The sequence below is a fragment of the Microchirus variegatus genome, assembly GCF_963457635.1.
Source record: "Microchirus variegatus genome assembly, chromosome: 9".
Lineage (NCBI taxonomy): Eukaryota > Metazoa > Chordata > Actinopteri > Pleuronectiformes > Soleidae > Microchirus > Microchirus variegatus.
Genome location: NC_139810.1, coordinates 13,829,184 through 13,945,718, shown reverse-complemented (window position 1 = coordinate 13,945,718; position 116,535 = coordinate 13,829,184). Strand labels below are relative to the sequence as shown.

Genomic DNA, 116,535 nt, shown 5'->3' with positions numbered 1-116,535 from the left:
ACATAAAGAAATAAAAATGGAACAAGCATAAAAAAGAATTGTAGAATAAAGGTTTCAGAGATGGAGACATTGTCTCAGGGCATTTGTCAGAGAGCTGTAATGCCAAATTATACTGTATATATGCATATTATATTTAGCATGTATATATAGTCTAATGATCTGTTTTATTTTCTGACAGAATTTAAACATGCAACTTAATACAATAATTTATTGCTAATGATTTCTGTTGGCACATCAATACAAATGACTGAAATGTCATTAATGGTGCTAAAACAAAGAGAAAAATCACATCACTGTATTGTATTGTATTGTATTGTATTGTATTGTTGTATTGTGCAGCCATCTTTTAAATAATGTCCTACATGCTATGGAATAATGCAGTCAACTTTTTGACGTTGGCTTTCTTAGTGCATTGTATTTTCTCATACTGAATATTAACATAGGCCAATGGGTTGGTTATGTGTCATAACTATGTGTGTTTTCATGAACATGTGAACATGTGTTCAGGTGGTAAGCATACACAATGTGTATGTCATGGGAAACCATTTGAGCAAGTCAGTGAAGCAGAGATTGAATATAACCTTTGTCGACATAATATGTGATGAAAATTGCATGTCCTGTAAAATAATGATTAAAGTACCTTTGAACTGCATTGGACTCACATGCACACACACACAAACATATTGTACATGTACAGTATAAATGATATATCATCCATGCTTGACTGATTCCTCTGTTTCTCTCAGGTGACTGACGCTGATTGCTGCACATGCATGAATAACCTTCAGGACATTACATCTGCTCACACATGATGCCATCACTCAATGAGGTGTATAATAAAGCACACAGCGACTCACATCTGCAGATGTGTGTCACGTTTCTTTCACGCCAGCTGGCATGGCACTTTTTTTCCCTACTTGTAGGAAATACGATCTTACTAAGTCTTACTGCTTCTTCCTTTTTACTGATGCAGTTTTATGTCTTCAGGCTTTTTATTTCTATGTCTCAGTGCGACTGCTGGTGTTTTCTACACAGCAAACATCCTGTTTATTGCTTCTCTACCCAGTCCTCCTCCTCCCCCACTCACACCAACTGTGTGGAGTCATCAGAAGGAACTGGTGGTGAGTGGATTTGGAGAGAAGGTGGAGGCATTTTCAGATTCAAAATATCTTTCAGAATTGTAACTGTAACCTCCCACTTTCTCAAGTCAAAGTCTGGAATATAAAATGACTCAGAGCTTCCTGAGTCATAATATTATCTAATAGATACACACACTTATCAGATAGATAGATAGATAGATAGATAGATAGATAGATAGATAGATAGATAGAAAGAAAGAAAGAAAGAAAGAAAGAAAGAAAGAAAGAAAGAAAGAAAGAAAGAAAGAAAGAAAGAAAGAAAGAAAGATAATATTGTTTGTGGCTTCAATCCGTTTCCTAAAGCCACATTCAGCTCAGCGCAATTTTTAATTGGCTTTGCAGTTTGGCCCATTCTACCTTCCGTACGACCTGACGCACAACAGAGGAACGTATGCGGAACTTCCGTTGTAAACAAAACCAAAACAGACATCGTTCCACTGTGGCAAAAACACAAGAAACGGCGTAAATTCGTCTCTGGTCGAGAGCAAACCATTGAAGGTAAGTGTCAGTTTGTCAACAACGAGAATTCCTCCAGTTATCCACTGGACGGTTACAGCTGCTAACTACAAGACACGAACTGTTATGTAACATTAAGCCGTGAATGTTAGTTGCTATGTGGCTAGATGCTAGCTGGACTTGACGCCGATATTGTAGTGTTTTGCACTAACTAATACTAGTTAATACGCAGGACTGAATAGTGAGTTAATTAAACGGAAACATCAGTGACGGAAATATAACAAATCTAGTCGTGTGTTATTTAGCGGTAGTTTTAGTCACTGAACATTTTACTTATAATAAGAATTGGTAATTCTCACCAATTAGTGAGCGTGAATTCCTCATCCTTATTACATACCAGTAGTGAACACACACAAACCGGGCGAGCTTACGAGCCCAATTGCACACCTCTTGGCCATGTGCTGCACAGTATTTATCATATAAGTCCTAGTTTGTGTCGTATTGTATCCTAAAAAATATCCTTAAGCTTGACAGACGCTGAGACCGAGTCCACTTCCATACCTTCGTATGCAGTAGTGCATATGTTATTAAATTCACGTCGCAATGTTAACAACGCAGTTACCAAGTCGCTGTCTCCTCCTACATTCACCAGTCCAATTTCAACGATTTAACTTGTGTAGAATTAAGCCAACAACAGAAAATTAATGAAATATCTAAAATTATAAAGTTTCATGAAGGTCTCATGAAAACGACGATCTGAATTGTTTTCATCTCCTTCCTCTTTCATGGAATCTGCCATGTTGTACCCAGATTTAGTTGGATACAATAATGCAACTTCACTTCTATCCATCCATCCATTGTCTACTGTTCATCCTCCACATTAAGGTCACAGGGCCAACACATAGAGTCAATTGAAGATTACACTAAATCCTACACAGTGGTCTTGAATGACTTGATGGTGTTTTGTAGTAAAACTGCATTACAAGCATTCTCTAGTCAATAATAACAACAACAAAATAAATGTAACTGAATCTAAATAAAATGTGTTTTGCAAATCTATTCATAATTGCAGTAGAACAAACATCACAATTAGTTATTTTAGGATGTTATTGCGTATTAAAAAATGTACACCAAACAACAGCTCACTTCAGTGATTAGACTCTCTAACAATCCATACAATTTGCTTGAATCAAGTGCAGCAAATCCCAGATCACGTTGGAAGAATCTGCTGCAAGTTCTGCCAACTGGACTACAGAGGGGAAAAAACTAAAGTGGGATGTTTAAGTCACACAATACTAGCTTACTCAAGTGACACACACATATGTTTTTGCTTATTTAGTTTGAGTGACACAAGAGAGCCAGCTTCTCTCTAACAAAGACATTCTTTGGTGTGGCAGGTGTGAAAAAACAACCGCAGCCATCATGTCTCGGAAACAGACATTAAAACCTGTGCGGAGCAACAAAAAGAGTGAAGTGGAACGCAAGAGGGATGAGCGGGCAGCACGCCGAGCCATCGCAAAAGACCGTAAGAACCGGCCTCAGGATGGTGATGAAGGTGCAGAGTTTGTTAGTTTCTCCAATCAGCTCCAGGCTCTGGGGCTCAAGCTCAGAGAAGTCCCAGGAGATGGGTAAGAGCTAGTAAAAGATTATGGCATCTATTTGTGCTGGTCTCTCTCAGCATTGTCCCACACAGTGCAGGCACCACACAGTGCAGGCACCACACTACAGATAATCTGGTTGATTTACACAAAGTTACATTTAAGGTTGTCACAGCTATTTTAACAGGAGAACAATAATAATAATAACATAATGCTTTCAGCCTCTATGTTTTTCTTCAGCTTGCAGTCTGACAGCATACAACAGTGTTGTATGTTCTGCATACGTATTTCAAGAAACCTCTTAAATTTGTTTGAAACATTTTTCAGTTTTGCATCTTTTGAATATAATTACAAATAGTCACATCAACTAATTAAATTGTATGATTAAATCAAATAATCGCATATTCGTGGCCATCCCTATTATTAACCACAGCGGCATGGCTGCTGTATAGCAAAGGAAACATTTTTAATTAGTCATGTTTACTGCTGAGATTGAAGGTATAGTAAGCTTGTGTTTTGTTAGAGTTAAGTTGATGTCATTGTCAAAATCCCAATACTTTGCCATTGGATGGCAACTCAAACAGATATATTGATTTCAATTTCCTTTCCCCGGCAGAAACTGCCTGTTCAGAGCTTTAGGGGACCAGTTGGAGGGTCACTCGCGGGGTCACCTGCAGCTTCGTCAGGAGACTGTACAGTATATGATGTCTCATCGACAAGACTTTGAACCCTTCGTTGAGGATGAAGTTCCCTTTACACAGCACTGTAAGAAATTGATTCCGTTTCACACACATAAGTCTGACTAAAGCAGATTTGTACAGCAACTATGCGCTGACCCCTGGTGGTCATTGCGTCTGCTTGCAATGGAGCAACAGAACTACCCTCCCAAAATGACATTTTGACTTCACTCTCACACGTTGATTGTTCACAACTGGTGTGTGAACAATGTGACTGCTATTGTGTGGTTGCAAGCAGATAAAACTTTGGTTAGTGATGGTTTATTTTAATAAGATGAGCTATATTTGCTGTGCGACAAATACAAAAGGAAGAAGAATGGTGTGGGACCAGATTGTGAATAAAGCCTTTTCTTTTTTTTCGCCCAGTGTCGAACCTTTCACAGTCTGGTACATTTGCTGGCAATGACGCTATTGTAGCTTTTGCTCGCAGTCAACAGGTGAAAGTGGTCATCCATCAGCTGAACACTCCACTGTGGGAGGTAGGGATAAGCAAAGACAATTACTCAATGATACATAAGCACCATTTGCTACAGCACACAGTTTATTTCTTCTGCTTTCTTTGTAGATAAATGGGGCCGAGAAGCAGGTGTGCAGAGAGCTTCACATTGCCTACCGCTATGGAGATCATTATGACAGTGTGAGGCGGATCGGAGACAACTCTGAGAGTCCTGCTCAGCTCCGCATAGAGGTATATACTATATCTCTCTCATCTAAAATATAGTAGAAATCATATAGTCATTGCCAGGACTGCTTTTTTAGATTAAAAGCTGTGAGTTTCTGATGCTTATTTTGGTCTTTGATGTCATCAGAATATGCAGAATTCACAAGGTCAGCAGCGTGAGTTTGGGGACGGTCAGAGGGACAGACAGAAGAACTCTTCCCACACGTCCTCTGATGAGGACAACGTGATCCTGAACTCCATCAAGAATCGTGGAATCCAGGGTCAGACATCACACTTGACTCATTAACTTGCAGGAAGGATTAGGCAGTCGGCGTAAAAAACAAAAACGTTTCTCCATAACCATTGTATAATCGAGCTTAACTGTTCAATAACATATAAACATTTTCTTGAGCTTAACAATGGCATTCATATTCACTGACTAATTCTGTCCATATGTTTTCTGTCACAGGTGATGAGGAGAACCTCCTCCAGCTGAGTGCAGCAACCATTAATGCTGAATGGCTTGTTGGCTCAGTGTTGGGTCAGGCCTGCCAGGGCCAGTGTGCCTCAGGATCTTGCTCGGCCTGCAGAGCTGCAGCCTCAGACTGCAGTGAACACAAGCAGTCAGCAGAGGGCAGCAACATACAGAAATCTAAGGTGACATCAAAACAGAATTATCATTTTTATTTTAGAAATTCCAGTTGGTTGTAATTTTATTTCACAAGCCTTTATTATTTTAAGATCGACTTTACTCATGTTTCTTTCTTTTCTAACATCCACAGGTTTCAAACAAGCAGAGGAAGGAGCAGCAGAGGCAAGAGAAGAAGAAGCGTCAGGAGGAGAGGCATCGGCAGAAGTTTATCCAGAGCAAAGGAAGCCCAGACCAGAACCAGAACCAGCCAGAAGCTGTTACTTTAGTACCAGCTCTCAACACTCTCAGTATATAGACTGGAGCATGGCCAAAAATTACCTACTGTTTCTTTAGCTACCAGTGGCTGTCGCTGTCCACAAAGTTTTGCACATAGTCAGATTTGGTTCAGTCACAGTGGATGACTTTTCCTAAAGAGACTCCTATAGTTTCTTTTCAAACAGTATAATGGTGCCTGCAAAGTATGTGTCTGTGTGACTGACTGACTGTGTGTGTGTGTGTGTGTGTGTGTGTGTGTGTGTGTGTGTGTGTGTGTGTGTGTGTGTGTGTGTGTGTGTGTGTGTGTGTGTGTGTGTGTGTGTGTGTGTGTGTGTGTGTGTGTGTGTGTGTGTGTGTGTGTGAGAGAGAGTGAGAGAGAGTGAGAGAGAGAAAGTTGCAAGTGAAAGCGTTAGATTCTCAGTGTTGCTGGGTTTGGATTCAGTCCCTGGTTGGTGTTGGTTTATGTAGAAACTGACCCTCTGTGCTACCTATCTCTCCCCCCGCTCTATGCTGGACATTTGACTTTTCATGACAACCATGCAGATGCTAATTTTTGTGAAGTTGGGCTTTCTGATTTGCCACAGATTAAGTTGACATTTATTCAGATGTTCAGATCATCCAGATTTTGTTTGATCTGACCAAAGAAGGAAGCAAAGGAGCAATTGAAACATTGTTTTGCACACTGTTTAAGGAATGTGGCAATAAAAAAAGGAATAAATTATACTTTACTGTTAACGTCCATCAGACAATGTGTTTCAAAGTGTCGTATCCAGACATGCACATGTTGGCAAAACTGAGACTTTATTGTCACTTTCCTATGTATTTCCTGTAGTTAAACTGTAAACATCAACATATGTATTCAAAAAACACAAATTCACAGCACAAACATAGTGGATCCCTCAATCTGAGGCTTTATTGAGTTGTTGTTTAACAGAAACTCTTCTTCTAAACTCAGCTGAGTTACTTCAGTCAAACACTGCTGTTCCAACGTGGGTCTCTTTGGGTAATGAGTTGCCTTCAGTTTGTAAACTTAGTGCCAATCTCAATCATGAGCGGAGGACATGAGCATGGTGACCTGTGGACAGTGACTGGTGTCACTGGTGTCATGTTCATGGCCTGTGATATTTCATTAACCCTAAATGACGCGATTTCACACTGACTTTGGTTAACGAGTTACAGTTCACCAACATACTATTACATATTTAACTGGTTGTAGCTGTCGATTATAAATGTGTACATTTTAAATTACTCACTAATGTTCTGGGTCCGTAGCTGTGTTTGTGGCTCATGCGGATGATTTTAACACAACAGTTACCAAGGAGAGTTATTTCCAACAGCATATTTCGCTCTTGACATATTAATGTGACAGATTTGGATTCTGTCATTTTCCAAGATTTCTGACACATGCCACATGCTTCTGTGCTGAAGGCCTCTGCCAGAAATGTTAATTTATCCTAAATATGTGAGAAGTTGATTCTTTGAATAAACAGCACCTTCTGGCACTTAACTGTATTTTAGAGTGAGTGCCAGTGTACAGTAAACAACTGCAAAGATGCATGCAACAATCCTAAAAAAAAATGCATACCCCATGTCTTTATACCATAGTATTTTTATAGTATCAGCAAAACTGGAACTTTAGAGGGAAATTATGTGCATTGAGATATTTCATGTAAGAGATGAATCACAAGTCACAAGGAAATGTAAGAAATGTCCATTTTATTCAACAGTATAAAAAATCTAAAGGAAAAGAAGGGAAGGCTCACTGAGATAATTTAGTCTTCATCAGAATCCAAAAAGTATGTACAAAGTGAAACCTGCGTGATGGTATGAGTGACATGTTCAAGTACAACCATCATGTTATGTGACATTAATAGTGATCAAATGATAAATGCAAAACAAAGACTGAGTGGTAAAGCAGCAACCAATCTGCCTGTTTCAGTTATTATTATTATTTGGTTTCTTTACGTTTTATCTTATTTCTCGAAATCCACGTTGTGATAGCATCAATAAAAAGGGGTGTTTGGAAAAAGAATGTGGTTTCTGTAACAAACAAATCAGCGACAGGCTCATTCCTCCACAGGAAATCATTGCCATCAGCTGTTCATGCGTCTCTCAACATGTCACACACTCAAAACGCAAACAACATTTCTCTGTTGTTACTGTGAATAATTATGCTCTTAAAAACCCTGTGGATTTGACAGAAAAATCAACTTTGTACATCACATTCACACCTTATTATTTATGGTACTGTGTTGTCAGGTTTACATTTCAAGTTAAATTTAATATAAAAGGTGTTGCCATTACTGTGTTTTGATAACTTTTGTCATTTTAGTACAGAGGGAGCAAATGTAATGCAACTAATTTCCCCCAGGGATTGGTACAGTATTGGGATTCCGACTCTCGTCAGCGTCAGTGGGCCAATAAGGATGCAGCACGCTGTTAGACTGACTTGCATGCAACAGCTCTTGAGATTGACTGACAGAGCTCATTCCTCACAGGAGAAGAGGAAGACGCGGCTTATGACAGCACATGGTTGCTATCAGGCCAGCTTAAACTAAAAAATTATACTATAATGTGCACTGTAGGTTTTTTGTTTTGTTATCTTATAAAATTAGTATAGAAAAAAGTATCATCCAATACTACCCTAGTCAGGCAGAGTGTTGTTCTGTGTGTCTGGAGGGCAGCGCTTTAACAAGAGTGCACACAGGTATTGCAAACTTTCTACTCAAACAACCTTAGGTATTGATGACTATCTGGATGTAAAGAGGATTTCAACAAATAACACAGCTCAGTGTTTGGGGAAACACTTAACTGACTCAAGCATCAACATGAGCTGCTGGCCAAAGTAGTAATATTTTATTGTTTAAGAATCTAACTCTTCATTTGTAAGAACGTCAAAAGGCTTGTATTTTTGTAGACTGTACATGGAATCACTTTAAATATTTGTGTTCTTCAGAAAAAGAAAGAAAACTGCATGAAAAGTCTCATTGAACCATATTCCAACACCGTTAGTACAGTGGAACAAAGGAGAAGTATGTGTCTGTGGCTCCTCCTGAATGTCAAAGTTACTGGAAGATTCACATTGAAACTCCTCCAAACAGGTCACTTAACCACCTTCTTGCTTCTCGATCCACAAACGTTTATGAAACGTAGGCATCGTCTAGAAGTCCTGCCGAATGTTCTCCTTGTTCTCGTCCCCCTGCTGCTGTCTGAGCTGACCGATTTCATTCTCCAGCTGGACGATGGCTCGCTCGATCTCATAGTTCTTGCTGACCAGAGACACCCAACTGTTGACAGACAGCTGCAGACGTTAGAATGAAATCTAAAAATCTAAATTAGCCCCCAGTGTACATTATGTAGTCACATAAAACATACTTGGACTCCAGCTCTCGCAGTTTGGCTCCTCCTGCCAACTGATCGTTCTTACGCTGCCAGTTAATATCCTGAATTTGCTTCCTGTGGACCAGAAAAATGTATTAAAATCCACTAAATATAAAAAATTGACACAACTTTCTCAAGCAAACATGTTCCACTCATCGGTCACCTGAATTTCTGAAGTTCCTTTTGTGCCATCTCAATCATATAAGCCAAGTTACTGTGGGAAGAAGACAAACATGTTAGATGAACTCTTTGGACTAATTCTGTGTTGGCGCCTGGGATAAATGAGTGCGGCCACATACTCATTGTAGACTTTCCATGCGTTGGTTCCATACTGTGACATCAGCTCTAGATTCTCGATGCGGACCGCCTGGTGCTCCAGTTGGGCCATCGAGTTGTTGACGCACTCCTGCCACGCAGTAATGTCGTTCTTCTGTCCTGCTGAAGGCGCAGGCAGCTCATATCTACACAGGGAGGAAAACGGTTAAAGTCCAGTTTATTTCTCGAGCACAGTTGATGACAACGTAAAACAGACAAAAAGGTAAAATAATAAAATGGTTAAAAAAAGTGTCCAGATTTACTCTTCTTATCCTGAAGTGAAGGCAAAGGCGAAAAGGTGGGTCTTTGAAAAATGATTTGAAATAAAATATTAAAAAAATAAAATGATTCTAAAAAATAAATTGCTAAAATTAAATGATGCTCAACATCTGAAGCTACAGAGGAAAAATTACTTTTTTAAAAAAAGAATAAAAGAAATAAACATCCATTCTACACTTTTAAAATAATCTGCTTTTGTCTAAACCACCATGACGCTCTAAAGGCCACAGTATACTTTTCCGGCTGCGTAATGCGATATCCAACTGCGTAAACACTGAGACCCTTGAGCCTTCATAATTCTCCGTAGTGGTGCTGGATACGCACTGCAATTTTCCGCCTGATCAGTAGGGGTCGCTACGCAAGGTTGTTGTGCTTCTTGCTACAACGAGCAATGGCGTCCGAGAGAGAAAGACTGTTGTTGCAGCTGAATAACATTGAAACTAGGGATGTGAATCTTTGGGTGGCTCACGATTCGATTCGATTCCGATTCTTAGGGTCGTAGGTTACGCAGAGCATTCTGCGTCGACACAGAGCTTGTCGGAGAGCCTCTGCGACATCTCCGACTGCACAAAATATTAAGTGTCCGTCACTCCGTCAAGGGACAACGGAGACGGCAAGAGCTGCGATTGGTCCTCAGGACAGGCCGACCGAAGCTGCTCTGTGCCGGCTCACAGCACATGTTTAGACTCTAAATGGCCAATTTCTCGCCTCAAATTATCTAAAAATTGCGTTCTGTGACACAGAAAAGTGAGAAACGGCCACTGTTTCAACAACAACATTGCTCACTGTAGCCAAAAGCACAACAACCTGGCGTAGCGACCCCTACTGATCGGGTGAGAAATTGCAGTGCATATCCGTCACCACGACGCAGAAGTATGAAGGCACGAGGGGTCTCCGTAGTTACGCAGTAAGATAACGCATTACACAGTCAGAGAAGTATAATGTGGCCTTTAAAAAATATTTTGTGCACCCAGAGACGACGGAGAGGGGTCTTCGTAACCTACGTAGAGCACTTTACGCAGAAGTATACATTGGGCTTAACACAGGCTCCTGCAGTGTGTAGAATTTACCTCTTCATGCTGAGAAGCTCCAGGGGCTGGCGCGCTGCAAGACGCTCAAACTCATTCTTCATGATCTCTGTCTGGAGTTCAGAAAGAAAAAAAAAGATAATTCTCTCCTGTCACAATGGTCAACGTCATAAAGAAGGTTTTAGAGCTCTGAGGAGTTGGTCACCTCAAAAGTGGAGAAGTCCGGTGTGGGCAGGTAGCTCAGGTAGTTCTTGGTAGGTCGGTATCTCCTGGTCTCCTCTTCAACCAGCGCTGCAGCCTATAAGATGAAGGAAAATCGAGTCAAAGCACTGGCGCTACGCTACACAGAGCATTCTCTTCTCACTCTAAACACTGTCTGGTACAGGATACAGTATTAAAGTTTTGGATTTCCCCAGTGGGACTATTTTTTCCACTCGCTGTGTTTCTTCTCTCCAACTGACAGCAGCACACTGGAAATTAATTATATAAAGTTGTTGTAGACCTCCGGTGGTTTCCACCTTTGGATTTTCCAATAACCTCACACTTTTTTGAAGGAGAATAAATTCTAAGATTAAACATTTCAAAAGTAGATTAAGGTTATAAAATGTGAAATTAGTAAATTAAGAAATTAATATGTTTAATAGAAAAATAAGTTTGTATGTTTTCTCAGTGTGTGCATGGATTTTCATTGTGTTATTTAGTTTCCTCCCACAGTCCAAAAATATGCAGTTTTGGGGATTATTTGACTCATAAATGACCATAGGTTTGAGAGTGGATGGAAGATGGATGAATGAGTAATGTAATACAATACAGATAAAGTTTAAAGACATCTTTATGTGAGATACAATAAATATGTGAAAACGTATAAAACGTTAACAATGTTTAGGATTTTTTTTTAAAGTTAAATAATATCAGTGGGGTATTTCCTGCCAAAAACATCACAAAACTTGATTTGTTCCTAACGGAAGTTGGTCCCTGCACACGCAGTATCTCTGCTCCTTGTCCCAATGATCCGAGAGCTTTAATGATAATAATCACAGTAATTAATACGCATTAAGATAGAGGTAATGGTGACCAGATTAAATGTATGATGACTGTTCCACTGAAAGTGCCGCAGAGTGTAATTTATGTCCATGTTTGAGAACAGCATGGTTAGCTGAGCTAACATGCTGCGGCTAACAGATTCCCGGTTCGGTGCCGGTGAACTCACCGCTTCTCGGACTCCTGTTGCGTCATATCCTTGGTCAAAATACGGCAACGCATCGACGAACACTTCACCCGCTACTGAAGCCGTGCCGGCCATTTTAATCAGCCTTCTTTGATTGTTTTGTTTACCAAACTTGTCTTAAAATGAAACACCGCTCTTCAAAGCAACAACAAATTCGATTTCCGCTTCCGGCGGCAGTGGCACGACCTTCAAAAAAAAATCCTTACGTGACAACCCCGCGATACTATGTTGGTGACATCTAGTGGAGTGGAGTAGTGGAGTATAAGTGCTGCTTGATCAGGCGACAGTTGAGAGGCTTATGGTCTTAACTAGAAATGTAGGTTAAAAAACAATGTTTGGACTGCTGAGACAACAGCTGTGCAACTGATGACAAGCTGTCGCCTTTGTTGTGATTAGAAAGACGAAAATAAATCAAAATAGTAACAAAAATGTTCTGAATATGTTGATGTATAAATTGTTTTTTTTTCTTTATTGTTTGAACAAACAAATCCAAAAATTATATATTTTCTATTTCAGATCAGTTGACCACTACAGGGATAAATGACCTATTTATGCAACAACAAATACACTGACCTACTTGCCATTCAGTGTTAAAGGTTCAGTGCGTAAGATTTAGGTGAAAGTATTTGGAACAAGTGGAAAACTAAAATATGTAGCTAATGTTTTTGAGCCTTTTATATTTACATCAGGAGCGAGTCTTCAATATGATGGACCACCGTGTTTAGGATAAAACTAAGATCTTTTGTTGTTTTACAAAATTGTTGTTCCTATCCCCCTCCTCTGAGGGGTCAGATGTTCTTATGTTATTATCATCTTCATTTTACATGTCAACAACATGTCAACAAATGTGATGGATTATAATATGAAGTCCAAGCAAATAAACAGGACGAGGTTATAAGCTCAGCTGTTCCAAGTAACCTTCTGATATATTATCTTAACTCGTTGTGACTGTTCAACCATACTATTTTAATCAACAACAACACTTTGATTGACAGATTAATAACTTGCGCCTGTGACAGTTCAACCATGACTGGGCAGTTCATGCCAGACCTTGCCAGAGGAAGTTCCCCAACTTTCTATCTGTTAGTCTGGTCCACTGATTCTTCAGAATCTGCCAGCAGCTGCTGAGGACCAGGTCCTGTTTTCCAGAATTTTCCTCGACAACGCGAACATTCACTGATTGGTCAGAGAGCGTCGTCACCGGAAGCGCCATGAGCGCGACGTCAGACAAAAGAAGCGGACAATGCAGAACTGTAGATCAGTTGAAAAGACAGTTAAAAAGAGAAAAATCCAGAAAACATGGGTTAATCTCCAACATTTAGCAAAGGAAATGTCTATCAAAGGACTATCTTATCTTATTTTATCTTATCTTACCTTTAATTGGATGGGCTTTCTTAACGCACTCAATTGTCATTGTCATTTGTTTTTATTCTGCTTCAGTAGTAATCAAGTAGTCGTAGTAATCAAGTTCATACCTCACAATGCCACAGTGAATGTTTTTTTTTTGTCACAAGACTCAGCTTTAAATACACGCGTCCTTGAGAAATCACATGCAGCAGCTCACCATTGTTGACATTGCCCCTAAATGTACACACTCAGCAAAATCCACAATGTCTAATATGCACTATTGGCCTATAAACTGTACTTTTCAACTAGTCCGTTTTCATTAGGTTAATTTGTGGGGCTCTGACTAGCTGCAGTGTTTGCCTCTGTCAGCAGTCTTCTCTACTTGGTTCAGCTGTTCACATTTTTACTCTCTTTTTCTGTTGCACAAATATCTGCTCATTCTACAAACCTGAATATCTGAAGGAAGCATCCAGATTGTTTACTCGACTAAAAGAAATAATGTCATATAATTAAACTACTTCATGTTGTGCGCTATTTAAAGAAAAATACACACACATTAGCAAATAAAAATCAAAAATAGTCATATTGGACTGTTGCAATTTTTTAGTTGTTCAGGGTGGAATCCTATTTTAATAATTGACTATATTATACAGTGATTTAAATTATGCATGCTATTTTATGAAGGTTATGGTGCATCTGTGGTTTGAAGTTGTTCACAAATGTGTGGAAGTAATTAAAAAAACAACAACAAAGGTTGTGTAGACATTTTTACAATGTGACTTTTAGTGTGGAAAAGGACATGCTCTTAAAGTGAGAGAGACCCTGTTACTCTCGTTGTCCAGGTTTATACTGTTTGAAATGATAAAGGAATGTGATTTAGTACAGCTTTAGTCAGACTAACATGTTTATAAATATTTTAAAAGTCCTGTTTTAGTTAGACTAACACAGCTTTGTTTTCCTAATGTCATGTAAACATACAGTATAGACTGTTGCTGACCTCTCGTGTTTGTACCATTACCACAACTACAACATACTCTCCAGTACAAATCCTAATACACTTCATAAACACACTGCTGGTGTTTATTAAGTTTTTATCCAAATAGCCAAAGCAGACTAACAGGAAATCCAGTTGTCCTAAGCAAAGCCTCATTATTCACGTGTGTTGCTCCAAACCCACGCAAACCTTGAAGCAGAACTTTGTCTGGCGTGATGCCTGAAGTGGCTGATCTGAGGTTATTCCCCAGTTTGTGTTAAGTAAGCATCTCATTAAGATGTGCAACAAAAAAAGACTCAGTCAGCTTCCACCTGCTGCTGATGTAGGAAAATGCTCAGTGATACTAGGTAGCCAATTATATAGTGTAATCCAATGAGTCTGTGCTCTTGTTGTCAGTCGCACATACTCACTGTAAAAATAGGCTTCATGACCCTGATTGTTAATTTCTCTGATAAGTCTCTCAAGGTTAGTCCACACTCAGGAATGCAAGGTGAATGTCTTCACCCTGGTGTTTGTTTTCTCCAGCTTCTCTTCCCACACCTCCAGAGGTTAACTGGACACTCAGCTGTAGGTTTGATTGTGAGAGAGAACAGTTTGTCTCCATGTGTTGGCCCTGTGATGGACTGGTGGCCCTCAGGTGGCGGATAAAGCAGAATATGAACATGTGTAATGTATACATGCTTGCCAGTTTATTTAGGTACACCTATATAGAACCTATGCAGCCTAATAAAACAGTCATGTAATAAACCCTACTTTATCTATTTAGAATGGCAACATTGCACGTCAATGTAAACATGCCAGCTGATTAATGTTCTGTTCATGTCGAAAGCAATAAGGTCACATAAAAACACTAGTCGCAAGTAACAATTTCCTATGGGGATAAATAAAGCATCCATCCATCCCACGTTTTCCCAAGGATTTTTATATTTGAAACATCTACATTTTGGATACATCTCATGCTGAACCAGCAAACTCAGTTGCTATTTGACTAGACAGTGCGTGCAAAACTAATCAAATTGTATTCCTCAATATTTATTTTACTGTTGAACAAATACCGTGCTCTCAGTCTTTCCAAAATGTTAATAAACCTCAAGCGTGACTATTTAATAAAGGAAAAGATAGTTTAGGCTTCCACAGGAGTATATCTACTGCATGTGTGCGGAATTATTATGCAACTAAATAAAAAAACTAAAATATTCCCATTTCACTTGTTTATTTGAATTTATTTATGTGAAAACAACAAACAAACACTTCTGACATTTCCAAAAAATATTCAGTGGGCCATGTAATTATTGCAATGTCTTTAAGGCCTCTGCTGGTGAGTGCTTGGATACATGTGATGGACCGTTGTCCTGAGTAAAAATCATGGCCTTCTTCAGTGATGTAGACTTTTCCTGTACCATTTCTTGAAGAATGTACCGTCTCAAAACTGGCAGTAAGTTTGGGAGTTGATGTTAACTCCATCTTCAACTCAAAAAGGTCCAACTAACTCAACCTGAATAAAAGCAGCCCATACCAGTACCCCACTTGGTGTCTGTGTCCGGCCATAGTCTCAGCCATCTGATCTGTCAAGTATCCATAAAACCTTTAAATAATCTGTCTTCAGATATTTCTTGTCTCAGTCTTGACATGTTGTGTTTCCTTATCTGGGCCATGTCTGAGCACTGACACCTTGTACTTTTGGACACTTCAGGTAGGTTGTATTTCTGGAAAATGACAGCACTGGAGGTTAATGAGTTTATTTCAAGTCTTTAGCAGTTCATTTATTTATTTATTCATTTATTCAGTGATCTCTTTTTTAACTTCTTTTTTAAATTAACATTTTTGACTTTTCAGTCTGTTAATCTCTTCAGTGCCATTTGTGTCTGAGTTAAAGAAGCCCATCATTTATGCACACCTTGACATGGGGTGTTGGTGACGTTAGGCCACACCCTCCCTCATTACACAAATACACATTACCTGACAATGCTTATATCCAATAAGCATTCAAGTTTATATATCTTGGGGTTGGACAATATGATTACACATCTGTCTGTCTGTCTATCTATCTATCTATCTATCTATCTATCTATCTATCTATCTATCTATCTATCTATCTATCTATCTATCTATCTATCTATCTATCTATCTATCTATCTATCTATCTATCTATCTATCTATCAGGGTTCATGATATATCAGAAAAGAGGCGTGGCTACACAAGTGTGTCACGAGTCGAGGGAAAACATAACCGCCTGACCTGTGACAAATAATTTCACATTACGCAATATTTACCGTAAACACCTAACATTACTATCAATGACTCCTATAGTTAGAATTTCTATAAGAACGACAACAGAATTACTATAACTACTGATGATAGGAGAGCACTCTATTGGGTTGCATTGCTAAGTAATTACCAACAGTAATAATATAAAGACAAGCTTAATAGCAAAATTACGGTGGCACAAATTGTTGTTTTGTTTTCTGAAATGATGAAGTGAAAGTTAAATTCATTTAGTTTTGCGCTTCAGGTGTGGATACACTGCGCGGCTGTTGGTCTGAAATTACGCAAGTGTCGTTTCACTGTACCTATTAAACTGACAAATTAGCGTAAGCAAATAAACAAAAACTGACGTCACGACGTATCTTTACGTACTCGTGGCTCGAGAAGTTACGTCGGACGTGCAGCGGTTCAAAGAGGAAGGAAGATGGCGGACAACAAAGACGAGGAAGATTTGAAACCGTCTGCTAATTTGGACTCCCTGCCTTCAGCGCCGGATAACGAGCAGTCAGAGACGACTGAGGAAAATGCGGCAACAATTACAGAACCGAATACGAAGGTTGATGAAGAAACAGAGCGCAATGATAACGCGAACGAGGCACCAACACCCACTAGCGACGGAGGAGACGTTAGCAGCGTTGCGACTGTCGGTGCGGGAGGGGAAGCCAGTGGTAGCGCTAGCAACGCTGTGAGCCCCGCTGAGACAAACTGTTCCAGCACAGAGCCAGCGACCACTGAAAGCCCGAGTGCCGGGGATAGTGCTGGGGATGCTCCCGGAGATGGTGGGCTCTCTACTGAAATGTCCCCCCCTCCTACTGCTCCAGCGGCTACGCCGGTACCCACTCCCATTAATTTACTGGATACGTGCGCAGTGTGTAAACAAAGTCTTCAGAACCGAGACTGTGAGCCCAAACTTCTGCCTTGTCTGCACTCATTCTGCCTAAAATGTATCCCGCAACCAGAAAGACAGATAAGCGTACAGGTCCCTGGTCCACACGGGCAAACGGACACACACATCGGTGAGTTTTTACAAGCTGAATCTACCTGTTAACAGCAACTCCGCTGTGTCCTCTGAAGTTTGCTTTATTTTGTGTACCCTGGCAAGAGCATGGTCTGTGAACGTAACTAATAAGTTAATGTGGGAATTGACGCGAAACTCAATTAAAAATGGGGAGGTTTGATTGATCCGATTAATTAATGAAAAATGAATGCACTGGATAATGTATGGAAGCTATGGATAATTCAAAATGTCTCAGTCAAAATTAACATTTCAGATATTGACAACTTTTTTTTAACCCTAACCCTTTTTTTAAGGACAGATTATGTCATTTTCCATTAATTTGTGTGGGCCATTTTATTATATGTATTTTTAATTCAGTTATAGATTTCCATAATGCGAATTGAGGAAATCTACTATAAATGACTAGCAAATGTCGTAGGTCAGCATTTGATGTGTTGTTTCTAGAGCTGCAACTAACGATTATTTTCATAATCATTAATCTGTCGATTATTTTCACGATTAATCTAGTAATCTTTTGGTCCACGTTGAAAAATGTTGATAGTGTTTGTCAAACCTGGAAATGATGATGTTCTCGATTGCCTTGTTTTGTCCACAAACAATGATTCAAATGATTCAGTTGTCAATTATTTATGTGTAATATGGAGCAAAGAAAATATTCACATTTAATAAGCTGAAACAATCAAATCTTGTTTTAATTATGAAAAAAATCTTCAAACTCATAAATGGATTATCAAAATAGTTGACTAATTTAGAAACTGATTACTAATTGAGTAGTTGTTTCAGCAGTGCTATAATTTAAATTGTGCCAGGAGAGGTCTAGAAGCCCAGGCTTATATGAAGAACCCATTCTCCCTTCAAAAAGAAACAAGGTAAAGAATAAAACAAAAACTGTTGCCATACATACGTTATTATTTGTCAATATTTTAATTCGCAGAGAATATGGCATTCAGTGTGTCCTACCCTCACAACTAAACAATAGCACGACCCTGGCAAACCTGAAATTAATGTCATTGATAAAACCTGTTTGTCCGACACCTGCTGTGAAAAGAGTGTTAAGCCAGGGTTAATTCTAGACATGCTTGAGTATTATACGTGTTAATACTCATTGCATAATAGTTAAACTCTGACAGCTTGCTAGGACCAACTTTGAGTCACATCATTCCAATACAAATGCCAGTGATCACAGAATTTGACAGACATAAAACGACAAAGCTGATGGGTCCTTGAGGCCTTTGCACATAACTGTGTATATATATTATTTTCTTAATTAGTTTGTTGGTAGTGAAGTACTTCATTGGCATTATTGCATTTTTTTCCCCCATTCGTCTTCCGTTTTTGTTGCAGTTGGTTTTGTGTTATTGCATTACTGACTCCTTTAACCCATATTTATACCATTTCCCTTCAGTTAGTTAGTTGGTTGGTAATGGTTTCTATATGGCAGTTAACATCGAATATCAATTACTTCTTTTGGATGGGCCCTGCACATGAGAACAAGTTTAGTAGAATTAAAGGTTTTGTATTGTTATGGCTTTTTGTCTACATAGAACCAATGTTTTTGGGAGACCTAAAAGCACCGTCTATGGAAAACGGGCCCCAGAGTGAAAAAAATGCAACCCTTGTTGTGTTTTTGTGTATACCCTACTTGGGGAAAACAATGTCATTGCCCCAATCCCCCACTACCCCTTGCATTTGCTGTCGATATCTTCGTAATTTCATTTTCTTGGTTGTTTGGTACGGAAGCCCTGAACGACCATGGATTTTTCTTTTTTTATGCCCCGTTATCTCGTGATAACAACTTATCTCGTTATCTCTATCTAGCAAAGGTTGTTTTCTCGTTATTACAAACTAATTTATTTCATTAACTCCATATAACAAAGATTGTTTTCTCGTGATAACAAATTAATTATTTTATCAACTCAATATAACAAAGATTGTTTTCTTGTGATAACAAATTAATTAATAATGTGTTCGTCTTGACTTCTCTTAGTCATCATCCGGTATCCATGGCGACGCCGATATAGCTGAAGCCTTGTTAACCGTCTTCTTAGATTGTGCTCACTAATGTGTATATTGTCTGTACTAGCAAGGCATAATGCTATTTCAGCCTGTGTCAGGGCTTGATTGAAAACTTCCGTGACGTGGTGATCAAAGCTCCTCCTCCTCTGACATTGCTACACTAAATGATGCTTCCTGCAATGATTGAATATACTACACTATCGTTTTGTTTTCTAGAGTTAACAAAAATAATTAATTTGTTATCACAAGAAAACAATCTTTGTTATATAGAGATAACAAGATAATAAGTAATTATCACAAGATAACGATGCATAAAAAAAGGAAAATCCATGGCCGTTTAGGTCTTCCATAATTTGGCCTGTTAGCTATTAACTTTTATTTTCCTTCTCAGGGTGCCTTCACACCTACAGTATTAGGTGCGCACCAAATGCTGTGGTTCGTTAGTTTGCGTAGGTGTGAATGTAATCTCGGTCTTTTGGTGGGCAACAAATCAACCGGTCCGAGACCTGCCTAAAGGGGTGGTCTCGGACCACTTAATCCACCCTACTTTTGTATGGGACGAAACGGTCTAGTTTAATGCACGGTTTTGCCCGTTCTCTGCCCAGCTTCAATCCCTCCCGGGCGCGTTACCTGCGTGCCAGCCATATTGACACAAGAAGCCGTGGCGTGCCCGGTGGAAATGCTGACATTGATTAGAGTGGCAGCGATCAGCTCCGGTGACCACTGCACTTACGTTCCACGGCGGTGACGAGCCCGATGGAAATCCGGGGTTAGTCCGGTTCCGGTGCAGATGATCTTCGCGGTCTATTTTGGTTCGTTTATAACTATGCATTTGTGAAAGCAAACCGTACTCACGTCTGTTTGCTACATTGTAAAAAGTTTTTGACTGGTGCGGATCAAAGCAATCGAACTATAGGTGTGAAAGCACCCTAAGTCTAACCCCGGATTTCCACTGGACGCGTTACAGCTGCGGAACGTCATCGGCGCTGGTTCTGCTTCGTCCTCTGCCCAGCGTCAATCCCCACCGGGCGCGTTACGGCAGTGCCTTGGGAGCCAGCGGTATTCACAGAAGATCGCGCGATAATCTTGAACGGACGTGAGTTCGCGAGATCCCGCGATAGGCTGTGTGTATAAAGGAAAAAACAACAACACAGCTTCTTTCATTCTCCGACGTGGAAGAACTGTTGATCTGGTGTCCTAAAAATTATTTTATGTTTCTCCACTTCAACAATCACTCTCTCGTCGTACATTATGACTCTCCGAGACGCTCTGATTAATTGGTTGTTGACCTGGTAGCACCGCTAACGACGTAATGTTGATGTGAAGTTGTGACAGGCTGTATGACCTGCGTATTGTGTTTTATTTTGAAAGGGGTGCGGAAATGTTTTAGTTTGATTCTGTGTTGCTTTTCCTGTCTGGTGCGAACTGCTCTGTTGGAATTTACGAGGTTCAGCAGCGGCAACGGCAAAAATAGAGCTGCTACCTATCGATAGCGCTGCGGCGCGGCGAGCTGCTTCTGGGACGCTGCTGAGACGATTAGAATGGAATCGATTTGCAACGGCGACCGTGCCGCTGACGTTCCGCGGCTGTAACGCGTCCAGTGGAAATCCAGGGTAACTGGTTTGGTTCATTCTTTGTTTATTTTTGTTATTGTATACTGGTTCAAATTAAGGGTTAGGGTTAGCTTAATTAAATAAAAAAAATACCATGCACAGACTTTCTGCACATGCTCCACTCTGTTTTTTGGTGTATTTTTTGTGGCAGTGTTACAGTGCCACATGACAGCATGTTTTGGGATGTTTCTGTGGATGGAAGCATTTATTAAAATACCGTTTTCACAGTAAAGAATGAAAAGTGGTATGGTCCACAGTAGTGCTGGGCGGTATGACCAAAAATATATATGACAGTATTTTTCAAAATTCTAACGGTTTCACGATATATGGCGATATTTTTTTTCCGTGCATAATCAGTTCTCAGCATTTTCTACTGGTTGAGAACAGAATTACTCCAGTAGATTAACTTAGGATGGTCTATTTTACTGTCATGAATACTGTAGAATAATTAAACACTAGTACAGGTTTGCATGGCCCCAGAAAATGATGCTGTTTACAAAGAAGAGCTACTCATGATTCTAATGAAGTGAGGAATCGGAATGCAAAGACAATTGCAGTCAAAATACATAAATGCAAAATACTTCTTTAAAAAACATATTTTATAAAAATGTCCCTGTGCGACATTAACTTCATGCATTCTTGATATTCCAAGACATGCTTACTAGGGCTGTCAAAATAGCTCAAAAATGATTAATATATAATGAATATTCCCTCTGAAAAAACACAGATATTCAAATATATTCGCATAGTTTTTGCATCGTGCATCTGGTGCGTCTGGGGGCTTTCAATCAGCCAGACGATGAGAGCATGACGTCAATAACAGGACAAACTAATACGAGACATAACTACCTGTATATGTAATTTTTTAAACATATTTCACAACATATAACCTAAACAAAAATAAGTAAATGAACTAATGACCAAGACCGCAGACCTCACTGTGATTGAAACAAATATATTAACATTAATGAAACATTTACAAGCAGTTCATGCCCACTCGCAAAGCAGACATGTTGTGTAATCAAATACACTGGCATGGCGGTATATTAAAAATTAATATCATAACGAAATTGTATAAACCTGTATTCGGTGTGAACCAGTATATACCGCCCAGCACTAGTCCACAGACCTTGGTGTGGAGGGCTGGGGTTCAAATCTTGGTCAGGGCAGGTCAGCTAATACCCAGTGTGGGCCCTTAGTCAAGGCCCTTAATGCTACTTGCCTTTCTCAGATGTGAGAATTTATCAATGTAAGTCGCTTTGGATATAAGCGCCAGCTAAATGACATGTAATGTAATGTAAAAAAATCCCTTAGGTGTCTGTGATTGTCCTTGGTGTTGTAGGCATCTCAGACTGGAATGATGGCTAATCATAATTTTATTTTAGATATCTATGAAGTCAAAGACACCTTGATTTTAAATTGATCAGATTTACCTCAAATTAAATTTTTGGTTTCATTCTGCCCAATCCAAATCTATGGCTTTGTTTTTGTGGCACATTGTTGAGTGTGTTTAGTACATACATACTTTGTTTTGTGCGTTCATTCTCTTTGTATGGTCTCCATACTGTTATGCTCTCAACACCGTGCAGACCTCCCAGTGCGCACACAATTGTCTGTCTGTTCACCCAACTCAACACATCACAAATGTGCCACGATTTCAGCCAATCATCGACTAATAGACTGCCTGCGTATAATCCAATCAGATTGTTAGATAGATGTCTATACGAGAGACGTGTGGTGGGAGTGCTGTTTAAATTTTTTTAGTTAAAAAAACCAACCTGCATTTTGACAGATTTTTTGAAGGACCATTTATCTACACACGTGGGCAATTATACAATTCAGTGATTTAACTTATTATTATGAAATTTGATACTAATCATTGCAATACTATTCTTTCATAAATGTAGACATTCTTTTCAATTACATATTGGAATGAGTGAAAAGTATGCCTGTATATACCTTTTTAAATGTTTCATAATTTTACGTACTTGTTGTCACATTTAAGCCCAATTTATACTCCTGCGTAAAGTGCTCTGCGTAGGCTACGCAGAGTCCTCTGCGTCGACGCAGAACCTGTTGTAGAGTCTCTGCGTCGTCTCCGGCTGCACGGAATATTGTATTTATTATATATTATAAGTGTCCGTCACTCCGTCAAGGGACAACGGAGACAGCAAGAGCTGCGATTGGTCCTCAGGACAGGCCGTGCGAAGCTGCTCTGTGCCGGCTCACAGTGAGCACCGAGCGTCCACAGAGGGCAGAGCTGATCCCCACAGACTTCGTCGCTGCCGCACTATAAATACGTCATATCTTGACACACACAGCACATGTTTAGACTCTAAATGGCCAATTTCTCGCCTCAAATTATCTTAAAACTGCGTTCCGGGACACAGAAAAGTGACAAACGGCCACTGTTTCAACAACAACAGTCTTTCTCCCTCGGACGCCATTGCTCACTGTAGCCAAAAGCACAACAACCTTGCGCAGCGACCCCTACTGATCGGGCAGGAAATTGCAGCGCCTATCCGTCACCACGACGCAGAAGTATAAAGGCTCGAATGGTCTACGTGGTGACGCAGACGGATAACGCATTACGCAGTCGGAGAAGTATAATGTGGCCTTTACTTATGCGCTGTAATACACCAACACCTTGTGCCAATCTTTGAACAATATTTTTGAAATTGGCAAAATAAAGTGATGACTGATTTAGCCCTGCTTAACTCAATATTGTAATGGATTAACTTAACTGAAATTCTTCTAATATTGAGAGCAAGATGAATTTTACAGTTTCACTAATAAATTGCTTATGAGGAAAGAGTCTTTGAAAAGTATTTCGTCAGTTTAAAGAAGCAGTGAAGAAGTAAAATAATAGTCTGTCTTTCTCTCTGTCTGTATCTCTGGGTGGCCTCTTTTTCTCTACTTATAATTTTCAGCAGGCTGCACAGTGAGAGGGGTAAAGCCTTGTTCACACTCGCGCATTTGATGTGGTGTGGGGCACCACAGACGGCACGCGCCCTGCGTGCATGCACGGAGGCATTCGAACAACATGGTGAGTTTGAATGCCTCCGTGCGTATTCGTATAGCAGTATTCGCCGCAACGACAGGGGACGTATGAACAAAATATTCAACTTGAGCTGCCGGATAAACATCCGCTGCCTAGCAACAGTAGTAAACGACAACTTCCCGCATATCGCTTACATTGGTTTGTTTGTTTGTGTTTCACGTATGCGTCAGCTGGGATAGCTCCACCAGAATCACCGGGATGGCTTTTCCCCCTGGGTCTCCACACTTCCATGAGCTCGTCTTTTGCCCTTCGCAAAGCGATCTTTTTTTTGTTTTTTTCACGTCCTACGGCAAAAACATTGTCTTTTTGTAACGTGGTAACAATCTCCTTCCATAAATATAAGGCCATGTGACTGTCTCTGTGCTCTCGGATAGAAGAGTCATACAAATGCGTGTACAAGCGGACCTGCTAGGCCAGTCTTCCATTGCGCCGCAGCCGACAAAGTTACAAAAACGGCGAGTATGAACAAGGCTTAATGCTGCCCTCCACACGTTCCAATTCCCAATCACATTTTGAAGTTTGAAATCACAGCTCGAAACTCCTCAACATAGACTGCATTTGCCCTTCATTCTCATCCGTATTCTTTCCCCGTTCCTCAATCCTTTCTACTTCTTCTTACAATATCCGGCAGGCTGCACACCGAGAGAGTGCTCCACAGCCCACCGTTTCTGCCTCGTCTTTCTCACAGCACAGAAGCCACTATTTTATCACTTTACACTACAGGGTCTTTAAAGGATGCACAGCTCATACTGTACCAAGTGATGTAAACACTGTTTTGGAAAGGTTAATTGTCAGATATGTTGCAGACGTCTCTCTGATGATATAGTGTCACATGCCCAGACTCCTTTAATGTTCAGGTGAACAACTACACAAGACCAGTTTTACTGCAGACTGTCAGAGATAATGTAATCACACGACATCCTTGGAAAAGTGATCTTGGTTCTGGCAGTCTACACAAATTAGTGTTGTATTTCAGGATCAAGGACTCTACAAGTGTCTTATTTCCACATCTCGCATTACTCTTTATTCCCTTTTTTTTAGCAGAGTGTGTATTGTTTCACCTCATTTGAGCACTTGCCACAAAGTTTGATAGAATTTGATTAGTTTTATTCCCAGTTGGGCGTTTTAGTATCACATGGTCTAAAAGTTGTTTTCAGGAATTGCATTAGTATTGGTCTCTGGAGAAATTCAGTCACATGGTCTGAACTTCCCATTACCGCAGGAAATAGCTTCTGGGGGATTTTGCAATTTACCTTTATTGGATCATGTAGTTAAATGATGTGGCACAGCTCTACAATTTGAAATTGAAATTTTACTTGAAATGTTACTTTGACTGCTATTGCTGTCAGACGCGGTGATCCCTGGGCTACACTCTCTCCCCCTGAGTTGCTGCATTAACGGCTCAACATCACGGCCAGTCCTTCTCCACTATTACCCTTTTTGTGAAAGTCCTAACATTTCAGAAAATAACACATTTACCACCCCCACAACACTTCTTCTTGTCCACTTTGAGAACATTTCCTCAAGCAAAAGTCCGGAACATCAATGTCTAACTTGCGTTATTATTTAGTAGTGGGATATATACTGAAGTAGACTAGTAGTCTGCATGTAATCAACAACTGACAGTCAGATCAAATACAGAAAGAACAATTCAAAAACATTTCGACAATATTTATTGTCTCTTTTATACAATTATATAGATGTAACACTGAACATATGTATTATTTTCTTCTCTCTTAAAGGAAAAGAAGCTCTGAGAGTGCTTATTTTCTGTGACCTAAGTTCAGATTTGAGTGGGTGTGTTTGGTCAAAAATGTTGTGTTTGGTCTCATAGTAGTGTTCACGTTGCCCCTTTTTACAAGTGCCACCGTCTCTGAACATATGAGACAGACTGGGTTTGTGGTTGTAGGAGGAAGATTGAACATGAATGAGTCTGTCCATTCTGGGTTGAAAGCTCTATTTTAGCTGTCCACTTTTCTCTGTGTCTTCTCTCGCTGTAAACACACTTTTCTCTGTGTCTTCTCTCACTGTAAACGCTTTTTCTCTGTGTCTTCTCTCGCTGTAAACTCTCTTTTTTCTCTGTCTTCTCTCGCTTATCGCTCACTAGTCTCCCTGTCTGTCACTCGCTATTTAGCGGGATTCACAGATTTGATTGGTTTTTAGTGGCGTCACGTGGGGTGACTCAAGTCGAATGCAATTGGTCAGTGGATTTCCGGATTCGCTCAACCAGTACCGTAAAGTCTAGAGAAGCTGCACCGGTCAAAATAGAAGCACCTCGTCAACATTTAAAAGAATTAATTAGTTAAATAATTTATTCACTGTAGGTCCAGGTCCGTACAGGACGGCGTCTGGGTCTGGACTCGGATTGCGGTCCGCCTGTTAGTGACCTCTGATCTATAGCATTGATTCACACAAATCATTGATTTCCAAATTATATGATGCCCTTCTCTGTAGAATTAGATTTGCATCAGTATTTTCAAACACTTTTCATGAAGCAAGCACCACTTTATGAGCCACACAAAATTATGAAATTAGATTTGAGTCGCTGTCCGTGTGAAACTAGTCGGTCGACATCTGACAAAATAATTGTCAGTATCTAATGTTTATAATTTGACAAACGTTATATATTTACAATTATTTTGTCTGAAGTTGACAGGGAAAAGTTGGAAAACTTGAAAATCACTGTATCGGATGTTGGACAGATAAAAATGTAAAAATTGTGATATTGGTATCAGACACAAAAAAATATGGTATCATGCCACCCCTAATTTGAATGCATAGTATGTAAATTCTGCTGCTGCGGTTCTCACTCTTTCAATCAAAAGAACAGCAATAAAACAACCTTCAGATAATGTCACTAAGTAACAATAAATGGTGAGTAATATTTAGCAGTGAGTATAAATGGTTGGTAATAGTAAAATAAAAGTTGTGAGAGCCAGGTATATTAATTTTACAGGTCACGCAGACAGCTCTTCTAAACTCTGAGAATATTTACAGCAGCTACTGGAGAACATGATTCTACACTTCACTTCACAGCTATCACTATTAACCAGGATTTAAAAATATTTAGAAATATTCAGATTTGGTGCTGATTTCAGTTCCACTGGTAGCTTGGAGCTACCACTCTCTCCAGACATGCAAGGCAATGATGCAGAGTCTGTTGAAGTCTGATATATGGGCACTAGTAGAGATGTATAATGATTTACATCTCCTTTTAAGATAAAACTTCTCAGATTTTTGTTTTCCCTGTTTTCAAAGAGATTAGGTTCCTCGTTTAATTTCAAGATATGTCACTTGTATCAGTGGCAGCTGGTTAACACCTGGAAACGCACGTATATAATGTGACATTTGTGTGGTGCATATGTGTGCCTGTGTCCCTTTAATAAAATCGTAGTCCAGCTGCTTTCACAACCAATCACTCAGGATCCGTGCAGCTGGCGCTCAAATAAACCGGCTGTGTGCTGCTCAAGCCAGTGTAGACCGGCTCAGACTGGCTCACACTGGCTTACTCTGGCTCACACTGGTTCTTACCTCAGCTGGCTGGTGAGGGGAAATGTATGAGTTTTTGATATATACGGGGGTGGGGGCAACATATTATGCAGACTAAAACATTTATATGAAGTTAAATCTTCTGCCTCATATTTGACTTTAGAAAATAAGTTAATGTGCTGAGGTAATTATGTGTCGGGGTGTATGATTACAGCTGTAATTCACCTAATTCCATTAAAAGGTCCAACTAAAGTGATTTAGTGAAACGGTCCTCGTTTTTCGACCACATGATTTAATATTCTAGTAAAAATGCCAGGCATGACTAGATTGAATTCTCTGCCGACGAGTGTTAAATCAATTAGGCGCTGCGAATAGGCACCGAGTCTCATGTGGTGCCAAGGATTTTTAATAACAGAAATAGAACTAAAAGCAATTATCAGAAAACCTTTTTATTAGGCCCCTTTTATTTGAAGCAGGAAAGTTCAGGGGGTCCTCAGGTTGTAGTTGATGTGTGGACTTGTTTTTTTTATGGTGACACTGTTTCAGTTTTCTTCTGCGTTCACTCACCAAACACTAAATTAATACCCCAATGTTTCACCTTTGCACCACGTTTGACCTGTTTTCCCTCGCATTTTGTGTCTTCTCTCCTCAGTAAATGTGATGCGGTGTTTGGTGTGCCACCAGGACTACAAGCAGACTGACATTATTGACAACTACTTTGTCAAAGATACCACAGAGGCCACCAGCACATCAGATGAAAAGTCTGCACAGGTGAGCCCCAGAAAATGTGAAATTGGTGTTCAATACTTTCACCACACTGTCAACATTCTAGTAGGTTTTTTAGACACCGTTTAGAGTGTTTAGACACACCGTTGACCTTGTCATTCTGCAGATTCCGTTTGATCAATATTAACACACCTTATATAAGTGATGCAACCACCTTCTCTAAGTAGGGCTGCCAGATTTTAAGAAAAACTCAAACCTACTTTGCATACTGAATTTTCAAGGGGAATACAACTATTCAGTTGTATGTCCATTTATCAATCTGGAGAATGGAATATGATTTCCATGTGATTACAACACATGCGTTCACTGATGCTCGTGAAGTCTGCTTGCTCACTCTCGCTCTCCTCTCACAGCTTTCGTGCCGACATACACATTGCCCTGTCTCTAATATTTCCCTCATAAAGCATTTTTTACATATCACTTAACATAGGTATATTCCAGGACCTAAAGCAGATCTAAGAAAATATCTCAACTGAACATGGCAAAAGAAAATGCTACTGCGCAGTCCGTACATTACTGTTCATTTTTGCAAATGGCATAAGGGATCCAATTTTTATAGCAGTCCTCCAAATGTCAAATTCTGTTGTGGTACCATTTCTCCAAAGTCTCAGGGCCTGATTTACTAAAGCTTTGCGCGTGCAAAAACGTGTGCAAACTGGATTGCACACGCAGATTAGCGTTGATGCTGATCTACTAACAGGGCGCAACGAGGAGCGCATCCCTGAGACGGGCACAATAGCACCCGCAACCCATTTAGCGTTCTTGCCTTAATGCATATGCAATATGGGGCGTTTACACGCTATTTTGCGTGTGATGGGAGGAGAAAATGTAAATGTTATTTTAGCACGCGCAAAGTGATTTATCAAACCTGAAACTGATTGTGGTGTTTTTTTTTCACATTTTTGCGTCTATATTTAGCACGTTTGAAAGGCAGGTCTTAACTGGCACAGCGGTGCGCAGCGTGCACATGGCTGCGGTTATTTATAGTTATATATTTGTAAATCAGGAAATTACGCTTTTCGAGAGCATGTTCAACTACGCGTTCACAGATGACGCACATTCATTTCTTATTTGGTATATCTGAATAAATTAAACATAGATATCCAGAGGAGAAATGCGTGTTTGTACTGGTATGGGCTTACCTTGCAGTTTGTGGTTCAAGGAGGGGTCGTACCTATGTTCCCCGGTTAAGACCGGAGGAACGGGGAACCCCGCTTTACCTTAACGGCTCCAGCTCTAACCTGGTCTACTCTCGGTGCACGGCAAAGCGCAGGTGGCACAGTGCGCACACGTCACCAAAACCTCACAGGCAGGTTACCCTAACCCTAACCCTTCCAGTTCCAGGCACATTTAAATGCAATAAATAATCACAACAATCACTATTTAATGTAACTATCTGAATCAGCTATAGATATATCATCTATATCGATTGTCCCGTCGCCTCTGACGTCAGATCAAAGGCTGTTGGCACGCGTAATGGAAACTCAGCCTGACTGAATGAACACAGATGAAACCAGGGACGGACTGGGACTAAAAAGCTGTTGTGATGATCCGCTTTATTTATTTATTTACTTATTGATAAGAAAGTCACTCATCCATTAGATCCATAAAAACAGCAGAACTCGCTCCCTGGCAGCTGTCAGTGAGCTGCAGGTGAGTCAGGAGGAGAGCGCAGCACCTTCTTTTTTTTACGGCAACATCCATTGTCCATAGTTTTCTTTGTTTGATACGTCAGGTAATGATGGAGCTGTACAAAATACCGACGCAGGATTATAATAATAATAATAATAATAATAATATAAAAAGGTCCTATGGACCCGGGGAACAATATGTCATATATGCCTCGATCCCAGTTATCTGCTCATCGCTGAACGTCACTTTCTGTTCGGTGGCTTCAAATTTAATTCAGCGCTTCCGTTGAGTCTGCTCTTTCTCCATGTTGACAACTCTTGACTCGCGCAAAATCCTCATTTAAATAGGGCGGTCTTAATCACTTCTGCGCCTGTAGTCAATTGCGGCCGCAATCTTAGTAGTTCACCCGCAAAACGTAATCCAGTAGCGGGCGCAGTCTTTCTGCTCGCGCAAACAATTTAGCGCTCGCTATTTGGAATCTTAGTAAATCAGGCCCTCAGTGTTCAGAGTCAAAAGAACAAGTTTGATTTACTGTGAATGTGTTTTCGTTGACACTTCCAACTCCATACTAAGAGTTCTATGGACTTTGCCCCTTATCTTAATCAAGTGCTTGACAATGGGGTTATCTCTTCTTCTGGATGTGACCAAAAGTGTGAAGTGATTTCTTCCATTTACAGTAGAAATCCCTTCACACTTTTGGTGCTTTTCCATTATACACTTCTAGAACTACTGTTTGGTACCATTGCAGGGTCCTCATAGCACGGCTTCATAAAACTGCAGTGCTGTTATGTGACACAAATACACTAGTGACAATACTAGTGTACTGAATAATTAGTATTGATTAATTAAAATTAGTTTAATTAGTTTAGCACACCGTTTGACAGGGTCACTGAACTAAAACATAGCTGAGCAGGTTGCCAACCGTTTACTTGGCGAGCACTGAGGGGCGTTAACATTACTGGAGATTACTGGAGTAGCTCCTCAAATGGATGCACAAATGAGAGCGATGCATTCATTATGCACATCCGTTGCAAGATGAAAGTTCCACTGGTAATTAATTATCTTTGTTTTTTGTTTTTTAGTTTAATGCATTAATTGGGTTAGTAAAGCCATAGCACCAGTTGAGTCATCTCAGTCGCTCTCAAGTAGCCATTGTTCAGCAGCAAATGTGTTCGCTCCAACTCCATACTGTTGCACAAATGTCCTGTGCAGATTTTGAATCCTCTCCATGCACTCGGGCTGAATGGTTCCAAAATCCTGAAGATAATGCTTAATTATAATTATTATAATACAATGTATTTGGCCTTATACCACAAGAAGAATATAGTTTTTAATCTACAATGGTACTACAAAATGCTACTAAACTATATTTTCCTTTTGGCTGCCAGTGTTTATTATTTTCCCAACATAGAGTATTGGTCTCAATATGTCATTGTCACCTATTAATGATCATAGCACACACTAATCACTCAACACCACTACAGATTCTAGACTTCTCATTCTCTCTAGAGTTGTTTTTCGATTCTTATGAGTGTTCTTTTCTTCAGGTTTGCACAAGTTGTGAGGACAATGCCGGAACCATAGGCTTCTGTGTTGAATGTGGAGAATGGCTGTGTCAGACATGTGTGGAGGCCCACCAAAGGGTCAAAATTACCAAGGACCACAAGATTCGAACAAAGGAGGATGCTGACGCTTCCTCTGGTAAGATGTATCACCATAAAACTTGAGGACAGACTAAGATGTTTAAAGTAAAAACAGCAAATGCCTGAATAGGACAAACCTGTGTTTGATGCACTGGGAATGTGGTGCTGCATAAGATGTTGCCATGGTAACAGTGCTGGGTTTGTTGTCATGTGTTTACAGAGTCTGTTGGAACGTCAGGACAGAGGCCTGTATTCTGCCCCATCCACAAGCAGGAGACGCTGAAGCTTTACTGCGAGACCTGTGACACCTTAACCTGTAGGGACTGCCAGCTGCTCGAGCACAAGGAGCACAGGTAATTAAGTCAAAGTAACTCGGAGGTTTCCAACATTTTTCTTTGTGAGCTATAGCTACTCATGTGTCTCATCTCATCTTCTTATATTCTTTCGGCTTCTTCCTTTAGTATCGTGACACTTATTTACACGGCTTATTTGCAACACAACCAACTGAATAAGCTCGTTTTGCTCAATTACTGTATCAAAACATTGCAAAAAATAAATTAACCTGCATGTGCATGTTATATTCCTGTATTGTTTGTAACATTCTTAACACCCTGTAAACCAAATACGGCATTTCTCTTCTTCACACATTCATCATTCAATTCAAGTATCCCGAGGGGCATTTTGAGTTATTTAAAGATCTTGAAAGTGTGGTTTCTTAAGCTTTCCAACAATGTATAACGCATAACAAATTATGTGAAGATGTGGCCATTTGATTGTAGACACTCCTCAAACTGGTTTAGGGAGAATTTTTGCCTCAAGATTTGCATCTCCTTTGGGAGCCTAGTGACAGTATCATCACATTTACATATGATGTGGCGATACAGTCCAACCCCTTCCTGGTCTAGCTGCCAGTGACATTTGATATCTGTTAGCCCACAGGACAGAAACTATTGTAGTAGTTTGAACAAAGGTTATCAGTAGCAGGACTAGGGACCCGGAGGGTTCTATGAAGAGGTTCCATATGAATATAAATTTCATAAAAATGAAAAAAAAAAAGATCTATCTAAGATAGATCCATATTTCTAATATCAAATAAAATACATTTAACTGGCTCTGTGGTATATTGTGAATGGGTCAGTCTAGAATGAGATCCCGTGGCTGATGATGTAGCTAACCTTCAGATGGTTGCTAAATCATTAGCATCACAGTCAATACTTCAGACCCAAAGCTGTGTCCTTCACACAATTTTCAAGCACAAGTTAATAAGACGTTTGGGGGTGCTTTCTTTTCATCGCGGGCCGTCATGTCGTCATCTTAGAAGTAACTACTGTACGTCATTCTCGTGTCCTGCCACTCTCATTTTCCATCCGTTTGTTGTACGTAAGCTCTGGAAAATACCGATGTTTCCTCTTTGACATGCAGCTTATTGGCTGAAAGAAAAGAAAAAAAGCACTCAAATGTTGTATCACCACACCCCCAACTTGGAATCAGTTCACTCGGTTCAATACAAATTTTATAGTTTTAAGACCCCAATACTGTGATTTAACCTCTTCTTCCCTGACCCTCTTTTTGGAGTCCCTGCTTGAAAATGACATGCCCAAACTAAATAGAGTAAATCTCTGCAGTTGCAAGCAGTTACAAGCTCTATGTGAATTATCTTGGTATCAAAATAAAGATAACACTTGTGAGATTCCACCAGAGGTGTAAGTTTCACTGTAGATGCAACTGTGTCAGAATAAATGTACATGGAACACAGCATAAATGAAGGATTATTTTCTCTCACCTAAAAAAATATTGCATTTTAAAGCAAATATCACCTTTAAAATATGCAGCAGGAGCTTAACACATGGAGGTCATGTAACAACATGTGGACATGAGCTGTGCAAAGTCTGATGCTGCTGAAGTGAAGCAGAGTGAAATTACAGAGATTTTAGTAAAGAGATTGCTAGGCGTTCTCTCTTTGGCACAGTTTGGCACAATCTGTGCCATTTGAGATTTCTTATGTACCAAATTATTAAAACCCATTTAATTTTATTTACATGTCACTATTGGTCTAAAAATAACTTATTTTGGGGGGGGGGGGAAGTATGATAACTCACTGCAAATCGATGCTCTCTGTGCGGTGCGTAATAACAACTCCGTGACTCTGCGGCGTCTTCAGTTACGCAGCGCCATAGCTCTGGCTTGCCTTGGTCAATTTGGGTGATTGACAACTCGTTTTAAACCTCTAAACTGGTAGAATCAGACCCCGATCTCCAAATGCATGTGAATCACTTCATTAGCGAGTCAAAAGGACATAAATGCATATGACGCATTTGTGCGGACATTCGCCCTTCTCTAATCAGAACGATCTAATGTCACTCTGTAATGATCAATCAGAACGGGATTTGTTCCCAAAGCATGCTGGGAAGGGTAGTTCTTCATTAGAAGTGGTTTTGTTCCGGTGGAAATAACTTGTTTTTAAAAACAGCAAAGGTAAGACAATATTTCTGCATGTATTTCTTGAAAGTCAGTTGTTGCTTTGCTCTTATTTTGTGGCTGGATCCGTGAATATTGGTTGTAGAGTGATAAGAAATGGTACCGCTGGAATCGGTGGATTCTCCGCTGTCGAGTGGACACGTTTTTTAATTACAGAATCACGCTGATGCTCCGGTGCCGCTTTTCAATGTGTGTGCTGCAACATTTTTTCGATCCTGCTGTTTGATCCATTGGTGTTTTAACTGTGTTTTGTGAACATAAGAATGGTTTATATGAGTTTTTAGCTGAGTTTCTGACCTTTCAGTGGATATGCAGCATGTCTGTTTGTTAAAGTTGGATAAGGTTTTATGACGCTTTTGTCACTGCGTCTGACGCTGCCCCCGGTACTGGGGGCAACCGTGATGAAGAGGTTAAAGCATGGCTTCTTTGCGACTTGTATATTCTGTAAAAAACAGAAATCACTAATTTTTTTACCTTGATATTCTGTACAAACAATGATGAACAACAACTTTTGTAAGACTCTAATCCCCAATTAAGCGAGTATACCAGAATAGTGTCCGAGTGTGTGCAACGGCTGTCGTGGTCACACCCCTACCGTCTCAGAGCGGAGATTAACACTTTTATTTAGTTATTTATTTTTATTTATCCTTTATTTAGCCAGGAAGGTCCCATTGAGATACAAGATCTCTTCTTCTAGGGAGACCTGGGCAAGATGGCAGCACAACTAGTACAAATAGTCACGGCGACAAAATATAAAAATATACAACAGATTATCAAAGAAATGTAACACAAGTTTATTTCATGACAGTCCATAAAACACCTTTAAAGGTGTTCAAAGAAGGCGGTGTCTGTAATAAAATTATGTTTCGCGGCTCTTTCCATGTTCATGGTGCATAGAAGGAGAAAACACTTTTACTGAATTCAGAGTTAATTCTAGGAACATTTAGGAAAAGTCAAGTGTAGACCTGGTGCTGTGGTTGCTGATGAGGTATGATAACAGGCTAGAAATATAAAAATGAATTTATTCAGTCTGTAAGATTACTACATTGAGTCAACAAGAGAGGTGTATGTGTATCCACTTGGGTTCACTGTTGTCAGACCGTAGTCATTTAAATTTTCTGTCAGGCTTGTTCTGAACTTTGATTGCATGACATTCATGTCAACAAAGCCTGCTTCATGCGGGTATGTTGACCCAAACAAAGCAAACATTTTAGCATTTTAGAGTTGTAGATTTGAGGAGAACATTTGAAAATTCAGCCATTTGTCCTAATATCTCACTAATTTGCACATCCATTATGGGGCTGGCAAAAAATGTCACACAGGGCTTAAGTTTTTCAAAATCAACGAAAATGCCTGCAAACTTCTGTATAAGATTGGACAACAAATCATTGTTTGTGCATCTTTGACACTTTATCCGCCTCTGCATGGATTTCAAACATCTTTGCAACTGAGGGAAAGTACTGAATGTTTTTTACTCGTTGCCTGAACGGAGTTGTTGATTTTCGTATAGCATTTTGGTGAATGATACAATGATAGATCATGTCCCATTCTGCTTTGCAGTGGGCAATAAATCCTGAGTAATGACGAGTCATTGCCAGCGACCCAACACCAGTTTTTCAACCAGTATTTTTTTTTCTTTTACAAATGAGTCATTCACAGTGTCACAAATGTCAGCTCTTCTGGTTATAGTTTTTCAGTGGAAGTAAGGTGAAAAACTCCTCTTTGGAGAATTCTTAAACACCGTCCAAATGAAAACGGCCAGCTGGGCTGTATCATATGAGTCACCCGACTTATCACACTGAATAGAAAACCATTCGCACCTGTTCATGTCTGATTACAGGTCATATTGTTTGTTGAAAATAATTCACGACGAATTCTGGCGTTACCCCTCTGCTCTCAGGTACCAGTTCTTGGAGGAAGCTTTCCAGAACCAGAAAGGCATCATTGAGACCAGCATAGCCAAGCTGCAGGAAAAGAAAAACTATGTTCATTTCTGTGTCTCTCATGTGCAAAACAGGTGGGAACTTTTTTTTGTTTGTTCTGTTATTGTTACAGTTTTTGCATTTTAGTACCAGTGTTTCCAATGCAGCATTGTCTCTTAATGACTGTTTTCGTTCTTTTTCCAGATTAAAAGAACTGAATGAGACACATAAGAAAGTGGAGCATGAAATCAAAATAGCAGTATTTACCCTTATAAATGAGATCAACAAGAAGGGCAAGTCTTTGCTGCAGCAGTTGGAGGTAAGAGAATATTAATGTAATTAATGTCAAATTACAATCAATCTAGCTGAGAACATTAAAGTGCTACAATGGTACTTTAAAAAGATAATTGGTACCTCCTATGTAATTATAGTCACATGCATATATGAGGCCTTAGCCTGTGCTGTTGACTTGCTGGGACTGCATCAAAACATGCTAATGACTTTTTTCTTAATCACCATTAATGGCAGAATTTCAGTAGTTAATCACAATTAATCCACATTTATTTTTACACATTTTATATTGTTTTATTTAGCAACTCGCATAAGTCATAATTAATATTACGTCAAGCAACTCTTCCCAGTGTGACCTGATTGGGAAGATTTATAGACTATTTAAAAAAAGAAAAAAGCGCAATAAGCCGGAGGCAACACAATGTCTATTTCAGAAATGTTCATGTAACAGCATTTGCTATTTGCAAATTTGCTGCAGCATAAATGTATGCAAACTGTCTAAACTGACACAGGTGGAGTGATTATGTGACATAGAGAGGCAGCAGAATTACTTCTCAGTGTCTCTCAGCAGAGCTGCAGCTTCATTCATTCATTTAATCTTCATTCTGTCCCCTAAAGTTGCATTGTATTCCAGTTTTTTTTGTTTCATACCCATACAACCGTCATAAGCTGTTTTTAAGTATGTCACTGACCATCTTCCCACCTCCTCTGAGAGGGCAGCTATGTTTACACACTCCGTGCAAACTCGTACTCTATAAGAGATGCTATACACACACAAAAAACAAAACGGGCAGCATGGTGGCACAGTGGTTATCAGTGGTTAGCACTGTTGCCTCACAGCAAGAAGGTGCTGGGTTCCACTCCCGGTCTGGGACCTTTCTGTGTAGAGTGTGCATCCTCCCACCATCAAAACATGTTGCAATGTTACCACCATCCGGTCGGGTTGGTCCCTTGTGGCGGCACGCTCATTTGCAGTGGCTCTGATCACCCCTCTTCATCTGACCTTGTAATTTCTTTGTGCAGTTTCATGTACAAGGACAATAAAAGTTGATTTCCATTTCAATTAAAATTTTCCAAAACACACGTTAGCCCTTCTTCTTCTTCTTCTTGAATACCCTGTATTCAAATTCAACATCACACAGCGCATTGTCTAAATGTTCTCCCACCCTCTCATTTATGATGGATGTTCCATAAGACTAACGTTAGACATATCTAACATCAACATCCTTCAGGTATGCAAATTTTCATAAATTTCCTCTTTGTTATGCCTCCTGCTTTTCATCTACTGCTCTAGATTTCTTTTTCCTGCCTTCACTGGAACAAGTTGATATTATGGCCAGGATGGACAGGATTAGAAATGAGCATATTCGAGAGACTCCTCCAGTTTGTACGGTTTGGAGATAAAGTAAGAGAGGCAAGGTTGAGATGGTCAGGTGCAGAGGAGGGATAGTAATCATATCGGAGAAAGGATGTTGAAGAGAAAGCTGCCTGGCAGGAGGAAAAGAGGAAGACCGCAGAGAATGTTCATGAATGTTGTGAAGGAGGACACGAGGACAGTTGGTGTAACAGAAGAGGACATAAGGGATGAATTAAGAGGATTTGTGCTCTTATGTTTGTCTCTTTCTTTGATACAACCTCTATCTCCTGCTCTAATAACCCAAACTCTCTGCTGGGATCATCTAATCTATCTCTAGGCATTTGCTAATAACATTTCCATAGTGTAGCTTGATTGGACATTAATGTATTTGAATTTCATTCATGGATTCATTGTTTGGGTGTTTTCAGTAGTTGTCCCTTAACCAAAATAATCTATTTTTTTTTGTCTAGGGTGTAACCAAAGAGCGCAGTATGAGGCTTGTGGCTCAGCATAAAGATACAACTCAGCTGGCTCAACAGATCCACCACGTTCTCAACTTTTGCCATTGGGCGATTACAACTGGCAGCAGCACGGCACTGCTTTACAGCAAGAGGCTGGTAGGTGTCACTTCAGCATTTGGCTTGCATGAGTAGTGATTGAAGTTGAATCTGCTCAAAATTTATTTTTGTCCTGCTTCTAAGACGTAGCATTGACTACATCCATTCTATGTTTTCATTTAAAATTTTAGATGAAAAGAAAAGATGTAAATCTAGACTAGGATTTCCCTTCTGTGTGGGTTAGTTTATCTGCATCCATTATAATGTACCTGAAAATGACGTGACCAATCAGGTGGGTTGTCAATAGTTTAAAAAAAATCACGCTTGAATAAATTCATTATGACCAATAATTTGTTTGAATACATTTGAACATCCCTCTGACTAGGGCTGCACGACAAATCGTGGAAATATCTCTATTCACAACTATACGTGATCTCATTTCTAAATAACCAGTTCAGTGCACAGCAGTCTGACGTCACACATTTTTCCTGGTTATGAGCTAATAGAAACACACCATATGTCACTTAAACCATTACAATAATAATACCAAAAATAATAACAATAAGCCCATTATGCTTAGGCTATATTCATGGTTACTTGAATGCATAATTGAATGTTTCTAATCTTTTGTTCATGAGTGCAATTAACATTTCGATTTGTGAAAAAAACGTGCCAGAGAATTGTGATCTCAATTCTAAGCAAAAAAAATATCCAGAATCGTGCAGCCCTATCCCTGAGCATGCCACCTTTGCCGCTCCCACGAAACACCACACCGTTTTCCTTACAATTTTAATCATTTTTGCCGTATTAACAGTGCTGCTTGCATGAGAAATCGGTTGAATAGGAAGGAATAAATACTCCTTCAGGGTACTGGCAATGGGATGAAGCGTTGACAGCCTCAAGGCAAACTGCCCAACCTAATTTCTAATATTATTTGGAAGAAAAATATGTCTGTCGATATTATCAGTAGGAACGGTGTGGCTGTCTTTTTATTTACACTGTTAACCACAGATGAGAACAGGGATGTCCCTGGCAGACTCCAATATTTATGAGCTGGCGCAAAATCATATCCAAAATCGCACGAAATATCAGAAATTTTAATTTGCAGTCGATGGGTGTTTTCCGGTCAATAATCAGGAAGTAAATGCAGGTAGATACATCTTCACATTTAAAGGTCTTCATTTCTGCCAATAAAGACTCAATCACAACATCAGAGTTTTTAAATGAAAAGAAAGCCAGCAGGGTTTTTCAAACTTCTCACTTTCCAGGGCTTGAAAATGCTGGAGTAATGGGGATGTGGTCGGAGCAGAATTTATGCATTTTTAAACCGAAATTGTGAAATGTAGATGTAGCCTAAGAACACAGCATCAGCCTTTTGTCGTTTTTTTTTGGTATGGCTGCATAACCAGTGTTTCTACACATGTGGCACAAACAACGGATAATTAATTTAACTACTTAACCACAATGCAGATGGCAAATAAGATACAGTACCTTTTTTAATAGGGGATTGTGCAGTAATGAATGCTTACTCAAGGACATGTTTACAGATGAGCCTTTTTTGTGTTCTTGTGAAGCCGGGCTTATTAACCAAACAACACTTCTATCTTTGTGTGCGTGTACAGATCCTGTTCCAGCTTCGCCAGCTCTTTAAAGCTAGACTGGAGCCAGCACCTCAGGCCAATGGAGTTGTTCGTTTCTTCTGTGACCCAACCTTCTGGGCCAAAAATGTGCTGAATCTTGGTGAGAACACAAACCATAGAAATGCAAATGTATTTTAATGTCTGACTAATAAGGTTTGTAGAGGGTGGTTTAAATCGGTGTTGCCAAATTTTTTTTATAACCTATTTTTTTTTTTTTTTTTTTATTAATACTACTGCCTTTCTTTTTAAAGCTACAGTTGCAACCAACTCGACAAACCAACATGCAGTGTTCTAAAATATTGCACTTGAATGAATGTGTAGGAAAAAGTTGTGTGTGTGTGTGCATGCGGTTATGTGCTTTCCAGTGTGTAGTCTAATCTGCTGATCTGAATTAGCTGTGTGTGGCTTACCTACATTGGTTGATTTAACGATGGCGCCTCAGATACAGTGCAGTGCTTTAAAAGTACAGAGAGCACCACTGATCCACATTCCAAACTACTAAATTTCTTTACTATGTGTGCCGCAAGGCTTGTCCTAAGATCCTGGATTTATGAAGATGGAATAAAAAATGGTAGTTTTAAAAGTGGGGACTTTTGTATTTTTGCCCAATAATGGGAAAGTTCAGTTTATATTGTGCTCTATGGAGAAGCTGGATGGCATTTCAAATTCTGTTGTCACTGTAGTCACATTGTGTGAAACTAGATACACACCGATACAATGTACATTTCTTGAATAGGCTTAAAAAAGTGAAACTACTATGTTGAACTGTGTAGAACGAGTCAATTCATTTCATCAGAGAAAAATGTGCAAAAAACATTGAACATTTTGGAATATATGAAATATTCCAGTTAGAAAAAGACAAGTAACAATGTCCTAATTAAGCTGAATGTTTTGCAGTTTAAAGCAAGTTCCTATGTTGACGCATGTTATTAGTTATTCTGTTTTTCAACCCAACTGTAGGTAATTTGGTAATTGAGAAACCACCTCCACCTGTTCAACCACCGAATACAATGGTCGCAGGACAGCCTATTCCACCAGGCCAGGGTCATCCTGGTAAACACCCAGGACAGATAAACCTGGCACAGCTCCGGTTGCAGCACATGCAGCAGGCAGCCTATGCACAGAAGCAACATCATCAACAGCAGCAACATCATCATCATCATCAGCAACAACAGCAGCAGCAGCAGCAGCAGCAGCAGCAGCAGCAGCAGCAGCAGCAGCAGCAGCAGCAACAACAACAACAACAACAACAACAACAACAGCAGCAACAACAACAACAGCAGCAACAGCAGCAACAACAGCAGCAGCAGCACCACCACCACCACCAACAGCAGATACAGCAGCAGATGCGTATTGCCTCCCAAATGTCTCAGCAGCACCCCAGACAGGCTGGCCCACCCTTGGTTCAGCAGCAGGTACTGAAAACACTCACCAATTAATGTGCCACTGTAGAAAAGAATGATGGGCTGATAATTACATTGACTCATCATGCCTTCTTCACAGCAGACATTTTAACATTCACAGCAGGGAAAGCACAGATGCTGCTGATAAACATTAATGACAGCTCTGTTCAGACTTGGTAATTTAATCTATTATTTACACCTGTGTCTTTTCTACTGACTGAGTACGACCATGGATTTTTTTTTTTTTTCTCATGATGACGACTTATCTCGTTTTCTCCATATATCTCCATATTGTTTTCTGGTGATAACCACTTAATTTATTTTGTTATCTTCATGTAACAAAGATTGTTTTCTCATGATAACAAATTCATTATTTGATCATCATCACGATAACGGTGCATGAAAAGGAGTAAAAATCCATGACCGTTCGACTCTCACTTGTCAAAATGTATCCTCTGCTGAAATAGGCCTGTCACTATTGGTGAACATACTTCTTTGGCAATTATCATCATAATAGTCATTTAAATTTCTAGAACCTTATATGTTATGTAGTCATTTGTTTGCTGAGAGTTCCAAAAGATGGAGGATTTGTTGATACAAGATAAGTCTGATTGGTTCAGGAGTAATGGGAGAATGTGGGGAAATACTTCCTATCACTTAATCTTCCTCTGATATAGGGGAAAAAATAGGATCATCATGGATGGTTTACATGAACAATGGTGGTGATTTTTTTTTTTTTTTACATAATCTTTGGTGTTTTTATCGTTTATCTGAATTCCTTACACTGTACTTGTGTATGCATGTATGTTTTAACCAGCCTCCAAGGCTCATCAGCATGCAGCAGCTATCAAGAGGGCCTGGGGGTATGAATGGTGGACCAGGGCCCCCAATATACCCTTCCCCCCAACACATGCGTCTACCGGGCCCTTCACAGGTCCGGATGACCACAGCTCAGCCCAGACTCAATGGACAGCAGTACCCCCCCATGATGCAGCCTCACATGCAGAGACAGGTCAGTACAACCTCCCTGTTCTTCCAGTAAGGAAATACTGTAATTACTGTAATTTTGATATTGCACAGCATATCTTTACTGCATTATAAGTTATGTGCTGCACAAATGTTGGAAATATGTTTAACCCAAAATGTCACTAATTGTGTGTAAGCAGGTGCTGTATAGATACACAAGGTGAGGTCTGAAGTAGCTGAAGAGCGAAAAGTCTGATTTATGCTCCATTGCTGGACCCTTTTAAATTTCAGAAGCAAAAGAAATGGACAAAAAAGATGTACCTTGCTTCAATGTGATTGGTGTCTCCGTTGTTATGCTGAAGTTTCATCTTCAACTGTCAAACAAAATCGTTGCTTCTCTTGTTTGCTTCAACCAGTGCACACTGTTTTTGTGTGACCTGTTGTCCTCAGTAAAAGTACATTTATCTTTTCCTTCTCAGTTGTTTCATGAACTTAAAATCTATCCATTATCAAAACAAAAAGCATCACAGATATAGAGTACATACAAATAAACAAGCGGACACAAGGATGAACTCACCAGGATGAAAGGCTGGATGATATGTCTGGATTGTTGACTGAGCTGACTGAGAACTTCTCAAAACACTTGTCAATCGTGTCAAGCAATGAAGTATAAACCAGGGTTAACTTAGAGAAAAATAAATACTAATAGAAGTATATTGTTTAAAGATCTTTTTTTGAAGATTCTTTTAGCTTTTTTATGAATTGGTTTTGTAGGAATTCTGGAACAACCAGGTGTTATAAAAAGTTATTAAGTTGGAAGCGGTACAAAACATTTAATCATTTTCAACCTCAACAGGAATCAGTTTTTATCGATAATTGAAAAAAATGCTACGTGATAACTTCAACAGTCATTCTGGGTAACACTTTATAATAAGTAAACACTATTAGCATTAGTTAAGCATGACTAACTATTGAATTCATCATTTATAATGCATGAATACTCATTACATTGTATTTTATAAACACGGTTATAAATGTTTTACTCGTCCCATCAGCTGAGGAACAGTGTCCAAATAGGTGCTGTACTCAAGCAGGCAATCAGCATAAACGAGCTCTTTGATCAGCTTAAGCCCAATTTATACTCCTGCGTAAAGTGCTCTGCGTAGGCTACGCAGAGTCCTCTGCGTCTGCGTCGACGCAGAACCTGTTGTAGAGTCTCTGCGTCGTCTCCGGCTGCACGGAATATTTTTTAAGTGTCCGTCACTCCGTCAAGGGACAACGGAGACGGCAAGAGCTGCGATTGGTCCTCAGGACAGGCCGAGCGAAGCTGCTCTGTGCCGGCTCACAGTGCGCACCGAGCATCCACAGACGCGGAGCTGATCCCCGCCGATAACACCGCTGCCAAACTATAAATACGTCATATCTTAACACACACAGCACGTTTAGACTCTAAATGGCCAATTTCTCGCCTCAAATTATCTTAAAACTGCGTTCCGTCACACAGAAAAGTGAGAAACGGCAACTGTTTCAACAACAGTCTTTCTCTCCCTTTCTCTCTCGGACACCATTGCTCACTGTAGCCAGAAGCACAACAACCTTGCGCAGCGACCCCTACTGATCGGGCGGGAAATTGCAGCGCGTGTCCGTCACCACGACGCAGAAGTGTAAAGGCTCGAGTCGTCTCCGTGGTGACGCAGTCGGATAACGCATTACGCAGTCGGAGAAGTATAATGTGGCTTTTACAAGGGACTGCTCTCTCTCGTCTCTGTGTGTGTCCAGCAGTCGCTCAGTAGATGCCAACACTTCAGCACATGAGTAAAACATTTATAACTGTGTTTATAAACTACATACTAATGAGTATGCATGCATTATAAATGATGAATTCAATATTTATTCATGCTTAACTAATGCTAGTAGTGTGTACTTAAAAGTGTTACCTAATTCGGTAGCGAAAAAAGAAAAAGCTTGTCTTCCACTGGCCATTCCATTTTCGTTATGGCAGGGTTATAACAAATATGCATTTTAACATGATTTTAGCACTTAGCACTGCTTCCCCTATGTATCTGTACATAACATTTGTTAAGTTAAATCTGTACAGTATGAAAATGTACATTCATTGCCTGCATGTAAGACTAGGAAAGAAACCCCCCACTATACCCAGCCCCCTTTTCTTTGTGTCCAGATGACTTTAGAATCTGAGATGAGCCACCAAAGGTTTCGTTTCTTACTACAATCAGGGGTTTGGCACCTTTTTTCCTACTTTGTCATTTGTGTGTCTTGTGCAGCATGAGTTGTCACCCAAATGCATGATCATGCAGCCCTGCTGTTATCACAAACAAGTTGTTTTTAAACTCGGAGACTGACCTGCCTCATTGGTCCTGCCCCCACTTCTTTCCTTTCTCCCTTTTTCTTTCTGTCCTTCCCTCATTTCCATGATCTTTTCCTCCTACATCTGTCAATCATTCTTTTTCTGTACAGCATTCCAACCCAGGGCATGCAGGCCCTTTCCCAGTGGCGTCCCTTCATAATGCCAACCCCACAAGTCCCACCAGTGCCAGTATGGCTGGCGCCCACACTCATCGTGGGCCTGCCAGCCCCATCATAGGTCCTATCGAGCTCATCCCCTCCGTTACCAACCCCGAGAACCTGCCCTGCCTACCTGAGATCCCGCCCATTCAGGTGCGCACTTTCTTACTAATTTGATCTCAGCTGCCAGTTTTGTTGTTTCAAAGAATATATAAATTCCAATAAAATGTAGAGACTCGTAATAATGTGTTAATACTGAGTTGAGTTTAAGTGTCCTAAATGTGTGAACCAGCATGAAGAATACCAGAAATGGGATCAGTCATTTTTTGAATTGATTTTACTAATAGAAGATATGTTTTCCGTGAAAAACGGAGAGTTAGTTCTACTGTTATCATGAATAACCAAACATTTTAAGACAAAGAATGTTTTAAACCATGCATACTATTTAGTGAATCTGTAAAATATATGTAGATTAATACAATTTTCTAAAAAGCATCTTGAAAAATAATGCTTATTTTATAAGCTTAATGTGTCCACTAATTGTCTGTTCCCATTTTATTTTTTCCCTCATCTCTTTCAGAAGTTGTTATTCAATCATTAATTCAGTTTGACTTTCTAATATTTTCCTCATCTCTGTACTTGTCTTGGTTAGCTTGAGGATGCAGGTTCAAGCAACCTTGGACACCTCCTTTCACGCTACATCACTGCCAGCACACAGCATCATCTGGGCTCAATAGACATGAATCCCTCACCTGTACTGTCCACACACTCGCCTGGATCGTCAGGTACATGCCCTTTTCTTCCCACAGCTTCCAAATATCCAATTTAAATGGTTATAAATACAAGCCATTTATCCCAATCGTAAAAATGTTTAAACCTGTAAAGCATTCCCAAATAATATTTTTAAAATGCCATATGACATATCAAGTAATATCTGGGGAGAAATTGACCTGAACAAGAGGAAATGATCAATGCAGCTATATCAAGTCTGTGCTGTCTCTGTCTCCAGGTCTTTCCAATGCTCACACTCCAGCACGACCTTCGAGCACTTCCAGCACAGGCAGTAGAGGCAGGTAAGGAACATTTCAGTCACAAAACATCCAATAATCAAAGCTGTTTTTTCCACCAGGAGCTTGTAAAAGAGTAATGGGTCATTAATGTTAAATTTACTGAATATTTTACGATTTACATCTCACACCAATGCTGACATTTTACAGTCAGGGAGGTCAGCTTCATGTTCAGTAATTTTTCAGGACATAACACCGTATCTTCATTTTGATTCGTTGAGTTTTATTGTGTTGGAGATGGGTACGGAAGGGTATTGCATTCACCATAGAAAAAAAAAAAAATAATAATAATTACAAGATAATTATAAACAACTGGAAAAACGGCATTTAGCCAGTCCACTGTAGTCAGTGCGACCCGCAATAAGAGGCATAGTGCTAAGCCCAATAGTCCTGTTCACCACCAACCAATTCACACCGCCAAGCCAAAATAAAACCAGATTAAAAGAAATAGGTGGACGTATTTGCTTCCATGATATTGAACACTCAGCTAACCTGAAGAAAGCTTCCGCTCTTAATTATGCTTCTGTAGATTGGTGCTCTGTAAATTGTTTTAAACAAAATATTGTGCTAAAGCAGGTAGAGCCTGTACCTCCAGAAAAAAGGGGTGATATGTTTATAATGTTCTGTTATCAACTCCATGTTGACAGGTCAATGTCAAGTATATGATTTTTTTTTTTCAAATTTATATGAAAAATGTTTGTTACCTAATACAAAATACAAAACAAAATACCCTAATAAAAACATGTCACCGTGTCAGTGCAGATTTTCGTAGTTAACATAGTATTTACTTTTATGCTGCTTTGTTATTCATTTGAGACCCAGAGAGCTATATTATAATGAGCTATATTATTATTATAATAATTAGTCCTACTTTGTTGTGTTAATATGTCTAAATATATTTGATTGATTATTTCTTTCCCTGTGATTTGAATCTATCTAAGCTGTAGCTCTGCTGGGAGGGCAGTACAAGGAAGTGGAACTGCTGCAGAGCAGGTGAAGGTGAAACAGGAGCCAGGTACAAACAATAGCTACAGCTGTCCATCTTCATCTGTCAAGACTGAGCGTGGCACAGATGCTGGGAGGAGTGCTTGCATGGTATGAATACTGTTCTTCATCAATTTTTTATTTTCAAACAATCCATAATATTTGGGAATGTGGTAAAGCCATTTGGGAATATGGTATTGCCATAAATGGGTTAAAAAACCCATTAAATTAATATTTCCCCCCCATAACAGACACATGACCTTTGTGAAGCCTGTGCTTGCCAAAAAGACAATGTTTGAATATTTATTAATGCACATTATAGTATTGCTTTGTGCTTTACAAAGATGAGCTCTCCTTCATAAAGCTTCAAAAGAGGAAGACTACAGACAATGTTCATGGATGTTGTGAAGGAGCTCATGAATGTTACACTGTGTAGCACCAACTAAAGGGAGTAGCTGAAAAAAGAAGAGACATTTGTAAATAGGTGTCAGCAACAACAATGGCTCAAAAAAGAATGCATGTTTTAGGACTGATGATATAAGAAAATGTAAGTTATTAAACTAAACTCATTGTTGTTTATTAATGTATTTTGCATTTTTTTAACACACACACACACACACACACACTAAGCTGATGTGTGAAAATAAGAAAAGAAAAAAACTTGATTATTCTGCCATATGAAAATGTTGATAAAATGTGTGTGTATGTGTGTGTTTTTACAGATGAGCAATCCTGGGAACAGTTCCCTCTCAACATTAGGAGTTATTGGCCAAGATGCCATCAGGTCTGTAGCTGACCGCATCAAAGCAGAACCCCAGTCTGAGACGATGTGTTCTGGACTAAACGGCTCCAATGCAGCCAAATCATCTTCTACTGGTACCACTTTGACCTCCACTACCTCATCATCCATAGAGAACAGCAGCACGACTGGTCCTCCCCTCACTAATGGAAACTTAGGGAGGGGGACAGAGGGGCACAAGAGCACAGCATCTACTGGTACAGGCAATACTGCTGGGAAAGAGGATGACCCCAATGAAGACTGGTGTGCTGTTTGTAATAATGGTGGTGACCTGCTGTGCTGTGACCGGTGTCCCAAAGTGTTTCATATGAAATGCCATGTACCCACCATAAAAATCTTCCCAAAGTAAGTGGTCTGCATAACAACATTGATGCCTTACTTGTATACCTAGTCATAGTGCAGGTTTTGTTCTAAAATGCCTATCGACGCATGCCTTTCTCACATCATGAGGTGATATACTCACTCTGTTCTCACTGTGATTTCACAATCACTGAAGTCATTGATGTCATTTTGAGTGCTTAGTTAGATAAGATTTTTCAGTTTCTTAATGTGACGTGACTATTTTCTGGTTTCTTTGCTCCATGTAACAAAGAAATCATTAAAAGTGAATCATTTTGGTTTTGAGGACAAAACATTATAATATCCATGTTTGAAAAACATGTTTCAACAATTTTCAACATTTTCTGACATTGTGTGGACCAAAAAACTAATTGACAAAGATAGTTAAAGGATTTATTGATTATGAAAATATTTGGTGGTTGCAGCCTTAAAACACACCTTCTGTTATCCAAAACATTTGATATGACTGATAATTTTAAATCCATATGAAATTAAAAGTTTAGGCAAACTGTTTTTAAAACAATTTTCTCAATGTGATTATTATTATTTCTCAGGGGTGATTTCCTCTGCACTTTTTGCCGGAGTCTCTCAATCCCTGAGATCGAGTACTGTGATGACACCCAGAAAATTGGAGGAGAGCCGTCCATGGATCCTGAAGATCAGCGGGTCAGTAACATCCGAAACATCCTCTTTGACCTCTTCATGTTTTGTATGAGACGGCTAATTCTCTCTCTTCTTCTTTGTGCAGAGATGTGAACGGCTTCTGTTGTACATATACTGTCATGAGCTCAGCGTCGGCTTTAGGGAACCTGTTCCTAGTTCTGTAAGTGGCTCTTCACAACACATGCAGACACACCCACAAGCACAGGTTACTCTTCTTGGTTGATCACATTGGTGCAGTTTTGGGGCCTTGTTTTCTACTTGGTAGTACATGCCAACACTTCAGCACATGAGTAAAACTGTCAGCTACACAAAACCATTATTATTATTGCCCATAATAATAATTTCTCAGGGTGCAGTCTGTGACCAATTATCACAAGAGTCTAGTGTTTGTTTCATTTATTGTTATAACTATAATAACTTAATAAACCGGACTGTGTGCTTAAGGTTTAAATCATTGTTGGACATGTTAAGGATAATCTAAATATACAAATTGGCAAAATGTGTAACATAAGTCCAGTTTATATTAATATGAGATAAATATGTAAATAGATGTTGATGATGAACAACACTAACATCTTTTGGTATCTTTTATTTACTGAAAACCTTCTGGCACTTGTTTTTTCCCAACTTCACACACTGCGTCTCTATTCATTCAAGCAACACCTGTCTGTCTGCCTTCTGACTGTCCATACAGGTTTCAAAGTCATCAAAGGCATAAGTCCTTTGATGAATTTGACAAGCTATCAAACGCTTGCCTATCAAAGGCAACAGCCCTTTGATGATTTTGAATAAAATAAAGGTAGTAGTAGTAGTGTGAAACATCAGCTTGCCTGAAATTATCAGAAGAATATGAGATACAATCCAAAAATCCTATAAATCACATCCTTCACTATACACAGCAACAGCTTTTTAGCCAAGTCATGTTGTGGGCTGTTTATTTCTTTGTTATGGGGATATTTGTTACACAGTTGGAGATGTCATGTCTTTGAAAAATAGCTTAAAATGGCTACCACAAATGTGTGGTTAACAGCTTTATAGTTGAAAAGGTCTAAAATGACCATCACACGATATTGATATGAAAAACTGCCATTGTGCCATCCATACTGAAACTTAACTTTATTACTTCAATGGCTTCAAAATATAATCTTGTCAGATTAAATCTGCCTACAACCAAAGCCCGAGCAAATATCAGCACAAACCGGATTAGTTAAGCATTAATAAATATTGAATTCATCATTTATAACACATGAATACTCATTAGTATGTAGTTTATAAACACAGTTTTAAATGTTTTACTCATCCCTTCAGCTGAGAAACAGTGTCCAAATGCTGCTGCACTCAAGCAGCCAATCAGCATCCACCTCTAATAAACAAGCTCTTTGATTGACAAAGGACTGCTCTCTCACCTCCCTGTGTCCAGCAGTCACTCAGTACATGCAAACACTTCAGCACGAGTAAAACATTCATAACTGTGTTTGTAAACTACATGCTAATGAGTATTCATGCATTATAAATGATGAATTCAATATTTATTAATGCTTAACTAATCCGGTTTGTGTGTACTTATTATAAAGTGTTACCTACCTGGTCTGTGCAGAGTGCACTGAACATTTTGTAAATGCACTGCAGTAAAACTGGTGGCACTCAATTTGCATAGTGTGCTGATATTTGTTTCTTGATTTAGTTAGGTGTACATGATTACCTTTTTTGTGGTAAATAATTTATTAGTCAGCTCTTGGCAGGCTCATTTATTTTGTGAAATCTTTCAGATACACTCTTAATGAAGACTTATGCAAATAAGGATATTTTAAAATGGCTTTAACATTGCCAAATAAGGTTACCGACAATCACAATTACAGTGATTAATGAGTCCTTTGAAGGGAGGGACCCTTGATAAATTGTTTGATCAGTAATGCCTGTCACCTTTTTAATCTCCTGATGAGGCTTGGCGATATGCCTAAAATTAGATTTCAGATTATTTTTTTTAACTCTATTTATGGTTATGCTTTGTTTTGTCTTAAACATACAAATCATTAAGAAAAAGTTTGCAATCATTTTAACAACAGAAATGTAAAGATGAATGTCCCATTGGGCTTAAAAGTGCAGCCAAACACAAACCTTCCTGCAGTCTTTAGTTGCAATCACATTTCTTTGCCTGCTTTTATTTTTGCCAGAGATGCAAACATTCGTTTATGCGACAATAATAATAATAGTGACACACCTAATTTCAGCTCATTCAGATTTATTATACATTTATCCTTTTTTCTAGTTTCAAAATCGAATTTTCTGTTCCACTGCCTGGGGAGCAGATTCCTAGTTTCTGTGTTTCTTTTATTTTTGACAAACCCCAAGCTATACTGGCCTTTCGTGTTCATGTTTTGTTCCTGAAACAGTGATTTATTCTAACCTGCTTTTATTTAAATCAGGTGCCCAATTACTACAAGATTATCAAGCATCCCATGGACCTGAAGAAGGTGAAGAAGAAGCTGCAGTTACGGAGCTCTCAGCACTACACGTTTGTCCAGGGCTTTGTGTCCGATATGCGTCTGGTCTTCAACAACTGTGCTCAGTACAATGAGGTGAGCAGCATGAGTCTTTTGCCTGCTTTGGGGAATGGCATCTGCTTGTTTTTCGGCATGAAGACAAGGGTTAGACTGGTAAAGGTTCAGGTTAAAGTCTATATCATCAGCACATTCAAAAACTGGTGATGTTTTTTTAAATTATCTAATGAAACAACTACAGCCCTGTGCAAAAGTCTAAGGGCACCATTAGATTTGTTTTGTTTTGTTTTTTTAGCAAAGCTATAATAACCATACAGCTTCTGTAGACTTGAGTGTCAAGTATTTAGTGTGACCTACCCTTACAGCCCTAGCTTTCTCAAAACTGGAGTGTAAACCTAATTAATAATATTGGTAAAACCTGCGCTGGTCTTGCGTTTTCATGTGTACATACAGTGAAGTGCGAAAGTTTCAGGCACCACCAGCTCCGTTTTCCTCTGTCAAATGCTGTGATCATTGGAATTTGGTATGAAGTGATGGCACTTAAAGCTAGTCTTTTATATTAGCAAGCTGTCAATGAGTTTAACTCATGTAACATGTATATGTAATGCTCAAGCATGTCTTGATTAAACATAAGTGTCCGTCACTCCGTCAAGGGACAACGGAGACGGCAAGGGCTGCGAATGGTCCTCAGGACAGGCCGAGATAACGCTGCTCTGTGCCGGCCACAGTGCGCACCAAGCATCCACAGAGGCAGAGCTGATCACCGCCGACAACGTCGCCGCCAAACTATAAATACATCATATCTTAATACACACACCACATGCTTAGACTCTAAATGGCTAATTTCTTGCCTCAAATTATCTTAAAACTGCATTCCAGGACACAGAAAAGTGAGAAACGGCCACTGTTTCAATGTTATTCCTCTGCAACAGCAACAGTCTTTCTCTCTCGGATGCCATTGCTCACTGTAGCCAAAAGCAAAACAACCTTGTGTAGCGACCCCTACTGATTGGGCAGGAAATTATGAAGGCTTGAGGGGTCTCCGTGTTTACGCAGACGGATAACGCATTACGCAGTCGGAGAAGTATAATGTGGCCTTACGGGTAGATAACACTAAATACTAAACACCCGTAGAGGATTATTTTTTTCTGATTTTTTTATTTTTTCATCATTTATTTATTTATTTATTTATTTAAAACAACAAAAAAACTGCATACATATTTTCTGGATGTGTTGCAGTAATGTGAAATAGAAATAATTATCTTCTATTGTCGTTATAGCATTGCTAAAACAACAAATCTAATGGTGGCTTAAGATTTCTGCACAGTACTGCATATGTGCTGTGAAAAACTTCTCTTACACTGGGTTTCATCAAGACATGCGTGAGCATCGCAGTTTAACGGATTGAAAGTTTGCTAATATATGAGACCGACTTTCAATTACAGCATTCCAAAATTGCAGAATTTGAAAGACATAAAAGCAAAGCTTGTGGAGTCCTAAAATTTAAGCACAGTACTGTTTATATAATTCATGTTATTTATTATGTACCTCTTTAACATGGCCCAACCTGGTAAACTAGTCTATATTAGTCTACCCTTAGTTGGAACACAGCTTTGTGTAGGAGGGTGTAGGAAGTGGTTCTTATGGCCTTCACGGTTTATGTTTGACACTTACTAACACTGTTGGAGGGTGATCCCTTCAAACTGGCTGCAGGAACATTGTCTAAACCCTGTTAACACTGTTGGCGTCACATCATGAATCCAGAGTATATTTTTAATGGATGGCTGTGGTCGTTGTTCTTAATTATGTCTTCTTTTACCGAGGAGTAATGTTTTTTCAAGTATTGTTTGTTTTGTTGCTTTGGGTTTACACATGGTATGCTTATGTATTATACCTTCCAAACACATGGGGGAGCTACTGTTTAATGAAGAGGTGAACGGTGTATGGATTGTGAGTCTGACCACACAGACATCACGTTAAGTGGTTTATAGTGATCATAATGATCTGAGCCTCACAGGATGATTTCATGTGCTGTTGTGCAATCCAAATTAACAGCAAGCATGGTCCCCACTTGAAAGGCATTTTGGTCATACTCGATACATGAAGTCAAGTTAGTTTATATGTGTAAATAATATAGTGAAAGACACTTCAGCACATTGACACATTGTCAATGTTATGTGATTAGATCAGTAAGCAGTAAGTCAGTGTAAGTGGTGGCTCAAAAAATAATCAACAACTATATTTGTATAGTTAATACAATAGTATTAGTTTCTCTATAACCGAACATGGTAGTATCAGGTACACATGTGAGAGCTTCTATACACAGAGCATTCTGCATGAATATCAGTCTGAGCATTAGAGAAATTTACTCACAAAATGTGAGTAACTTAGTGAAGTGGTCCTGATTAATCCTCCTTGCGTGACAACAAATCTGCCTATTAACCAAACTGGTTAAACTTAAAGGGCCAGTTTGTAGGTTTTTTGTTTATATTTTCATTAAGTACACATGGGCTGACTTCGTTTCAATGGAGTCAATATTAGCTGACCACACAGAAAGCAATGACTGGGCTTAGAAACGGTCTGTTTGTGTTTTTATATTATGTGAATATCACTTTAAGTTATCCTACACTCTTGGAAAGGGGGAGGGCGGTTCCGGCTTTTGCTTGGTTGCAGTTGTGTCTAAATTCTACACACTTTTCAAAACCAAATTAAGGATGGAGATATTTTTAGTTATCGGTACCAAAAGCAGTGGATAATTAAACAAAACAAAAAAAACAACTTGTTTTTTGAAGTTGTACATTCACGTAATCTTTTGGATCATTCCTGTACTTGAAATACATTTGTTTAATTAGTGAGTAAACATTTTAGTGCGACTTCTTGACATCTGGACTTGTTCATATACAGTTTGCACTACCATAGAGACTGTGACATACACAATGAGCAGCAGAAAAATAAAAAGATTATTTATTTATATATAAATGCTGGATTAATCAATATATTAACAGCTAATCCAGTGGTTTCACATAGCCCATTTGACTATTGTAAAGACCTTTTATATTATAGACCTTTACTTGCTGTTAATTCCTGCAGTAACGACATGGGGCTACACACCACATATGGATGAGCACAGTACTCATAAGCAGATTTCTGATCTGATTATCTAACCTGCCTGTACTGTGAACTCTTTCTTTCCCCCGCTGCTTCACTGTCTTTGTTGTAATGTTATTGCCCCTTTTTAGATGTCTCGAATAATCCAGGTTTATGATGAGGAGAAACAGATTAATACACAGGTAAGCCGTTTCAAATAGAACACAGATGTCCTGACCCCTCCCACTGAGGCTCCAAGAAGCGTGTTTGGCCTTCATTTAGTTTATAGCTGTAAACATTATGGACACAAATGTTAGGATTCAGGTGGACACAACCACAATACCAACCCACTGCTACAGGTGCTGACTGTTCATGTTTTTTTTTAATCTAATTGTCTTCAATTGCATCTGATGTGTGACTATTTCACTCCAAACCACAATCACGCCAAGTGAGTGACTGTGATAAAGGTTTGAAAAGGGTTTTTTCAGGGAATTTGTAGTGAAAGAGTTTTGTTTCACAAACTCTGATAGTACAACAGCTGCACATGTGCTTCAGTCATATTATGTTTTGATGTTACTGGCTTTACTCGAGTTTTTTTTTTTTTTTCAAGATTTCTCTTCATGCAAGTGATCTGGATTAATGGCAGTAGCTTGAGTTGACTGAACGGTCAATGGTTGTTGGAAGGGCCTTTACAAAAGTGCTTTTTATGTGTCAGGTGTATTAAACTGTTTCCCTGAGCAGCATAAACCAATTTAAGTTTTTGGAAGTATTTGGAAGCAGTCTGAAATTGTGTATTAATTGTGTGAGTGCTTCATGGAACCACAGTGGGTCTGGGAGGAAGGATATCTCTGCTCTGTACAACAAGGGTGAGCCACACTGCCACCAGGAGTCTTAACCACATCTAATTTGTCTCCTCATTTTCCTGTTTATCCTCCCCCACTTCAACCCATTCATTCTTCCTGCTGTTTGGTACTGTCACAACTACTTCCTCCATATCACTCCTTACCCCCCCTCCTCTCACACCCCCCTTCTTCTCCTCCTCCTCATCTGACAGGTGGGATCAGAGATGGCGATAACCGGGAAGGCGGTGAGTCTGTACTTTGAGGAGAAGTTGCTGGAGATGTATCCAGGGCAGAGCTTTCCAGAAATGCCGGAAACCGAGTCCCATGATGAGAAGGAAAAGGAAAAAGAAAAGGAAGACGATGACTCGGCCGACTCTGATGATGACTTCGTACAACCCAGACGCAAACGATTAAAAACGGATGAGAAAGTGCTCCATATCAAGTGAGAACCAGCCACTTGGTGAACAAACGGTCTTCCCTGGACAGCCCCCCACCCCCATGAGGCAGCAAATGAAAAGGACAATACGCTGTAACAACTGCTTAGTTCATCTGATCCTTTCCTTTTGAAGGAATTGTCGACTACATAAGAAGGCTGCCTTGACCAGAAGGACGAAAACATAGAAGAGCAAGAGTTGCATTCCCTCTTAATTTTATGGACATGCAACTCGCTTGTACAATTTTGAAGTAGGACTTGTTTTGCAGTAGGTAACGTTTGGTTCTTTATCATCCGTTTTTCATTTGTAGATTTGTTGTGATAATTGCTTTATAAGACATTTCAATCCAGTGTTCTGTTTAATGTATTATATCTATCCTTTGACATGAAACCTACAAAGTATTTGTATGACTTTGTGGAAATGTTATGTAAATAAGAGAATTTAGCCCACTCAAGCTATTCCTACAGTATAGATGTTTGGTTGCGTCAAAAATAAAACCTGTTCCCGAAATGTCAGAAAATGTGTGGCGTTTTGGCAGGGTTCCTACGCAGCATGGAAAAGTATGGAATTTCAATTGAGTGATTTCCAGGTCTGGATTTGTATGGAAAAGGGGGAAAAAGTTGTTGTTTCCAGACTATTATCTCACTTTCTAAAATTAAATATATTAATATATACAAATCAAAACAAGTTTCTAACATAGCCTACCTGTAGATGATATGAAACTAATCTAGCTGGCTGTAGAATGGTGTAGGGTTACCATGGTTACTGTAACTGACAGCGAGTCTCATTTATTATTTTCCATACATGCATGCAGTCGATGCAAGTTTTTCGAGGGCTGACTTCATGAAGAATGAGTGAAGGATTTTAAAAACATTGATTTACATTATAAGAGTCTAACAATTGGAATTCAGATGTGTAATATTGACTGAAAATTTCTCCATGAAGTCTAGGAGTTTGAGTCTGGAAAAGTATGGAATTTTGAAAAGGAAAATGTGTAGGAACTCTGTTTTGGGCTTTCAAGTGAGTTCTTAAATGAGCAATTTACCTTAAAACATGTTCTCTCACAACACTGGTCGTGTTTAGACTGGTTTACATCTCTGTTATTGCTTGTTGAGATGTTCATCTTCAAAATGTCTTATCCCAGTGGTGGTAGCTCTGAGTTTTTCAGATCGTTCATAGCATCGCCATCTGTAGCGACAGAGTCGATGATGTGCCTAAATTAAATATGCTAACGTTCATTAGCTGAGGCCACTTCTTCAGGTCCTCCTCCGTTTCTCAATGTAAATCCAACAGTGTCCAAGTAACACCAAAGGACTAATGTGATTTATATACACAGTCCAGCAGTTTGGCAGTGTTTGGAGGCAGTTTTACTTGTTTTGTTAACCTGTGACTGTATCCTAATCAGAATTGGTATTTTAGTGTTACTTTAGGATAATTTTACGAGTGTTTTATTATGAAGACATGATCTGATTATTTGCCTCTGGCTGCACACACAGAAGAGAAGAAGGAATAATCCAACATAATGGATGTCAAGTTATCCATTTAATTTCCCCAAACATTTTATAGTTTTGACATGTATGTGTAATGATTTGTCAATTTAATCACATCCTTGACTTTATTGAACATGCCAGTTAACGTTTGACGAAATTAGTTTGTCATGGTTTTATTGGAGTAGGAATTCCCCATGTTCAATAGAAATAAGACTTAAGCGTGTTGAATTTCTTTGATACATTTTACTTTATACTTTTTAAAGTAATAAGAAACTCTCTGTATAGACCTTTATCGGCCACTTCCGCTGTCCTTTGTGCACGCGCTGACGCTCAAGAAAATCGAACGTCAGCGGGTTTGATCAGCATCAGCAGTCACGTGACATGTCACAATGGAAAACTTAAACAAATCGGGAAATAAAACTGCACACGAGCTGACGTCAGCGCAGTGAAGTTCCGAGTCATCAGTCTGACCACATAGTCAGCTGACCTGGGGCTCCGTCAAACTCTTCTCTTTGGTCCTGACGCTGGAGTGGAGCGTCTTTCCCCGGTAAGATGTTCCCTTATGTCTCCTTATCAGAGACTGTGTAACAATTAACATTGTTTTGATAACAACAACAGTGCTTTAATTACAGTGAAAAGAAGCAGCATCAGTTTCGGTGTGATAAGATTACATTTGCATACAAGCGCCGACCTTTATGGGCGCTGATGTATATAGTCTTTCACGGCTGCACAACAAAATGCAGACGCTTGGTGAAGAATTCAGGAGGCCTCAGGACTAATAATGACTGATTTAACAATGCACTTTAACAAGACTCGTTGATATGTGATGAGGATACGTGAAATGTATTTGCGCGCTGGAACAGCACACTGACCAGTCCTGGAGGAAAATTAACCTTTACCTGGAAAGATACCATAGTTTCTACGAGGTAAGGGCTGATCATTAGTGTTGATACTAAACTGTGGGAAGCATGTCATTTCCTTCTCAACCTTCAGATTCACGGAAGACGGAAGGAAATACATGTATCTACGGGATATCTGATCATTACAAATGTCTTATATTAGTATAATATTTCGGATAATAATGATGTAATTGTTCCTTTATGCGTCTGTCTCACTGACGGACTTGAACCGGTCATACTGTATCACCACGAAGATGGAATGTAATTAGAATATTCATTATTATTATTATTTATTATAATTCTAAGTTGGACTTTTGTAAAGCAACTTTCTTAGTATTTCCACAGTTTTAATATTTACATACAATGATCAAATGTGTACACGGAGACCCTTACAAAAATAATAATAAGTATGTAATACATTATTTATTCACGCGAGTAAATTGATTTGCTATACTTTATTTTTTTTATAACCTAAAATGTATATACCCTCATTTTCCTTAGCCATTGCCTATGGTTTTCTGCCCACACATTAGATCTGATCTACTTTAAAAAGAAACAATTAATATAGTACAACAATGTGGAAAAATACGTTCAAATCACAAATTTTACCTGTACAATGTACTCTTATACTATTATGCAGAGTGAGTGAAAATATTGTTTCCATGACACACCAATGTTTATTCTTGTTATTGTTAATAATATTCTATTATTTTCAATTATTACTTTGTGTTCATAGTAATAAAACGCGGTGTTTTCCGGCATCAAAAATGATTACAATATACCTATATATATATAGATATATATATATATCTATATATATATAATATATATATATAGATATATATATTATTTTGAAGACCAGCTTTGTTTACAGGGGATATTGTTTGAGCTCGCGAGATTTGAGTCACGTGGCGTGGTGACGTTTCAGCGTAGCGACCAATCAGCTGCGAGGCGCAGAGCAGACTTCAGACTTGTTTCCGTGTTGTTTCTCCAGAGTCTCCGGCTGTTTTTTATTTGTTCTGCCGAGGACTTCACTTCGCCCGGTCAGCAGCCACCCAGGCAAGACATATGACATGTTTTATTCTTGTTTAACTATATTAGTTTGTACATTAATACGCTTCTGACGAGCTGTCGTCGTGTTTTATTTGGCGGTTTTTGCTGTAGCTTGTTAACCTGGTCTCTTCATTTTGCTTTATTTGCTCCTCAGAAACAGAAGCTGTTTCTGTTCGTGTAGCATCGCGTACAAAAAAAACCCCATGGTTATTGTCCTGAATAGAAATGTATTTTGACTTTATAAAAAAAAAAACACCCCAAAAAAACACAACACCACTCTGTGGTGTAATTAGCAGAATGTGGATCTAAACGGGCTGTTTTTGTGTCGTTTACGATAACCTTTGACCCAGACCTGATCGCGTGAACTGGACATCTGCGTGTGGTTGAGTGTTGTGCTTCATTTTAAGTCCTGACATCAGGATAAAGTGATCGACAGGTCCTTTACTTACCGTTAACTACTATAGACTAATGCAAGGATGATAACGTAAGGATGTCGATTGCTTTCATTATCAGTTTGTTGTTTTGTTGTACATGTTGTACAATTTGGATCAGAGATTCTCAAACCTCCATATTAGATGTCGTCATATGTTTGCTCACACATCTGTATTGTCACAGAGTAGCAAACAAACCAGAACATATTCACATTTAAGAATCTGAAATTAGGAGAACTTAAGCCAGTTAATTGTTTATCAAAACAGGGGGCCGTTAGTTTAGTAGTCAGTTAATCAATCAGTAATTGATTAATTGTTGCAGCTATAACAATGCAAGTAAACTGGAGTGATAACATGGCAGCCTTTGGGATTGTCTTCAAAAAGAATTGAATGGAAAATCAACAATTACTTCAATCAGTAAGTTCTGATGTGTTATCCTGAAGCAGCAGTGGACCAGTGGTATATGATGAATATCCGAAACTCCTCCTTTTTTCTATATATTTTGTTTATTTTAATGTGTTCATATTAGTATTGAACTGGTTGATTACTGACGCTTTTCTCTTCAGACTATGCGGACAGACGGAGTGCTCACTCGGGCTGCCTTTGGATGGAGTGATAAAGGAAATTTCACCACTATATGCCCTAACGGTTCCGAATGGGTTTGGGAAGGGCTCGGAGAATGTGCCCAGGATTCAAGGGATATGGCCAGCATCTACCTGGGCCTCCTGTCCATCCTCTGCTTCATGATGTCCTTACTGCCGTAAGTGTGTTTGTCGTTCTCTGCTGGCTCTCTGTCTTTATTGGGATGTTGTCATTGTTTTTGTTGTGTTTGCAGACAGTTCTATAGCTCTTGCAAAAATGGGAATGTGGACAAAGCCCTTTCAATATGGTTCCTGTTACTGTGGTTGGGAGGTGACTCCTGCAATCTGGTGGGCTCCTTCTTGGCGGACCAGCTGCCACTTCAGGTGACTTATAGTGACCTCCCTCATTTTCTTGAACTTTTTCCTATCAAACATTCATTTGATTTGTATTACGTTTTTAAGTAAAAACAAGAATACATTTCCATTAGCTGTTATTTAAACTATATATTATATTATCTAGATTTTTTTATTTAACTAATTGCATTGTTTTCAAAGCCATTATCACCTCATTGTTTGTGTCTTGATCAATGATTGAGGTGATTAATTCTAAGGCGACACATAATGATGCAAATATCTTTTCCATGGCAAAGTAAATCAATCACTCCCTCTTCCCTGACTGGTTATGTGTTTTCTTCTCCCTTTTATGCAGACATACACAGCGATTTATTACGTTGTGGCTGATTTGCTGATGCTGGGCATGTACTTTTACTACAAGTTCGGGAACAGAGCACGTCAAAGTAAGTGTTTTGGTTCTTAAGCCCAATTTATACTCCTGCGTAAAGTGCTCTACGTAGGTTATGCAGAGCCCTCTGCGTCGACGGAGAGTCTGTCGGAGAGCCTCTGCGTCGTCTCCAGCTGCACAAAATATTTTTTAAGTGTCCGTCACTCATTCAAGAGACAACGGAGACATCAAGGGCTGCGATTGGTCCTCAGGAAAGGCCGAGCTAACGCTGCTCTGTGCCGGCCACAGTGCGCATCGAGGGTCCACAGCGGTGGAGCTGATCTCCGCCGACAACTTCGCTGCCAAACTATAAATACATCATATCTTAATACACAAACCACATGTTTAGACTCTAAACGGCTAATTTCTCGCCTCAAATTATCTTAAAACTGCATTCCGTGACAGAGAATAGTGAGAAACGGCCACTGTTTCTATGTTATTCCGCTGCAACAACAACAACAACAGTCTTTCTCTCTCGGACACCATTACTCACTGTAGCCAGAAGCACAACAACCTTGTGTAGCGACCCCTACTGATCGGGCGGGAAATTGCAGTGTGTATCCGTCACCACAACGGAGAAGTATGAAGGCTCGAGGGGTCTCCGTGGTTACGCAGTCGGATAACGCATTACGCAGTCGGAGAAGTATACTGTGGCCTTTACGGTTCCTGTTCAACCGTAGCTACTTGAGCTGACTTGTTATATCACTGCTGATAACCAGTGTTACAGCACAAGTCCAGACAGAGGAAGAGTGTTATTTTGTCCACCTTTGACACAGTAACCCTGGTCAGCAGAAATACTGACATATGCTGAGTTATCCTTCCCAGTATTAATAAATAAACCCAGGTGCTGTCTCTTCCTCAGGGAGGGGAGTTTTGCACATGGTTGGTGCGACCTGTATCCTGGGATTCACTACAAACCTCATCCACCTTGCTGCGTCAGCCACTCAACAGGAAGTGATTCCATCTGAGTTCAGAAGTCGCACGTTGCTTTCCACCACTGACATCCCCCCATTAAAGGTGAGTCATATGTGTGTTTTGGATAAGTCACCTAAAGGATGAGAAGCACTTGTTTTTGTCTTATTTGGCATAAAAAAAAAACTGAAAAGCCATGTCTCTGTCACTTCAGGCTTTCACCTTTAAAGAGATTTTTGGTTTCTCTATCGGCTCAGTGTCGTCAGTCCTGTACCTGTCCTCCAGACTCCCACAGATGTACACTAATGTGAGTATGGCTCTCTGTGCTTTAGCACAAACTGCTGCAAACTGAAGGTGGTAGACGCTGACTAAAGCTAATTAGAACATGACTATATTACTTTTATATTGCTGTCTTGTATTTAAAATGTTATATTTATTTTCACCTTTTGTGTTAGTTGATCTCAAAGTAGAAAATATATAGTAGGATATAGTGTCAGGAATCTATGTTATCTAATTTAAGATACATTGCAAGATGACGAAGGTAAGGTGACTCATAATAGAAAGTGAAAAATGCATTAAATTGAAAACGGTTTGTTGAAGTGAAAGTTCATAATTCAACACACCGGGAAATCATGCAGGTGAAAATGCAAATGAAAAGAATCCCCTGTCTCACATGACATTACACTCCACGACAGCTGTGTGAGACATCTTGTATTGCTTCCCCCTCACTTTGTCTGCGGTCTTGTCTTTTCTCCCCACAGTTCAAGAGGAAGTCGACAGAGGGAGTATCTTACTTTCTGTTTGCGCTCGTCATCTTGGGAAACACCACATATGGCCTGAGTGTGCTAATGAAGAATCCTGATCAGGGTCAAGGCGAGCAAAGCTACATCATCCATCACCTGCCGTGGCTCATTGGCAGCCTCGGCACCCTCTCTTTAGATATCATCGTATCCTTTAAACCTGTTTATTTTTCTGTTTTGATTTCTAAGAAAATAGCACTGCTTCTGCTGCCAGGCATCTGTATTCTCTGTATTCCCATGTACGTGCTACATTTCAGGCAGTGTTGAGCCGTTAGAGAGGGCAGTTCACCAGATGGGTTAAGGTCTCGTGACTGTGTGTGGAAACATGATGCTCAGTTTCAAAGGTCCAAACACTCTCAGGGAATCAGGCTTGTCAGCAAAGCTCTACACTAGTGGCCCCCAGAGGCCACGTGAGCTTCTCTGTGAACTGAAGTTGCTTCATGTTTTGTTTGCAATGAAGGTGTAGATCATGCACAGTACATTTAACATGACGACGATAATGATGTGGAGGAAGGGTTCTAGCCTTATGTGGATTCACTCTCAAAAGTAAACTTTAGTGAACATATGGTCTGATCTGCGTGTGATCTGATTATCCAGCATTAAGCTATTGTGGGATCTGAGGTCAAACACATTTGAACCGGGCCGGCTCGTTCAAACTGAGAATAAATTGGCTCAGAGCCTTAAAAGCTGGTTCAGCTCGAAGCAAAAAATAGTGTTTCTTCCTTGTGAGCTGTGACATCATCAGTGGGCGTGTCATACTCTGGATTATGAAGACGAGCGGGAAATAGAGGAAGTATGGAGATTTTAGGTAGTGCTTTGGTTCCTCTTACACTGGTGTGAACACGGGCTGGTTCACCAGAAAGCATCAAGGTTCTGCGGCTCCAGAACGACACCAGAGCAAGAACCAGAACTGGGTCTGTCTGAAAGCACCAAATGAAGGATACAACCTAGTTTTAATCCAGGCTCCAATTCAGAACCTCTATGGCCGCCTGTGTGTTAGAGAGAGAGAGAGTGTGAAACAGTGCTGTCATGTGATCTGTATTTCTACAGTATTTTGGTTAGTTATTGTATATCTGTGTTTTAACACAGGCTGCAACCCTTAGATAGCTAAGTTTGTAGGGAGGACTGTAGGAGAGCTGATGAATGCTGACATGTTTAGGTCGCCCTATCAACTCTGGCTTGATGCAGTATATTTCGTAATTTCCCGTTAAGTTAAGTACTATCTTATTGGCCGTTCAGGAGGGACTTGATTGCTGTTGGTAGAGCTTGCTTTTTCAATATCGTTCACATTACGAAAAGACCCAAAATTGTGACTGTGATTTAAATACGATTGCTCCTACTGAGCATCCAGGGTTATTTTTAACAATGGAGTGAAACTTCTCATGGGCGGGACAAAACAGTTATACTGAGACAGAGAGAGTTGTGTGGAACTTAATCACCATTGTGTCAACACATTGACAATGGTTTAAATGAGGCAGTTTATTCATATTTAAAAGTCATGCATTGCATTTGTAAGTTACAAAATCACATTTGTTCCACAGTAGCTGCAGGACAGTTTCCTGCTTCACCCAGCTGCTAAGTGTTATTGCATTTCACAGCCTCCTTCTCAGGTTTTCTATTGATTTCCTTGACACCGCGGCTCAGATCTCCTTCCAGTTCATAATTTACCGCAAAGCTGCGATGCCGGTGGACAGCGGCAGCCATGATGAGACGGCGCCTCTGTTAGGGACCTAAACCTAAACCGCACACACTGCTGACGGAACTGGTGGGAGGAGAGCACGCGCTTTCAGTGAGCCGTCACAAAGATGATCGTCATTTTACAGTTTTATTTATTATGGTCTTTTATGACAATGTTTACATTGTGTTTTTAAAAGTTGCAACGATGCAGTGATGTGACCTACACTGCTCTTCAGGGCAGTCCCTCTCGTTACACCGTTCGTTTCTGGGCAGCAAAACAAGTGATTCTGTTGAATATTTCAGGAAATGATTGCATCGGCAAGCAACTGATGGTTTTATGGTCTTCTTTTGTTTTTAAAGATGTATTTTTACATACAGGTACAGGCTAAACTCACTATGGAACATTTCCTTTCCTGTAACTAATTCACTACAGAAGTCACATTGAAGGTTTGCATTAGCAGGAACTCTCAATGATGTTCTTTTTAGGACGGTTACCACATCCACCAAGTTCACAAAAGTACTGTATGAACATCACTTTACCTCATTTAGCAGATACATACAGGTTATAAGTTGTTTATTTTAACAACCATCTTAGTCTTATTTCCACTTTTATATTAGACTTTTAAAGGGACAGTTGAGTTGATTTCAGATTGGTCATCAATCTGTTCTCCTGATTTTAGGACACAGAAACAGTCCACACTTGGGTTTCTCTAAAATCATGACAATAAGGATATATACATTCTTCTTAAAACACTTTGACACTTTCCCAAAAGGCAGAAATGAACCTTTATAAGAAGCCTGACCTTATTAGGTCTGATTTTATTTACAGGGTTCCATCTCTGTCAGTAATGTCTTATTGTAAAAGAGCAGGCGTTCTGTAACTTTTTAAGAGATAAAAACAAAAAAAAGTGTAAATACATGTAAACCAAGTGCTAAAATCAAAATAAGTATTTTTTAGCACTGTTGATAAAAGTTGTATTACTTGACACAGACTTTCACTAGATTGTTGAATTTTCAAACTTTCACTTTCACAATTGTTGCATGTTTTTTGAAGCTCCAGCTTGTTTTTGTACTTGGAGGACAATGTTAAATTATTTGTTTGGTGGGTCAGTGTACTGTGAACATTAAACACATGAATAACTCTTACATTCTGTGTGAAAGTCTTGATTCAGCTATTTGAGGGCTGGCCCACTTTTTCTTCATTTAGTTGCTCTGATTTATGAATTTGATCCAAACCCGTTCCCTCCCCAAACAGTTTACTCTCTTCACCTTTCACTTTTTTTGAAACGCAGCAGAGGTCAAGGCCTGCTCTTGGCCTTGATGTCGACATTTGGCTCTTAGGCCCTGGCTGACCTTAACCCCCAGCCACTGTGTTTGACCTGCTCCTGGGAGGCCTTGATAGTCATGTAGTTTTTCTTCATTAGCAGAATCACACATGGCCTCTCAGAAGCACCAACCTCCCTCATCATTCACACACATTTTTTAACATAATGCAATCACAAACACTCAAATTAGTAAGGGGCCACCCACAAAGGAAGAAAGGTCATTACTGATAATATCAAGAGTTTTGTGTGCGTGCGTGCGCGTGTGTGTGTGTGTTTGTGTGGTTGTGCAACAGTGGCAGAGAGATTGTTAAGCGTGTTGGGGGAGTTAGTAGGAAGAGGCTGTGATAGGAAGCACATTCATCACTAGGGATGAACAAGAACCTGTTTATAAACACTCTACACTGGGAATTTCTTAATGAGATGATTCCAGTTCTTACGAGTGTGTGAGCGGCGTCGGTTGTCCAGTTTAAATCCCTCGTGCAACAAAAGGCTTCCATACTGGAAATGATTATTATATTATCATCATCATTGTCATTAACCTTGTTCTTTCTCTCCCTAGTTTGTGTCTTTCTTTCCTTTCCTCTCTCTCTCACTCTCTGTGTCCTCATCTTGCAGGTTGCAGGATCCAGATCCAGTTTCGAGGCTACTACCATTATTATTATTGTCATACATATCATCACCGTTATTATTATGCTATAATTAAAAGTCGATATCAGTATAATTTTTTTATCAACAATCTGCTGCTGCTTATATAAATGACTGTAGTTATATAAACGTGCCATCACTAACTCTAACTGTCTTGTTTAGACTTGTAATGTGACACAGTTGTTGCTCCTGGTCTCCTTCTTCTGTCTCTACCTCATCTCCCTCTTGTCCTTCACCTCTCCTCTGTCTCCCATTTTTCCTTTCACCCCAACCGGTCGAGGCAGATGCTGCACATCTTTGAGTCTGGTTCTGTCAGAGATTTCTTCTTCAGTTAAAAGGGAGTTTTTTTCTCTCCACTGATGCCTAGTGTTTGCTCATTGTGTGAATTGTTGTGTTTCTCTTCTCTCCATGATGTTGTCTATGTACAGTGCCTTGAGATAATGTATGTTATGATTTGGCACTATACAAATACAATTGAATTGAATTGAACCCTTGAATGGTAGATGTGTAATATTTGCAATTTCCCTTCCCTTCTCACTCCATTTTCTCATTTCATTCCCATTAAATGTCAGTGGGTTAATTCTTCCTGATACAATTCCTAGCATTTCCAGGAGAAAAAAAGGGGTGGGGGGGGGAAGCACTCTAAAGTGCACATGAAGAGCAACTGTCTTGTTTGAAAGGTTCTGTTTACTTTGTGTGTGTGTGTGTGTGCGCGTGTGCGGTTTTTCTTGTGTGTTTGCGTGTCGAGGCTGGGCTGCAGTCGCTATGACAAAAAGTGATAGCCGGACAATACGAGAAGACGCTGAGACACTCGCTGCAGCAGGAAACCTCATCAGCGGTGAGTCCACAGTCTCTGTTCATCACTCTCATGAGCAGAAACACAACAGGTGTTGACTCTGTAGCAGTGATGAGGTGTGTGTGCTTTTAAAAGGATATTCAAACAATACAAGTTGTCATTTTATGGATTCTCTTCAAGGTGGAACAGTTTATTGGGACTGCAATATGGCAGATAATGAATTTATTTATCTAAAATAAGTGAAATACAATCAGCTGCATAGTAGTTTTAGTAAATGTAATTCACACAAACTGTTTAAAGTAGGAAAACAATCCTTATATGCTGCGAAATAATCCACTGGGTTATGTTTTTGAATGAAAATTAGTCTATTTCATTAAACCAACCACACATCCGCTTTCCATTTATATACAGAACATTGGAAAATGTGTAAGAAAACGAGCTATGCATCTGTATTTTTAAATATTTTGAAACAAATAGTGTTTGGGCGACATACTAACTAACACAGGATCATTTACATTCCTTCTCATGATAGCCACATTCTTTGTGACTGCACTCACCCACCACATATGCTCAGGCATAAGCAGTGAACTTTGCACAATAAATCCTGAGGCCACTTTAACATGAGCATCAGTTTCCTGTGAGGATCAGTAAACAGTGCAGGCTGTTATCGAGCTGCAGCTCCCAGTGAATGCAGTAGTCCTCTGATAAAGAGACGAGCCGGGGCCACATGGAGAAGACGCCCTGCAGAGATTTATGATGTGATGCATTTATCTGCTGGCTTCTACTGTGAGTGATTCTCTACTAATGAGGTTCAGGATTTGGACATGTCATCAGTTTGTTTTCTTTGGTCTGAACCACAGAGGGAAAAGTTGACTGAGTTGTATGTTTGTTTGGTTTGTGTTGTGGACATGTCAGACTTTGGCCTCTTTTCCTAGCGTCGGTCTCAGCACACGTTGTCAAGCATCTTAGTGCAAAGAAAATGAAATGGACACAGAAAACACTCCAGTTGAACTATCTGTGTGTTCATGTGAATGTATTTAAAATACTCCCCCCCCCACCCTTACCCGGCCCTGCTCGTTCTTTCGTGACACTCATCTCCCCAAAAAGCGAGCCCTCACAGAGACAGGCCCGCGTCCAACAACGTGTCCCACAGTGTGACACGTCCAGAAGATCCACGGCGACATCTGCACACTTTCAGATATCGTCCCCATCGTTTAGTGTCACTCTCTGTGCTCTCTGCTCTCTCCTTCCATTCCTCTGGGGTCAGAGACGCTTGAGGGAAAAGGCTAATGGCTCGTTTTAATATACTTACAGTGTGTGGAAATAACTCTGGAGACAAAGTCTTGTTTTTCAGTGGCGTCCTTATATCCCCAAAATCTGTCAAACAGTACGTCATAGTGCCGTACACTTTTTATGCAGATGACACTGTGCTCTTTACTCAGTATTTATTATTATTATTATTATTATTATTATTATTATTATTATTATTATTACATATACAGTATATGTACTGTATACACACACATACATATTGTATGTGTTCAGGGTGTAAAAAAATATTAAATCGATTCTTTGAAGCACTGTATTGATATATAAATGTTCTTGCCTGTGGTTAAGCTGCCATCCTTACTACTCTCCCACTAGATAAAGAAAGATGTTTATGTGTATAGCATTGTTATTTTAGTATCTATTATTCTGGGGGAAAAAGGGAATTTCAGGTTGATGTAATGACTTAATGACAGTCGGATTCTGCCTTTTTATGATGTTTTCTTATTTGCCATACTTAAGTTGTGTTTAACGTTAGTTTTTGGTTCAAATTAAACATCTAATGTATGTGATACAACCAAAGACACTGCAGTCTTTTAGCATTCAGAGCATTATTTTTCTTCTCTCTTTTAAAAACAAAAAACAAACAAACAGAAAAAGATATTTGCCGTCTTGTCATTCTTTCACCACTTCACCCTTTGAATCTAATCTTCAAAAAAAAAAAAGTCAGTGTAGCCACAAACAAAATTCCTCTTTTATTTGTCATTGTGATCGATGGCCATCACGCCAGTGAAGGCTCCGGCTCCAGTGGCCATGACTGGCTCCTCCCCCACCATTTGCTGTCCATGGGTCAGACCTGATTCCCATAATGAGCCAGTGAAAGGGTTGATATGTGGGTGGGAGGACGCAGTTAATCCTGAGTAAGCATGCTGCATGTCAAACAAGCCAGCTCTGAGATGTCCAGGCCAGTGTTGGGGGTTCTGTTGTCACCCCTCTTCCTCCTTTAGACGTCAAGTCCTGTTGCTCTTTGCTCGTCCTGGTTAACAGTCTGTCTGTCTGTGGGGGAGGACGAGGTCCCTGGGCCCCTTAAATCTAACCACTGTCCAATATTAACTGCAGCACAAACACGACTGTGGTAAACAAAAGACAGAGTAAACACACTCCTCAAGCTCGGTGGGCAAACATGGACAGACACACACACACACATAGAGAAAAAGATAGTTCGATATATTGCTTAATTGGACTAAATCTGCCAAAATGTAAAGGGTGGTTTCACCTATTTTTCCTACTTGGTAAAATGAAGAATAAACTTAAAATCCTTATGATGCTTCTGTGTTTTCATTTCCATTCTATTACAGAGTCAGATTAAATTTGACCAGTTTAAAAAAATGTATGTATTTGATTTTTTTCTGATCTATTACTCGTAAAACTTGACTGAAACACTCTGAGTATGCGTAGGGAAGTGTAGGGCTTTTATTTTCTTTGAAGGAAGTGACTTTTTCAATTAAGTTTAATTAATTTTTTTCAATCCCAACGTCTTCAGTTGTAGGAATGAGACATGTATCTCAGATCCGCTGTCTGATGATCGAACACATTTAGCTCTGGAAATTAGTTTAAAAAAACATTTTTATTTTTATTTTTTAAACTAATAGTGAAGTGGCCCTTTAAAATAGAATATTTAGCCCATGAAATACTCATGCAATGCAGTTAAAAAAACAACAACATTTTTTTTAACAATATCAAAGTGAGATGACTACATTCTGTATTACATAAATTCACTCACTGGCCACTGTGTTAGGTTCACAGGACACTGAATACAGTGGCACCTGCTGTGTGATAAGTCTGTCTTTATTCTAACAAGTGGCTACTTGGGTACCAGTCTGTTCATTCTCCTCTGACACCTGGATAGTTTCTCTTTTCCGGATCATTCTCATTCTCTGTAAACCCTGGAGATGGTTGTGTGTCAAAATCCCAGTAGATTCATTCTACTTCTGTAATACTCTGTCCAACCCAGCAACCACCAAGAACCGTTCATAGTCACTTCAATCACATTTGTTCTTCATTCTGATGCTCAGTCTTGACTACATGACTACATGCACCGAGTTGTTGCCGAGTGATTGGCCATCCATCCATCCATCCATCCATCCATCCATCCATCCACGCTGTCATGAAACCACAGCCAGGTCCAGCTGTTTGGACCACAGTTCCATGTCTGTTCTTCCTGGGTGTCCCCTCAGTTTCCTTCTTGTCTCTCTCCCTTGGGGGGAGCGGCAGCTAAGACCTCCTCCAAGCACATCATCATCATCATCCTTCACAGACCCAGAGCCTCAGCTGCACTTTTCCTCTCTACTTAAAAAAAAAAGAAAAAGGCTGAGATATCAGCCTGGACAGCTAAGAGACCTGGATGCATCTTGGGGATTGAGGAATGTCTTCCCAATTCCCAGATCCTTCATATCTGTTTGAGTCCAGCGAGTAAATCTTTTTTCTCGTGTGTGTGTGTGTGTGTGTGTGTGAAGATAGATCTACTATTAACCGAAGACGGGATCTTCTGTCCAGATGAGAGAGTGGACGGAGTTGGAGATGAGCTTTTCAGCAGGGGGGTTTCTGTCTGCCTCGGATGGTTACTGCTCCACCGAGCAGCTCCAGTACTACGGTGAGTTCACACTTTGTGTCTCTTGTGCTCCATCTTTCTTCTCACTTTCACTTCAGTAGACCTGACTAATATCATATTTTATTTTATAAAAAGTTTTATCAGTTTAGGTAAATCACCAGTGATAAAAGATTAGTTATGACCATATTTCCTTCACATATATCGCATATTCAGTGAATCCACTCCTCTACAACAATGTCAATTCATTTCCATCATAAAATAATCAACTGTGACATATTGTACATATTTACTGTAGCCACATGGATACTCATGGACATGGAATTTGTGAATTTCAATGGATGCAAGTTTTTCCTCTTTTTCTTTCTTTCTTTCTTTGTATACTTTTGTTTATATGCTTTCTGAAACAGTTAAATTTTTCTTTTTCTGCCGTTGTCTTGTTATTAATTGCCTTTTTTGGTTTGTTGCTTGTTAAGTAACAAATCTAATGAATAGGGAAATTAAAAGGCTTTTCTTAGAATCGGCGTCCATGTAATTTTGATTCCAGTAGACACAGGTTTTTGTATTTGTTTTTGTTCACTTATAATTGCAAAATATTTTACAAGATGAAAAATTGTTAATTGTTAAAGCAAATAAAAGTTCTGAGATCCTGGTCTTTTTTTCACATTTTAGGCAGAAATGTGTTGAATTAACCCAATGCTGAATTTTTATTACAATTTAATAAATAGCTCATTCTGCCTCTTCTTCTTCTCCAACGAGAGCTGAATTTAAATTTTGTTTGCCTGTTTCATCGCTCTCGCTCAGTTTTGCTGCATGTCCTCCTCTCATTTGCGCTTGTGGTTGATGAATGAACGCTAAACGTTCATTTACCACCTTTGAGAACTTGACGTAGAAAAAATAGCAGGATCTATTTATACTGAATGTACGTGTCCCCTCTTGTGTCCCCTCTGGCTCTGAGGAGGACAGTGAGTGTGAGGGTGTGAGTCTATGGGGGGTCGTCTGCTGGTGTTGTTTGGCTCCCATCCCTTGCGTGCGTGCGATAGAGGAGTGTTTAGACAGCATTCACATGGTTTACAAACAGTACGAACCACCAGTTCTGTCACATGCCGAAACAGCAGGGACCCCGACCCTGACCCCCCCCCCCCTCCTCATCCCAAACCAGCGCTGTCACACTCACACTGTAAAGACAGGAAACATCTGGAGAGGAAAACAGGGAGGAGACACTAGGAAGGTTAATGAGTGAACTTTAAACTGATGATGATGGTGATGAAGGTAATAAATAATAAACATGCATTTAAACATCCATGAATATACAACATTGAAAAATATTATATGTTGAGATAATGAAAAATAGAAGCAGTTTAGACAGTGGGTAACCAGTGTATTTACGACAGGAGGTTAATGTTTACAGTGTCAACATTATAATACATCATTAATCATCAGGGTTTCTCACTCCTGGTCCTGCAGGAGCTACTGTCCTGCATGTTTTAGATGTTTCCCTGCTTAAACACACCTGATTCAAATGATCAGCTCGTCAGTAAGATCAGCTAAAGCCTGATAACGACCCATTTATTTGAATCGGGTGTGTTGGAGCAGGGAAACATCTAAAACATGCAGGACAGTAGCTCCTGCAGGACCAGGAGTGAGAGACAATGATTGATGACATCCTTCATCAAAGCCTCACAAAAGCCGTTGCACATGAGTAAATAAAGAAGTAGATTGTGACACATGTTTATGGTTAACATTTAATTTTTCCGTCCTCTGTAGTTATGACCATTCTCCAGTATTATCGTAGCCGATGGCATAAATAATGTATGTGATCCTAATCATGTTTTTAAATTCTGATTGTTAAGTATTAAAATCAAAGCATAGATACGGGTAGATCAGACTGAAGTGTGCGTTTGTGCATCAGTTCACTCTAAAACTTTAAAGAAAAACATTTCAGTTGCGATGCGTCCAGTTGTTGCTGCAAGAACATTTTATTTTATTTTAATTTATTCATCACAAAAGAGTAGCAACACACAACTCTACCCTACACAGATGTAGTATCCATAATTATCTCTGTGGTCAAGTACAGAATAGTGTGTTTTTAACAGGAAAGTTGCATTGTGGGAGGAGTAGTTTCGTGGTAGATTCTTCCACGTCACACCAAGTCGTACCTCTTAAACAAATAGACACAGATGTTTGGCGTCCATGTTAACGTTAAAACTTTAACTTTAATGTCCTTTACAGTCCTTTACAACACAATGGTGATTAAAACTTCCAACTTCCTGTGTACTGCACACAGGAAGTGATTAGTTTCAAGTCAAGCTAGCAGCTAGCTAACGTTGTGCTAGTAAAGCACAACAGATACAAACAGGACTGGAATATGAAAGAATCTAATTCTACTGGTCACAAAATAAGAGAAATACTTCTTGCCCTACCCACCTCTGCGCTGCTTGTGTACACACACAAACGCTAAAGTTTTACACTTTAAACCTTTTCATCTCTTTCCAAGTCCTTTGAGAGAACCAGTTGTCCTGGTCCAGCTGTACAGTGGTCACATGTTTTCTCAACACTGAAACAACCAGCACAGACTGAATGAATGAATGAATGAATGAATGAATGAAGGGCCAAGAAAATAAAATGATGAAAACAAAAAAATATCCTCAATGGTACAGGGAGTTTTCAGCTGCATCCTGTTTCAGTCGTCCGAACAAGTTCACAAGGTCTCACTCTAGTCTGGGCTTTTTTATTGTTTCCCCCAAGAGTCATTGATGCAGTGAAGTCACACGAATCCAATCACAACACATTCCTGTGACTCTGTTTGACGTGAAACAGCATCAACAACAAACCTTTTGTGCTGGAAATGTCAACGTACATTTGTGTCACACTGCATGATGCAATCTGTCTCCTTCTTATGATGCCGTTTTTCCAACTGGGGTTAACATGTTAAAATGGTTGTAATACAATACCTCAACTATCACAATAGTTATACGTCTTTGTAGGAAACACACTAAAGGTGCAGTGTGTAAAATTTAGCAACATTTGGTGGCATTACATTGATGCACGCTACTGTAATTGAGTTTTTTTTTTGTGTGCTTGTACTTTTTTAAAGTGATTTTTAAAATGTGTAATTTTACATTTACTTAAATATGTTTTTTTGGAATGAATGAATGAATGAATGAATTCATTCATTAATGAATGAATGAATGAATGAATTATTATTAATAATAATAATAATAATAATAATAATAATAATAATAATAATAATAATAATAATATAAAATAAAACTCAAAAAAAAAATTCAAAATTCAATTTGTCAGTGAATGATGAAGATAGGTGAATTATGAGGACAGGTGAATGAATGATGAGGACAGGTGAATTAGTTAATTAAGATCCCTGAGTGAGCGAAAGTTGAAACATTTGTGACCTTTGACCTTTGACTGATACATTATGTGTTTACATATTTTATTGTCAGCACTTTAATTTGTAAAGTTTTTTTTTTAAATTAAAAACATTTATGTGTGATTTGTGTCCTATTGTCCTTTTTGGATAACTCAAGAAGGAACCCCAACCTTGTTAAAATAGTAACAAAGTCTCTGAGTACATTTTAATTTTTTAACATTTTTAGACCAGTACTTTTACTAACTTACTTTTGTACTTACAAATAAATAATATGAAATGTTATCAAAAGTAGTGGTACTTTAACCAATTTATCCTCCACATGAGGCTCAGCTGAGCTGGAGCCAATCCCAGGCTAACACAGGGCGAAAGGCGACATAACAGTGCATCATGGGATATTGTTGAGAGATGACAAACAATAAATGTATTTCATATTTAATTCTGAATCTCCATCCTTTTCCATTTCAGACATGCTGGCTGACCCACTGGGCTTCCCCCTGCAGGACCCTGACCTCCAGCTGCTCCCTAACAGCCAACAACAATACAGCTCAGCCAACCTGCCCTTCTCCCTCTACAGCTCTCCACCCTCCACGACGTCCTCGCCGTCCTCCTCCTCCTCCTCGTCACAGTTCTGCCAGCCCTCGTACCACTACAGCTCTCATTACCTGGAGCCCCCCTGTGATCCCAGTCCAGACCCCTACTGTGGGGGTCTGGTTCAGGGGCTCGGAGCGGTTGGACTTCCTCTGGGCCGGAGGTCACGGGTGGGATCGGGAGGGAAGAGCAGAGGTCAGGACGAGCTGTGTGTGGTGTGTGGAGATAAAGCATCAGGGTATCACTACAACGCTCTCACCTGTGAGGGATGTAAAGGTATTCGTACCTCGTTTGTTTTTCTTTCTTCTTTATTTATTTACTTTTAGTTCTTTAAGCTCCAGCTCCAGTCCCTGTGGACCATGGTCAGCTCGGACAGTGGTGCCCCAGGACCAGGAGTGAGAAACTCTGCACTAGCCCCTTAACCCTAACCCCAAAACCAGGTCTTAACCCTGAAACAGCCCTTTAAAGTTGTGGGGCCCAGACAAAATATCCCCTCAAAGATCAGTTTTTACATGTTTTGGACCTCACAAAGACATAAAAACATGATAGAATCATGTGGAGCTGATAGGCTCAATCAGGATTGTGCAAAATCGTCTGTCAATGTTTTGAAGTGGGGTGCAGGCCATGGTCATACTGTATGTAAAAGTTACGCACCGCAGCTTTAAACCTCACCTGCTCCTTCTATCCACCGTCACTGCAGGTTTCTTCAGGCGAAGTGTCACTAAGAATGCAGTGTATCACTGTAAGAGCGGTGGAGCCTGTGAGATGGACATGTACATGAGGAGGAAGTGCCAGGACTGTCGGCTGAGGAAATGTAGAGCTGTGGGAATGCTGGCTGAGTGTAAGGGACACTTAGATATTACCACATGAAATGAGCATTTGACATGTTTGTGTCTGTAAATGCTCCCGTATGTTTTGTTCCGCAGGCCTGCTGACGGAGGTGCAGTGTCAGTCCAAGCGACTGAGGAAAGGAGGTAAAGGCAGAGGACAGGATGAAGAGGAGAACACAGACAGCAGGAGGGTCAGCTCCACCTGCAGACTACCTGGACAGGTGCTGTGGAATGAGGCTGTGATTGGTTTTTGGATTTTGTTTCTAGTAAACATCAGCATGTTAGCATTATCTGTAGGATATTTTTGAATATTGGTTTAAAATATGTTGGTTGCCTTTATACGGTGGAGGATAAAGCGGATAATGGATGGATGGATGGATTGTTATTAATTGGCTCTATGATAGGACACAATTACATGCACTCACTGGTCTCTTAATTAGGTACAGATGACACCTAATACAGGGACAGGAGTGTGGTCCTCTGCTGCCGTAGATTTGATGTGTTCATTTGCAGACCATGTATGCCAGTTGCCTCTCTATCTGAACTGTTGCTGTCTGAATATATTCATTTTTGGATCTTCTTCCTTCCTCTTTGTGAGCTCTAGAGACGGTTGTGTGTGGAAATTCCAGCCATCTTAACCCAGGCCACTTTCAGAATCACATTTTGGCTGTTTTTTCCCATTACTGTGTTAAAAAGTACAGTATAAACAGAGCGTATGCAACAGAGTGTCTTATATCCTTGTTTTCCAGCACAACCTACAGTCAATCTGATGCAACATTTTCTACATTTTTTATATAAACACAAAAACTTGGTGGGCTCGTTTTTATGAACAAAAATAAAATGAAAATGGTCTGTTTTGTGACTTCTGCACAATTATTGCTACTTTATATCACTACGAAAAATGCTATATTTGCTTTTTGATGTATAATATTTGCCTTGACCTATTTGACCTTAATATGTGACCTGTAAACGAACACCCCCAGGATGTCCATATGAAGTTGTGTATTATTCCCATGGCAATTTACCATGGGTGCAGCCCTGTGGCACAGATCCGTGCCACGTGAGCACTAAGGGTTAAATCACCTCCTGTCCCCCATTCAGATGCTTAGTTTGAACGTCTACATGCTGTCATGTGACTTGCTGATTCATTTGCATTAACAAGCAATTTAGCAGGTGAACCTAATAGTGGCTGGTGAATGCATATATATATATACAGTCATATATATATATATATACATACATGTATATATATATATATATATATATATATATACATACATATATATATATATATATATATATATATATATACATACATATATATATATATAGAGAGAGAGTTAGTTAGAGGTTGGTATTTGGGTGGATGATGAAACCAGAACTGTACAAGACGAGCCTTAAGTTTAACAATAATAAGCTTGCAAAACTGCTATCAGCTTTCCACTCTGTCGTTTGTATCTGACTGTGTGTGTGTGTGTGTGTGTGTGTGTGTGTGTGTGTGTGTGTGTGTGTGTGTGTGTGTGTGTGTGTGTGCGTGCGTGCGTGCGTGCGTGCGTGCGTGCGTGCGTGCGTGCGTGTGTGTGTTCAATGTTCATCAGGCTTTGACTGTCAGTTTAACCCAAGAACAGAAGTACATTGTGGACAGGATGGTGGAGGCTCATCGACTGTACAGAGCACAGAACAACAGCCACATTAGGGTGAGTCACAGTGTGGAAACAAAGACACTTTATCACACACACACACACACATATTTGTGACTTCTTGTATGTTTGTGGGCAGATGTTTGAGTGGCCTGACACAGAGGAAGTGGACAGACTGTGTGATGTTGTTGTGTCACCTCACCTGGACAGACTGCTGCAGTTTGCCAGGACAGTGCCAGGTATGACGGACGTGGACAGTGTGTCCCTTGAAATCTATTGTGTATGTCTGTAGATAGATAAGCATCACCATGGTGATTGTGTCGTTCATTTAAAGTCATTAAGCTGTGATTCTGTCACAGGGTTCGATCTCCTGGATTTTTCCGACCAAATGTCTCTTCTGTCAGTCTCGTCACTGGAGGTCATGTTTCTTCTCTCAGCTCAGCAGTTCTCCACCCACCCAACAAGCCCGAGTCCAGGTCAACAAACAATAAAAACACACATCATATTTCAGAAAGATGTAGACAAATGTCCTAAAGTCTTGAGTCTGCTTTTATATCATCAGCCCTGCAGGTTTTCAGTCCATCCACACACAACTGGCTGAGAAATGTAGAATCAAAGGAGAACTTCCACAGTCAGACAATGGGAAATTCAGGTGAGCATGAATAATAGGTACAGGTGTTATGACATGTTCTTCTTATATGTAAATTCAGTGTTTTCTTCCATTTGCCTGTGAGCACGGAATTTGAATGAACTCAAATAAGTTCAGTACTTTTTGCATGAAGCTGCTGACATAGGATATTCAAATCTACCGCTTCCCATTTGCTTGCATGAACAGGAGGTAGTGAGGACCTATTAGGGCCGGTGCTCAACTTCTTCCACAGCATGAAGACACTGCGGGTGACGGAGGCAGAGTACGGTCTGCTCACCGCCACAGCTCTGCTCTGCTCAGGTTAGACTGCCAACACTGTGTGCTTGAGCTAATCTAATCAGCTGTTCAGTCAGTCAGTACTTTACTGAATAGTTAAAAAAAACAGTGACTCTTCCCTGAATGATTCACTCAAGCGTGAGTTTGACTGTAGATTTTTATCAAACTGTTCACTTTTACATTTTTCTGCACAGTAGCTATTTGGTCAGTTAAGACTCCAGTGTGTAACTTCTCTTACACTGCAGCACTTGTGCTGTGTATGTGTGTGTGTGTGTGTGTGTGTGTGTGTGTGTGTGTGTGTGTGTGTGTGTGTGTGTGTGTGTGTGTGTGTGTGTGCAGCGCAGGAATGTCGTCAGGTGACACAAAAACACAACAGTGCTATAGTGAGAAACAGAGTGAGTGAGTGTGTGGAGCAGATAATGGTGTGAACTCACTTGACTGAAGGGCAAACGTGTGGCGGACATTTGTTTGTGTTCAAAAGTTACGCACTACAGCTTTAATTCAGTGTTTGGACATATACAGTAATTGAAGCAGAGGAGACAACTCTCATCTGTGTCCCACAGACCGAGCGTCCCTACACGTTGCCAGCTGTGTTGAGAAAATGCAGGAGCTGATCCTGGACCTGCTGTCCAGAGTGTGTAGGACCCAGGCTGGAGCTGCACAAGGGGCACCACAGCGGTTTGGTTCCCTGCTGGGAAGACTGACGGAGCTCCGGACCCTGCGACATAATTACTTCCTCCTGACAAGACCGCAGCCTGGGCCTTGATGGAGAGAAAAGTGACCTCTGTTTTCTCCGAGTTTCACGTCTGTGCTTCAGATTAAGGACTAAAATGCTCATGTATGAGCTGAGAAATGAGACCCAGTCTTAGAAAATGTGATATTTTGTAAATGTTTTTGAGGAGTTTTAATCACATACAGGCGCAGATCTTCCACCACTTTCAGCCTCTGAATGTGCTGATGGTCTCCTGTGGTTTGTAGATTTTTTTTTTTTTATAACTGCTGTTTTAGTTCAAATGTATGCTTAAAGTTAAACTTTTTATTATGCCGAGTATTGTTAAAAATGTAGACGATCTAACTCAACCTTTTATGACTGAAATAAATAAATAAATAAATAAAACAAAACACAAACGTCTAGCAAAGTATGACAAATATTTTTAATACAGCATTTATTTCCCGAAACATGGAAATGCCAGTTCTGACAAAATATTTGGTAAGCAGATAAAATATGCAGGTCATACAAGCTTATAAAGGTGTATTTATCCACTTGATAAAAGGGCTCCATAATAAATAGAATCTTCTGGGGGGTCATCAGTGAACGATGGCAAATGATTTTGAGTTATTTCATTAAACAACTTCAAACCAAACATGAATTCATCTGTTGAAATGTTGCTTATTTTTTTCCCTAAAACCTCACTCCACTTTTTAAAAATAAATTTAATTCTCCACTTTAACCAATATAGCTTTATTTCTATAGTTCTGTCATCTATAAATAAATTATTTCTCTCTGTATCAAAAAGAGAATTCAAATATCAAGAACAGTTCATTGTGTTGTATCTCTGAATCCACACACACACACACACACTCAGACACAAACACGCAACACAGTGAAATTATATCAGAGATAATCTAAATACACGGCAGCAAGTCAGGAATTATTTCATCTCCACAAATATACACAGCCTCGCTTTGCCCTTGTGGACTGATTGAAGTACGCATTTTTATAAAAACAGCAACATTAAATTAAGTTGGGTTTGATAATACACACACATATGTACACAAATTGTGCCTTTATAATATACAAGTGTCTTTGTAAAAGGTTAAAATGTAAAAATCTACTGTATAAAAGATGGCAGTGATCCATTCATTTGTCTTCTGTGGTTCATATAAATATGTCAAATCTCTTTTCTGACTATTTGATTCCTTGGCAGTAGCATTACACGGCATAGACAGAGTCTTGACGCGTCCAGGTGGAGGAACACGATACTTCGACGCGCTGCTGAACATGGATTAACGCCTTCTGAAAACCCAGTGACCGGACCTGAACGGAACTTCATTCACATTTGCAGCTCCACATTCTCAGCAACCACTGCTCTGTGTGTGTGTCACACACTAGTGGTTTGGTAATGAACTACAGTCCAGGACTCTGTGTTGCCATGGTAACCACTTCAGACCACAGTGTGAATACAAATTCAACTTGCAGTAGGACTCGAGCCACATGATGCTTTAAGACCAAAGTGAAATGCATAGTGGCTGTCAGCGTGCAGCACACAGGAACCACTGTCGCCCTCTACAGGTAGTTGGATGCGACAAAGCCTTGACTGTGGCAGACTCGGCTCTGGTGGATCATAGCGCGGTCGTACGCCACCTGGACAGACTTACGGATGCTGGACTTGCGTCCCTCCATTATGCGTAGCTTGTCCGCTGTATCGTCCACACCCAGAGGGGTCACCTTTTCACGAGGGAGCCACTGCCTACAACAGCAAAGACACACAGATGTAGAACATGAGTCATGATGGTTACTTGTCTGTATTACTCGGTTCTATATTGTTGTTGGTAACAAGCACAACTACAGTATATACATTATATTTACTAAAAAAACAAATCATTTTGGTTTAAATTACTTAGCTAATTTTGTCTTCTTTAGAGCAGCTGTTTGATCTAGTAGTTCTACACACATCAGTGTGTTATACTAAAAAGGGTTGATGTCTGTAGCCTTAGAGTATGGCTTTTATATGCACTTCAGACAAGGGCCATTTTGCACAGCCAGGTTTCGACAGCAGCCAGAATGTTCATGTTTTTAAAGCAGAAGAGTACTTCCTCTGTTTGTTAGACTCTTACATACTACACCTTTAATTGTATATACTCCGTCTTGGTGGGTCTGATGCTCTGATTTAAAAAGCATTGAATCAAAGCTAAACAGCTCACCATGTTCGCTTGTTGTCAAAGAAGAGCACCAGGTAGAGCCTCCCGTCGGTCTCCTCTTGTCTCTGCTCCCCCAGATGGAGGACGTCTTTTGGTGGGACAGGAATGGGAACCCCATTGTGCAGCAGTCCATCCTCGGGCATCTCTGGGTCGATGATCTGGTACAAACAGAGTCGGTATGAGAAGGACTGTGCTTTGCGTCTTGAATTGAACTAATTATTTTGTTTGGTTCAATATTTTTAGGTGAAAGCTGCCGATTGAAATAGCTACATTACCTGCTGACAACCCATATAAGCTCCACCGATATAGGATACAATTAAAGGACTTACCAGAGCAGGATAGGAGGGATATCCTCGACATTTGGCCCAAACCAGATCTAGAGGCTCCAGTTCTCTCTCATCCTCTGATGTTTGGCTGCAGTTCCCTGCAAAACAGCAGCAAACACAAACAGTCATTGGTATGAAGCCTCAACTACCACAAAGGCATGTGAAAATATGGTTAAAATAAGTTTTGATAGGAATGCAGGACACTTCTACATCTGCAAGGACATTCACAAACTTGCTGCTAATTGTTTTATTGCATTACAGAGAGTGCATTCATGAGACCAACAAATAACATTTTTGCTAACTTCTCTGAAGTATATAAATAATAACAATAAAAAACATAATAAGAGAACAAACCAGTGTAATCGGAGTCTCCATTGACGATCTCCAAGAAGGGAACTTTGGAAAGAGCCGGTTTCCCGAGGCTTCGTTTGGGTGGTGAGCTGCTGTAACACAACACATTGTATTGTTAGTTATATATTATTTGAAATCACTGCTAAACATACACAAGCAATGATCACGTTATGTCTTACATTTCTTTGTGGAGGACAGGGCAAGGACTGTAGTCGGAGTCAGACCCACCATCTTTGTGCTTGTTGAAGCCGTTGGTAAGACCTGAAAACAGATCAGAGAAATCTCAGAAAAGTTGTTGATGCTTTTTCCTCCTTTTGTAACAAAATAAAGACAGAGTCTGACATGTGAAAAGTGTGAAACAGATCATCTCAAATGATACAAATGCACCATTGAGTAGTGACCACAAACTAAAGAAACATTAAATGTCTATAAGCACATAGAGCTGCTCACCTCTTTCCAGTGTATGATTTGGCGTCTTCTCTAGCTCACCGTCTAAGCACGTGTCTCGACTTGGGGTCCATTGTTCATTGAGGGTGGGGGGTCCTGGGCTTTTCTGTGGGGTCTTGGAAGGAGTGGACAAAGGTGTGGAGCATGGGGTGCTGGCTGTGGAGTTGGGTGCTGAAGGCGTGTTGCTTGTGTTGTCGTCCGTCAGCCCCTTTCCATTCAACAAACTACTGTCTCTGTCTCTGAACAGCTTTGCCCCATTTTTCGCCTTCTTGAATAACACTGAGGTTCTTCGACCGACTCCCCCAACGGCGGGTCGTGGGGGGACACCGAGCTCTGGCAGACCGTTAGCCACTGCCCGCCCTTCACTGTGCAAAATGGGAGGCGTCGACACCGGCCGCTCCTGTGTTTTAGTGCAAAAATTGTTCTCTGTGGCGCTGTCTGAGAGGTCACTGTCCATCTTTAGTCGCTTGCAGGGCCAGCTGGGGGACTGGGGCTCCCCTATGATCGGCCGCAGGGTGGGAGGTTCCAGTGGTGTGTCCCCCTGTCGTGGAGGAGGAGCTGGCCCTGTAGGTTCCAGTGTTGGCGGCGAAGTGGATTTAAGGTCCTCTAAAAGATGAGGAGAAAATTTCATTTTAATGCAGCGCTCATTTGAAATGGATGCCCACTATTATGTAGCGTGATGCGGTGGTGTAGTATTCACACTGGAAAATGGTGTCACTTCATAATGATTTACATCTCATTCTAACAGTGTAGCCACAGTTGAGACGGAGTTGAGGTATTCTGGAGACATGGTGGACCTCCTCAAGACAAGTGAATCAATAACTTTGCGCTCACAACTGGACACCAGCAACATGGTAACATGGCAGCATTTCATGACTTAACTGACACAAATCACAGGTGTTCTGCTGCCCTCCTCTAAAGTGGCAAGAAACTGTTTGTGGCCTGCAGTAAGTGGGATGATATGGCATGACTGTACGTGGCCGATGGAGAGTGGTGAGCCCATGAGTGATGTACTGAAGAGGTGCAGACATAGAGTGCACTGGGAGAGAGGAGTTGTGAGGCAGCCATGGCTAACGAGACTCTGTGGGCCCCTACTTACTAGACTGGAGTCAGTGGGGTGGTTGGGGTTGGTGCGTGGGGGGGACCCTGGCTCAATTACCTGAGGACAATGTTTCGTTAGCTCATGTTCACAACTGATCTCATTTATAAAGTGGCTTTAAAAAGGAAAAAAAACAAAAAAAAAAACGTACATGCATTGGCAATTTTATACTGCTGAAACTTCAGTGCTTTTCATGACCCACCTTTGTCCAAAGACAAGCCGTTATTTGCCTTGGTGTCCTTGTCTTCGCCGTCATCCTCCTCGTCTTCATCTTCTTCTTCTTCTTTCATGTGTCCATTTAGAAGGCTGTGCCGCGGGTGCTGGCCCTGCCTGTAGCGAATGCTGTTGATCTCGCGGCGAAGCAGACGGATACGCCGAGTTCGGGCACCACTGCATCGCATGGAGGTGACAAAGTCCATCTTTTCTAACAGCTCTTTGAGCTGTTCCTCCACAGTCATATGGAGTCGGTTCTCTGGATCCAGCACACTGTCAACTGGACACCACAGAAAAGGAGTGAGTAACAAAAAACTAGCATTTTACATCAGATTTGTATTAAAAAAACAAACAACAAAAAAAAAACGTTGTAGCTAATGTTAGTCAATATGCAGATGTACAAATACCACTGCACTTGAAAAACACATGCAAATACTTAAGGCGTGTTTAACCACAAAATACCGTTTAAACCCCATCACTGGACTTACCATCGTCCCAGGTGCAGCTGTAAAAGTCTCTTTTCTGTGGCGACTCAGGGAGGTGCATGCCAGTATCCAGGTCCAGACCAGTGTTGGTGGCTTGTCGCTGTGCATGGCGCAGTACAGCGCCCCCTAAGTCTCGAAGACGGAGTGCTGCCCGGTGAAATAGTGTATCCTTGGCATTGTAGAGGAGGCAGTTGGTCACCATAAGGTTGAAGTCAGTCTCCAGGTCAGCCACTGAGCGGTAAGCATGACTCTCCAGCTTAGAGCGCATGGTGGAAAAGTCCATAGGCTGGCTGATGAACTCCAGATAATCTGGGACCTGCAGACAAGATGTACATTTAAATCTACACAGTATTACATAAGACTATTACCACAAGACAATATGTTGCCTGGGGCAGATGTAGGTCTTGTTATGTTTCAGTGTCAGGAATCTGTTTTATCTCAAATTTAATCAAAATATATATATATATTTTTTTTTAACCATAGACCTTCTTTGTCTTTTCATCTCTTCTGCACAATGTGTTCAACTTTTATATGACTAGTCAGTATAAGACAGACAGTACAATGTCTGACCTCCTTGATGTCGACTGGGTCTGCAAATATTTTGGCTGTGTCCTTCTCCTGCAGTTGGTCCAGTGTGGAGGTGAGCAGCATCAACATTGGGGTCAACTTCATTTCCAGAAATGCTTGATGAACTTTGACCTGCAATTGTTCAGATGATTTGCATGTGAAGTCAAAATGTGTGGATCGTGCATCAATTACAATATCAGACAAGTGGAAATACAGTTAGCCTTAAATGCATGTGAATATACGAGACACCATTGTCTGTTACCTGTTCTCGCTTGAGTTTCTCCCTCTTGCGGATGAGCTCCACCAGCAGCCTAGCTTTTTCGAGGTCATGCCGAAGCTTCTGCCAATATCTCAGTGCCTCTCTTGCCGCAGAGACCTTTTCATCCACCTTAGGCTACAAAAGCACAAAACACACAGTCGGTGAATTTTAGCAATTGTCTGCAAAATCAAAGCAAAGTGACTAAAGTGCTGCAAACTATGTGTACCTGTTCTGGGGTCTTTTGAGTTTGGATGGTCGAGTGCAAACGCCGGACCAGCGGCACACCGTTTCTTGACTGACGCTTCAGTAACCAGTAGCTATGCAGTCTTTGCATGAACTGGTTTTTTCTCTGGAGGATGATTCCTTTGCAGATGGCATTCAGCCTGTACAACAGAGACAAAAGCAGGCTGACTGTACTTTCAACATTACTGACATGATGATCTTGATGACATTTCTGTGCAGAAAGAATGAAAATGCTGTTTAAGTTTTGGTGAACGGCAACAACAGGTGCACAGCAGTTTAAAGAAACTAACCTGGTTGTGGGTATATGGGGCACCGTTACTTGTGGTGAAGCTGTTTGCTGAGCTGTTGTGTCTGAGCTTTTCTTCCCTTTCTTTTTAGGTGTTTTGTTATCATCGTCTGATTTTCTGCCTTTTTTTGGTGTTGTTGGGCCCTCTGTGTAGGCGCTTCGTCCTCTACTCGCCCTTCCTCTGCTGCCCACTACTCTTCCTTCACTTTCCTCATCCGACGCAGTTTCCTGTCCTGGTGGAGAATGGGCCTCGCAGAAAGCTGTCTTCTTAACAGAGAACATGGTCCCATTGACATTTGTCTCTCGAACGGGATCAATCTTCATAAACAGGCCAGCACGCTGAGCACACGTGACATGAAACGCAGTGTAACAGTTGGCCTTGTGGCACTGAATAGATGCGCCGCGACCCTTCTGCTTGCACAGGTAGCATGTCAGTTTCCAGCGTGCTGGGGGAATGTTATTGACCCCTTCCACAGGCTCCAAAAACACAGTGTTGGCAAAACAGACTTCAGGGATCCAAATGGCACAGACCACATGGGCCCAGCGGCCGTCACTTGTTTGCTTAAAGGCGCCTCCACGGTTTGGACACAGTACACAGTCAACAGGTTTCTGAGGGGACTGGAGACAGCAGCGGCACAGCCACTGGCCCTCAGGTATATAGGGCACTCCATAACACTCCTGGTGCACAGCCAAGTTGCAGGAGTCACAGAAAAGGATGACATTGCTGTTGAGGCACTCATCATCCAGGCATACGCAGCAGAAGGCATCGTCGTCAACAGTGCTGTGAGAGGGCGCCCGGCTTCTGGCTTCCTGATACGCTTCCTCCTCAATTCGATCTACCAGCAGCTCAAAGGTGTCCGGTGAGACAACCGAGTAACCTTCTGATGTCCGACCTGCATTGAGCATCTCCAACCAGGCTGCGTCCTCTTCATCCATATCATATTCTGCTACAGCTTCCTGCTCCTCAGCTGAACGTTCTATGTAGCGGTAATATGCTGTAGGCAGAGGAGGTGCCTCGACTGGCAAAAAGGCTTCTAGCACCCGAAACTTAGGCTCAGGAAGGGTCATGTGGTGATGGTGTGTTGTATGTAATTTTTCAGGTGTTTGAGGGTGAGAATTAGGGCAGTGATTCTTTGAAGGTGGAGGTGACTTGATAGAGGGACATTTAGAGTCTTTTCTGCGGGACCGGGGCGTGACTGGTTTGCGGACTGTTTGGGCACTGCTGGTAGGTGGTGATGACTGTTCATTGTTCTCCTTGTTGCTGTTACACTCACTTATGTCCTGTGCCATCATCTCATCCTCAGTAATTACCTCCAGGGGGTCCAAAACAGAAATGCGGTGAAGCCTACCATCCAGTTCCACCTCCACCACCTTCTGTGCCTGGGCGTAGGTCAAAGTCTCTCTGCTTGGAGATGCCTTGAGGCTGTAAGGGGATGGAGATCGTTGGCGGACACCCACATGCCCACCAACGGTCCCATTGGATTTCTTGACATCTCCTCTACCTCCTGCAGCCACCTGGCCTTTTTGACGTGGTTTCCTCATTTGCCAATGATCACAGGTCCCCTCCTGTTGGTTTAATAGAAAATGACATAATAAACCTGTGGAATAAGACTGTAAATAACAGTCAGTCCAAAAGATATGTTGGATGTTGTACAAGAATAAGCATTTTTCTATTGCTTAAGGACAATAGGAAAGGGTTACTGTGACAGCTTTTCACAATTAAAAGCCCCAGTGAAATCTTATTCCCTTTTCTGTAGTACAAAATGGTTGAGAAACTGACCAAATAAAGAAACTTGTGTTTGGCTTACACATCTCAGACAGACAGCATGTTGTTCAGAGGACTGAAGAGTGAGGACCACAGCAGCATACAAAGTCACATTTGCGGCTTGATTTACATGGACTGGTTTATCGTTGCTGGAATTTTTTTGTGTCTCATTAACAAATGAGACACAAAGTTGCTAAATGTAAATATAATTTGTTGATTAACACAAATATTATGTCTCTCCACTGTGTGCTTAGTGCAGTACACAATGTTTAAATACGAGACATGTTTAACATTATATTAAATAGTTGAAACGGTCACCAGAAAACCATGTCAAATAAAGTACCGTTTGATGCCAATTATTAAAACTGATCAGAAAACTCATCTCTACCGATTCAGATTCAGACATAAAACCAAAACATATACACATCCATCTATGATTGTTAATGCACTGCTAATCAAACTGTTAAGTCCCTGTGATTTTGGCATAATTTAGAAAAACTAAGCCTAACTGCATAAATGTACATTCAATTTCAGTAAAACTGTTGTCTGTTTGTTTACTGCTGTAGATTCCTGCACGGTGTTACTCGGGACGGATGTCACCTGTATGTAAACATTCCTTTACACACACACACACCTCAGGTTTTACAACACTGACCACTATTACCGTTAAATCATAAAAGCAAGACATTAACAGGTAACCAGCAGTCACCGTGACGTCAGCGCTCAACTCTCTAAACACAAAGAAACTATCAAATCCAGGTTTTTAAGAACTTCGATTATTATCGTCTTTTATCTCATTAACTGTTGACAACTAGTATCAGGGCGAGCCATAACACAACGGATTTAACGAATCAGGTGTCAGGAAAGTTTGATTGAACCAACCCGCAGCCAATCAGCTTCCAGAACGCGACCATCTCAGCAGATCCGTGTCCCTATTTCGAGAGTAAAATGTCAGCCATATTTACAGTTTTAAAGTCTCTAAAAGGCGCTTCTGCTGTTTCAATTCTACAGTTTGTTTGATGATTTCAGAGCAGAACCGTGTCTTGTAAGTACGCGATTCGAAAGGCACATTGTTTGCTGAAACGGAAACTATGAAAGTACACAGACGAGTAAAAAATATCTGCTAGCTAGCCTGCTAACTTTAACAGACTGACAGTACTGAGCTTAGCAGACTTGGTTTTTTTTACATGAACGAAACGTATAACAAGTTTTAATACGACTAGTTAACATCGAGGGGATGTTCTGAACCACATAATAATAACGAGCGAGCAAAATCGATCTTACCTATTCTAGCGACTGACACAGCCGGCGGTCAAAAGCCGCCTCTTCAGTAATGGTTGCCCAGCCAGCCGCTTGCTGTACTCCCGAGGCTAACAGCCGCCGTTAGCCAGGCACAGTTTGCTGCCAGAGCCGGTAAATATCGCTATTTTAAAACGCATTTGTTCCTGCACAACACACCGTATGGGACGTGAAGAGTCAATCCCACTGATTTAATGAGAACACCAGTGGCGTGTTGTATCAATAATCTGAGAAACAGCTTAATGGCGACCTAATTTTGCGAGAAGGAGAAACACTAGCCTCCTTCGGCTAGCTTGCTAGCTATTTGGATCCGATAACTTCAGAATCAATACTGGCCCTAGTAGAAACTTAGCACTTCCGACAACAACTTTCAAAATAAAGACCCAATTGGCATACATTGCATATTCTACATAATGAGGGAAAACTAATTTCAGATGGAGTTGTGTGCAGTGATTCTTCTGTGCCATCATAGTCACTGTCACAATAATGTTATTCTGCCTATAACAGTAGTTATCAATGCTCATAAGAAATACTGCTGCCCATGTTTTCAGTCTTTTATTTTTACAGATCTGTGCCCAAATTTACTATTATTTTTTTACTCATTTTAATATTTTTGTTTGTTTTTCCAAATATGGTCTTTTGCTTAATAATGTATATTCTTGTTCATTTAATGTATAATTATGCATATTGTTTCTTCTTTTGCCCACTCTTTTATAGTGTTTACTCTTCTATTTTGTTACATTTTCCTTTCGAGTTATTTTGTTGATCCTTAATCTTTGTTATAATTATAATTAACTATTTTACACACACGCACACACACACACACACCAATTACTGACAGTGGGATTGACCTCAGCATATAATCAACGCTTTTCACAAACCAGTAGTGAACACACAAGGAGCAATGGGGCATTGGGTGCCTTGCTCACAGGCACCATTGGCCTAGACCCATTCTGGGATTTGATCTGCCAAACCCCCTGGTTTCAAGTCCAATTACTTTCCTCTTATTCATGTTAATCACATTCTCTTGTTTCTGTATTTGTTCTGCATCAAAACACCTGAACCAATTTATTGTACATATAAAACGACTCAGCAATATAACTGATTCTGAGCAACTATTAGGTTTCAAAGTGATTTACAAAATGTTTACATATAAATATACATATATATGGAAAATCCCTATGCTTTTCAAAATTACGTTACTGTGTGGTTTTATTTTGATGGCAAGATACCTCCTCTTCCGCTTTCACGGTCGCATCTGGGCTACCTTGACAGCAGCAGATTGGTACTTGTTAAGTCCGCCCTCTTTACGTCATAACACCATCATTTTCGCGCGCAAGTTGTTTGTTTCGAGGTTAACAAGAACAGTGGCTTTCTTTTTAAATATGTAGATTCAGCACGATACGATGGACTGATTGGGTTTGTCTGGACTTGTGCTTTGAAAAACTGACACCTGTCCTGACTGTCACAGCACATGTGAGCAAACATGCTCATGTTACTACTCATTGAAACTCACGTGTTCACCCATTCAGAGAAATCACTACATACCAGCAGTTTCCTGAATGATTTAGACCAGGCTTCAGTAAGATGTCCTGTGCATTGATTCCTTTTAAAATGGATGACACAATAATTTCAACCACTGTTGCCAACATTTTTATATGAGGATCCACTTTTTTTAAAGATGATACACCATTAAGACTCCACAACAAATGTGTGCATATTATCAGGTGAATATATATATAGATTAACCCATAATGCATTATTATTATAATATACACATTTATACACAAAATTAATGAATGAATGTTATTTATTTCACAATTCCATCCACATGTTCAAGACTTTAAAAATAACACCAGATAACTGTATTTAGAGAGGAGTATGTGATTGTTGATAACAGCATTGTACATACACATAATACTTACACCCTTCTATTGTAAAAGGTGGGCCTGGTTTTTATGAGTTTAATTATTGCATTGCAATCCAGTGTACAAGATGCATATCACATTTATTTCTGTATTTTGTGAAAAGCCCACCTTTGCGTAGTATGTCGCACCTTGGACAGCAGTTAACTTCAGTTGTAATTGTTTCCAGTGAATCCACTTATTGTGGCTGGCTGCAGAATTATGGATTATTAGTGCAGAAACTGTGACTGAGGAGGAAAATGAATGAGCTAAAATTCTGAAAAGAAAGTCAGCAAATATTATGGCCATCCAAAAAAAATATCGCCCACAACCCACAAGGGTCCCGACCCAGTGTCTGGGAATAATTTAAACAGCAATAAATGATGCCTTTGCATTATTACTTATCACATAACAGCCTCTTTGCACCAGCTGGCAAGGATATGTTCATGTTGGCTAAAAGTCTAATTGTTTAATTTGTAAACAATATTACAGTAAATATTACGTAAACTCTGTGACATTTGGTCACAATAAATTTGCAAGACAACCCACCGATAAAGAATGTGTGACACAAAGCGCAATATACAATAAGGAAATCATTGCACATTACAAAACAAACATGGTAAATTATCACTCTCATTCATAAATCTAAACATATCCAGGCCAAGAGAAATAAAGTGAATCCATGGTTAGAATATACAAGGGCACCAGCGGCTGCATTCTGTGTTGTTTGGATATTTAAATTCATCAGGTCATGGAGACATCGTCAGGGTGTTTTTCCTTTTGGAGTCTCGCCGTGGGAACGGCACAAAGCTCTTCACCTCTCTGAAACATAATCCTGTGGGGAAAAATAATAAAAACATTTGTGCTCAGCATGTCTATAATCACTTCAATAGAAATGTACTGACTCTATACATGTAATATGGCATTTTAATATTAATTATTGATAAGTGCATTGACAAAAGTCCTGCATTTAAGTGTTGGTGTTGTTAATAATTCAACATGCTATAAAGAAAATGTCCACTTTGACCATTTGAAGCGTAAGATGTTCTACTGCTGCACTGTCTGTTACTCCTCTTTATATCTTTCTCATATAGAGCCATAGAAACTGTCATAGCTCATTAATGTTTGATTCAAATTTTTCACTAACTCTTCCACTCTTCTAGGGACAACGTGGCGTTGTCATGGCTGTCGTCATATGGTGCAGGCTCAGGAAAGTCATCTGGGTCTCTGAGGCAGTCGAAGTACGGGTGCTCCAGGGCCAACTCTGCCGTGGGCCTCTCGTCTCCATCAAGAACCAGCATCTTCTCCAGCAGGTCGATACCTGCAAATGGTCAGTGATATGGCGTAACGCAGATGTGAAAAATCATGGGATGCAAGTAATTACAGTGCTGCATCACCGAGGCTCTAAGTGGACACAAATGAAACAGATGATAACTCTTATTCAAGTGAATTCTTGAAAATCTAGAATTCCTTTAAAGACATGTCAGTCGCTGTTTGTTAACTTACCCGTTGCACTGGCTCTGGGGAACAGTGTTGAGAAGTCTTTTCTGGGATACCGTGGAAGAGCCTTTACATAACTTTTGGCCTGATTCATAGAAAAAAAGAAGAAACAAAACCACAGCTTACATGGCGTCCGTCTTGCAGGAGCACTCTAAACCAGTTTGGCAGACATATTTTGCGTCTAATCTCTAAATTGACGTTAAAAGAATTTTATTTTCAATGTCTTTCTAGTTCATTGTCAACCACAAGGCTGATGAAAGCAGGGCTGTGAAAATGCTCAGTCAGACACAACATGAAGAACAAAACACCTTCCATGCAGAGATAAAAATATCTGCTGAAGCTCTTTCAACAGCGCGTCACACAATGACTCACAAGTCTGCCATAAAATGAACAGGCAGAGAGCTTGAGAGCTTGGTGCCCAGATTGACTAGTAAATGTGTTTAATAGATTGTTAATGGTTGTACCTGTCAGATAGAATTCATATTTATATCATTAGTTTACATGTCTTTATGTTGAATTTACTGGCCTGCCCTGCCCTGGCCTTTCCTCTAGTGCCACCCTCAGGACACATTTTTATTTTTATTATAGTTTTCGTCTGCCACTTTATCCTCCACATGAGGGTCAGGGGGGCTGCTGGTGCCAATCCCAGCTGACATAGGGTGAAAGGCAGGGTACACCCTGGACAGGTTGACTGGCAAAGTCTTCATCATGTTTTTATTGTGGTATGTAATTTATACTGCAACCTCTGAGGGCTGCTACTGAGACTTCAACATTATTAAAATAGATTTCATGGGAAATAATTTAGGGCAATGTTGTTCAATTTCCTTTACAGCCAGGCATTATACCAGCCTCTCTCTTGAGTTATTAGCATGAATCAATCTGGTTAATATCGCTCACGTCAGGGATTTGCCTCAGTAAGTTTATGACATACAGTATTCATGACATACAGTACACATAGAGTGATTTGTCCTACCTCTGGACTGTCCAGCTTCTGTATAAATTCTGGTCCAGGCACTCCAGTCACTTTCATGATCTGTGTCAGCTGGTCCATGTCTGGTTGTAAACAGTTTACAGTCAAGGATTTACCCAGTTTATTCTGGCGCCTCAAGTCCACAAAACATAATCAAGGAAAATTACAGCCATTTGATGAGACAGTGACAGCTTCTTTTACAGGCTGTGCTATAAATTAGTATCAAGTGCTTAAGGTACAAAAGAGAACATAAAAAGCAAACATAAAAACATGCAGAATAAAGTAATAGTGCAGTAAAAGCAGCGGTGGATGCTGCCTGAGGAAACATGTTGCTTTAGCTCCACTGTAACTGCCTTTTACCTTCCATTTTGGACGTGAATTATGGAGCACATCAGAAACTGTCACTGTTAAATCAAGTGGCTACCAATCTCATTTATTATCACAATGATTTGTTGGCGCGATATTAAATCTGTCTGTGCACTGAAACTTTACTGAACACTTGAAAAGTCAACGGATGAGACACATGGAAGGATACAGTCTTTTCCTTTAAAAAGGGTTTTTCCATTGATCATCTCTGCCATGATGCAGCCCACAGACCAGATGTCCACTGGAATAAACACCGAAGCAAAACAAAACGTTATTGAGAATCCAAGATAAAACACATGACAACAACACAAGAGTGTTTTCAAGTTCAGCTCAGTGGAGCAGAAATGAGGAAGGTGGCATTTTAATACCAGAGTTCCTATTCTCAACAGAGAGCAGAATCTACTGTACTGTTTATACTGGGGAGCTCAGTGAGTAATACAATCCTATGAAAGGTTTAAACTTGCCAGAGTTGCTTTCTCTGCCACATTCCATCCTGTAGATGTTGTTTACAAAATGAAAACATCCTACAGCATCTGCTGAATAAACATAAATCTGGCCTAAGTCACTTTGATTGCAGCGACAGGCTATCAATCCACTATCATACACCCAGAGATTTATTGTCAGAATGACACCCAAGGCACCAGCATTAGGATTAAAAAAACAAAAAGCTGCTGACCCTTTAAAGTACCACATAATTCAAAACTAGAAAAAAATCTCCCCACAACAAATGATAAAAACAGAGCATAGACAGGCCAACTAAACAATGAGACGACAACAAGGCCGACGCAGGTGAGAATGTGTAACAGCTACAGTTGTCTTGCCAGTTTGGGTGTAGTGCATCCAGTTCAGAATGACCTCAGGTGCCCGGTACCAACGGGTCACCACGTAGCCGGTCATCTCAGCATCAGCACCACGAGCAAGACCGAAGTCCAGGATCTGCATTAGAGGCAAAGAAACTGATCACAACAAGGAACATGAGCACACAGCCATTTGTGTTTGTGTTAAACTAATATTTGAGTAATCAATTCTGAAAAACTACATGTGTTAATACTCACACACAGTATATGCTGAAGTCATGTTTCTAAGTACATTAAATGCGTCTACATTTATCACTTTCTGAGCCACATTTAAGCAAGAATTAAAACCATAACCTCAGTCTTTAATGCTGCTTCCTGTATATTGTTAATCTTACACATATTCTGTATCACATTACTTAAATCTGTTTATTTTGCAGCAGCCCTGCCATTTAAATGTCATCAATCTTTTTTTTGTGTGTCATCCTGAGAAGAACACACCTTCAGTTCACAATCTTGGTTTACTGCCAAGTTTCCAGGCTTCAGATCCTGTAAAAGAAAACAAGCAGTTTGATGGTTACTTGGTGATTAACAGGAAAATATGGTGTTGCAGTCTGAAAACTGTGATTGGGAAGAGCTTTAGTGCTTGAAGTTCCTGCAGCCTAACATGGCTCAGCTCTTTGTCTCAGTCTCACTGTGGCACATATGCAGAGTCATTCATGAAACACTGTGACATAATGTCTGATAAGTCCCTGGTCTGTTAGTGGTTGTTTGGTAACACCTTCGCTGCTTCAAGGATTACTACTGCAATAGCAGAGTAACACTTTCATAGTGGACTGAGTCAGAGGAAATGGCTGTGTTTTCTGCAGTTCAAACAATAAACACTTCACAGGTAACAATCACCACACGAGCAGCCAAAGTAAAAGCAAGAAAGTACATTTTAAAACTACTACTTTCTTTGCATCCACCTCGTATTTATTTTCTTTGTGTTCCGTTTGCCAACTTGACTCTGCATTAATGGTGCGACTGAACACGTCGTAGATAACAAGCCAGCTACTTTTGATGTTGCCGCTTTTTCGGTGTAATTCTACATTTACTATTCCACACACACCCTCAGGAGTTGGCGATTGTGCTGACGGGTGTGGCCTAACATCTCTAGACACGCAGTGAGACGTCAGAGGTGAATCAACTCATCCTACCTGTTGGGGCAGGGTTAAATCAGACTCGAGCTATGATGAATTACATCAACATGCATGCGTCCTTTTGTGGTGCAGCTCGAAGTGCATGTCTGTAAGCTGCGCCAGTTTCACTTGTTGACTTACCCTGTGGATGATCCCAGCCTTGTGAATGTACTGTGAAGGACAGGGGACACAAACAGTCAGACATTTGTATTGCATTGCAAACATTTATGTATTAATATGCCTATAATCTATAATCTACGCGCTCACAAGTAAATTCAACTCTACACTGTAGCTAAACATTTAACTAAAATTAAGTTTTGAGTGGAGTTATATTTAAAATAATTTATGGCTATTAAAAATATATATATATATAAATGAAGAACTGATCTGTACATATTTCCTGTCTTATTTTGTGTACTGCAGCATGTTTTTTGTTTTTTTTCAATAGGTTGAAACCTAGACTGCATGCTTTATACATACATGTGGTATGTCAATAACAGTGTTGAAGGCACAGTTTGTAACATCTACGATTAGCAGAAATCTGCACTTGGCAAAGGGAGGAGTTGAGGGTAACATCGGGGAACTGCGATGGCCTTGACATACCAGAATGTCTGCCCTTCGTCTTTGTTTGTGCAGTAAGCTTCCACTTCAAAATGTGAAATGCAAACTCTGGCTGGATTATCCATTCAAGCTGCTGTAGAAACATGGCAGCCAAAAATGGTGGCCTCCATAAAGCAAGATCTTAAAGTACATATAAAAGGCTTATTCTAAATCAAAGATTGTTATTTTAAAGGGATTATACTCTTCTAAAAAACATAGTTTGGGCAGCATGTTTAATTTCTGCAAGTAAACTCTTCTCAATGTTACAAATTGGACCTTTATTTTGACTTTAAAAAAATGACACCTCATGATAAAATTATAACTTTCTGTACAGGCACCCCCGGCTCACCCTGAGTCCACAGAGCATCTGGTAGACGAGAAACCGAACTTTGTCCTCTGAGAGCTGACCTCGCACCTTTGACAGGTCAGTAAACATGTAAGGCATCACCAGGTAGCTGAGAAAAAAAGAGGAGACACTGAGAAGGCTGCCAAACACATTATTTGAGATTTATTCACCCAAGGAATGCTGTAATCCATGTATTTTCATACTTTATGTTTGTTTATGTAACACTCTCTCTCTCTTACTCTTTCTCCACTGCTCTTACTCTACTGTAACCTCCTAATTTTTTTTGGTAGAAGATCAGTTGAATTCATTCAAAAAGGTAAACAATAAATGGAAATAGTACACTATAAATATAGTCATCAAGAGTGTTGGACACATATCAAACTCATGAAAATCAACCAGACTGCATCACATACAGTATTGTTTGCTTCACTGAAACACAGTTTCAGACCAGCATAATGACATTATAACAAACCAAGGAAAACCTTCAATGAAAACCCAACAGTTTGTCACGATTCAGCAGCTGTTTCTACAAAAGCAAACACTATGTGTCCAAAAGTGTGTGGGCACCCCTGAGGCTGTTCTTTATTATTTCAGCTTGAGGGCTGTTGGGCTGCTTGGTTCCTGTTTAGGAAAATTCTGATGCTAAAATGAATGTGCAGCTTCTCTCAATGATACGCACTGATGGACAATAGAGAGCTTCCACCTTTGTGGCAACTATTATGTTATGTTGTCAGTTCTTGTTTCAAAATGACAGTGGCCAAACAATCCTAATTCCCAGTCGTGTAAGTAATACTGTTGGTTAAACCCTGACCTGCAGTTCATTAAAAAAGCCGTTTTCTGTCGCTGCCTGAGGGGTTTGCTAATATGATGAAAAATACTCACAAGTCTTGGAAGTCATCAAAGCCTGAGGCAGATGTAAACACATCAAGAAGTCCTATCACCTAGTTGGAATGAAAGAGTGAGGTAAGAAATATAGAGACATGGGAGCCAGAAGAAACTACTGAAAACCAGCGTCAATCTCTACTCACATTTTCGTGCTTCATGTGTTTGAGCAGCCGCAGCTCTCTGTAGGCCCTCTTAGCAAAGATCTCTGACTGGAAGGGCCTGTGGAGCTTCTTGAGGGCCACTTTCTCTTTAGTCTTCTCATTTGTTGATGAGCTGTGGTGAGCAATGATAAGGGCAAGTCACTTTCTGCACATGCTGTGACTAGTTTCACTATGATTCTACTCTTTTGAAGTCACACTAGGAGACAAATGAGGTTTCACTCTTTCTGAGAAGGTCTGCATCAGAAAAGATGTTCTCGGTTAGACGTACAGTTACTGTATGTCACTGTCTCAATGTGTGTGCGTCTGTGTGTGTGTGTTTATTGGGCATCAACATGCAAATGTCTGGCAACTGACAATGTGCATGTTTGCAGTGATCTGCAGGGCACCAAACCGTAGGTGGAAAGGCTTGTTAGGCTATTTGGAGCCACATCCACCAACACACATTACACACATCATTCATGCACTGTGCTGTTGACAACACTGACACACTCATGTAGGATTATTACAGTCAATATTACATAAAACAGATAAGGTACGTATGCAAAATAAATACAAATTCAAACTCATACAAGGAGTGGGAATTAAACTGATGAATATTATTCTGTAATGATTATTTCCTTCTACTCCCGTGCTTGCAATTACTTGCAGGATGGGTTTTGTGAGATGTGCACTTTGGAAAGATTACAGATAATGGTGGAAGCATGATCCCAGTTCTCGAGATGGTGCTTCTCTTAAAGGTCAGACATTTTAAGTTTTACCTCCCACACTATAATCCTTAAGCCTGGAGACCATTATCTATCTGCGGTTCTGACCCCAGGAGCACCAAAGTAGATGATGATAGATGAGAGTATTTCTCACTGAAACCTTCTTCACCTTTTTAACTTAATTCTCACAATTAGCTTTGTTCAGTCCCCACAGTTATCCACTGTAAACCAATGTGAAGACAACCATGAGAATTATGGTCTGATCAACTCAGCGCTAAGAAATTAAAAATAGTGTCACCAGACGCCAAAACTGACTGAATACAATTAAAAACTCAGTTAGAATTTCAGTTAATCCCATTCAGCATATGTACAACAGAATTACACAATTACACCAGTTGTGATGCTACAGTGTTAAGGATAATTACATATTATAAACATTTTCTTCACATGCAATAGTCAGTATGTAGTTCATAGCATTTATGAGTAGAAAAACGTAGTGATTTAGGTTAAAGTAGAGTAAAGGACGTGATTTACCAGAGTAATGCAATGAAGGCAAAGAGTCTATGTCCTCTAATGGTTTTTTTTTGTCACTAACCAGGATTAATGGTGTGAAAAGCACTTTACATCCCACCATTATAAACATATTAGGCTGCGCGCCACATACTTTTAAGTACATTGTGGCTTCAGACGATATGCAATTCAAATGAAAATAAGGGGAATGTATAACTCTCCACTATTGATTGACTGAATGCTTTTGTGACTAATAAAAGAAAATGAAAGACTTTACAGAGATAGTGGGATTCTGCTGGGGGTGCATGTACTCATGATACAGTATCACAGTCATTGTATGAAACCTGACTGCATGTCAACTGTAAACACGTGGACCAACTTTAAGTCCCACACCACAGAATGTTCTTTTATCCAGTGAAGACTAGAAAATTCAAATATATAAAATCAGATTCAGCACAGAAACAATAAACAACTGTCACATTAGAAGATTAGGAGTCTCCTAAAGCTAAACAATCATAAGTGCAATTTGTCACAATGTAATTGCATCCTCCTATTTTTGATTGCTCTATTTTCTGTGTTAATGTAACTCCTACATTTTAGGAAACAATTCATATCATATTTATGTTTCCATCTTGTATTAAAATACAGAGTCATCCACGTTGTTGAGAGGTAATGCTCCACCATTATGTTTTAAATCAATTACACAGTGAATACTAAATTGCAGCTCAACTTTAAAGCGCATCTGTGAGAAAAGAAATCACAATTAGATAATTTTGTCAGATGTTTTCAGGTCTGAGTGCAAGTGCAAACAGAGATGTCAACCATGTCACCAATCCCCTAAAAGCTTCCTTTTCAATGTTTTCATTAATTAAAACACATGGCATTCAAAAGACCCATAGTCAGTTAAAATACATTTGATGTAATATCATTTCAAATATAAATCTATGAGCATGGTAGTACCGATTAATACTTCCTATGGCTTTCACCATGTTTGTTGTTGTACCTAATATGTATGTTTGTGCGGATTAAAGTGCAAAGAGGCCATCTTTGACTCTGACACAGGCTCCACATCTCCTCTGTTATTGTACAGACTACATGTATAGGGCAGAGAGCTGGAGGTTATATCATAAGTGGTGTCCGTACTAATAAACTCCTGCGCTGTAATAATAATTACACCACGTCAGGTGTAATAACTTGTCTACATAAGTCACAGCGGTGACATAAGAGTTCGAGTTCACAGTGTTTGTGATGCAGCATATAATCCGGGCCCAGCACTGACGGTATATCACACACGCGCGCACACACACGCGCACGCACACACACAGCGTACAGTCAATGGCAGACCACTCACCACACCGATCCATACGCCCCGGTTCCGATCTGTTTGAGCCGTGTGTATTTCTCCGGTACCTCCCACACCGTGCTGTTGATTTCCTCCCGAGAGAAATGTGGCCGAGCCTCCATGATGAAGAGGACAAGGCGAAGCTAGAGTAAACTTCTCCTCCCTCCTCCTGTTCGCCTGGCACTTCTTCGCAAGGTAAAGCAAAACCATAGAGCAGAAGAAAAAAAAGAAAAAAAAAAACACAACTCAAGTACGACACAGTGCACCGTACGGCTCACTTCCGGTTTCGCTTTTCAAAATAATGTCCTGTTACTAGTCACATGAGGTCTGGCGAATAAATCTATATAAACAAATGTTGTTCTTGTCAAGTGTGGTCACACACAGTCTATCAGACAGTCTCACACAGTTGTTATTTTTTTTTAATATTTTAAAAAAAGTTATTGTTTTAAAAGGGGTGCATTTCTAGTGGAGAAAAGTGATGCAGTGTCCTATAAGATCCCAATTCCAGTCCTTCTAGATCTGTCCATAGGCATGATCCACTCATTGACATCCTCTTTCTTCTGTAATGTCATGCTTTGTTGCTTCCTCCCTCTCAGAGCTTCTTTTTCCTCTCCTTCTTATTACATGATTATATAACGTGTTATGTCTGTCTTCCCACAAACCCCAGGGGATCAAAGTAGGTTTACTCTCCTCCACAGTTTATTGTAAAGAGGAATGATCTAGAGAATAAACCGGGGGCCAGCAAACAATACTGTATGTGATGCAGTCTTTTGTTGATTTTGATGGGTTTGATGTGTGTCCAACACTCTTGATGACTTTATATTTCCATTTTTTGTGCAATAACGACTTGGTGAAATATGACATTTTTGAATTAATTCAACTGATTAGGTTACAATAGAGTAAGAACAGTGGAGAAAGGGGGTTAAATAAAATAAAGTTAACGTAATAATGTAATAAATGTAACCTAATGTATTATTGTATTATTATTATGAAAATATTGTTGACGGGCCAGTTTTCATTATAAGTGAATTATAACTGGTCTAGACCCTCTCTATATATGGATTAGGGTTAGCCCTCATAACCCTAATCCTCATATTATGACATTTTATGTTATGGCCCTATGAAAATAAAATTGACTTGACTTGACATGGCATACTTTCTGCCTTCATTAATAATAAAGATTCTTTTTTCAAGTAAAGAGCAAACACAACAACTGCACCACCCACCAGCTTTGTGAAGCCTTTTCTAGTTTCATACGACTTGTTTCTGGGCTGGCCAAGCAGAACTTTATTTTGAAAGGGAAACAACCCATCTTCCGGTATTGTCCTCTTAGTGCATTTTACACAGCACCACAGTACTGTACCTTCAAGTTCAATATATAAGCAGATAAAATGCTATAGCCTGGACGAACACTTAACAACAACATATTAGCAGCAAAATGTTTTCCTGTAAAAATCCATTCCATTACAACTAAAGTGATGCAACACTATTGAAACCATGAAATCCTGTTGTGAAAGTCGAGACTTGCCTGCTCACACATGTCAGTGGCTTGATTGGCGCTCACCCACACAAAGTACGTGTTACCTCTCATGAATAATTTCTGCAGACTGCCAAGAGTTCATGAATCATGAGAGTCAACAGGAAGACATGGACGGATGGAAAAACATGTGCACTAAGTCTGTACACCCAAATAAAATATAGTTTAGTATACTTCTTCAGATTGATGCTATTATACAGGAATACCATGCCATGAAGGAAGACTAAAGCACATTTTCTTAATATATGGTGCAGTTTTTACACATTTGAATGACCGTTCCACTGATAATAAACCTTGAATAGACAGGCAATAGTGTGACAGCTGATTAAAAAAACACTGACCTCCCGTCACAGTGACACTGAGGAAAAGTGTTATGGGGTTATAGAAATGTGAGCACTATTAATATGTGCTTTACTGCGACTATGGAATTAAAAATCAAATGTGTATTTAAATGTGCAAAAGGCATTATTAAAAGTTCTTCATTCCTTTGGAGAATGTAAACTAAAGACAGAGCGTGGAAGTTGTATTCTAGTTTGTATAAATGATTACACAGTGAATAATAAATGAGTGAATTTAACTTTAACTAACTCAGGCTTGTGGATGTGCAGTGTCTGTGTGGGAGTTGAGATGGTGCTCGTGGCAGCATTTAAAATAGAAAAGGATGAGGTGACTATTTTTTAAGTGTGCAATAAGTAAGCTCTTTACTGCCGTATGGAACAAAATGACTGCTATATACTGTATCTGTGAGAATCAAAATGGCTGTGTGGATCAATACCAGTGACTCAGCTGTTACTTGGCCAGCTGCTGAACCTGCTGACTTTCAAAAATCACTTTTCATCCTTTCGTTTTGTTTTGAAGAGGAAAGATCCCGCCCACTCGCTGGAGTCTTACGATGTGGTCTAAACCAGTCTCTGTTTACTCAAGTGATTAGACTAGTCTCAAGGAAGAGGAAGAAGATATCTTTTGTGTGACATGGCGGACTCTACCCTTTAAGCAGATAGATCTCAGTCTTCATTGCTGACTGGAAATTGAGCAAGGAAGATTTCTTATAATGCTTGAAAGCCCCAGAAAAAAGAGGACTTTCATTAAAGATAGTTTTCCTAAAGAACTCCCTTGAAGGTGATCTTTCTCACTCAAACCAGGTACAGCAGCAACATAGCTGGCATTGACTGGCAAATGTGACTTCCCACATCTGTGCAACAAAAAAGTCAATTACATATACACATACAAGGCCACACGGCTGGTGTAGTGATTAGCAGAGGTGGACAGAGTACACAGCTTCATTACTTGAGTAAAAGTACAGATACCCCTTGCTAATTTTTACTCAGGTACAAGTAAAAGTACTACAGTCAGATGTCTACTTAAGTAAAAGTACTGAAGTACTTGTTTTTAAAAGTACTTGAGAATCAATAGTACATTTTCTAAATATTGCATTACTACTGCCACAGTGCATACAGAAACGTCCAACATGGAGTTGTGAAAAATGTTAATGTTTATACCTTGATGAATGTAAAAGGAATTGAAAGTAAAATCAAGTCAGTTTCATCTTTTTACCATGTTGTTTTTTTAAACATTTCTCACTTGCCCACAAAGCAATAGCACAATGGCAACACTCTGACAAACCTCTGCTAGAGTTTTCATGGATTTTTTTGCATCCACATTTGAACCCGACTGTGTTAAACACACAGCATACTAAAGAACATAAAAACAAATGCTCAGCTTACATAAATGTGTAATAACAAAAAGGAAAATCCAGCTAACAATTGTATGTATGTGTGACAAGTTGGACCTGCTGCATATTCATCCATTGTTTTGTCCATGGTTTCTTCTCTCAACTAAATCTGACCATGGAGTTGTTGTTTTTTTTTTTAGTAAGTAACGGGTATTCGCAGTTATGGATAGTAAAGTAAAGAGTACAATATTTGTCTCTCAAATGTACTTGAGTAAAACCATGAGTATACTCCCCAAAAATGATCCTCAAGTAAAGTATAGCTCCCTCAAAATTGTACTTAAGTACTGTACTCAAGTAAATGTACTCCGTTACTGTCCGGCTCTGGTGATTAGAACTTTTGCCTTTGCAAGAAGAGCAAGAAGACCTGGAAATTTCTGCATGGAGTTTGCATATTCTCTCCATGTGTGCGTGGGTTTTCTCCAGGTTCTCTGGCTTCCTCCAACAGTCCAAAAACATGCAATATGGGAATTAGGTAAATTGGTCACTCTAAATTGACTGTAGGTGTGAATGTGAGATTGAATGGTTTTTTGTCCCTATGTGTGGCCCTGTGATGGACTGGCGATCTGTCCTGAATGTCCCCCGTATATCGCCTGTCTCCTGAGATTGGCACAGCACCACAAGCGAACCTCCTGTGGAAGATAAAGAGGTAGAAAAAGGATGGATGGGCCTAGATCTAGACCAGGGTCATAGAAACCTTGTAAACCAGTGCAAGTTTAGCACATTTTTTTTTATACACTGGTACCTTTCTCCCAGGTTTTCTTCTGTCTCTGGCTTGGCCTATTTCTCCCTGAACACCCTGCACATAAAGAGTACGTATATTATAAATTCTCTGTATTTTCTCTTTTTTTTCTCATTAAAGTTTTCTATCCCAATTGGCTGCGTTCCAACTGACTTCAGCCTGGTATTAAACAAAAAAACAGCCCTCTCATTAATTTGGACGAGCCTAATCCAGTAACTCAGTGGGGGTGTAATCGCATACTTGCATGCACACATTAACGCTGCCTTTTGTGATATGAACTGTGTGTTTACTTTGCCAGTTGTGCCAAAGATAAAAAATGTATGAAAATAAAATAAATGGCCACCACCGTGATAATCCATCCATCTTCTACCACTTTATCCTCCACATGAGGGTCACAGGGGTTACTAGTGCCAATCACAGCTGACATAGGGCAAAACGAGAGGTAGGTGAAATTATTTTGGTGATAGTTATAACCTATTGCCTATTTGTTCAACGTTTGTCAGTCAAACTGTACATCAGGGCACTGTAAGCTTTTTATTCTGCAGCTGACAAAACAGTATTTAATTTGGACACATCTCACTCTCTCAATGATGCAGTCGCATCTCTTTTTTGTGCCCCTAAAATAGGCTTTTGTGTTTATGCATCAACTATTATATATCAATATTTGCACCGCTACGAACTGACGCATCAATACTGGACAGAAAGTTGAGTTTGAGTCTGCAGATGTGGCAAAAGGAAACGGCTGTCTGTGTGGAAAAATCATATGCATATATAGAGAAACATATACAGATCAATATAAAGACTCCAGAACCTTCCAGAACATACAAAACTGGAGCTACCAAAAGAAAGACCTCATCCACAAAAAGAGGTCTCCATACTAGTAATACCTCTAAAACCACCCAAGGCAATCACTCTGCTGAATTCTTCAGGAATTGTTACATCAAGTCCAATTAAACTGTGCTCATGCACATGGTTTACAATGGAATTTATTCTGTAAGGTAACCTTTAAATGAATACCTCACTAATGGCTGGAGCCAATGAGTTCCACATTCAAGCATCTGGCACTGGTATCATTTTATAGTCTCATTACACAATATACCGAAGTGAGTTTAATACATTTTTTCTTCACCTTGACCAAAATCTAGAAGGTTTGGCAGCACTGCAGTGTTCCTCAACCCCCGTGGAGTTTATAATACTTTATGTAATTACTTTTCATAGACTGCGACAAAACGTCCATAAAGTCAAGAATCAATTGCTGGAGTTGTCACTGATGTCACTCTGGGTAAATGAAATGACATTCATCAAAGTATGGTCAGGATTCTAATCCATGAATTACATCATTTTATCATGCAGAAAATGGAAGATGGTTACTCTGTTATGCACTTCCAAAATTAAACATAAAGTGTTTATGTTCAGGACTTTCATGAGACGCCAAAATCAAAAAGCAAAAAACACCTATATTACTATGCTGTTGTTGTGTTGTTTTAGCTATGTTATATTGTATGCAATTTTAAAATAACACTATTTATACAGTTAAACAAAAGCACAACCTTGGTTCCTCTTAAAACTGTAGTGGATCCCTAGTGGTAGTGGTCAACAAATATCTGCTGTGTAAAAGCTCTATTACACCATGTTGTTTAACTCACTGACAGTTTGCTAATATAAAAGAACAACTCTCGGTCACTTCATTCCAATCCAAATGCCAATGATCGCAAAATTTGACAGACATGAAATCAACAAAGCTGGTGGTGCCCTGAGACCTTTATGAAGTCTGTTTATGTGAAGGAAAAGACATTCAGTATAATTATATGTGCTGATTTATATGTGCGTTTTTATTTTACTCACACGTTGGTTGAACTCAACGCAAATTATGATCCCATTTTCATAAACATAATCGCACAACCTTAAAGCTAAGCTACGCTCACCACATACTCTATGCTTTGAGCTCTAAGCCTGTTCTGAAACGTTTTGCAGATTGACAGCATCAGTTTAACACACACACACACACACACACAAACTCAAGCACAGTTTGGCGGTGTGAATAAAAGTAAGGCATGTAGAAATGTAGACTGCCTGTCTGTAGTTTGTAGCTGTGATGCAGGAGCAACATTTTTGTAAAGAACAATAGTAAATATAGCCCACAAGATGGCGCTAACATCTTGCAGAGGGCCACATGCAGGCTGAACTGAATGGAGAACCTGAATGGTGCATTCAGACTGTTCCATCATGATCAGGGTTCTCTGAAGGTTTGCGAGTTTCTCAAACCTCTTGAGTGTGAATATGTTATGTTGTAACAAAAAGATTCTTCCTGGATCTGTGACTATCACTGATAAAACTAATTACCAAGTTTGTTTTATTTATAATGATTTGGACATGAAAAATGCATCACATCCTGTGTGTGGGAGGATTATTCCCAGGAAAGATGTTCCAGGCACTTATTGCTTGCAAAGAGCATATTTAAAAAGTATTCACAGGCTGGATTACTCTGCTTTTAATAAGCAACAGACGTAAAGAGACTGAATGAGACAGTAGCAGATGACACTTTTATTCATATTAACGTGCCACAAAGTATTATTTTAAAAGTAAAAGCCCCGAGCTAGGGGGGCACACGGTGTCAGCATACGATATGGATTGGTAGATGGTGAAATAACATGGCATGTCCTCTGTTCTTGCTTATGATGCAGATACTGTGACTTGTGGCATTTATGTGACTCCAGACAGTCACACGCACGCGCATGCGCACGCGCACACGCACACGCACACACACACGCACACACACGATTACAAAACAGGCATGCAGCATATCTGTTTTTTCTTCCCATCATTTGTGCTTCAGCCCGTTCGCCAAAAACCTCTCGAGCAAAATCTGACATGACATTTTGCAACACTGAATCAGCAGAGAAAGTAGGCTAGCATGTATGGATAATGAGAGGGAGACATAGGAAACGGGAGAATGAGGAGAGAGGGGACAAGCAGCTTGTTTCACAAAAGGCCACAGCTAGAGGAAGACATCCATTTGCCCCTTGTGCCATCAGAGCAGCCGGTGGCATTAACCTAATGAGTCTTTACATAGTAATTAAAGGTTCCTAACTGAATGATACTCTCTGCCGTTCTGTACTGAGGGAGAATTAATTATTAGTATTAATCAATGATGTTATCTGTGGGTGTTGCTTGGTTAAGAAGGAAGACGGGCAGACAGTGGCATTTAGCTTTGATTAATGAAGTGACCTTCCCTGCAGCCTTGGCTGAGTTCTAGAAAAATCTATTCCATTTCAAAGTGACCTCCTGGGGGGTTGGGGGAGCTGGTTGGAATACCTATACACTCAGCATCCAAATGCAACTTAACACACATGCACACACACGCACACAACCTTCACTATGATGACAGCACAATGATGCAGGTGCCATACTTTTGTGTGAGGAAGACACATGTGATGTTTTGTGACAAAAGATTATCATCACTGCAGCTAAGTATTGTGAAGTTCTATTATTCTTGAAAACTGTAGCACACTGTCACGGAATGCAAATGAGATTGTAGCAGTAGTGGTGATGATAATGATATTAATGGGTGCCCAAAGACTTCTGCTAAGAAATTTCCATATTTTGTCCCATGGGTCTCAGTTGTTGGAGCATGGCATTAACATTTTTATGTTGGTCCCATTCCCACTAGAACAGGACAAGCCAGGCATGTAGGCTACACTCATTCTTCACACTGGAAAAACAGGAGGGTGGAACTGTGTTTTCCACATGAACGGACTCTACAAGCAGGCATGACATTCCTTTGTAAAAGGAAGTACTCAGCATACTTACATGTCTTCATACTCAGTACATACTGCACATTTTTACGTGATAGAAAGCCATTATCCACCAGCAAGAGGTCTGTCAATAAAAATGGTGCTCTGGGGATGGGGCAAAATAATAGTGTGGCAATATGTCAACCTGACATGTGATACACATTTATCAGCATGTTGGCATCAAATATTGATATTTCAATAATAAAGATAATGGCATTCTGAACAGATTTTCTTCACGACTCCTCACGGTGGCGCTCATGAGAAAAAAAAAAAGTTAACTGGCCAAAGAAGAAGTACAGAGAATTCTGCATGTGAGTGTTTTATGGTGCATTTTGTTTTCGTTTTTTATTTGATGTGTAATTGTTTGATTATAATCTTATACCATCACACCAGGATAATGTTTATGGAAATGATAATGCCAGCAGTATTTATTGAAACAAAACACATTCCCTCTGAATGTAATCTAGACACACACACACACACACACACACACACGCACACGCACACACACACACACACACTGAGCTGAGGGTCAGGTAAACGGTAAACACTTGTGCAGGACTTTTTGTTTTTCCAGTAAACAGTTAACTGTTGAAACTGAGAAGAGTGGTGAGATGAGAAAAACAAAACATTGAGGCCAAAAAGCTCCATCTGAGCTGAAAAAAACTAGTTTGGAGTTAATTATCCATGTGTTCATCACTCTGAGTGACTCATTTCAAACTTACACTGGTAAAAAAAAAAAAGTGAACCTTCTGGAATGACCTGTTTTCTGCATTAACTGCTATTTAATTGTTATTTAATCTTCACATTTAGACAAAGACAATGCAATTAAGCAAATAACACACAATTATAGTCCTTTTAGAGGCAAATCAGTCCCAGGTCATGATTCTAGTTACACAGTAATGGGAAACTCTATAAGATTATTGGAAGACTGTCTGAAGTTGTTCATTGTGGATGGAGGTCAGGGTTGTTTGGAGTCTGGATCTGTACTTTTAAGGAAAGTAGCCAGAGAACCAAATGCAAATCAACAACTATTCAAATTCAGAACTTTTGAGCATTGCAGAGCGTCTCAGTTTTATTGACTGGACCTTAGGTTTACCAACTCCTGAGACCAACTCCTCCTTCATAAGATAATAAGAAAGTAGTACCTTGGTTTTAAATCCATATTTTTGAGACAAAATAGACACACAATTTCAGGTAATTACAAAGAGTTCACACTTTTTTGTTTTGTCATTATACTATAGAAAGTAATTTAATGAACTGAAAAGATTTGGTGCAGAGTCATCTTCAGTAATGAAAGAGTTGATATTGATTTAAAATTAAACGAGTAGCAGGGTGGATGATAAATTAGTGCTGTTACATTTGACTGGGCCAAGCAGACAGCTTTCACTGAAGTCATATCATCTACTCTAATGAGCGGGACTCAGATCATGGATGGTTTATGATCCTTAATGGGTCCATTTCGTTCAGATGGCCACCTGGTTCCCCTTCCGTCTGACCCAACACCGGGTCGGCAGGGACAACACATTTGTTAAAATAACTCTCCAAGCGTTGCAGATGTTGCATTTATTTTGTGACAGATAAACATTTGGTAACAATGGGTAATATATGCACATGCAGACACAAACAATGCTTGCGATAGGTAACACACTAGTGTTCATCCAAACACTGATTACCAGCTAGTATGAGGCTGCCCAGACGATGACAGTACAGGAAGTCCCTGTGGTGCCACTTAACCGAGCCTTAGTGGCACGCAAGTCATTGTGCCATGTGTCATCTCATGCACACATAAGCGATGCTTGTCGGGCCGGCACATGACAGACTTCTACACACTACTGTTTATCTGTTAGCAATGCCGGTCACTTCTGATCATAAACATGGAGGATAATTGCTGCAATTCTGGCCTGTGTGGCAATAATGGCCTTTTAGAGGCTGATACTGCAGTGACCCACAAGCATAATGGCACAACACTGGTCTTATAAAGTATTCAGGACTTAATTATTGAATGTGAGGCTGAGGAAGAAAGAGATAATAATGAGCATTAACCAGTCTAGTGTGTTCATTTGTGAAAATAATGACCCGAATTATGTCAGAGGTTACAGAGCCATCCATGTGAGTGAGGAGACAGTTGATCATGTCCACAAAATCTGTCTGTGTACAATGTGGCTTAAATGGCCATTTTATTGCAGCAACAGTGGATCTGTGAGTGGGGTGTTATTAGACTACTCTAAGGAGAAAAGTGCAGCAAGTGCTGATCAATAAAATTTTACAGTCAATCCTAAACTGCCCTGGTAGCCAATGAAGTGAAGCTAAATCGGAGTATTAGGCTGTCTGCTCCACTTAGCTCCCTTCTGGAGAGTGGCTGCAGAAATCTGGACAAACTGTAATCTAGTTATAATGTGCTGCGTTCGACAGCTTTCCAGGGAGGTGTGATGAAGGAGAAGTATGTGGTTGCAGTTTTGACAAGACAGACAGAGAATCTGTGGTGTGATAAAGTTATGCAAAGGGCAACCGAGTAACAAGCTCAGATACAAAACTGAAAAGCACTACTTAAATGTGTCTAGGCTACATCTCTATGAGCAAAATGTAATTCACTTACTGAGAATAATAATTGAGGATCATCATCATCATCATCATCATCATCATCACCATCACCATCACCATCACCATCACCATCACCATCACCATCATCATCATCATCTTCATCATCTTCATCATCATCACCATTCTTACCAGATATAAAATCACTGCTCTTAGCGAGTAAACCGCGGAGATTTAGGAAAAGGCTAACATTGCTGTAAAGTCTGATGAGATAATCATTTACAAATTCAGGGGAAAAAAAAGATTTTAAGTACAGTCTGGCTATTACATATAGAGAAAGACACCAGTGCCAATTCGTGGGATTCCAACATCAAGTTATATGAGCTCAACAGAAGACCCACGCTTACAGCAGTAAATTACACAGACTGAATTCCAGTGCATATTAAACATCGTACATTGATGATTCATCTAACGAGATAAGATACAGCGAGGGTGGAAGTTTAGCTGAGTTTTCCATCTCCTTATATTTCACATTACCATGATAATAGAGCCCCATTAGCTCTCATTACGCCTGTTGATTGAGTTTGCCAACAATAAAGCACAAAGGTTTTTCTTTCCTAAATTGAAACTTGATTAACAGAAGCCAATGACTTGGAAGATCATTCTTCACCAAATACTTAATTTGTCATTGCGGTAAGTGGTGTTACACACACACACACACATTAGAGCAACACTAAACTCATTGCTAACAAACAGGTACCAGGCTCCATCCAAATCACTGGTATTTCATAGAAAAAAATAAATAGCCGTGTCCGGATAATAACTGAGTGGTGAGTGGGCAGCGCATGTGTTGGGGAGCATATGTCACAGTGAGTTAACATCCAAGCTATAACATGTTACTTACGCCTGCCATGGTTGCCCAGGCTACCTGTCAGAGCAGCAATGACAGTGATGTGTTCTTGTCTGTCAAGTTCACTGGCCCAGAAGACCTGTCACCTGTCAACAAACACACACACACATGCACACACGTGCAACCATCGCTGCACGACTTCAGAGTTTGTAGGCCTTTACACAGACTTGACAGTAAATTAAGTTGAATGATTTTTAGGAATATGGATACTTGTTTTTGTCCCTATTCTTAAGACGGGTCCTTGAAATGTGACAGTGTGATGCAATTTGTTTCTTCCTCTGATGGACATCCTACAACATGAGTCTAGATTGACTGCCTTAATCCTCACCTAATGGAATGTATCTCTATAATGTGGCTGGAGAACTCATAGGTACGTCAGACTTCACTCCATTTGTACTCTTCTTCATTGCAGTTCCACTTTTAGCTCCACCCAGCTGTCCTTTGTGCAAATATTGACAATGTGGCTGCAGATCTGAACACAACTCTAGTCTCTCCAGTTTCTCCAGTCAAATATTAACACTCCATTCTGATGTAACAGGGACATTTGTGCCAATATTCACAAACACAAATGTCGCTCTTCCTTCCGATTCAAATAATAAAAAAAGAACCTTGGCTTCACTGAGCCGTTTAGTCTGTTTTGGTTTGTCAGAATGTAACACTGAATTCAAGAGGAAATCCACTGTGACGTCACCCACTGGCTTGTGAAATGCTGCTTTGAAGCCTCTAGTTCAGAATCTAGGCCATCACCATGTTGGTTTTTTGAAAATACAAAAAAAAAAAACATATTTGGAGAAGCAGGGGTAGGGGACTATATGAGAGCTTGTGAACTGCACATCCACCTACACCTATAATTTATAAAATGAAAATATGGTGAAGAGGACCTGAAACTGGTCATTCAGACCAAAGTGAGAAATTATTTTGTCATAGAAATAAACAAAATCACTGTATGAGCCCTCCAAATGTGACAGAAAACATCCTTTAGCAGAGCTGTATTTTCTTCAGTGCTAAAAGGAAAGAGAGTCATGGGGTGATTAAAACGTGTCTCTAAACGAATACTAATGTTGCTCTGTGTTGGCCACATTTCTTATTCCAAATCTATTTCACGTAACTATTTCTAACTCTCTGTAGCAACCTTGTGCTTACACATGAATCACGGTGGTTTCATCTTATCACTCATCGCCTCTGTCCTTGTGCATGGCCCTGCTCAAAACCTCTGCCTTCCACTCTGCAGCAAATCGACGTAGCTATGCTCTCGATCTTTCGTTCTCACAACCCCCCTCCTCTTCCTAGCCACTCTCTGCTGTTCACTGGCCCTTGACTAAGTGTGTATTTGTGCCTGTGTCTGAGGCTCAGTGTGTTTGTGCCAGATGACCTAAAGTCACCCATGACCAGTGGTCCACAGATAAAAGGTTAAGGCAGAGGACTGCACTCCTTTCTCGTCCCTTCCTTATTCTCCACTCATCAGCTTCAATGGTGTTGTTTCCTCCTCTTTCTATTAATATATTTTCATTCCTTTGTATCTATGCTCCTTGGCAGTCAAATCTGCCAAGGAGTCATTCTTGCCTTTGGACATCAGACTGTACTCGGCGTGTCAGAGTCAATGGCTGTAATTACTACTGTTACAGTACCTACTGTGCAATAATAGATTTGCGCTCTTTTCTTTAACTGCCCTGCATTTATCTGAAGTACTTATGCTGTTCACTGAACATTCATAACTTCAATTATTGTACACTGTATGTATACACTGTTCTCCTGGGGATTAATAAAGTATTTCTGATTTTTCTGTGAGCAGTATAACTCCAAATGTGATGAAATGTTCTGGGGATGCATGTTATGGCCCACAAAAGAGATGATGATTTGGCTGGTGGTTACAGACATGGGCACAGATGCTGTTTTCTTTTACAAAATGTGTTAACTTTGCGAGATGGTGGAGTATTTTCCATTCTGTGGGAAACCTGAGCAGCCTTGGCATAGATTTACACTCTCTGAGTGCTTTCTGTAGTTTAAATATTGAGTGGTATTCATTTTTCATTCACAACATTGGTGTTGGTGACACTTGACATGTGGCTCCACAGTCTTAAAACGAATTTAACTATTTCTTTTTTTCATACCCCAAATATTTATTTCATCTTATGAGTCACACCAAGAAAATTCATTACCGTGAAGGTGAATATGTTTGATTAGTAAACAACACATGTATGTACAATATATTTTTAATTAGCCCATTTATTCAAACTTAGAAAACTCAATTCTTTTAAAAAATGCTGCTCTGTACCTCTTTTTCCTGAAGCCTTCGCAGCTGATCTGAAAAAATAAAAACCTATTCTTTCAATCAGTCCTAAAAAAATCTTTTCAACATTGATCTATTTTTGGTTGAGCAGCCAACAGCTTAGTATTTCCTTGGTAATACCCATGTGAGTCAATGGGAAATCTATTTATTTTGTGCCCAAATCAAATCTTATGGTATCTTATGCAGCCTAATGGAACAGTTTGCAAATGATTTTGGGACAAATGATCCATGTCCCCATCGACTTTGACTGCAGCTTTGCAGCCCTACGTTGGCTTCCAGAAACCCCAGAGAGTTCTGATTAAACACATCTGCTCCTGCTCTTTATTGGGATTCATCACAGCAAACTCTTTGGTAATTAGAAAGGCAGAATCAAAAACATGACTGATGGCGATTTGTAATCTTATGAGAGCATGCGAGTATGTATGTTGGTAGCATGCAATAGTAGAATCTGATTAATGATGCTCATATCAGCCTCCCCTGCCTGTCCAAATGTAAACAGAGGACTCAACTGTTGGCTTGCATTGTAATTAGTCAGCAGTGACAGGTCTTTTCTCCCTCGCTCGCTCTCTTTGCTCGTCTTGTCAACAGGACAGATACGCACCATGCTGTCAACAAGCCTGATAGCCAGCACTGGTAGAAAGGTTAGGATTTACATAAAATAGAGCAATCTGCAAACACACACACTACACATCAGCCAGATTTCCTATTACTGCATTTCTTCTTATATTGTTTCCTTTTCTGCTCCGTCTAACTCTATTATATCTGTCTTCCTATGTTGCTCAGATTGACTCTCACTCTCACGTAGGCAAGAACGCAAGCATGATTGAATACACTAATACACACACGCACACGCACACACACACGCACACACACACGCACACACACACATTTTGTCATCCAAAATTTGACAAAAATAAGTCATACTTTAATATGTCATCCAAAATTTGTAAAAAAAAATGAATGGGTTAGTATGTCGTAGAAAAAAGTCACAATTTACGATGTCCAAAATTTTAAAAATAAGTCATACTTTAGTATGTCGTCCAAAATTTGACAAAAAAGTCAAAAGTAAGTATGTCATCCAAAATTTGACTAAAAAGTCATACTATAGCATGTGGTCCAAAATTTGACAAAAAAAATCATACTTTAGTATGTTGTCCAATATTTGACAAAAAAAATCATACTTTAGTATATCGTCGAAAAAGTTGACAAAAAAGTCATAGGTTAGTATGTCGTCCAAAATTTGACAAAAAAAGTCATAGTTTAGTATATCGTACACAATTTGACAAATAGGTCATACTTTAGTATGTCTTCCAAAATTTGACAAAAAAGTCATAGGTTAGTATGTCGTCCAAAATTTGACAAAAAAGTCATATTATAGCATGTCGTCCAAAATTTGACAAAAAAGTCATACTTTAGTTTGTCATCCAAAATTTGACAAAAAAGTCATACTTTAGTTTGTCATCCAAAATTTGACAAAAAAGTCATACTAAAGCATGTCATCCAAAATTTGACAAAAAAGTCATACTTAAGCATGTCATCCATAATTTGACAAAAAAGTCATACTAAAGCATGTTGTCCAAAATTTGACAAAAAAGTCATAGGTTAGTATGTCGTCCAAAATTTGAGAAAACAAGTCATACTATAGCATGTCGTCCACAATTTGACAAAAAGTCATACTACAGCATGTTGTCCAAAATTTGACAAAAAAAGTCATACTTTAGTATATTGTCCAAAATTTGACAAAAAAGTCATAGGTTAGTATGTCGTCCAAAATTTTACAAATAAGTCATACTTTAGTATGTCTTCCAAAATTTGACCAAAAAGACATACTATACTATGTTGCCAAAATGTAACAATTTTTTTGAAAACACTTTTTGTTCCAAAACTAGACAAAAACGACAAAAACAAAAACGTCAAACTACACTACATGGTCCAAAATTTGACAAAAACGTCATACTATACTATGTCGTCCAAAATTTGACAAAAACATTATACTGTACTACTTCGTCCAAAATTTGTAAAAAAAAAATTCAAAACACTTTTTTGTTCCAAAATTTGTCAAAAACGTCATATAGTATGTCGTCCAAATCTTGACAAAAACGTCATATAAAACTATGTATTCCAAAATTTGACAAAAACATTATACTAAACTACTTCGTCCAAAATTTTAATTTTTTTTTTCAAAACACTTTTTTGTTCCAAAATTTGTCAAAGTCATATAGTATGTCGTCCAAATTTGACAAAAAAATGTCATAGAATGTTTTCTATTATTGAGTTTAGGGTTGGTGTAGTGGTTACTGCTTTTGCCTTTGCAGCGAGAAAACCATAGGTCCTGGAATCGAATCCCGGCTGGAACAACTTTGAGCACGGTTGGAACAAAGAGTTAGAAAAATTTGTCCAAAACGGCATGTCGTCGAACATTTGACAAAAAAGTCATTCTATAGCATATCCTCCAAAATTTGACCAAAACGCAAGTCATCCAAAATTTGACAAAAATGTCATACTATAGCATATTGTCCAAAATTTGACAAAAAAGTCATAGGTTAGTATGTTGTCCAAAATTTGACAGAAAAAAGTATTTTGTTAGTATGTCGTCCAAAATTTGACAAAAAAAGGTCAATATATAGCATGTCATGTTATTATTATCTTGACGGTTGGTGTAGTGGTTACTGCTTTTGCCTTTGCAGCGAGAAAACCATCGGTCCTTGGATCGAATCCCGATTGGAACAAAGAGTTTGACCAAAAAAAAAAAAAAAAAAAAATCGCATGTTGTCCAAATATTTTCCAAAACGGCATGTTGTGGAACATTTGACAAAAAAGTCATACTATACTATGTGGTCCAAAATTTCACAATTTTTTTGAAAATAATTTTTCGTCCAAAATTTGTCAAAAACGTTGTACTATACTTTGTCGTCCAAAATTTGACAAAGACGGCATACTATACTATGTCGTCCAAAATTTCTTTTGGACGTTTCAAAATTATTTGAAGATTAATGGATAGTATAGTGGAGAGAGACTGGAGGCAGAGAGGTGGGCTATTACATGCAGGAAAGACGGATTGGTGCGGGATTTGAACCAGGGTCGCCCTGTAGCGAGAACTACAGCTTCAACACATGGGACTGGTTGGGTGCTCTACCAACTGAGCTAAAAACATGTCGTACTCTGTCGTCGACCTCAATGTCATACTACACTATTTCGTCCATAATCTGACCATTTTTTTGAAAAAAAACATTTTTGGTCCAAAATTTGACCAAAACATCATACTATACTATGTCGTCCAAAATTTCACAATTTTTTTGAAAATAATTTTTCGTCCAAAATTTGTCAAAAACGTTGTACTATACTTTGTCGTCCAAAATTTGACCAAAACGGCATACTATACT

The 116,535-nt window shown here is 39.7% G+C and overlaps 7 protein-coding genes across 7 annotated transcripts; 4 read left to right on the top strand and 3 right to left on the bottom strand.

Moving 5' to 3' along the window:
* Positions 1 to 1,504: 1,504 nt before the first annotated feature.
* Positions 1,505 to 6,569, top strand: otud3 (OTU deubiquitinase 3). Its single transcript, XM_083894911.1, has 8 exons — positions 1,505 to 1,637; positions 2,993 to 3,223; positions 3,810 to 3,958; positions 4,297 to 4,409; positions 4,496 to 4,618; positions 4,740 to 4,872; positions 5,061 to 5,248; positions 5,374 to 6,569. The coding sequence occupies exons 2-8, from the start codon at positions 3,018 to 3,020 to the stop codon at positions 5,536 to 5,538; spliced, it is 1,077 nt and encodes a 358-aa protein (XP_083751037.1). The 5' UTR covers positions 1,505 to 1,637; positions 2,993 to 3,017; the 3' UTR covers positions 5,539 to 6,569.
* Positions 6,570 to 8,658: 2,089 nt separating this feature from the next.
* Positions 8,659 to 11,833, bottom strand: bcas2 (BCAS2 pre-mRNA processing factor; the record flags this gene model as incomplete). The annotated part of the gene is made up of 7 exons (XM_083894901.1): positions 11,712 to 11,833; positions 10,707 to 10,799; positions 10,544 to 10,614; positions 9,179 to 9,340; positions 9,043 to 9,093; positions 8,874 to 8,954; positions 8,659 to 8,785 (listed from the first exon to the last, which is right to left on the bottom strand). The coding sequence occupies exons 1-7, from the start codon at positions 11,802 to 11,804 to the stop codon at positions 8,659 to 8,661; spliced, it is 678 nt and encodes a 225-aa protein (XP_083751027.1). The 5' UTR covers positions 11,805 to 11,833.
* Positions 11,834 to 16,720: 4,887 nt separating this feature from the next.
* trim33 (tripartite motif containing 33) lies at positions 16,721 to 55,700 on the top strand. The gene is made up of 19 exons (XM_083895690.1): positions 16,721 to 17,351; positions 28,185 to 28,303; positions 31,498 to 31,651; positions 31,814 to 31,946; positions 35,972 to 36,088; positions 36,198 to 36,312; positions 38,112 to 38,258; positions 39,821 to 39,938; positions 40,799 to 41,253; positions 42,059 to 42,253; positions 44,686 to 44,886; positions 45,386 to 45,518; positions 45,743 to 45,806; positions 46,742 to 46,895; positions 47,507 to 47,928; positions 48,477 to 48,588; positions 48,671 to 48,745; positions 51,012 to 51,164; positions 55,228 to 55,700. Exons 1-19 carry the CDS (start codon positions 16,760 to 16,762, stop codon positions 55,459 to 55,461), a joined length of 3,693 nt encoding a protein of 1,230 aa, XP_083751816.1. The 5' UTR covers positions 16,721 to 16,759; the 3' UTR covers positions 55,462 to 55,700.
* A 4,191-nt stretch (positions 55,701 to 59,891) lies between these two features.
* On the top strand, positions 59,892 to 64,224 carry slc66a1 (solute carrier family 66 member 1; the record flags this gene model as incomplete). The annotated part of the gene is made up of 7 exons (XM_083895610.1): positions 59,892 to 60,082; positions 60,158 to 60,287; positions 60,613 to 60,700; positions 61,547 to 61,701; positions 61,811 to 61,903; positions 62,358 to 62,543; positions 64,041 to 64,224. The coding sequence occupies 7 exons, from the start codon at positions 59,892 to 59,894 to the stop codon at positions 64,128 to 64,130; spliced, it is 933 nt and encodes a 310-aa protein (XP_083751736.1). The 3' UTR covers positions 64,131 to 64,224.
* A 6,437-nt stretch (positions 64,225 to 70,661) lies between these two features.
* On the top strand, positions 70,662 to 78,850 carry nr1h5 (nuclear receptor subfamily 1, group H, member 5; the record flags this gene model as incomplete). The annotated part of the gene is made up of 10 exons (XM_083895041.1): positions 70,662 to 70,758; positions 74,567 to 74,965; positions 75,390 to 75,530; positions 75,616 to 75,740; positions 77,118 to 77,216; positions 77,299 to 77,398; positions 77,519 to 77,635; positions 77,722 to 77,811; positions 77,995 to 78,108; positions 78,648 to 78,850. The coding sequence occupies 10 exons, from the start codon at positions 70,662 to 70,664 to the stop codon at positions 78,848 to 78,850; spliced, it is 1,485 nt and encodes a 494-aa protein (XP_083751167.1).
* Positions 78,851 to 79,301: 451 nt separating this feature from the next.
* brpf3b (bromodomain and PHD finger containing, 3b) lies at positions 79,302 to 88,516 on the bottom strand. The gene is made up of 13 exons (XM_083895314.1): positions 88,332 to 88,516; positions 85,287 to 86,848; positions 84,980 to 85,136; positions 84,757 to 84,888; positions 84,498 to 84,626; positions 83,931 to 84,243; positions 83,432 to 83,722; positions 82,134 to 82,736; positions 81,863 to 81,944; positions 81,687 to 81,775; positions 81,336 to 81,430; positions 81,010 to 81,164; positions 79,302 to 80,555 (listed from the first exon to the last, which is right to left on the bottom strand). The coding sequence occupies exons 2-13, from the start codon at positions 86,822 to 86,824 to the stop codon at positions 80,372 to 80,374; spliced, it is 3,768 nt and encodes a 1,255-aa protein (XP_083751440.1). The 5' UTR covers positions 86,825 to 86,848; positions 88,332 to 88,516; the 3' UTR covers positions 79,302 to 80,371.
* Positions 88,517 to 90,017: 1,501 nt separating this feature from the next.
* On the bottom strand, positions 90,018 to 99,790 carry mapk13 (mitogen-activated protein kinase 13). The gene is made up of 12 exons (XM_083894701.1): positions 99,619 to 99,790; positions 97,036 to 97,165; positions 96,890 to 96,948; positions 96,011 to 96,116; positions 95,203 to 95,232; positions 94,382 to 94,429; positions 93,908 to 94,022; positions 93,256 to 93,327; positions 92,724 to 92,803; positions 91,757 to 91,835; positions 91,398 to 91,571; positions 90,018 to 91,085 (listed from the first exon to the last, which is right to left on the bottom strand). The coding sequence occupies exons 1-12, from the start codon at positions 99,729 to 99,731 to the stop codon at positions 91,000 to 91,002; spliced, it is 1,092 nt and encodes a 363-aa protein (XP_083750827.1). The 5' UTR covers positions 99,732 to 99,790; the 3' UTR covers positions 90,018 to 90,999.
* Positions 99,791 to 116,535: the final 16,745 nt, after the last annotated feature.

Bases quoted from the DNA above. Each gene is read 5' to 3' on its own strand.
- otud3 (XM_083894911.1), top strand. From the start codon at position 3,018: ATGTCTCGGAAACAGACATTAAAACCTGTGCGGAGCAACAAAAAGAGT. The intron at 3,224-3,809 runs GTAAGAGCTAGT...TTTCCCCGGCAG, and splicing joins AGAGAAGTCCCAGGAGATGG to AAACTGCCTGTTCAGAGCTT. The intron at 5,249-5,373 runs GTGACATCAAAA...TAACATCCACAG, and splicing joins GCAACATACAGAAATCTAAG to GTTTCAAACAAGCAGAGGAA.
- mapk13 (XM_083894701.1), bottom strand. From the start codon at position 99,731: ATGGAGGCTCGGCCACATTTCTCTCGGGAGGAAATCAACAGCACGGTG. The intron at 92,804-93,255 runs GTATCCTTCCAT...GTTTACAACCAG, and splicing joins CCTTTTTAAAGGAAAAGACT to ACATGGACCAGCTGACACAG. The intron at 91,086-91,397 runs GTTAGTGAAAAA...TTTTCCCCACAG, and splicing joins GTCCCTAGAAGAGTGGAAGA to GATTATGTTTCAGAGAGGTG.
- brpf3b (XM_083895314.1), bottom strand. From the start codon at position 86,824: ATGAGGAAACCACGTCAAAAAGGCCAGGTGGCTGCAGGAGGTAGAGGA. The intron at 85,137-85,286 runs GTTAGTTTCTTT...TCTGTTGTACAG, and splicing joins CCCCATATACCCACAACCAG to GCTGAATGCCATCTGCAAAG. The intron at 81,431-81,686 runs GTTTGTTCTCTT...GCTGTTTTGCAG, and splicing joins TGGAGACTCCGATTACACTG to GGAACTGCAGCCAAACATCA.
- trim33 (XM_083895690.1), top strand. From the start codon at position 16,760: ATGGCGGACAACAAAGACGAGGAAGATTTGAAACCGTCTGCTAATTTG. The intron at 31,947-35,971 runs GTAATTAAGTCA...CTCTGCTCTCAG, and splicing joins CTCGAGCACAAGGAGCACAG to GTACCAGTTCTTGGAGGAAG. The intron at 45,807-46,741 runs GTAAGGAACATT...AATCTATCTAAG, and splicing joins AGCACAGGCAGTAGAGGCAG to CTGTAGCTCTGCTGGGAGGG.